A 113863-nucleotide genomic window follows, 5' to 3' on the forward strand; every position below is an offset into this window, starting at 1 on the left:
GGAATATACTGTCTCTGGACTCTCATTATCTCATTTCTGAAGGCTTCCCATTTTCCAGCCGTCCCTTTACCTGTGAACATCTGGTCAAATCAGCTTTTGAAAGTTCTTGCCTAATACTGTCAAAATTAGCTTTCCTCCAATTGAGAACTTCAACTGTTGATCTGGTCTATCCATTTCCATCGCTATTTTAAAATGAATAGAAATACAGTCGCTGGCCTCACTCATTCACCTGCCTGCCTTATTTCCCAAGAGTAGGTCAAGTTTTGCACCTTCTCTGGTAGTTACATCGACATACTGACTCAGAAAACTTTCTTGTACACTCTTACCAAATTCCTCTCCATCTAAACCCTTAACACTATGGCAGTCTATGCTTGGAAAGTTGAAATTCCGTACCATAACCATCCTATTATTCTTCCAGATAACTGAAATCTCCTTATAAATTGGTTTTCCAATTTCCTGCTGGCTATTAGAGGGTCTCTAACACAATTCCAATAAGGTGACCATTCTTTTCTTATTTCTCAGTTCCACCCAAATAACTTCCCTGGATGTATTTCCAGGAAATCCTCCCTCAGCACAGCTGTAATGCTATCCCTTATCAAAAGCGTCACTCGCCCTCCTCTCTTGCCTCCCTTTCTATCCTTCCTATCACGTTCTGGCTATGTTGTCGATATTATTCTTGTTTATGCTTTTATTCCAGTGTAATATATGGGCAATTAATGCTTACCAATATGACAGCTAATATTTTGGAATATTTTGAAAATGTTATCACTTGCCATGTAGCATTTACATATTTTACTGATTAATAAATAAAAAAAAGTAATTGTATTTCCTCCTATTCATTAAATCTATCCAAATATAATTAGTCTTTTCATTAACTCCTGATGTTATAAGGTCTTTAAACAGGTTACTTATTGTAGTGTCTTTGTCAATGACTTTCTCAATTTGCTTCAAGTTTAAACAGATTATCTGAATGAGAATGCCTGTTATTTCCCTGAAGACTGGATTTTCTGATCAAAGTTCTCCATTTCAAATACTTCAAGAATAAAATAATCACCATTGTTTTCCACAATCAACAATCTTTCTCCTTGAGTCCAGTTGAAACAATGTGAAAACAGCAGTGAAACTCAGAGCTTAATTATCAGGGTATGTCCTTTGCCAATACTCATGTGGTTTCTGGGAACGTCAGCAGGGCTGTATTTTGCAGCTGATAGTGTAAGCTTCAATAATTCATGTATACAATGTTATCTGACTGCCTAGCTGGGGGAAGAGAAATTGACCTTGTCCAATTCACAACATTTTATGGTCATCATTCTGCTTTTGAAATATTCACAGGCAACAAACTCCATCTGCTCTCGGTTTAGAACCAACTTTAATAAGGCGTTATGTTTCACTGCAGTGAAGCAGAACCCCAGAGAAATGTCATACACATGTCCTCATATTTTGTGCCTCTTGCAATCTGACCTGTGCTGCAAAGGAAGGGAAACCGAAGAAAGGTAGCAGCTATTACATTCCACCTGACACTTTGGCTGAGATCAGCACAAGTATTGAGTATCATCGGATGAATTTATTTGCCCCTTATCTCACTGCAGAACAGCCAATGGCATGAAAGAAACCAGAGAGGGAGACATATGGTGAAAAACCTCAAGGCTGCTGATCCTTCATTGTGAGGTGAATGTGCTCAACCAGTTTTGAAACGAATTAGTCCTGTTCGAATAGAGAGTCAAGCAGACCTGAAATGTTAATTTAACTGTTTTGAGATTTGCATTTAAAAATGGATGGAACTAGGGAATTTGACCCTTAGTCACCGCGAAAATCTTGGAATTGTATATTTTAAAAATTGATTTAAGTGGTTTTTCTAGACCCTCAGATCAATTTGTTTCTTCAGTATTTTTACTCACATTTCAGATTACCATCATGATTTGGAGCTGCCGGTGTTGGACTGGGGCGTACAAAGTTAAATACAGATTATCATCATCCATTTCTTTCCCTATTTTTTTTTCTCCTTTGCAATACTGAGTAGTTCAACACGCCATTTACTTTCAATGGGTACTCACTAAAGCTCCTCAGTAGCTGAGCTTTGGGTCTTACCTGTTAACAGTTCATCGGTTAAAGTCTCAGAATGGTTATGGCACAGCAAGGGGCTGCTTGGCTTGTTATATCTGAACCAGCTCATTGTAAGAGCAAATTACCTCATGCCACCTCCACCTTCTAAATTCCCCATTTCTTCACGCTTTTCTTTTCAGGTAATAGAACATTTCTTGCCTGAATGCCTTGATTTACTCTGCCTCCAGAGCAGCACGGTGGCACGGGGCAGCATGGTGGCACAGTGGTTAGCACTGCTGCCTCACAGCGCCACAGACCCGGGTTCAATTCCTGCCTCAGGCAACAGTCTGTGTGGAGTTTGCACATTCTCCCCATGTCTGTTGTCTACAGAACAGACAACAAGACGGGGAACCTATCAACAAAGACTGCATACTCAAACTACTGGACCTGTGCCTCACAACACACTTCACATTCAACAACCAAATATATGAACAAATCAACGGCACACCCATGGGCTCACCCATCTCTGGACTCATAGCAGAAGCGGTAATGCAAAGGTTAGAACAAACAGTCTTACCACAAATTCAACCCAAACTCTGGGTCAGAAATGTGGATCACACCTTTGTAATCATTAAAAACACAGAAATAGAGAACACACACCAGATCATCAACGCCACACTCACAGGAATCCGATTCACTAGAGAGGAAGAAAAGGACAACCAACTCCCATTCTTAGACGTGATGGTACAGAGAACACCAAACGGAGAATTCACCACAAAGGTATACAGGAAAGCCACACACACAGACCAAGTCCTAAACTACGAAAGCAACCACCCCAACACATACAAAAGAAGTTGCATCAAGACACTGTTCAAAAGGGCCACAACACACTGCAGCACACCAGAACTGCAAAAAGATGAAGAAGAACACCTCTATAATGTATTCGCCAAAAACGGATACTCCTGCAATTTGATCAACAGATGCCGAAGGGAAAGACAACGGAATGAGGACATGCCACAACCCAAAGGACTAGCCACACTACCATACATCAAAAACATTTCTGAACTGACAGCCAGACTACTGCGACCACTAGGACTCATAACAGTACACAAACCAACAGCCACTCTCAGACAACAACTCACCAGGACAAAGGACCCGATACCCAGCATGAGCAAAATCAATGTAGTGTACAAAATCCCATGCAAGGACTGCACAAAACATTACATAGGACAAACAGGAAGACAGCTAACGGTCCGCATCCATGAACACCAACTAGCCACGAAACGACATGACCAGCTATCCTTAGTAGTCACACACTCAGATGACAAGCAACATGAGTTCGACTGGGACAACACTACTATTATAGGACAAGCCAAACAGAGAACAGCCAGGGAATTCCTAGAGGCATGGCACTCATCCACAGATTCAATCAATATGCACATCGACCTGGACCCAATATACTGGCCACTACAGCAGACAGCTGGAACTGACAACCGGAAGCGGCAGATTCAAACCACTATAAATGCCGGAGGAAACATCACAGAAGCGCTTCACAGGAGGCTCCCAAGAACTGAGGATGTCACCTAGACAGGGGACGAAATGTCTGCAACACAAATTCCCAGCTTGGTGACCAAAATTCTCCATACTATCAATGTAACTGATGTCCCTCATTCCTGGAAAAATTCTTGCAAATCTTTTCTGCACTCCCTCTAATGCCTTCACATTTTTGCTTTAGTTTAGAAGTGTGATAACTACAGGATCCTTCAGTTCATCATCACATTCTGCTCAGATTAACACAATGAAGAATAGGCTCCTGATAAAATGCAGAAGGAACCAAAATCACAGCATAAACTAGAATTTAATTTACACTTGCAGTGTACAAGTTAGTTTTCTGACTCTTGAGCTTTGAACGTTTACCACCAGGAACATTTTTATCGTATGCTAAGCAGAAATTTAAAGGTCTGTGTTCTATTTCTTCCTCTTTGACATTGGCTCAGGAGTGAGGATGACCTACTGCCATTCTCGTTTGATGGTCTTTGAGATGAAAAATAACCAAAGCCTGAATTACAGAATCTATCACCTGCAGAGCAGGTAATGTTTGGAGCCTAGGGTAGATAAACTTTTGGGAGGTTTGTAAACACTCTCTTGACACCTCAACTTTCCCTCTGCATTTTCTCAATGAAGTCCCTTGATGAGCTTGTGCCTTTCTGAATGAATTTATCCCATTTTGATCAATCACAAGCAAGCAATCTCTTCAGGGGTGCTTCAAGGCCATTCTGAAAGCAATTTGATTTATCCTCCTGAAAGTCTTCTGCCGTAACCGAGGTCTGAATGGAACTAAATAAGAACCAAAAGAACTGCAGATGAAGTAAGTCAGGAACAAAAATAGAAGCTGTTGGAAAAATTCATCTATGCTCCAGAGTTGCTGTGTTTTTCCAGCACCTTCTATTTTTGTGTCTGAATAGAGCTGTTGATTCAGGGGTCTGGTGTCAGGCAAATGAACAACGCCCTATCTAGAGATGCTGGATTCTAAGCAATGACCCTGATGCTGCAGGTGTTAAATCTTGTCAATGTATTAAATGGACTGTGAAAGCACTGCTGATAACATTTCCCAGTGTTTTGAGTTGTCAAAAGTTCCAAAGCATAAAGGAGCATAAGGATGACTGATTTTAAGCCAAAATATTGTGGATGCTGGAAATCTGAAACTAACACAGAGTTCTGAAGAAGTCATAGCAGACTTGAAATTAACTCTGACTTGCTGAGTTTCTCCAGAGTTATCTGTGCTTGTTAGGGATCGCTGCTGTCAGGTGAACGAAGACCATAGTCACAATGCCTTCCACATTGATTAAGATCCACAGCAAGATCTTGGAAAATGTTAAACATTTTCCATCTCTCATTGGGAACTAATGTGCCAACTCAGCATTTGGCTGTTGAAAGTTTCACATGAACATTCTTTTTCTGTCAGCACCTTGTGCACATTCCACGCACGTTCAGATTTATTTGCAGAATCCATAAAGCAGTTAAAAAGACAGTAATCTCTGAAAATGACCTGACAAGTTGGACCAGTATGTCTTATTGGTACTTGCGTATCTCATCAAAAATTAGTCATTCAGCTGAAATACCATACCTATAGTCAATTTTTGATGCAGTTTATGGGAACCAGAAATATTTTTTGACAAGGGAATAACTCATATTGTAAGGAACATTAATTCTGATTCTCTTTCCACGTTTGCTAATAGACCTTCAGCACTTTCTGTTTTTAGTTAAGTCAGAGGTTTCATTGGAATTTCCAGATTCAGTCACACATTGTGACGTTTTTTTCTGCATCCCTCTATAGTTTCTGATGCAGAATGTCTAATAGGACATGGACTATGACCCTGGAGTGTCAGCACAACAGATTAAAATCAGTCAGAGAGAAAGCTGGGTTTCTGAAGAATTCTGTGGGCTCTGAGATTGCGCGGAACACACCTTCGTGCACGGTGTCTCCAGCGGAGGGGGGACGGTAATGGCTGTGGCCCCGCTGCCGAGGTTTTGGTGCATCCGTGAAGTGGTTCCCCCGCCCGTCATTGCGGCGGGACCATCATGGCGGCTCCGAAGAAGAGCGAGCCGGGCTGTCGCCGGGGCTTCATGGAGACGCTGAAAGCGGCCTATGCGCTGGCTACCGACCGGACCGACTTCAGGAGGTGAGGCTCCGGTTCACGGCCGACAGTACAGTTATCATTTTAATCATCACAGAGAGCCCCTCCCCCTCACATGGCAGCGGCAGCATATTCGGCTGTGGTGGGCATCACACCATCACCGCCGTCAGGCCAACGCCTTAAACTTTGCTCTTTCACTTTATCCCCACATTCCTCCCCCCCCCCCCGTCGCTCTCCCCCCCCCCCCGTCGCTCTCCCCCCCCCCCCCGTCGCTCTCCCCCCCCCCGTCGCTCTCCCCCCCCCGTCGCTCTCCCCCCCCCCCCGTCGCTCTCCCCCCCCCGTCGCTCTCCCCCCCCCCCCGTCGCTCTCCCCCCCCCGTCGCTCTCCCCCCCCCGTCGCTCTCCCCCCCCCCCCCCCGTCACCCCCTCCCCCCCCGTCGCTCTCCCCCCCCCGTCGCTCTCTCTCTCCCCCCGCGTCGCTCTCTCTCTCCCCCCGCGTCGCTCTCTCTCTCCCCCCCCGTCGCTCTCTCTCTCCCCCCCGTCGCTCTCTCTCTCCCCCCCCGTCGCTCTCTCTCTCCCCCCCCGTCGCTCTCTCTCTCCCCCCCCGTCGCTCTCTCTCTCCCCCCCCGTCGCTCTCTCTCTCCCCCCCCGTCGCTCTCTCTCTCCCCCCCCGTCGCTCTCTCTCTCCCCCCCCGTCGCTCTCTCTCTCCCCCCCCGTCGCTCTCTCTCTCCCCCCCCGTCGCTCTCTCTCTCCCCCCCGTCGCTCTCTCTCTCCCCCCCCGTCGCTCTCTCTCTCCCCCCCCGTCGCTCTCTCTCTCCCCCCCCGTCGCTCTCTCTCTCCCCCCCCGTCGCTCTCTCTCCCCCCCCCCGTCGCTCTCTCTCCCCCCCCCCCGTCGCTCTCTCTCCCCCCCCCCGTCGCTCTCTCTCCCCCCCCCGTCGCTCTCTCTCCCCCCCCCGTCGCTCTCTCTCCCCCCCCCCCGTCGCTCTCTCTCCCCCCCCCCGTCGCTCTCTCTCCCCCCCCCCCCCGTCGCTCTCTCTCCCCCCCCCCCCGTCGCTCTCTCTCTCCCCCCCCCTGTCGCTCCCCCCTCCCCCCCCCCCCCCCCCCATGGGTCCCCCTCCCCCTCCTCCCCCCCTCCCCCCGTCGCTCCCCCCTCCCCCCGTCGCGCTCTCTCTCCCCCCCCGTCGCTCTCTCTCTCCCCCCCCTCGCTCTCTCTCTCCCCCCCCCCCGTCGCTCTCTCTCTTCCCCCCCCCGTCGCTCTCTCTCTACCACCCCGGCGCTCTCTCTCCCCCCCCCCCCCGTCGCTCTCTCTTCCCCCCCCCCCCGTCGCTCTATCTCCCCCCCCCCCCGTCGCTCTCTTTCCCCCCCCCCCGTCACTCTCTCTCCCCCCCCCCCCGTCGCTCTCTCTCTCCCCCCCCGTCGCTCTCTCTCTCCCCCCCCGTCGCTCTCTCTCTCCCCCCCCGTCGCTCTCTCTCTCCCCCCCCGTCGCTCTCTCTCTCCCCCCCCGTCGCTCTCTCTCTCCCCCCCCGTCGCTCTCTCTCTCCCCCCCGTCGCTCTCTCTCTCCCCCCCCCGTCGCTCTCTCTCTCCCCCCCCGTCGCTCTCTCTCTCCCCCCCCGTCGCTCTCTCTCTCCCCCCCCGTCGCTCTCTCTCTCCCCCCCCGTCGCTCTCTCTCTCCCCCCCCGTCGCTCTCTCTCCCCCCCCCCCGTCGCTCTCTCTCCCCCCCCCCCCGTCGCTCTCTCTCCCCCCCCCCGTCGCTCTCTCTCCCCCCCCCCCCGTCGCTCTCTCTCCCCCCCCCCCCGTCGCTCTCTCTCCCCCCCCCCCCGTCGCTCTCTCTCCCCCCCCCCCGTCGCTCTCTCTCCCCCCCCCCCCGTCGCTCTCTCTCCCCCCCCCCCGTCGCTCTCTCTCCCCCCCCCCCGTCGCTCTCTCTCTCCCCCCCCCTGTCGCTCCCCCCTCCCCCCCCCCCCCCCCATGGGTCCTCCTCCCCCCCCCCCCCCGTCGCTCCCCCCTCCCCCCGTCGCGCTCTCTCTCCCCCCCCGTCGCTCTCTCTCTCCCCCCCCCTCGCTCTCTCTCTCCCCCCCCCCCGTCGCTCTCTCTCTTCCCCCCCCCGTCGCTCTCTCTCTACCACCCCGGCGCTCTCTCTCCCCCCCCCCCCCCGTCGCTCTCTCTTCCCCCCCCCCGTCGCTCTATCTCCCCCCCCCCCCCGTCGCTCTCTTTCCCCCCCCCCGTCACTCTCTCTCCCCCCCCCCCCGTCGCTCTCTCTCTCCCCCCCCCCCTGTCGCTCCCCCCTCCCCCCCCCCCCCCCGTGGGTCCCCCTCCCCCTCCTCCCCCCCCCCCCGTCGCTCCCCCCTCCCCCCGTCGCTCTCTCTCTCCCCCCCCGTCGCTCTCTCTCTCCCCCCCCTCGCTCTCTCTCTCTCCCCCCCCTCGCTCTCTCTCTCCCCCCCCCTCGCTCTCTCTCTCCACCCCCCCCTCGCTCTCTCTCTCCCCCCCCCCCCCGTCGCTCTCTCTCTCCCCCCCCCCCCGTCGCTCTCTCTCTCCCCCCCCCCCGTCGCTCTCTCTCTCCCCCCCCCCCGTCGCTCTCTCTCCCCCCCCGTCGCTCTCTCTCCCCCCCCGTCGCTCTCTCTCCCCCCCCGTCGCTCTCTCTCCCCCCCCGTCGCTCTCTCTCCCCCCCCGTCGCTCTCTCTCTCCCCCCCCCCGTCGCGCTCTCTCTCCCCCCCCGTCGCGCTCTCTCTCCCCCCCCGTCGCTCTCTCTCTCCCCCCCCGTCGCTCTCTCTCTCCCCCCCCGTCGCTCTCTCTCCCCCCCCGTCTCTCTCTCTCTCCCCCCCCGTCGCTCCCCCCCTCCTCCCCCCCCCCCCCCGTCGCTCCCCCCTCCACCCCCCGTCGCTCTCTCTCTCCCCCCCGTCGCTCTCTCTCTCCCCCCCGTCGCTCTCTCTCTCCCCCCCGTCGCTCTCTCTCTCCCCCCCGTCGCTCTCTCTCTCCCCCCCGTCGCTCTCTCTCTCCCCCCCGTCGCTCTCTCTCTCCCCCCCGTCGCTCTCTCTCTCCCCCCCGTCGATCTCTCTCTCCCCCCCGGCGCTCTCTCTCTCCCCCCCGGCGCTCTCTCTCTCCCCCCCGTCGCTCTCTCTCTCCCCCCCGTCGCTCTCTCTCTCCCCCCCGTCGCTCTCTCTCTCCCCCCCGTCGCTCTCTCTCTCCCCCCCGTCGCTCTCTCTCTCCCCCCCGTCGCTCTCTCTCTCCCCCCCGTCGCTCTCTCTCTCCCCCCCGTCGCTCTCTCTCTCCCCCCCGTCGCTCTCTCTCTCCCCCCCGTCGCTCTCTCTCTCCCCCCCGTCGCTCTCTCTCTCCCCCCCGTCGCTCTCTCTCTCCCCCCCGTCGCTCTCTCTCTCCCCCCCGTCGCTCTCTCTCTCCCCCCCGTCGCTCTCTCTCTCCCCCCCGTCGCTCTCTCTCTCCCCCCCGTCGCTCTCTCTCTCCCCCCCGTCGCTCTCTCTCTCCCCCCCGTCGCTCTCTCTCTCCCCCCCGTCGCTCTCTCTCTCCCCCCCGTCGCTCTCTCTCTCCCCCCCGTCGCTCTCTCTCTCCCCCCCGTCGCTCTCTCTCTCCCCCCCGTCGCTCTCTCTCTCCCCCCCGTCGCTCTCTCTCTCCCCCCCGTCGCTCTCTCTCTCCCCCCCGTCGCTCTCTCTCTCCCCCCCGTCGCTCTCTCTCTCCCCCCCGTCGCTCTCTCTCTCCCCCCCGTCGCTCTCTCTCTCCCCCCCGTCGCTCTCTCTCTCCCCCCCGTCGCTCTCTCTCTCCCCCCCGTCGCTCTCTCTCTCCCCCCCGTCGCTCTCTCTCTCCCCCCCGTCGCTCTCTCTCTCCCCCCCGTCGCTCTCTCTCTCCCCCCCGTCGCTCTCTCTCTCCCCCCCGTCGCTCTCTCTCTCCCCCCCGTCGCTCTCTCTCTCCCCCCGTCGCTCTCTCTCTCCCCCCCGTCGCTCTCTCTCTCCCCCCCGTCGCTCTCTCTCTCCCCCCCGTCGCTCTCTCTCTCCCCCCCGTCGCTCTCTCTCTCCCCCCCGTCGCTCTCTCTCTCCCCCCCGTCGCTCTCTCTCTCCCCCCCGTCGCTCTCTCTCTCCCCCCCGTCGCTCTCTCTCTCCCCCCCGTCGCTCTCTCTCTCCCCCCCGTCGCTCTCTCTCTCCCCCCCGTCGCTCTCTCTCTCCCCCCCGTCGCTCTCTCTCTCCCCCCCGTCGCTCTCTCTCTCCCCCCCGTCGCTCTCTCTCTCCCCCCCGTCGCTCTCTCTCTCCCCCCCGTCGCTCTCTCTCTCCCCCCCGTCGCTCTCTCTCTCCCCCCCGTCGCTCTCTCTCTCCCCCCCGTCGCTCTCTCTCTCCCCCCCGTCGCTCTCTCTCTCCCCCCCGTCGCTCTCTCTCTCCCCCCCGTCGCTCTCTCTCTCCCCCCCGTCGCTCTCTCTCTCCCCCCCGTCGCTCTCTCTCTCCCCCCCGTCGCTCTCTCTCTCCCCCCCGTCGCTCTCTCTCTCCCCCCCGTCGCTCTCTCTCTCCCCCCCGTCGCTCTCTCTCTCCCCCCCGTCGCTCTCTCTCTCCCCCCCGTCGCTCTCTCTCTCCCCCCCGTCGCTCTCTCTCTCCCCCCCGTCGCTCTCTCTCTCCCCCCCGTCGCTCTCTCTCTCCCCCCCGTCGCTCTCTCTCTCCCCCCCGTCGCTCTCTCTCTCCCCCCCGTCGCTCTCTCTCTCCCCCCCGTCGCTCTCTCTCTCCCCCCCGTCGCTCTCTCTCTCCCCCCCCGTCGCTCTCTCTCTCCCCCCCCGTCGCTCTCTCTCTCCCCCCCCGTCGCTCTCTCTCTCCCCCCCCGTCGCTCTCTCTCTCCCCCCCGTCGCTCTCTCTCTCCCCCCCCGTCGCTCTCTCTCTCCCCCCCCCGTCGCTCTCTCTCTCCCCCCCCCGTCGCTCTCTCTCTCCCCCCCCCGTCGCTCTCTCTCTCCCCCCCCGTCGCGCTCTCTCTCCCCCCCGTCGCTCTCTCTCTCCCCCCCCGTCGCTCTCTCTCTCCCCCCCCCGTCGCCCTCTCCCCGCCCCCCCCGTCGCCCTCTCCCCGCCCCCCCCGTCGCCCTCTCCCCGCCCCCCCGTCGCCCTCTCCCCGACCCCCCCGTCGCCCTCTCCCCGACCCCCCCGTCGCCCTCTCCCCGACCCCCCCGTCGCCCTCTCCCCGACCCCCCCGTCGCCCTCTCCCCGACCCCCCCGTCGCCCTCTCCCCGACCCCCCCGTCGCCCTCTCCCCGACCCCCTCCGTCGCCCTCTCCCCCCCCCCCTCCGTCGCCCTCTCCCTCCCCCCCCCTCCGTCGCGCTCTCCCTCCCCCCCCCTCCGTCGCGCTCTCCCTCCCCCCCCCTCCGTCGCGCTCTCCCTCCCCCCCCTCCGTCGCGCTCTCCCTCCCCCCCCTCCGTCGCGCTCTCCCTCCCCCCCCTCCGTCGCGCTCTCCCTCCCCCCCCTCCGTCGCGCTCTCCCTCCCCCCCCTCCGTCGCGCTCTCCCTCCCCCCCCTCCGTCGCGCTCTCCCTCCCCCCCCTCCGTCGCGCTCTCCCTCCCCCCCCCTCCGTCGCGCTCTTCCTCCCCCCCCTCCGTCGCGCTCTCCCTCCCCCCCCTCCGTCGCGCTCTCCCTCCGTCGCGCTCTCCCTCCCCCCCTCCGTCGCGCGCTCACCCTCACCCCCAAGTCGCTCTCTCTTCCCCCTCGTCCCCTCACCCCCCCCCCCCCCCGCTTCTCCTCACGCCCCACCTCACGCACTCTCTTCCCCCACCCCCTGCACTCTCTCACCCACGCAGCCCTCCCCCCACCATCGATGGGCTGAATGGCCTAATTTCTGCTCCTATGTCTTATGAGGATGTTCTGAGATTTGGAAAGGTACTGTGTAAATAAACCATTTCTTGCTGCAAGGTTGGTCTGTTCTGTTTCAGAAACTGGATGTAAACTCCTTACAATTTTTAATTTTCTATTCCTTTCCCTACAGGAATTTAATTGTAAACATCGGGCTGTTTGCCGTAGGAGTGTATATTGCCCGGAATCTATCAGACATTGATTTGATGGCACCTCAGCCTATGGCATAAGTGTGATCTTGGTAAGTTGTACACCGGGAAACTACAAAACACTGTGCTCTGTGCAAGGTTCATGACAAAACCCTCTATGATAAGAGTTAATATTTCAACATGGTTACAACTGATATGAAGTCAGATCAGACTCAAAATGTTTACTCTGTCTCTCTCTCCACAGAAGCTGCCAGGCAAATTCAGTTTATCTAGTTTGTTTTAGATTTCTAGCATCTGCAGTATTTTTCCTTTATTAGGAGAGCAGGGCAGTTTCTCTGGGAACCAAGTTCCTAAGTACAGTATGTAATGCAGGCACTGTAGGCTCCGGTGATTTGTTAGGTAAAAGTGAGGACTGCGGGTGATGGAGGGTATTCCACTCTAATCTAAACTCCGGTGATTTGTTGTTGAGTTTGCTACGTCACAGCCATCCTTGCTCCTGATAGAAAGTGAAGCAGCATTAGCATTTATCCCGTTTGAGTACGGGATTGGGTTGAACAGCAATGCCCTCAGAGTTGAATTGCTTTCTACTGATCATGGTTTAAACCTGTAAAAAAGGTCACTTGAGTGAAATATTGGAACTAAATGATAGTCAGCACCTATGAAACAACTCTGAATAAATGTCCTGTCAAGAAGCCAGGTAGTGATTGCTGGTGGAAGGGTAATGGAGTGTTGGCCCTTATTTCAATGGAGTTGGAGTATGAGTAGTGAATTCTTAGTGCAAATGTTGAGACCACATCTGATGTACTGAGTAGTTTGGTCCCCTTACTTAAGGAAAAATTATTTCTTTGAAGGCGATTCAGAGAAAGATTCAATAAGATGATTCCTGTTATGGAAGGATTGTCTTATGACCAAGGTTAAACAAGCTTGACAGGATAAATGCAGAGAGGATGTTTCCCCTCTTGGGAGAGCCAAGGACCAGAGGGCATGGTCTCGAGAGTAAAGGGGCATCAATTTGAGACCGTATAAGGAGGAATTTCATTTGAAGGTCTTTGGCACTTCTATCCCACAGCTGTCTGTGGCAAGAGTCCTTATTCATATTTAAGACTGAGATAGATAGATGGATAAATTCTTCATCAGTCATTACGATCAAGGGCTATGGAGAAAGGGCAGGAAAGTGGACACGAGTGTCAGATCAGCCATGAGCCTGTTGTGTGAAGGAGGGGGCTTGAGGGGTCAAACTGCCTAATCTTGTTCCTGTTTCTTTTGGTGCTGTGGAAACCAATTAGAGAGGGAGCAAGAGAGAGACAAGTAATAAAAATCAGGTGCTGGAGAAACTCAGTCCTGAGGAAGGAAACAGAGTTAATGTTTTGAGTCTCTCCTTTGGACCTGCAAGGGGCTGGAAAATGATGCTGTTGGCAAAATGGGAGGAGCTAGAGGAAACCAGTGAAGGTGAGTAGAGCAAAAGACAAAGGGACTACTAATGCTAACATAGTCAAAAATCACACGACACCAGGTTATAGTCCAACAGGTTTATTTGAAGCACTAGCTCTTGAAGTGCTGTCCCTTCATCAGGTGGCTATTAGCACAACCAACTGATGAACGGGGGGGGAGAGAGAGAGCTCTCACTTTGAGAGCTAGTGCTTCCAAATAAACCTGCTGGACTCTAACCAGCTGTCATGTGACTTCTGACTTTGTCCACCCCAATCCAATACTGGCACTTCCACACCAGTGCTCATGTAGGAATTATATAGATGTAAAATAGGTGTTGATAGTACATGTGAATGATCAACATTAGGTCAGTGTAAACCTTTGCAAACAAAATATGAGGGTGAGGAGGAGGGGTTGGTGTGGAGGAAAATCAAAACTGGAGGACATTTTTTTGTGCTCTGAAATTATTGCACTTCATGTTGAATCCTGCCTAAGCTGCGATTCGATGTTAAATTCGACACTATCCCCTTTTTGATTGCATTCACATCTACACCCAGCCCTCCATATCCTGTTTGCTTGGATTTACTCAGCAAAGGTAGCCTATTTTCAATAATTCACACAGACTATTAACATCATCTCACATCTAAATCACTCTCCTGCCTTTAGCACTGAGTTTGTCTTTTGTTCTGGGCACAGTTACCATTTGTTCAGCATCATAAAAACTGTCATGCAGCAGCTGTCTTCAGCTCTGAACTCAGAATTTGAACCATTAACTGTGCTTTTCTCTCCTGTTATTGCCAGACCTACTGAGTGTTTTTTTTTCAAAATCATTTATGGGATATGGGTGTCACTGACTAGGCCGACATTTATTGCCCAGAGGGCAGTTAGGAGTCATCCACGTTGCTGAAAGCCTGGAGTCACATGTAAGCTAGACCAAGTAAGGATGGCAGTTTCCTTGACTAAAAGGCATGATGTGGAGGAGCCGGTGTTGGACTGGGGTGGACAAGGTTTGAAAATATCACAACACCAGGATCGAGACCAACAGGTTTACTTGGAAGCACTAGCGCTTCGAAAGCCAGTGCTTCCAAATAAACCTGTTGGACTATCACCTGGTGTTGTGATTTTTAACTCTGACTATAAGACATTATGAATCAGATGGGTTTTTCCAACAACTGCCAAAGCTCCAACATTTGCAGTACTTGTCTTCATTGAATAATTCGCTTTTTCTCACTGTTTGCTTGCTACATACACACATCCAGCAGTCTGTGCTGGACTTACCAACCTGAAGAGAGACTAGATAAAGTTGTTCACTGTCCATTTGAAACCACAACATAAATATTTATGATCTTCCACGAGATATCAACTGTACTGTTTAGAATTCATCCTGTGCTCCCTTTCCATTATGCAGATGCTGGAAACCTAGCAACAGCTGGAAGTCCACCCGCAGTGCTGTCGTAACTTTTCCATGCTGTGATCAAATCCCATGCTACAAAGATGAAAAGCAGCTATTGACTTACAAAATGGGAAGCAATTTGATGTACAGAATTAACTAGTTTAATCAGAAGTTACTAATATGTATATTGTTTTTTGTTTTCAAAACATATTACAATAAATTTATATCAAATGCCTGCATCTGCAGTTAGGTTGTCTTTCCTGCTTCATTAAATAGCCTCAAATTATATTTTTTTAAAAATCAGAGAGTCCATGGCCAGCTTGTACTTACAATTTTGTAAATATTTGTGAATGCACATGGTGTAATATCATGAAGATGAAAGAAAGGAATACCTTCATAAAATTAGTGATCAACACTGGGAATGCTAATGAGAAAACTAAGACACTGTCGTGCAGGGTCATTCACACTGGGCAGGAAATAGGAACATTGTATTAGTAGAGGACAGTACAATTAGGGAGATAGAAACCATTTGGCAGCTATGAGCATGGGTGCCAACGGCTGTGTTGTCTGCCTGGTGCCAGAGGTTAAGGATGTTTCCTCAGAACTTGTACCCGGGAGGAGAGTGAACCAGTTATTGTCATTGAGGTTGATAATGAACGGGGAATCAGTTTAGCTCAGTTGGCTGGATTGTTGGTTTACAAAGCATTGTGATGCCAAAAGCGTGAGTTCAACTCCTATCACCGGTTTGAGGTTACCATGAAGGACTCTCCTTCTCAACCTCTTCCCTTGCCTGAGGTCTGGTGGCCCTCAGGTTAAATCACCACCAGTCGTTTCTCTCTAATGAGAGAGCAGCCCCTATGGTCTGGTAAGACTATGGTGACACAACAGATGTGAACAACACTTAGGATCAGGTTCTGTTGAAAGAATGACATCTATTCCTGATGAAGGACTTTTGCCCTTAACGTCAATTTTCCTGCACCTCAGATGCTGCCTGACCTGCTGTGCTTTTCCAGCACCACTCTAATCTAGACTCATTAATCTCGGGTGACTTTAATATGTAGACTGGGAAAATTACATTGACTTAAGGAAGAATTTCAGAGTGTATCCAGGACTGTTTCTTAGTACAGTATATTATGGATGCATTCAGGAATCAGACTAGTTTGGATCTGGTACGGTGTAAAGAAGCAGGGTTAATAAGTGGTCCCATAGTAACAGAACATCTTGGGAACATGTGGCCATGAGTTCAAGTCAGAGATAACTGTGCTAGACTTAAGTAAAGGTAATTACAAAGGAGTGAAGGTAGAATTAGCTAGAGTGGACTGGGAAAGAGTTCAGCAGAAGCGGCAGTTGAGGAACAATGACAGAATTTAAGAAGATAGTTCATGACTCAAATATATCCCAGTAAGGAGATAAACCAATCACAATAAACCAAGGATGTTGAGGATACCATCCTAAGGGAAAAAACAACACTATGCCTTGTCACCTATTTTGAGTTATATAGATGTACAGCATGGAAACAGACCCTTCGGTCCAACCCGTCGTTGTCGACCAGATATCCCAATCCAATCTAGTCACACCTGCCAGCACCCGGCCCATATCCCTCCAAACCCTCCCTATTCATCTACCCAGCCAAATGCCTTTTAAATGTTGCACTTGTACCAGCCTCCACCACTTCCTCTGGCAGCTCATTCCATACACGTACCACCTCTGTGTGAAAAAGTTGCCCCTTATGTCTCTTTTATATCTTTTCCCCCTCACCCTAAACCTATGCCCTCTAGTTCTGGACTTCCCAATCCCAGGGAAAAGACTTTGCTTATTTACCCTACCCATTTCCCTCATTACTTTATAAAATTTTCCAAGGCAACGTCGCAGTCTGCCTGGTTTAAAATTTACACAAAACCTGACAATTACTTTCCATCATCAGGTTGTAAGTTTGCTCAATGAGCTGAAAGGTTTTTTCAGACCTCATCACCATTCTAGGTAACATCATGAGTGAGTCTCTGGTGAAGCGCTGGTGTTATGTTCTGCTTTCTATTTATGTGTCTTGTTCTCTTAAGGTGGTTCTTTTTCCATTTTTTTCTCCGAGGTTGGTAAATGGGGTCCAAATTGATATGTTTATTGAGGGAGTCCTGGTTTGAATGCCAGGCCTCAAGGAATTCCTATGAGTGCCTCTGTTTAGCCTGTCCTAGGATGGATGTGTTGTCTCAATCGAAGTAGTGTCCTCCTTCATCTGTGCGTAAGGATACTAGTGATAGTGGACTCACGGGGAGAAAGTGAGGACTGCAGATGCTGTTGATCAGAGTTGAGAGTGTGGTGCTGGAAAAGCACAGCTGGTCAGGCAGCAACCAAGGAGCTGGAGAATTGACGTTTTGGGCATAAGCTCGTCATCAGGAATGAGGCTTGTGAGCTGAGATAAATGGGAGGGGTGTATGTGTGGTGGTGGTGGGAGGTAGCTGAGAAAGTGATGGGTAAATGAAGGTGAGAGAGAAGGTGATAGGTCAGAGAGGGGGTGGAGCGGATAGGTGGGAAAGGTGATGGACAGGTCAGGAGGGTGGTGCCAAGTTGGAGTCTTGGGACTGGGATAATGTGGGGGGAGGGGGAAATGAGGAAACTATTGAAATCCACATTTATCCCGTGTGGATGCAGGGTCCCAAGATGGAATAGGAAGCATTATTCCTCCAGGCGTTGGGTGATTAACGGTTTGACAGTGGAGGAGGCAAGACCTGCATGTCCTTGATGGAGTGGGAGGGGGAGTTGAAGTGTTCAGCCACAGGGTGGTGAGGTTAGTGGTTGTGATGTCCCAGAGACGTTCTCTGAAAAGATCAACAAGATGGTGTCCTGTCTCCCCGATGGGTGTATGGATACTGTAGATGACATTGGTAGAGGTACAGGTAACTTTCTGTTGGAGGTGATAGGAGTGATGTGGGCACAGATTGTGCACTTTCTTTTGGCAGGGAAAGGTACCAGGAGAGGGGTGAGGGCTGGTGGAGGGCACAGACCTGACGAGGGAATGGTCTCTCCGGAACACTGATAAGGTGGGGAGGGAAATATATCTCTGGTGATGGGGTCTGTTTGTAGGTTGCAGAAGTGGCGGAGGATGATGTAATGCTGCAGAGGTTGGTTGGGTGGAAGGTGAGGACCAGGGAGGTTCTGTTCTTGTGTTGGGAGGAGTGGAGTTCAAGGGCGGTGGTGTGGAAAGTGGAGGAGATACGCTGGAGGATATCATCAACCACATGGGAAGGGAAGTTGCGATCTTGGAAGGAGGAGGCCATCTGGGATTTTCTAAGGTGGAATTGATCATCCTGGGAACAGATGAGGCGGAGGCAGAGAAATTGGGAAGATGGGATGGTGTTTTTACACAAGGTAGGGTGGACACCCACACCCACCAACCCGTGGCTGAACACTTCAACTCCCCCTCCCACTCAGTCGAGGTCATGCAGGTCTTGGGCCTCCTCCACGTCAAACCGTTACCACCAGACGCCTGGAGAAAGAATGCCTCATCTTCTGCCTTGGGACATATGTGGATTTCAATAGTTTCCTCATTTCTCCTCCCACCCACATTATCCCAGTCCCAAGTCTCCAACTCAGCACTGCCCTCCTGTCCATCACCTTTCCCATCTATCCGCTTCACCCCCTTCTCCGACCTATCACCTTTGCCCTCACTTTCATCTACCTATCGCTTTCTCAGCTACCTTCCTCCCCAACCCTACCCCCCTCCCATTTATGTCAGCCCCCGGCCCAGAAGCCTCATTCCTGATGAAGGATTTATGCCCAAAATGTTGACTCTTCTGCTCCTCAGATGCTGCATGACCTGCTGTGCTTTTCCAACACCACACTCTCGATAGTGGACCCATGGGAATTCCTAGAGGCCGGGCATTGAAACCAGAACTCCATCAATGAACATATTGATTTGGACCCCATTTAACAATTTCTGAGAAAAAGAACCGGAAATTATATCACCCACCTTAAGACACCAAGACACATAAATAGAAAGCAGGACATAACACATGCGCTTCACCGCAGGTTCACTGATGACGTTACCTAACAGGGTAACAAAATGTATGAGAACAAACCTATGAGCTCAGTGAGCAAACTTAGAACCGAACCTCAACCTGAGCTACAAATCTCAAACATTCTATCATCATTAAGTAGGGGATTCATCTTTCCTGAGCTACTATCAAAATTCACTTACCACCTATCAGCATTTTCCACTCAGTATAATACTCATAGAATAATACAGCACAGGAACACTCTTTGGACAAACTTGTCCATGTTGGCCAAATTTCCCAAATTAAAGTAGTTCTATTTGCCTGCATTTGGTCCCTATCCCTCTGAACCCAAAATGTTGGTCTTCCCCTAGATTTTAGATTAGATTAGATTAGATTAGATTACATTACATTACAGTGTGGAAACAGGCCCTTCGGCCCAACAAGTCCACACCGCCCCGCCGAAGCGCAACCCACCCATACTCCTACATTTACCCCTTACCTAACACTACGGGCAATTTAGCATGGCCAATTCACCTGACCTGCACATCTTTGTGACTGTGGGAGGAAACCGGAGCACCCGGAGGAAACCCATGCAGACACGGGGAGAACGTGCAAACTCCACACAGTCAGTCGCTTGAGGCGGGAATTGAACCCGGGTCTCAGGCGCTGTGAGGCAGCAGTGCTAACCACTGTGCCGCCCACAAACTAGTATACTAAAACTAGTATTTTTTAAAAAATTCTTCTGTCGAATGTAAAATGCAAGCTTCAACAATATATAATTTTTCCAAAAGTATCAAATGTCTATTTTGTAAGTTTTCGTATGGTCGGATCTAAATATTAACTTAGTGGAACTCATTTTACGATAATAATGAGATATGGTTGACTGTGCGATGCAGTGAATCACCATTGAAACACGAGATATCCATAGGTTACATAACTAGTCTTTCCCTCTAATATTCCATGTAAACTTACAATTCTTAAATATCTGTCCACACGCTAGTTTAAAATCTGCTTTGGAAGCACAAGATGTTAGAATATGTATACTACCCTGATTAAAGGTGGTTGAACTGGAAATGAGGCTGTATTTCCTACTCCCAAGGTTCTTCCTTCTTAGTCCTGATTTTCTTTGGAGTCTGTGTGAGATCCCTTTGATCTGAATGGCTTCTTTTAATTAAGTTAAAAACCACACAACACCAGATTATAGTCCAATTGGTTGTATTTGAAAGCACTAGCTTTCGAAGCTTCATCAGGTGTAGTTATCCAGGTCAATTCTGAGTACATCAGCTTAACAGTTGTCTGATGTAACAATATAATTAACATAATTTAAATGGAGTTTCTATGTCAGGACAGGTGTTACAAAAGACTGTATTGAATATTGTAATTTCCCCTATTGATTAAGCTGACTCTAGAAGCCGAGCTGTCTCAAGAACAGTTCAAATGAAACTCAGATCTATTGTTCCACCTGAAACCTTGCAGCATTATCTCATTTACAGCCCCTTCAATGGTCAATCAAGGTGAATGGCTTGCCGATAGGTGTGGCTTGATTCAATTTGGACAGTGAATACTGCAGGCTTCCTGGCTTAATAGCTCAGTTTCACTGTCTCATTAACACCGATGCAATCTAATCAATCAAGCTAGCTGGTTTGCATACCTGTCTGCCTAGCGTGATCCAATTCCCAGCACACTGTTCAGTTGGCCAGTTTTCCCAAGTGTGTGGGCAGACATTTAAGCGCTGTAAATTGACTTGGAATATTAGAGGGAAAAACTGATTTATATAACCTATGTATATCTCGTTAAAAATCACACAACACCAGGTTATAGTCCAACAGGTTTAATTGGAAGCACACTAGCTTTCGGAGTGACGCTCCTTCATCAGGTGATTGTGGAGGGCTCGATCGTAACACAGAATTTTTGCTATAAATTCTGTGTTACGATCGAGCCCTCCACAATCACCTGATGAAGGAGCGTCGCTCCGAAAGCTAGTGTGCTTCCAATTAAACCTGTTGGACTATAACCTGGTGTTGTGTGATTTTTAACTTAGTGTTTCAATAGTCTCATAGTCAACCATATCTCATTATTATCGTAAAATGAGTTCCACTAAGTAAACGTTTAAATCAGACCATATGAAAACTTTCAAAATACACATTTGATACTTTAACGTTGTTTGAAAAAAAAATGTATTGTTGAAGCTTGAATTTTGCATTTGTGGAGTCGCAGGTAGATAGGATAGTGAAGGCGGCGTTTGGTATGCTTTCCTTTATTGGTCAGAGTATTGAGTACAAGAGTTGGGAGGTCATGTTGCGGCTGTACATGACATTGGTTAGGCCACTGTTGGAATATTGCATGCAATTTTGGTCTCCTTCCTATCAGAAAGATGTTGTGAAACTTGAAAGGGTTCAGAAAAGATTTACAAGGATGTTGCCAGGGTTGGAGGATTTGAGCAATAGGGAGAGGCTGAACAAACTGGAGCTATTTTCCCTGGAGCATCAGAGGCTGAGAGGTGACCTTATAGAGATTTACAAATTTATGAGGGGCATAAATAGACAAAGTCTTTTCCCTGGGGTCAGGGAGTCCAGAACTAGAGGGCATAGGTTTCGGGCGAGAGGGGAAAGATATAAAAGAGACCTAAGGGGCAATGTTTTCACAGAGGGTGGTACATGTATGGAATAAGCTGCCAGAGAAAGTGGTGGAGGCTGGTTCAATTGCAACATTTAAGAGGCATTTGGATGGGTATATGAAAAGAAGGGTTTGGAGGGATATGGGCCGAGTGCTGGCAGGTGAGATTAAATTGGGGTGGGATACCTGGTCGGCATGAATGGGTTGGGCCGAAGGGTCTGTTTGTGTGTTGTACATCTCTATGACTCTATAACAATTTGCAAAAATTTAAGGGGAAGACCAACATTTTGGGTTTAGAGAGATGTGGACTGAATGCAGGTAAATGGAACTACTTTAATTTGGGAAATTTGGTCAACATGGACAAGTTGGTCCAAACAGTATTTGAGAGTGATGAGCCTTTCCGCGGAGCGCAGTGGAGACCAGGACGTTCGGTATCTTCAAGGCAGAGATTGATAAATTCTTGGTGTCTCAAGGAATTAAGGGCTACGGGGAGAGTAGGGGTAAGTGGAATTGAAATGCCCATCACCGTGATTAAATGGCAGAGTTGACTTGATGGGCCGAATTACCTTGCTTCCACTCCTATGTCTTATGGTCTTTCCCAGTTGGCCAATATTGCTTTCAGTGTTCCAGAAATAAGTTATTTTATTTAGAAAGGGACATCCCACTACCTACAATTTGTATTTCTGTTCCTCCACAATGAATAATTCTGTGCAAAAGAAAAAGCTGCAAAACCAGTTTCTAAATGCTTATTAATTGTGGATAAGGATAACATATATCTGCAAATAGGTGAAAGTGAGGACTGCAGATGCTGGAAATTAGAGTCAAGAGTGTGGTGCTGGAAAAGCACAGGTCAGGCAGCATCCGAGGGGCAGGAAAATCGATGTTTTGGGCAGAAGCCCTTCATCAGGAAACCTGATGAAAACTTTTCCAGCAACACACTCTTGGTAGTTAGAAATAGGCTTCCATTAACATCTCAAAGAATGTAGGTCGTACACTGGAGAGCTAGTGACATGCTGTGAAACTAGATGCCAACTGTTGAGATAAGTGGAGACAATTAGAATAAATTATTTAAAGAGAGCCATTGGATAACAGTTAAATTCTAAAGTTGTAATCTTTATTTTTCTTTAAGAACTTTAACTTACAAAACAATAGATGTAGAAAGACAAAAGCTTAGAAAAATCATTTCTATTTAAAAAAAATCAAATCACAGGATATGAAATCCAGATTGGTTGACATAGCAAGACAGTACAGGAATGGACCCTGATTCAATGTGCCGTACTCTTTAATACCAAACCACATTTGCTAACACATGAACAAAGTGCCCTAATCTAACATTTAAAACCTGCTACCAAACATCCAACATAACAATACAATTCGCGAGCGGCTCCAGCCACACCCCTTGCTACCACATGCCTTCAATGAGCTCATGGCACTAGCTATAAAAGTTCAAACCAAAAACAAAAGAAAATAAGGAAAACATGCATGTGCTTAAAACAAAATAAATGGACCATTCTCAAGCCCCATTTACACAGGCAGTCTATAGCAAATTGTACGTTTGTTGGCAAGAATGACGATTGAAAAACATTTAATTTTTTTGAAACATCAAAGCATTGTTTTGTAATGTCACCCTAACCTTCCATTAAATTTTGACCCTTCCCTATTCCAATTAATTTTCTTTGAATTTGCTCAAAATAAACTGTTGTATTTAAGAACAGTTATTTAAGTTTTATATATACACACACACACACAATATAAATGGACTTCTGTGTAAGTGAATATTTACTGCACAGTTCCTTAATGTTAACAAGATCAGAAGGTTTTAAATTTCAGGAAAAGGTTGGTAACCAACACTTTTCAACTCAAAGAAACTGGTCAGAGAATGTCTTTCAGGTTGTGGAGAAAATCAATACCAGTAGTTTTACTTGTGTATAACGGAGGTTGGGTAGGGGCGGGGGGAGGGGGGGGGGGGGGTAAGCGCGTACATAGAATTGTTTAAAAAAATACTTCACAATAGATCCATTCGTTTCACATTATCCCTCCATAGAATGAATGTCTTTTGCAGCTTTCAATGTAGTCCTCAAATATGAAAATCTTGATTAAAACCCTCGTTTCTTAGAGTACTGTTGTAGTTTTCATCTTCCAAGTATAGATATCTAAGCTAGTTCCAGTCCTGACCCATCTCATGCATCAAGATGGCACTGTATATTCTCCATCATATATGCTAGTTATGATAAGCTAGGGTGACAAATATGGAAAGGCAGATTGCTTACTCTGCTGTCTTAGAACACAATGAAACTAATCATTTGTTTTTGGGGGTTGAAATTCTCATTTAACATGAGATGAGTTCACAATGTTATTACTTCCCTCATCTCAGTATATTTGCCTGTGTAACTGGGGCTTTTCATGTGCAGGGCAGTAAACGTTTGGAGGCAATTTGATCACTACCTCCTTTCGGACCTGGTAACAATAGGCCTGAGTAAATTCTGTTTTTATAAAAACAAAAACATAAAACAGAGTTTTTCTTAAAAAAAACAATCTTCATCAATATATTACATTATGAAGTTCACAAAAATGTACACTAGTATATATGTGTTTATTTTCTTAAAATTTGCTGGTAAGAACAGTTTGTATTCACAGACACAATGAGCAGTCAGCACCACCACAGTATTGTGTTGTTTGAATCCAGAAGATGACAGTTCTTGAAATCAAATACTAAGGGTGACACTAGGGGTTTCACTATAAAGACTGTACTTTTTCCAGTCTATTGCCTGCTCACCTCAGCTGCCATACTTAAGAGTGCAAGTGCATGCGGGTATTGTACAGTCCTAGAAGAGAAATTACAACATACGACAATATAATGTATAAAAACTTGTTACAATTTTCTTTGTACCAATTATTTTAGTGTTCATGACAATCGAACAACATTCAAATTAAACATTCAAAAATATGAAACCATCTACGAGCAGGCTGCAATATTCTGGTAAAAGGAGACATATTCAGATCAATAAATACAAGTGGTAAAACTAGCTTCTAGAGGGGCTGGACAGAAATAAGTGGAACTGAAAATTCATTTCATATACAGTGGGCAATGTAAAACTGAGATGCATTTTGCAGACACTGACTTAATTTGCAACTATAATGAAGGTAAAACGCATTGCTGCAGTAAGGGGATTTACAAACCCAGCAAGTTGATTTAATCCGTGAATAGCAGTGTGCAATGTCGGTTACACAGGTTTAGCAAACATTAGCAATTTGACCAGAAGCCGTCTTTTTAGCAACAATCAGGGCCAAGAAACAGAATTAAGTTCACAAGTAATATTCAAAATAGGTGCAAAATAAATTAAATTTCTAATGCAAGTACTTGCAGATGGGTAGAGGTGAGTGAATTGAAGATGCAGCAATCAAGAACTGTATTCAAATAGCCTAGTGGGAGAATGTAAGCTTCCTCAAGAGAGCCACTACGGAAGGCAATTGCCTCAATAGGGAGCAGTATCAACTCGTTATTCATAAATATGTATGGATAACACTGGTGCAACACAGGAGTAGGCCCATCTGTGAGTTCTCTATCCGAGGTAGGTACATGTCTTGAGGACCATTATACAGGGCGTTGAGTAGAGGTGGATGTGGGAAGGAGAAAGATTTATTAAAGAAAAAAAACAACTTACATTTGTCTTAATACTAGCTGTACTTTTAAATTTATGCCAAAGTTCAGATACAGTTTGCTTCATAAAAGAAACAGTATAAAACACACTGCTGACATCTTGTGATAGAGTTATAAATTACAACTTGTGTGTCAATAAATTAGAATAAAGTTCTCTAGCTTGTTATTTTATTCCTGTTTATTGGAGCTCAACTCTGATTTTGCTAGGGTTCCCAGATATCCTAAAAATCTCATTGTCAAAGTTAAGGATCACAGCAGTCTTGCTATCCCTTGTGTACTGCTGTATCATACAGACAACATAAGAAATCTAAAGAAGCTATTTGATCAATCAAGCTAATTCTTCTGGTAAAACGTGAATATCTTTTGTCTGTTACTTTGGCAAATGATTCCCAAAAAGTAATTATGTCTTCATTACTGTTCTAAGTTATTCCTGATAATTGACAGATTAAAATCTGAATTCTCCAATATAAATTGTTTAATACAAATTGTAAGATCACAGCATGAGATACAGAGCCAACAGGTTTGGAATAGCCAGGATTTGAAATACTTACATTTAATCAAACCCAGAATATTTAACTTCTTCCCCTCAAAATTTCATGATTTTCATTGTTGGCTTCCAGCCGCATGTAAGGGTAGCATTAGCTTGAAGGGGTTGTGTGAAGTGGGGGTGGGAAAGAGTTAGAGAGGAGGAGGAGGAGGAGGGGATTCTTTCTGTTCTGCTCATTCTTAAATTGCCTGAATTTATAAGTGGAGAGGCCATCTGCCTCAGAGGAGGGTAGGCCTAATTTAGTTGGCAAGTATCCAATCCAATTTGGCAGCCAGCATCCTGGCCATGGAAGAAAGAGAAAAGTTTTTTTTAAATAAAAGGTACATTTTGCACCTGTGGGCAATAGAGTGCCCTTCAAGGCTCCACCGTGATACAGTGAACCTTCAAAAACAGACAAAAATGCAGTATGTATGTGGAGAAAAGTTGTTGCAAAGGAAAGTTGACAGGTTAGCAGAGTGGCCAAGACTTTAGCAGATAGAATTCAACGTGGGGAATGTGTGAGGTTACTCATACTGGATCCAAGAAAGATAACTTGGAGCATTTTCTCAATAACTGTAGAAAAACAGATCTGGAAGTTCAAGCGCATAAAACTGGATGACATAAAACTCAGAAATACAATGTGGAGGAAATCATATTCAAATTTCGAAGTTAATAACACTCTCAACTGGACTACTGCATTCAGTTTTTGGGTGCCTCTAGATATACTGGCTTTAGATTTGGTTCTGGTCACACAAATCTGACTTGTAATCACCTGACTATAAAGATTGAATCGTTATCAGATGGGGATGCTTAATATGTTAGGATCTGGAAGTGTAGACATGGAACAAATATTCCTTCTCGTCACAAAATCAAGAACTAGTCTTTATGTATCACCTTCAATATGGCACGCCAACTCCAACTTCATTGGAACATAATTAAGCAAAGTTTAACACTGAGCTACAAGAAATATTAGGCCAGGGCACCAAAGCTGGGCAGAGTTATATTCTAAGGAGTGTATTAAAACAGTGGAAAGGTTGAGAGGTTTAAAGAGGGAATTCCAGAACTTAAGGTTCAAAACTACTAAAGGCACAGCTAGCAATGGTGGGGTAAAGGAAATCAGTAATATACGATGGGCCAGAACGCAGAATTTCTAAGTGTTTTGGGGCTGGAGATGAGAGGTTTAAAGAGGCAAGGCCAAGGAAGAATTTAAAAGAGACAATCTTAAAGTTTGAGTAGGCTATTCAGGAGTGAAATCAGGAACATCTGTTCCATAACTAGTAGATGAAGTTTGGCACTCCCCCCCCCCCCCCCCCCCACCCCCCAAAGACTGAGTGCGCTGGGAGCTTTCGGACCTTGAGACAGGTTTGTTTTTCATTGTGTAAATTTGTCAAGGGATATGGAGCAAAGGCTGATAAAAATGCAGCAGAGGTGCAGATTTAACAATTCTTAACTGAACGTTGGAGTTGGCTTGAAGGGCCAATAGTCTAATTCTACCTCTATGTTCCACACCTCTGAGCTCACCTCCAAAATCCATTTTACCAATTCCCCTGATCCATTTTGGATTTACATTACTGGGAACTGCTACTGTGAGTCCAAAATAAATCTTGGATATATCATTATATTTCTCAGGCTCAATTTTCTAATTCACTTTGAAATAATGATCTTCGATCCGTCAATTTGGTTTTTAAGCGTATTTGTAAAATTAAATCTTGATTTTAAGATGTAAATTCCTATCAATTTAAGTAGATACTAAAATAACAGGGCAACGGTGGACAGGATGTGTAATACATAAGTACTATTTAGACACAATCCCTCAACAAGCTCTATGACCTAAATGCCATAATTATACAGAAATCTGGCACCATTATCTAGTGATAATGCACTGAATCCACTTAGGCAGCTTCGAACAGTTTCACCAGGAGACTGTACTGATGCAATACCCACATAGGAAATCCCCCTCCCCATCCCCAACCAGAGTCATTTTGCGGAATTAAGATAACACTGGAGTGATGTGGCTGTATACATAGGGAGGAGGTGCAACTGGTTGGCAGGTTGTATTGCTGGATGTCTGCATTAATTGTGACATGCAAGCACTGGATCCAGTTTACACCACTGTCAACTCGTGATAATTCTATCAGGCCTGCAATAGTTATGTATCACTATTGATTCAGAATGTTTTAATAAAATGGCTGATCATCTGATGGTTTCCCTTCTTAAGGTTGTGGTTTGTGGTCAGGGATGGTCACCAGGCAATAGCTGTTCTGGAGTGCCTCAAACAAACAGTTATCCATCCCTCTAAAACCCTCACTGTCTGCCAGGTAAAATAGTTGTACACACCATGATTGCTGAAGGAAACACCTTTCTGAGTGGAGCTGATTCATGGCAATACAATATCAATCTGCCCCATGTTGAACAGCTTGGTGCTGACTTACTCTGATCTGATCGTTTTACTGAAGTTCAAGAAATGAGACATCAGTGCCAATTCTCGACCAAGTATTAGCAAGTTGTAAGCAGAACAAACTGTTGATAATGGATCAGTCCTTTGCTATCTCATTACATAGTGCAAAAGCAAGATTATATCTAGTTCAAACTTATCAAGCAATGATGGATTTACCTGTAAAATTAATCTGACTGACACTAAGAACTTAAAATCAAATCTATTTTTATATAATCGCCTTCATTCATACGTTAATAGAATTGAAAATTGGTTAGATACCAGAGGTGAACAAGACTAAACACTGAAAATAATCTATCTCAATAGTGTCAAACTTAATTTTTCTTATAATGGAAACCTTTTCAGTTAACTCCAGTTCAGTGTTTTATTTTACTCAATATTTTGAAACTGCATGAAAATTCAAATGATTGGAAGCAGTTCTCTTAAAAATACCATGAGATAATTTTTGCCAAAAGTAATTTGATAGGAGAAACTAAGGAAAAACTTATGTTTCAAAGATAGGATATATTCAAAAGATTTCTCAATACATTGGCAGATTTCTCTCGAACAAACTGGAACATACATCATCATTGGTCAACAGAAGAAAGCAAACAGCCATTTCTCTCAGAATGTATTGAACTTAATGCAGTTTAAGACAAAGTGGAAAATGTTGTTTTGCTATTACAACTGGAACTTGCAATTCAGGTCATAAATAGCTCATGTTTAAGTTTTTGATACTTAATTGGTATTTTCTTCCCTCAAGCTCCAATTTGGAAGATATTTGCTTTCAAAATTATATCATATATAAGGGCAGCATTTCGTTATTCAGTAGTTTGGGTATTTTGCTTGAATTCCAGTTCAATGCCCAATTTGTCATTGTTCACACCACTCCCCTCAAAATTGAGGGCTAATAGACTATTCAACCATGGGAAATATCACAACTAATACCCAACAACACTTCCAACATATGTAACTGAACAGCAATAAAGAGAGGGAACCCTGGCTGCAGATTATCCTTTTCCAACTTAGAGATTTTGAGGCCAATCCTAGTACCCCAACTGAGATCAGTTAGAATCAACCAAACGCAGGCTCAGATGTAGGATTGTCAACCTTTTTATTAACACAGAGTGGCTCGTGTGTAGAATGAATTGCCAGAAAAAGTGGTGGATGCAAGTACAGTTACAACATTTAACAGACACTTGGATAAGATCACGATTAGGAGAGGTTTGGAGGGATATAGGCCATTTACAGGCAGATGGGTCAGTTTAGCTTGAGAACATTGTCGGCATGGACTGGTTAGATCGAGGGGACTGTTTCCGTTCTGTATGATGCTATGACTATAACACTGTTTCTCTCTGTGCAGATGCTGTCTGAATTAATGTGTTTTTCAGCATTTTCTGTTTTTATATCAGATGTCCAGTACTTGCAATAATTTGTTTGTGTTAATATGGAATCTTCCCTTGCTATACAATTGAGCTATTCAATGTGGAATTGCAAACCTAATAAGTGGAAAAGCTATTCCACAATTGGCAAAGCTTTGTCGCTCTTTTTGAAATGGCAAAGAACCAGAATAGTGTCTGTGAGGCCAGACACAACAATCAGATTGTCCTGCTAATAAAATAAAATAAATCTTAAATTGGATAGTTAAGCCAGTACTGCACTGGAGAACGAACTACAGACAAAATTTCTTTAGGGCAGAACTGTACAACATAGGAAGCCCCAGATAGAATATTTAGGTCAAGTTTGCAATGGAGGAATAGCCACATGCAGGGTAGCCCTGTGCTGAAGGAAATCTTGTGTGGATGTTTAGGACAGAGCTGAAAATGTGTTGCTGGGAAAGCGCAGCAGGTCAGGCAGTATCCAAGGAGCAAGAGAATCGACATTTTGGGCATGAGCCCTTCTTCTTCTGAAGGGCTCATGCCCGAAACGTCGATTCTCCTGCTCCTTGGATGCTGCCTGACCTGCTGCGCTTTTCCAGCAACACATTTTCAGCTCTGATCTCCAGCATCTGCAGTCCTCACTTTCTCCTGGATGTTTAGGACAGCAAATGTAATGACTGCGCCAAATATTGGTATCAACTTAATATATTCTCCACTCCATTATTCAAAATCAATGGCAAAGGTAATTTAAGACATCACTGGGTGGCATTATGAGCTTGCAAAATTTGTTTCTCATGTTCATTTTTATTTCATATGGTAGATGTAACAAGAATAAGGTTTTGGTTGATTACCTTGCTCTCCAATGTTCAGCACTGTTATTGCATAAAAAGTTTTGCCCAAGATAAATGAAAAAGATCATCAACCTATAGCACCATCTCAGGCTCAGTTTTCAGTGAAGTCAAACCTAAGTAAGTTATTTGAGCTGGTGTTTGAATACATTTCCTTCTATTACTCTGCTTTGGGATTGTTTTCCACTCCAAACAACTGGAGGGGAGCATGGAATCAAATAACACAAAACTGTCTGGTCGTGCAATTTCTGAAAGCCCGGTGGGCAAAAAGGAAATAACTTTTAACCAAACACGAGCTGTACCTGTATTGTAATAGGGATGAGGACTCGTTTACAGAAACCCATATAGCTTTCTACATCCAAATTCATTTTAGATGCATGGTACAAAGTTACAACTTGCAAGCAGGTACCAAGAGTACAGAAATGGGGACCCAGCTCTGACTTTATTTTGATACATGTAAACTGGCTTTCAGATTAAGCTCAATGACTGATGAGCAGGCAGGTGCTGCATGCAATTTGTTACATAAAAAGCTCAGCCACTGACCGTTCTGGGCACCACTGTTGCATTTCTGCACCATATTCTATTGAGCTTATAGAAACAACATAATCAGTACTTATTGTTTCCTTTTATATGGCTCAAATTGGACTTTTTGATATTTCCAAGAGGATGTAAAAGGTTGTCATGGTTTGCAAACTGCTAACAAGTTGGCAGTTCATTATCAAATGATATGCATAGAGGATCTGAAGCATTTGCGCTGGTGGAAAGCAGACGGGTGCCTCGCTATAACAGACTGATATACACGGCCTCCCCTGTTAGCTGTCACACTAAATATGAAATATCTTAAGTTTTGAAGCACCATTGTTTGAATCATGTTAGAAATCAACAAAGCAAGTGATAGCCAGCAATGATTTGTGACCAAGTGAACCAGAATCTAGATTAGATTACCTACAGTGTGGAAGCAGGCTATTTGGACCAACAAGTCCACATCGACCCTCCAAAGAGTAACCAACCCAAACCCATTCCCCTATCCTATATTTACCCCTGACTAAGGCAATTTAGCCTGGCTAATTCAATTAACCTGCACATCTTTGGATTGTGGGTGGCAGACCTGGGGAGAACGTGCAAACTCTACATAGACAGTAGCCCAAGGTAAGAATCAAACCCAGGTCCCTAGCGCTGTGAGGCAACATCAACCACTGAGGCACTGTGCTGCCGTAAGATGGGCAGAGCAATCGATGCCACCAAGTTTGCAATTGGTTCCTGTCGTGCAGTGGCAGTGTTCCTATCTCTAAGGTAGAAGGCCTGGGTTTAAGTCCCACTTATTCCATAGGTGTCTGAACAGGTTAAGTAAAAATATCTACAACTGGGAGGATGGATTGCAGTGACAGGAAGCAGCACATTCCAATAGCACAGCAAATTCTAAACTTAAGGAGAAGATAAGAAAGTAAAAAAGGCAAGAGTGAATTTAAATTTGTCTCAACAAATATTTAAAACTTTCATCCTCCTGAGTACTTTCGTCAGTTCACTGTCTGAGTTGCTGGATGAAGGATGGCAAAACAGAGAGCAATCTGTCCCCTGAGGAACGGGAAAGGATCAGCCAGAGAGAAAAAAAAAATCATTGCACAGGCATAGGGCGATCTCCAGCCGAGTGATACACTGGCACCAACCTGGGAGCCAAATACTGAAAACATGTTGTGAGAACAGTTTGACAGCCGAATTCTGAACCTTTCAAAAATCCCACTCGGAAAAGGAATAACAAATTCAAATAAGATTTAAAACTCAATGGCACCATATTTCACGCAGCTTTACCCATCTCCCCTAAGGTGTATCGAACTAAGTCAGGAAAAAAAAAGACGACAAACCAAACTTCTCACCGTTGTATATGTATCAGCGACTTGACAACAGCAGATCTCCTCCCTCCCCGCTACTTGCGCCTTTCCCTCTCTCTCTCTGGTTTATTATGATGGCACACTACAAATGTATACTAAATTCCTCCTTTTCTCGCTCCTCCCTTTGAAGGAGGTGACCCACGCTACAGTGCAGTTCCACAAGCGCTCAGCATCTTGTGTTGACAGAACGTGCCTGACATGAACAGGCACAACTTCCAGCAGCGACTGGGGCTATTCCTCACTGATTTTCCTTCCAACCTACCTCGTCTAGGGACACTACTATCATTATACTGGGAAAGATTAGTTAACTCAGTGAGATCCCAGGAGCAGACAAAGGAATTGCCCAACCAATGCTGTTGCAACCCACTGTGGCCAACAGCCCTTGGGGCAACATTACTCTGAAAACTGGGAATATATTCAAACCTGCTAGCTGTAAGGCAGCAGAATTGTGTTTTTGTTTTGTTCTGAATAGTCTGAATTCCTAAAAGAATTATCAAAGTTAAACCAAATCTTAATGGAAAAGGGAGGTCACACAATTGGCAAAGACTACTTACACATGTAAAATCATATTGAATAAAGTTAATCTCCCACATTTATTTTGAAATTGTTGCAAAAATCATAACTTACAGTTCCAAAGCTGCCATGTTATTGTTGCATGATCAGCTACGCACAATCTATCTAAAGACCAGGACTTGGCTGAAAACACAATCTCTACCCTCACACAAAATCCATACAAAAGCTCAGGCAAGGAAGAGTTTGCAGAAGTGCATTGAATCACTATGGCTGCTTTAACTCCCAAGAACAGTGTGTTCTGAAGCGATCAGACTCACAACAGAGGGATTTACATTATCAGAAAAAGAACATCTTATAAAGGTTCATACAAGCCTGTAAGTAGTTTTAGTGAGGAGACTGGTGTTGCGTCAGTAATTCTTCACAGCACGAGTCCTTACACTTAAATAAAGTACAAAATCATAAAATGGGAGCAAAGGGACAAGGATTTCTCTTGTGGTTTCTTCACTGTTCTGCAGCATTAGCGGCAAGTCATAGCTGGTACAATGGAGCCTGAAATAATTAGTGAAGGGTCAATGCAAATGTGAAACAGCCCTGGCCATGATGTGAAAATGCAGAATTAGTGAATCAGATCAAGCTTAGCTTGCTATTGCACCACAGGGAGTAAACAATTCTGCATCCAGTACACAATGAGAATGGGTTGAACACGCGTACCTATGTTCAGTCAGTGAATCATGTGGCAAACAAAGGCACCTTCTGGGAGTTAAAGGATGAAAGCAAGTATCAGAAATGTTGCATCTCAAGATCAGCCAGCAACATAAACGTTGACAATAGATGTGCCACCTTTTGTTTTGGGGGGAGTGGATGGGGAATAAGAAAAACTTTTGCAACAGGAATGTTGATACCATACACATCCACATCATCTGACCTGGGACAGTTGGACACTTTGAAAAAAACCATTTTAATTGACAAGTACGGAATTAAACCCTACCATATTATGCATAGGAAGGCTATATATGCTTCAGTAAACGAGCCCTACGGCAACTGTAGCCCACAAGAGACCACATCTGTGTTTGATCAGCCCCAACATGGTTCCCAATGGCTGACGCTGGATGGTTTCAGTGAATTCCAATAATGATTTTTGCACCCCATGCTAGGGGAAGGTCAGTCTCCTGTTCTTCTCTGGATTTCTGGTTGGCACCTGAGGTTCAGAATGCATGTCTGTGACAAACCCCACTCTGTTCTGCACGGTTCTTTGAGTGTAAAAGAGAATGTAGGCTTGGGTCTTGCACACGTCCTCCACACTGCACACATTTAGCTTAGAGTCATTACAGTGGACCCAAAACTCTAAAGAGGGAAAAAAAGATACAGCAGACTTATAAAATGTAGTGTTTCTTATTTTCAGAATATTTATTCATATAGAATATGTCAATTAAATTACATATAGTCTGATATGCAACTTGCACTCCCCCGCAAATCCTAAAGTCTTATCCACTCCCCATTTCACTCTTGCGGATGCCACTCCTTCCTTGGATGACACTAGCCTTTTGTTTTTTATCCAAATGGCCATTCTCCTTATGTTCAGACAGGGTCAGTGGGCTACAGGATGGGAGCTATATCATCTGTGGACTTGTTCTACACCACTAAATGCACTTTGTTAAGCCAGTCTGACCTACATCACATCTTTGGGAAAGTGATCAGAAGAAACATAACATCTTGGAAGTTTTGAAATAGTTGGAGGAGGAAAGTAACAGACTGGACTAAGATTGTTTTGCACTTTTCATTATTATTTAGCTATTTTATTTCTTTCCTGGTTTAGCTGTTTCAAGCAAACACCCCTCACTGTGATAAATCATTCACCTCAAATAATCCTTTTCAAAATAGAGAACTGCAACAAATTGTTCAAACATATTCTACAAAACTGCAACAATCATATTTTCTCTTGCAGGATTCAGAAAGAAGCAAACTTGAAAGTGGGGAGAATGATAAGATAGTCTTTTTGCAAGTTTGAGACAGACAGCATTCAGTAAGCAGGACTGACAATTTCACTGCACATATAGGTGTCACCAGAGGAAATAATTGACATTTGTGCAATTGTGGTCGTAACTAAAATGATGACACTTAAACTCAAATGATTTTCTTTAGAGAGGACTATGCTCATCCCTAATTTGGAATATCTCGCTTAGAAGGGGAAGATAGCTGACATACAGTATGATTCATTGGAAGCTGCAGTAAAGAAGGAAATTATTACGTTTGATGCCAATTTTGGTTGATGGCCAACAACCCTTTGATAACTCAAAAAAAGTCATCGTTCTGGTTCTGCCAGGTAAATGGAGGTTGACAGGCTACTCGTACTCAGAGGGCATCATAGTCAGGCAAGACTATCTTCCCAAGGACATTCTTATGAGCAGTGGACACGTCAATGCAATCAGGAGTGGGATGCCAAGTTTTTCAACTGGGCACTGTGGTACCCACTGTAAAAACCACCCTGCTGAGTATGAATTCAGAAATGACTCCGGGAGCTTTGAGTCGAGGGGAAGAGCTCCACCATTGTACTTTCATAGTAATGGACATTTAAGACCCTTTCTCAATAAAAGTATACTGACCTCCTTCTGTGTTGTAGCAGTATGCGGTATAGTGTCCTGAGCCAAATCCTTTTCCATGATGCATCACCACAGCTGAGAGGTCATATATGAAGCTTTCCTTGCCAAGAGTGGAGGAAGAGTCCCTGCAGCAGTAAGGCTCCATGTTTAATACCTGGTCGAAGTTGACATGCACCCCTATCTTCTCACGATGGTTGCGGCCAGACCACCTAAAAACACAGTAGCTGCATCAAGAGGGAAATAAGGAACACGAGTACAGTACATCAATGCCCTGTAAAAAATACTGATTCTGTATAAGATAACCAGATAAAAATAAGTCATTTTATTAGTTTGTTTAAATACAACAATTCCCAACAACAAAAGGTGAAAAGTTTAATCTTTGATGCGTGCTGAGTTAGCTATCTCAGCCACAGCAGGGATATCGGCTTCCCACGGTAGGAAAAGCAGCAAATATAATGAAAACCATATTAACCAGGATAGCATCTCCTGATCGCAGCTCAGTACCTCAGCAGAAAGTTGTGCACAAGGACAGGAGATGCCTTGACTGTGATGCATTCCAAAATAGCTTAACACTTCCACAATATCATAATGCAGAATTGCTTAGTGCTGTGATGTTTAGCATCGCATTCACTGTTAAAGGGACACACAAATAACCTATCCTTGGGGCAAGGAACTAGAGAATCACCAACAACCATGAAATGCTTCCCCTAAATTCCCTTCACTGGTTTCTGAAACTGTCTGGTTGTGTTAAGATTGCTGCAGGACCATGCATAGACCTAATTCACAGGTTGCCTCTTTGCCCACTGTGTGTCACACTCTCGAGTGCTGTTGTCTGCACTCCTGCAAAACCTGGAAGGAACTGTGGCACCATGTTATAATACCAAAAAAGGATAAACACTTGCAGGAGGCAAGAGGAAGAAAGGGGGAGAAATAAAGTGAGGAAAATATATAGGGCCAGGCATTTACACATCGGTTTATTTAACAGGGTAAAAATTAGGCCCACAGAACAAATGCATTAATTGGTAAAAGCAAGGGAATATAGTGGATAAAAGGTGTCATGATGTCTAACCACAGAGAATTAATTCAAATGGATTAAGGTATAAAATATCAGTTGCCGCTGGGGCAATGTAACAGAGCACCAATACATAGTGCTAAACCTACAGCAAAATTCTGTACCAGAACAGCAATGCTGTACAACAGGCTCTTGTTTATGGGACAGATTCGATTGGGAAGAGGAGAATCAAAAGGAAGCCCTCGACCAGGGATGGGGAACCTGTAGCCTTCTGGGCCATTGTGTGGGGCCTTTTGAATGAATCCAAATTTTGCAGAACAAATCTTTTATTTTTTATTGATATGTTTTTTTCATCCTTTATTATTTTTATTTTAATCTTAAAATGAAGGTATTTAAAATACCAGAGAATAAAAGAAAATTCAGCAAAATAATCCTCACAGACTGATCGCCACAATTAGAAAATTGGTAAGTCATGAGGACTAAAACTGCAGACCCCCATGCTGCAACCAAATATTCAAATGCTTTCCTACAAAAAGCAGTCAGAACAAAGTCATTAAAAGGTTAGTTAACTTTAGAATTAACATTTTTTTTCATTTTTTTTAAAGTTAGTACATAGTAGTTAGATTTTTACAAAATAATATGAATTTTGAAGAATATATAATTGAAGTTTCTTGGATGCGGCCTTATTAGATTACAACTAATATAATGCGGCCTTCCAACATGAAAAGGTTCCCCACCTCTGCCCTAGACTAATCTCTCAGGTAAAATGCTGCTGCTTTCCAAAGTTAAATAAGAGTGACATCAAAATACTTCTACACAAAGTCACTGGACAGAACAAGACCTACGTCCAAAAACCTGATCAACAGCTGGGTTTTAAGAATTGAATTTAGAATTGGAAAAGCACAAATTGAAAAGATTTGTAGGTCTGGAAGCGGCTAAGTAGATGGGGGAAATCTGAAAACAAGAAGGAGAATTTCAAACTTAAGACAGTGTCAGACCAGGAGGTCAGAAATACAGAGGAACCTCGATTATCCGAATATCGGATTATCCAAAGGAGATTTGAGGTCCCAATAGAAACATTACATCAAAGATGCGTTGCCAACACTGATCGTGTCTTTTGTTTACAGTGATTAAACAGGCACCGTCTCCAAATGACTGACCTCCCGCCCATTCTCTCTCCCCATACCTTCCCTGGAGTTCTATAGAGGGATATATCCTAAACCCCCCCTTCCCCAAATAATCTGTCCAATAATCTGGACACGACAAATGTGGAACCTATCAAAAAGTTACAGTAAAATGTTGTGTGGGGGGGTTGTGGGGGCAAGCAGCGTTGAACAGAGATGGGGGCAGCGGCGTTGGGGGCGATGTTGGAGGGGCAGGCGGTGTTGGACATGTTTGGGGGCGGGTGGGGGCGGTGTTGGATGGAGTTGGGGGGCACGGGGGGGCAGGGGGTGTGCTGCTGCTGTCTTCTGAACTGTGGGCAGACTTTAAACCTCTGAGCCCCAGAGGAAAGGCATTTAATCGATTAGCTGAATAATCGATTATCCGAACAAAATAATGCCCATCCATCTTGTTCGGATAATCGAGGTTTCCCTATACAGGGAATGAGATCCAGAGCAAGTTAAGATACAAGCAATGTTGTGGATGAGCATAAACGTATATGGGATGGATGTTAGAAGGCCAGTCAGGACAGCATTGAAATTATCAAGTATCAAAAGCAAGGTTGTCAACTCCAATCGTGAATGCACTGAGATAGGAACTGAGTTCAGCAATGTTGTGGACTGAAAGTACACAGGCTTGGTGATGGTGCAGATACATTGTCAGAAACTTACTCTTCAAGGTGAAGAGCAACAACGGTGCTGAAAGGTATTTCTCAACTTAAATCAGCTCGAGAGATGGAAGTGGTGGTCAGGGAGCACTAAAGAATTGTATTAGGAGGAGGAAACTTCTGTGCATTCAATATTGACTGCCAGACAAGTAGTATGATAAATCAAAGACAGGCCAGGAAAGGATGCTGCGAGGATATGCTGTCTGCTTAGCCAAGACTGTACACTACTGCAGAAATGGACAATTCATGCAATATGCATTTAATATCCCTGTCACGCCTAGAGTAATCAATCAATAAATAGACAATGTTTTGCTGCATCAGTGCTCCGGCAACAAATGGTTACTAACATGAGGAACTCAGCCTTCTCATACACAGTATAAATGCCATCATCTGCTTTTCACCAATGAAAGACATAGCACCAATTCTCTTAGGATTTTCCAACTTGTTTCAGTCTGTGGTAACTTCAAGGTTAGCTTTTCATATTGATAAAATTAAATATTAAATACATTTATTTTAGGGGGTGTCCAAGGAACTCCCACATTTATGCAATGTGCATTTAAGAGGAATGAAAAGATTTGTAAGAAATCTTTAATTCAATATGTATTTTAAAAAAAAACAAAACGGACCAAATATTGCAGAAACTAGACTGCAACTAGAATGGTCTCATTGATGACTCAATATGCTGACTACACTTAGCTCAGATTCTAATCAAAATGAAGTTATTTTCTTGGAAAGAGTAAAGAAGAATTAAAAACTTTTATTTCATGCCTTCCAATGAAGCGTCCTTCTGAAGTGTAATCGCTGTGTAATGTGGCACCTATGTTTGAGTGAGCATCTCCTACAAACAGCAAGATGATAATTGTTGGATAATTTGTTTTCAGTGATGTCGATTAAGGGATAACTATCGGTCAAGACACCAGGGATAACTTCCCTAGTTTTCTTTGAAATAGTGCCATGGAATTCTTTGCAGATGCCAATAGAGCAGACAGCATTTTAGTTTAAATTTAATCTGAAAGATTGCACTTCTGATAGTGCAGTACTCCCTCTGTAATACTTTATAGTGGAGCGCTTGCCTAGAAATTTGTGAAGTTTCTGGTGTGGGACTTGAACACAGATTTCTAATTCAAGAGTGCTCTGCATTTGAGCACTGAAATGACAAATATACCAATTAAAATAGTCATAGATTAAGCAACTGCGATAGGAACACAAGCTTTTGCAGCTGCAGCAAATTCATCTTACCTGAATCTTTTAAGGTGCAGACGGAGGACCTGAGGTAGTCTGTATATCATTAGCTGTTTTTGAGCTTCTGTCAGGACGAGGGGCTTTGGCGAGGATTTTCGTCGTTTACCTGAGAGATAATTAGCCAGAATTATATAAAATTCATAGCAAAGAAACAGGACATTTGGCCCAACTGCTCTATGCTGTTGCTTATGTATCACTTTAACTGATATTTTACTGAAACAGACAAAGAGAAGGGTAATCATACTTTCAGTTAAAAGTACTTAAGATCAGATGCACTGGTATACATCACTGTCCTACTTATAGCAATGCTTCACAGCTTAAGTTTGTTCTGTGACAAGGAACGCTTTGTGGTTTTTAAAAGTCCAGACCAAACAGTGTGCTGAGTGGACTGATCCTTCGATGCAAATGTTCAAAAGGTATTTTTGATTTAACAGTAATTGAGAACAATACAATGACAACTAGAAAAATACATGGTAAAAGAAGTATGAATCTGTGTGTTATCTTAAGGTCCCATGAAGTGGCCACAATTTAGTATTTCTCCCAATGCTTCAGTTTGTTGAAGCAGTGAATAGCCATACAGGCCAGAAGAATTCCAAAGATGATCCCTGTCCTTATGAAGTCTTGCCATCTCTGTATGGGCACTTCAAATGCTGTCAGAACCTTTAAACAGGGAAATCATAATTCCTGCTCTTGCTTTCCATTTAGTGATTATCGTTGCTTATGTAAGCATACAGTCAGGACAGGATTGGCTGTGGATAGTCCGGGATCAAGTCTCACTTGCTTTGGAAGTGTGTCATAACATGTCTGAACAGGGCAAGAGGGGCTTATTAAAAACAAAAATTCTAGTCACATCTAAGAATATATTCATTACACAGGTGCAAAAGTCTTGAGTACTTCAAGTCTGGATAGTAAGCATCAGAGAGCTCAACGGAGAGGAAAGCTCACTTAAAAGGAGCACTGCTTACTGTTGCACTGGTCGCAAGCGTAAATCCTTCCTTCCAAAGCCTCTGTTTCTGTAAACTTTGCCAGCATTTCCGTCAGAGTGCATTCTTTAAGCTGAGTAGCACCCTTCTGAAGACAATGATAACGCTCTGGAAACTCCAGTGAAAGATCCCAAAATGGTTCAATGGTGTTGGATTTGTAGTTGCATGTCAGGCACGTGACCTGTAGAAAGGGATAATAATATAAACAGATTTCCCAGAATACTAAAGATGACTGACCCCATTAAATGACTTATGGTTTATAGCACAAATAAGGCCATTCTATCCATCTGTGTCAATTCTCTCTAAAGCATATTTATCCATTATTTCCTGGAAAGGTGCAATCTTGGACTTCACTAGTAAAGGGATTCTATGTTCGCCAACTTTGAAGCAAGCCACTTCCATTATATTTCATTTTCATATGACTTTAAATTGTTGACCACTTCTGAACAATGCTATGGCTAGAGAAAATAGCCTCTCTCTGTTCACCCTTTCAAAATTATTTAAAATTTATTTTAAAGCCGTACCTAAATTTCTTATTCTGGATTAGTGGTGCTGGAAGAGCACAGCAGTTCAGGCAGCATCCAAGGAGCAGCGAAATCGACTTTTCAGGCAAAAGCCTTTCTTAGTCAACAGGTAAAGTCAGAACATGGCTTTCAATTTTAATTTCCAATCTTTGGGATCGACTTGGTGAACCTATTGTCATTTTCTTTCTAGACAGGACAACCAAAACTGAAAACCACTGCTGATCTAACCATTGCTCAGTTTAGTAACAGGAACATAGGACAGGTGGCCATTCAGCCCCTCGAGCCTGTTTCGCCTTTCAACAAGATCACAACTAATCTGTAGCCTAGTTCCATATATCTGCTTTTAGCATATATCCCTCAATACCTTCGCTTAACAAATATCTATCTAGATTTAAAATTAACAGGTTCCACTGCAGTTTGGGGAGCAGAGTTATAAACATCTACTATCCTGTGTGTAGAAGTGCTTCCCAACATCTCTACTGCATTGGCTGGTCCTAATTCTCACTATGTGCCCTAGTTCTAGAATCCTTAACCAGTGGAAATACTTTATCTTTATCCACCCTGTCTTTCCCTGTTAATATCTTGATGGCTTCAATCAGCTCACTTCTTAACCTTTTACATTCTTGAGGAAACAGACCTAATGTGTGTAATCTCGGCTCGGAATTTAACCCGTTGCCTGGATCTGCTCACAGTACCCCAAGTGGAATCTAACAAAGGTTTTGTACAACTGCAGCATAGCTTCTGCATCCTTGTACTTCTGTTCTCTAGATACAAAGGCGAGCATACCATTAAGCTTTCTTGATTATTTTCAGCAACAATTCATGACATTTTAAAGATCTATGCACCTGAACCCACCCTCTCACAAAGTATCTTTCAACATTCACTGTATTTAACTTCATGGTATCTAGAAAGTCACATGCTCCATCCCTTGTCAGTCCAAAATGGATAACCTCACACTTGCTTATAAAGAATTTTATCTGCCACAATTTTGCCCATTCACTATCAATATCCCTTTGTAATTGTACGCTCTCATCTACACTGTCTACAATGCCATTGAACTGTGTGTCATCAGCAAACTTGATATACAACTTTCTATGTCATTAACCAAGTCGTTAATAAATAATGTGAATAATCGGGAGGTTCTAACACAGATTCTTATGGGACTTAAAAACAAACTGCTGGAGAAACTCAACAGGTCAGGAAGCATCTGCAGAGAATAAGCAGAGTTAACGCTTCGGGTCCAACGACCTTTTATAAGACACTTTTTACTTTATCTCCAAGATGAGAGTTCTCCAGCAATTTCTGTTTTTGCTTCAGATTTCCAGCATCCACAGTTCTTTCATTTTTCCCCTTGTGGGACACCACTGGTCACATCTTGCCAATTTGAGGACCTCTCCATTATCCCTCCTTTCTGTTGCTTGCCAACCAATTTTCTAGCCATGTCAATAATTTAGCCTCAATTCTGTTGGTGTCTACCTTGGCTAACAGTCTCTTATGTGGGACTTGATCAAATGCCTTCTCAAAGTCCATATAAACAACGTCCACATATTCACACAAGTCACCTCTTCAAAAAATTCAATAGGGTTTGTCAGGCATGACCTACCTGTGATGGAAATGTGTTGCTGGAAAAGCGCAGCAGGTCAGGCAGCATCTAGGGAACAGGAGAATCGACGTTTCGGGCATTAGCCCTTCTTCAGGAAAACATGACCTACCTGTCATGAATCCATGCTAACTCTCCCCGATTAACTGAATACGAGAGACTCGGTTACCATCCTTAATTATAGATTCGCCACTACAGATGTTAAGCCAACTGGGGTCTGTAATTCCCTGCTTTTCCTCTTTCACCCTTCTTAAAAAGCAGATTGACATGCGCATTCTTCCAAAAAGACAGCTCCTGTATCTAGGGAACTCTGAAAGATTATAGTTAGGGCATCTGCAATGTGCTCTTCCACTCCTTTAACACCAATAGCTAGAAATCATCAGGTCATGGGGATTGTCACACTTTCATTCTGTAATTTCCTCATTAACAATGTTTTACTTACGCTAATTTTATTCACAGTCCCTGTCCCGAATCATTATTAATTTCTTTGTGACTTCTGGCAAGCTAGCCTTCTTTTCTATTGTAAATACTGAGGCAAAGTAATTATTCAAGATGTCTGCTACTTCTCCATAGTCATTGACAATATCCCTTCTTTCAACCCTTTAGTGGGCTAACCTTACTTCTGACCATCCACTTGCCCTTTAACTATAAAATTGCTTTGGATTGATTGTGATGTCCCTTGCAAGTTTGCTTTCATAATCCCTTTTAGTGGTTCTTTCTTATAAGGTGCTTTGTTGCTTTTTGTTTGTACAATCAGTGCTTTGTGCATTTTGTAAGCCCTTTAATTTTACTTTTGCGCCATCCCTTATCTTGCTAGTTTTCCATGTCTGTTTTTCTGCAAAGTGGAGCTTTACCCTCTCAGGGGCATAAGCTGGTTTTGTTTCAGTTTTAAAACCCTAAATTCTGTCACCATTTCCATATGGTTTTATTTACTTGCATTCACACAGTCAGGGACCCACGTCCCAACTCATTTCACAAGGTGAAATGGGAAAAGAACACACCAGACAACTGAGGAATTAAGATACAGGCTACTGTAGGTGATTGAAGGTTAACCAGGGACCGGAGAGTAGTGGAGGTCTTGGGAGTTTAGAAAACATTTCAGCTTGGACAAAGAAAAGCTCAGTTTCTACTGGTATAGTAGAGGGGAAGAGAGAAGATGGGGCAGGCATCCATCAACCATTGGGTGCAAGCTCATGTGGAACTGAAGAAACGTGGAAAGGCAGGATGCTTTGAGACCATAACAATATTTGTAAACAAGAGCAAATACACTGAAATCAATGTAAGCGAAGGAAAGGGATTTACTGCCCAGAATTAGTGCCAAACAGGATGCAGGTGGCAACATTTACTGGAATAAGCCTAACTTGTCACCAGGCATAATAAATGTGCCCAAGTATGTCCAGATACATCTGGTCCATTTATCACCAAGAGCAGTTTTAGTCAATTTTTGACCGCTGACACATTCAATGTGTGTATTTTTATTGTTTGCATTTGGTTTAGATTAGATTAGATTACTTACAGTGTGAAAACAGGCCCTTTGGCCAAACATGTCCACACCGACCCTCTGAAGAGCAACCCACCCAGACCCATTCCCCTTCACTTACCCCTTCTAACACTGAGCAATTTAGCATGGCCAATTCACCTAACCTGCACATTTTTTATTGGACTGTAGGAGAAAACCCACGCAGACACAGGGAGAACGTGCAAACTCCACACAGACAGTTGCCTGAGGTGGGAATTGAATCCCGGTCTCTGGCGCTGTGAGGCAGCAGTGCTAACCACTGTGCTACCGTGCCACCCATTATTTGCTATAATAATTCTGTCGAAGTCATTTACATCATCTAAATTTGTGTCAGAGAATTGAAAAAACGTGGCCAAATGTATTTTCCTCTGTTGTTCCATTTCCACTACACAAACTAACCAAACCGATTACAACACAAATACAGCATTAGTGTCAAGCATTGCCATAAAGCAAGCTCTGGAGTCAGCTCAGGCCCTGACTCATGACTTAACCAACAACACTACAGCCAATGAGACTAACAATGTTGCAGTTTATTATGCAAATTCAGAGAAAGACACAGGCACTATGAGGACAAAGTAACTGAGAATGTTCATATGAAAGGGGTTACTTCTAATTGAGACAACAGTTCATTTACTAATTTAAGTTCATAATTAAATCCCCACCTTGGAATAGCTTAACATGTCTGTGGATAACCTCTTTTAAGGTTCAAGATATCCAGATGATTAACTGACTGACTAATTTGACATTCAAATCTAACCTTGCAATAAATGGTCAGATCTTTAGAGGTCTGCTGCTAAATTCATTTCTTTTTCTCCTTCATTCCTCAGCTGGAGGAGGTCCCTTTCCACCACTGATAACTTGTGTAAACTCAGTCCTGCTGAAGAATATGTAAAAAAAAAGATGTCTCAGGTGACTTGCTCTCCAGCTGAATCTCCCAAGATGAGCACACTGGTACAATCCCACATCTTGCTGTTCTGAGTCACTACACATACAGACAAAATGATACGCTTTCACTAACAGCATGCACTAACAAACATATTTAAAATATGTCATGACAATTAGTGTACCAGTTTCTTCAGTTTAACACAAAATAAATCCACAAACACTGCCATTTAAATAAACCATATACAAGGCTGGTGCTCGTGAGATTCGGAAAACGTCCATACAGTGCAGGCAAAGATGCACCGAGGCCTGGTACATTGGAGAGACGAAGCAGACGCATGACAATGCATGAATGGACACCACGCAACAATTGCCAGACAGAGGTGTTCCCTTCCAGTCGGGGAACACTTCAGCAGGCAGGGACACTCAGCCTCGGATCTTCAGGTGACCGTCCTCTAAGGTGGACTTCAGGATATGCAACAATGCAGAGTGGTCTAGCAGAAACTGATAGCCAACTTTGACATCCATGAGAGTGGCCTCAACTGAGACCTGGGGTCCAGGTGACCCCACGACACTATATACACTCTCACACAAGCACACATATACACACCCAGACATGCGCCCCCCATGCTCTCATACTCTCACAGGCTTATACTGTCACACTCATGCACACTACCACACATGCACGCACAAACTCACATTCTCCCAAACACACACACATGGTCCCCCGCACATGCATGCACGCACGCATACACATACACCCCCCCCCCCCACCTATGGGGTGAATTTGCATTTGCAAAATTATATATTCAGGCACATTCTATTTTGCTCAAAAAACACAATCTGTAGGCAGTCAATCCATGTGACATGTTGTAAATTCCTACTTTGGAAATAGAACCAGTCTGACTCAAAGACTTAACAGGAATCTAGGTTTGTTCAATATATTGTAACAGTTGTATGACACTATGATCGTGTGTTATAAATTCTGTCTCCTATGATCCTGCCCCACTCACTACCTGACAAAGGAGCAGCCCTTTGAAAGTTAATACTTCCAAATAAACCTGTTGGACTATAACCTAGTGTTGTATGATTTTTAACTTTGCCCACCCCAGTACAACACTGGCACCTCCTCATCACGGCCACATGAATAAAAGATGAACTGCGGATAAAGTAGTCACTGGACTTGAAACTTTAACTCTGCTTTCTTTCCACAGATGCTGCCAGATCTACTGAGTTTCTCTAGTAATTTGTTACAAATTCAGTGGTACAAATTTAAAAAAAAGCAGATTATGATGGGATGGAAAACTGAAATAAAAAAGAAAATGTGAGAAATAAACTCAGCACAACCTCCTGGGCGTTCTTTTCCTCAGCATTTTCCATTTTAACTTCAGTGGTACAATTGTTTTTTTCCCACTTCTGCTGTTGAAGACAGTGCCTCATGTGATGACAGTTAACCAAGTATCCATTATTAGGTTGGTAGGACAAACCACTTGTAAGATGAAAATGTGTTGCTGGAAAAGCGCAGCAGGTCAGGCAGCATCCAAGGAACAGGAGAATCTTCAGGAATGGCTGAAGAAGGGCTTATGCTCCGAAACGTCGATTCTCCTGTTCCTTGGATGCTGCCTGACCTGCTGCGCTTTTCCAGCAACACATTTTCAGCTCTGATCTCCAGCATCTGCAGTCCTCACTTTCTCCTCAAACCAGTTGTAATCCCAGTTCTATAATCTTCTGAAGCTTCAAGCTTCACAATCTCTCTAAGGCACTCCTGAAAACCCAACCTCTGACTGAGCATTTGGTTGCCAATCCCAAATTCTCTCATGTGCTCAGCACCAAACTCTTGTTTGATAATGATCCTGTGAAGCACCTTGGGACATTTTTACAACATTAAAGATGAGTCATAGAGATATACAGCATGGAAACAGACCCTTCGGTCCAAACCATCCATGCCAACTAGATATCCCAACCCAATCTAGTCCCACCTGCCAATACCTGGCCCATATCCTCCAAACCCTTCCTATTCATATACCCATCCAAATGCCTCTTAAATGTTGCAATTGTACCATCCTCCACCACTTCCTCTGGCAGCTCATTCCATACACGCACCACCCTGTGTGTGAAAAAATTGCCCCTTAGGTCCCTTTTATATCTTTCCCCTCTCACCCTAAACCTATGCCCTCTAGTTCTGGAGTTCATGTTACATAAATGCATATCTCGACAGGTGCCGCACAAGAGAAAAAATGCCCAGATCACATTCTTTGTTTTTTTTTTATTTCAAAAATATACTTTATTCATATATATTTAATCTATACAATTGGACATGTCATCATTCTGTAAACATTCCATTTCTTTGCGTGTCGAAACAGGGTGATCATTCATATTCACAGGTTAGTGCGATTACATTGAGCTCAGACGCCAGCGGAGCCCAAATGACTGCGTGGGACCCCTGTTCTTCATTAGGCAGGCAGATGTTAGACGGTGGTCTTTCCCCACCACGCCTTGGCGGCAGCTGCCCCAAGCTTCAGCGCGTCCCTCAACACGTAGTCCTGGACCATGGAATGTGCCAGTCTGCAACACTCAGTCGGGGTCAACTCCTTCAGCTGGAAGATCAACAGGTTTCGGACCACCCAGAGAGCGTCCTTCACCGAGTTGATGATCCTCCAGGCACAGTTGATGTTCGTCTCAGTGTGCGTCCCGGGGAACAGGCCGTAGAGCACGGAGTCCCGCGTCACGGCGCTGCTCGGGACGAACCTCGACAAACACCACTGCATTCCTCTCCAGACTTCTTCTGCGTAGGCACATTCCAGAAGGAGGTGTGTGACAGTCTCATCCCCCCCGCAGCCGCTTCGAGGGCAGCATGCGGTGCGGCAGAGAGTCCGGGCGTGCATAAATGATCTCACAGGCAGAGCCCTTCTCACCACCAGCCAAGCCATGTCTTGGTGCTTGTTGGAAAGTTCTGGCAATGAGGCATTCTGCCAAATGGCTTTGACAGTCTGCTCAGGGAACCGCTCGACAGGATCCGCCCTCTCCTTTTCCCGAAGGGTCTCAAGGACACTATGTGCTGACCACTTCCTGATGGACTTGTGGTCAAAGGTGTTTTTCTTGATAAATTTCTCCACGAAGGACAGGTGGTACGGAACGGTCCAACTACTCGGAGCGTTCCGCGGCAGCGAGGCCAGGCCCATCCTTCGCAACACCGGGGACAGGTAGAACCTCAGTACGTAGTGACACTTGGTGTTTGCGTACCGGGGATCCACGCACAGCTTGATGCAGCCACACACAAAGGTGGCCATCAGGGTGAGGGTGGCATTGGGTGTGTTTTTTCCCCCATTGCACCGGTCTTTGTACATTATATCTCTTCGGACCCGGTCCATCTTTGATCTCCACACGAAGTGGAAGATGGCCCGGGTGACTGCGGCGGCACAGGTTCTGGGGATAGGCCAGACCTGTGCCACGTATAGCAATACTGAGAGTACCTCACACCTGATGACCAGGTTCTTACCCGCGATGGAGAGCGACCGTTGCTCCCATCTGCCCAGTTTCTGTCTCACCTTCCTGATCTGCTCCTCCCAGGTCTTGGCGCACGCCCCAGACCCCCCAAACCAAATACCCAGCACCTTCAGGTGGTCAGTCCTGACGGTGAAGGGGATAGAGGATTGGTCGGCCCAGTTCCCGAAGAGCATGGCTTCGCTCTTGCCTCGGTTTACCTTGGCACCCGAGGCCTGTTCGAACTGGTCACAAATGCACGAGTCTGTGCACGGACAGCGGATCCGAGCAGAAAACGGCGACGTCATCCATGTACAGGGAGGCCTTAACCTGCAGACCCCCGCTGCCAGGAATAATCACCCCTTTCAGGCTCGCATCCTTCCTGATGGACTCGGCAAATGGCTCTATGCAACACACAAACAAGGCAGGAGAGAGAGGGCAGCCCTGCCTGACTCCAGATCTGACTGGGAAGCTATCTGATTCCCACCCATTGATTGAGACTGCACTGACAATGTTGGTGTAGAGCAGTCTGATCTAATTAGCGATTCCCTCCCCGAAGCCCATTTTGGAGAGGACATCCCTCATATATGTATGCGATATCCTGTCAAAGGCTTTCTCCTGGTCCAGGCTGATGAGGCAGGTGTCCACCCCCCTGTCCTGCACGTAGGCGATCGTATCTCTGAGGAGTGCGAGACTCTCAGCGATCTTCCTGCCCGGTACAGCACAGGTTTGGTCAGGGTGAATCACCGATCCCAGAGCAGACCTGACCCGGTTGGCGATGACCTTTGACAAGATTTTGTAGTCTGTGTTTAACAGTGAGATCGGTCTCCAATTTCTAATTTCTTCCCTCTCCCCCTTCTGCTTGTAGATGAGGGTGATGATGCCTTTCCTCACATTCTTTGTTGATATTGGGGCCACATACTTTCAAAAAAAATGGAACTGAATAAGACTGAATTGTGGAGGGTACAGCATTTATGTGGAAGGGAGGGGTGTCAGTGTGCCGGAGATCAGTGAGTCAGATAGCATTCACGAAGAGACAGCAGGCTAACGTTTCGAGTTGAGATGACTCTTTGTTAGAGCTAAAATGAGCCAATTCTCATTTCTTCCCTTTCTTTTAGCTTTTTATCATGTGCTCCCCTCCCCTCCCATCCCACTGTCCTTTCAAGTCTAGCAGGAGACACACTATTGTTCTGCCATTTTCACATTCCAATCATTTAATCTGCACTATCAACACCTTTTCTCCATCAGCATCCCACACCCCTCTCAAACTACAGCATAAATGCTATCCCCACCACAATTCACTTCAGTTGATGAAAGAGTTATTTAGACTAGAAACATTAGCTTGCTCTCTCCATGGAGGCTGTCTGACCTGCTGTGATCTCCAGCATTTTTTCTTTTCAGTACAGATTACTGCTTCTGCAGTAATTTGTCCCCATGGAGCTGAATAAGAGATCAGTAATAGATGTTTGGGTGCTTTTGCCAAAGAGAACTCAGGGCAACTGTTCCACTGGCTGAGATCATCTAACTCTGTAACAAGTAAACATGTTTTAATAGATTTGGAGGTGCTGGTGTTGGACTGGGGTGTACAAAATTAAAAATCACAACAGCAGGTTGGAGTCCAACAGGTTTAATTGGAAGTACAAGCTTTCGCAGTGCTGCTCCTTCTACCTGATGGAAGCTAATGCTTCCAAATAAACCGGTTGGATTATAACATGGTATTGTGCGATTTTTAACCATGTTTCAACAGCACCTCCTCACTCACCAAGGTAACGAACCTGTGCTTATGACAATGCAATTGAACTCTCCAGTTTGAATACAACTGAGGTTACACCCAGCACTGGTCCAAACAACTGGTTTATAACTGATCACAACCTGTCAGTTAAAAACACCTGTTTGTAGTTGATTGATTTGTGCACTTGACTGCAAGTGCATGGAGCCCTAGTTTGATTAGAGACAAAACAACTGCAGATGCTGGAATTCAAAGTAGATAGGCAAGAGGCTGGAAGAACACAGCAAGCCAGGCAACATTAGGAAGTGGAGAAGTCGCCATTTCGGGTGTAACCCTTCTTCAGGGCTGGGGGAGGTTATAGGGGGTGCTGGGGACTCAATGTTGAGTCCTCCAGACTGTAGGCTGCCCAGGTGGAAGATAAGGTATTGTTCCTCCAATTTGTGGTTTGGTTTGTTGTAGCAATGGAGGAGGCCAAAGGATGGTCATGTTGGAAAGGGAGAGGAAGGGGAATTAAAATGGGCGGAGCTGGGAGGTCCATTCAGCCACTACAGGCCTGGCTCAGATGCTTAGCGACCCATTCCCTAAGTTTATGTTTGGTCTCCCTGATGTCGAGAAGACCACACTGGGAGCACCTGATTGAACTAATCCTCACCCTCAACAACATTTCCTTCAACTCCTCCCATTTCCTCCAAATCCAGGACTGGCCGTGGGCACCCAGCCAAGCCTGCCTCTTTGTCGGGCTATGTTGAACAGTCCCTTTTCAGAACTTACATAGGCACTGTGCCTCAGCTCTTCCACCGTTACAGTAAACTAGGTTGGAAGAGAGGCAGGTGAACCTCTGTCTCACCTGAAAGGACTGTTTGGAGGTGAGGGGGATGGCGTGCCAACAGGTTTTACATCTTTCCTGGATGCAGGCTGAGGTACCAGGGGTTCAGTGGTGGGGGGCGCCTTGGTCGGGAGTGTAGCACTAACCAAGCGATTTCGACCCAAGGAACAGTCCTTGCAGAAGGTAAAGAGGAGTGGGGAGGGAAGATGTTCTTGGTGGTGAGGTCTAATTGGAGTTGGTGGAAGGTTGATGCGTTGGATGCGGAGACTAGTGGAGTGGCAGGTGAGGACAAGGGGGACTTTGTCTTTATTGTGTTTGGAGAGGATTTAAGAGAAGTGGAACAGGGAATGGAGGTGGTGCAGTGGAGGGTTATCTACATGATAGAGGGAGAAAAAGCACGTTGTTCAAAATAGGTGGGCGGCACGGTGGCACAGTGGTTAGCAATGTTGCCTCACAGCACCAGAGACCCAGGTTCAATTCCCGCCTCAGGCAACTGTCTGTGTCGAGTTTGCACATTCTCCCTGTGTCTGCGTGGGTTTCTTCCGGGTGCTCCGGTTTCCTCCCACAGTCCAAAAAAAATGTGCAGGTTAGGTGAATTAGCCATGCTAAATTGCCCGTAGTGTTAGGTAAAGGGTAAATGGGTCTGGGTGGGTTGCTCTTCGGAGGGTCAGTGTGGACTTGTTGGGCCGAAGGGCCTGTTTCCACACTAAGTAATCTAAAAAAAGGTGACATCTGGGATGCTCGGGAGAGGAATGTCTCCTCATCTGAACAGATGTGGCAGAGGCAGAGCAATTGGGAGAACAGAATAGAGTTCTTGCAGGATACTGGGTGGGAGGAGGTGTCGTCCAGGTAGTTACAGGAGTCTGTGGGTTTGTAATAAATGTCTGCCAGGAGACGGTCACCGGAGATGGAAATGGAGAGGTCAAGGAAGGGGAGGGAGGTGTCCGAGATGGACCAAGTGAATTTGAGGGTGGAAGTTGTGGGCGAAGTTGAACTGCTCCAGTTCAGCCTGGGTGCAGAACGCTGCACCGATACAGTCATCGATGTAACGGCGGAAGAGCTGAGGCACAGTGCCTATGTCGGTTCTGAAAAGGGATTGTTCAACATAGCCGACAAAGAGGCAGGCTTGGCTGGGTGCCCACGGCCAGTCTGGATTTGGAGGAAATGGGAGGAGTTGAAGGAAATGTTGTTGAGGGTGAGGATTAGTTCAATGAGGTGGAGGAGGGTATTGGAGGAGTGGGACGGGATGGATCTGTTGGAAAGGAAGAAGCAGAGGGCCTGGACATGTATAAGGACTGCACATCCACAGTGAAGGTAAAGTGCTGGGGGCCGGGGAACTGGAAGTTACTGAGGAGATGGAAGACATAGTTGGTATCGCAGATGTAGGTGGGAAGACCCTGAACCAAGGGGGAAGAGGATGGAGTCAAGGTAGGACAAGATGAGTTCACTGGGGCAGGAGCATGCTGAGACGATGGGATGACCAGGGTAGTTGGGCTTGTGGATCTTGGGGAGCAGGTAGAACTGGACAGTGTGGGGCTGGGGGACTGAATTTGGAGGCAGTGGTGAGGAGAGGACACGGACAGTGCGAGTGATTTTGGCATGATGGGTCATGGTGGGATCGTGGGCAAGGGGGAGATAGGACATGGTGTTGGAGAGTTGGCATTTGGCTTCCACATCATAAGACTACCCCTGCCCCGCCTTTGTCGCCAGACTACCACTGCCTGGCCGCGCATCAGGTACTCCCGATGTGGTTTTCTCTACATCAGGAAGACCAAACGTAAACTTAGGGAATAGTTCGCCGAGCATCTCAGCTGGGCCCGCAGGGGCCAACCAGACCTCCCAATCACCATCCATTTTAAATCCCCTTCCCATTCCCTTTCCAACATGACTATCCTTGGCTTCCTCCAGTGCCACAACGAACCAAACCACAAACTGGAGGAACAACACCTCATCCTCCACCTGGGCAGCCTACAACTCGGAGGACTCAATATGGAATTCCTCAATTTCAAATAACCTTCATTCCCATTCCCCGACTCCCTCCCTTCCCAGCCCATTCCCTCCTCTCTGCAGCCAACTGGATTCATTCCTCCCACTGACCAACCAGATCTTACCATCTATCTGTCTATCTCCACTTCACCATGCTGGCCCCACCTCCCCTTTTATCTGCAGCTCCCCCTACACCCACCCCCAATCCTGAAGAAGGGTTACACCCAAAACGTCAACTTCTCTACCACCTGATGCTGCCTGGCTTGGTGTGTTCTTCCAGCCTCCTCCCTGTCTACCCTAGTTTGATTAAGCAATCTAATAGCACTTCTCTATTAACAGTGCCAAAAATCAATAAGTACTTCATAATGACTTTTACACAGCAATCAGGTAGGCTCACACATTAATCTTTCCATTTTAAAGGACAAAACGTTATCTACTTTAAAAAAAACCCATGGTTTTCTCTCATGTGACAGTTCCACAGTTGCTGGTTATGTGCTAGTACCTCAACCTAACTTCAGCTGTTCTTCAAAGGAGATTAGACTGAGAAGTTGGAAGGTTCTTGTATAACTGCAAAAGCCAAGCTCAATCTTAACCTAATCCAATTCTGTCACATTGCAAACAGTGATCACTGCACAGTGATGACAAGCAGTGACCAGAATTGACGCTCCTCCTCCTCAAAGAGAGAGAGAGAAATCAAGGACAACTGCATCTCTTTCATTTTATCTAGACTACTGGCGAAATCAGCATGGACTTAAAACCTGGAGGCCTCAGTGATATGCTGCTGCCTTTCTCAACTGAAGCTACATTTCACTGACGGGATGCAAGGAAAACAGATACACTCCTATGCTACAATTAGCCTGACGTATCACAGCCCCAGTTCACCTTGGGGACTGACAGGATTTAAATCCAACCTTATCATGCTTGATACAGCAAGCACTAAATTTTCCCAGATGATCACAGCATATTTAAAAATAAGGCTTAAAACGGGAAGGTAAATTTTTTAAAAAATGGTTTGCAGGGGAAATATGGTCAGTAAAAAAGATACCGAGAATCAAAGAACAGGCTTACCATTACGACAAAACAAAGAACAGGATGTACTGAGTAATGACAGTTGGTTATGTTACAGGTTTAAAAGGAGAATTCAGAAACACAAACATTTAAAAGTGACAGATAAGTTGACAAGCTTTGAAAATACCATAGAGAGTTATTTTATTAGTATGATCATAGAATGGGAAAACAAAGAGTTAATTTTGAACCAATACAGATAAATCATTATACCAGAGGGGAACACTGTCTGCAATTTTGGGATTTTACTTCAGCAAGGATGCAAGACAGATTCACTCCTCGAGGTGAGGTGTGGAAAAGAAAAGGTGAAAGACAGTGAGGAACTCAAAACAATTACAACTGCCAGAGCAAGGGTACTGAGAAAATTATTACAACTAAAAGCCTACAAACTCCCACGTCCTGAGACACTTCACCAAAGGGTCTAATAAGTGGCTGTTGAGATAAAAGACACTTTGCTTTTAATCTTGCAGAATTCCCGAGACTTTAAAGTCGTCCCATCAGATGGGAAATAGTGAGTGTAACACTCCTAATTAAGGAAGGAGAAAAATAGTAAGAAACTATAGGTTGGCTAGTCTAATATTGGTCATTGGGAAAAATACAGGAATCTATTGTTAAAGAGGCTATAGCTGAAAATTCTGAATGCAATCAGGCAGAGTCAACATAATTTGGTGGAAGGGAAATCATGTTTGACTAATTTGCTACCAACAATGTGGATAAACAGAACCCCTGGATGCAATTTCCAGCAAGCATTTATAAGGCACCACAGATCTAACTATTCAAAGAAAGATCTCAAGGCCCAGGAGTTAATGTATTAGCTGGGATAGAAAATTGATGAACAGGAAACAAAGAATAAGCATGAATAACTGCCATTTACAGTTTTGCAGAATCTGACAAGAGGGGTGCACAGGAATTTTTTTTAAAATTATTCATTTGTGGGACATGGACATCGATGATTGGCTGGGACCTCAATTACCTACAAAAGTATATCAATTCAGGATGAAGGAACCAAATATCTGGATACTAACTTTTGCTGATGGCACAAAGATAGAGGAAACTAAGTAATGAAGAAGACACAAGGATTCTGCAATGAGATACAAATAGCTTAGGTCTATCAGTGAACATTGGGCAAATGGAGCATAATGTGGGAAAACATGAACTTATCTACTTTGCCTGGAAGAATAGAAAAACAGTACATTATTTAAAGAGAGAGACTGCAGAACTCTAAGGGACAGAGATTAGGGTGTCCAGTTACTTAAATTACAAAAGGTTTGTATGCAGGTACAGCAGGTGATTAGGGCAAATGGAATGCTACTGTCTATTGCAAGGGGAATCTGATGTAAAATTGGGATGCTCTGTGACAATTTAGAGTACACCTTACAGTTTTTGCATCTCAAAGAAAGGACATTTGAAGCAGTTCAGAGACCACTCATTTAATGGATACCTGAGATAAGGACGTTACCATATGAAGAAAATTTGGACAGACTGGGCCTGCACCTGTTGGAGTTTACAAAAACGAGAGGTGATCTTAAAGAAAATCCTGACAGGGTGGATACTGAAAAGATATTTCCCCTTGTGGGAGACACTCGAACTAGGGGACACTAAAAATAAAGGGTTGCTCATCCAAGACTGATGGGGGAGAAATGTCTCACTTCCAAGGGTAGCAAATCTTTGGACATTTTTCTCTCAAGGGGTGCGGAGGTTGGGGGTGGTTGAATATTTTTAAGGCAAAGGTTGACTGATTCCTGACTAACAAAGGATATCATGGGTAGGCAGGAAAGTAGAGTTGAGGCCACAATCAGATCAGCCACTCTATCATTAAACAGTAGTGCAGGCTCAAAGGGACCGAATGCCTACTCAGGCTCCTAATTTGTTTGTTTGTATGAATATGCTCAAGGAGAAAGTGAGGACTGCAGATGCTGGAGATCAGAGCTGAAAATGTGTTGCTGGAAAAGCGCAGCAGGTCAGGCAGCATCCAAGGAACAGGAGAATCGACGTTTCGGGCATAAGCCCTTCTTCAGCGTGTATGAATATGCTATTAATTTAGGATGATCACTGAAAATAACAAAAGCAAGAGCTTGAGTTTTGTTTAATTCCAGAGGATTGATAGATCAGAGAATTTAATTGCCAACCGAATGTATTTTGTAAAACTAAAATATTAAGTTCTTAGTTCAATTATGTAACAGTTAAAGAAATGCCAGTGCAAGAGGAAATTTCAGCCATTTACCGTAGATCAATCTGTACTGTCTAAACCCAAAATTTTTCTTTTCTTTAGTCATGTGCTGTTCATAGTTCCTTCAAAATTCCCCAAGCTGTGCACGGCTCATTTCTCACACTGCACAATCTCTTTAGCATGTACGCAACAGCAGACATCTGAAAGCAGTGATACCCAAACTGTTTCCTGCTGAGAGTCCCATTTGAATGCCTCAAATTCTGGGAGACCACAGAGTGAACAGATTTTTTTATGCATGAGGGAGTACAAGAGTTGTATGGGGAGGGGAGAAATATTTACTTATTCACAGGCTTTTTTTTTGTAGCAATCAGGCCTCAAGCGAGAAGTCTATTAGGACACTCTCACTGACATTAAGAAAAGAAATGCACTTAAAGGGGTCACAGAGCTGTTAGAGATCAGTTTAAACTTAACACCAACCAACCCCAGTTTAAAGAGATCCTTGCACATACAATACAAGGTCTGCTTAAAAGCAAAATACTGTGAATGTTGGAAATCTGCAATAAAAATGCTGGAGAAACTCTAGTCTGGCAACATCTGTGGAGAGAGAAAAGCAACATTTTGGGTCTGGTGTGATTCTTTGGAGCAGACCTGCTCAGTTTCTCCAGCATTTTCTGTTTTTATTTACATGGACTGTTTATTGTCTGCATGGCATTTCTGATAGGTGCACACACACACACCTGGCCCGGCAGCAAAGAGGGAATGTCAATGACATGGTGAAACTTTCTAAACGGCAACTTTTAGTGATCAGCGTTTTGCGACAGAAATTAAGTTATTATTTTCACTTCAACTGAACTTAAGTAAATTACCTTTGTGAAGGTTGGTTAAAAATGTTTCTTCACATTACATTCACTAGTCAGCATTTGAAAAAGTTAGGGGAATGAGGGAAGATTACATTGTTATGGAACTATAGAATAGTTCATCCCAGCATGTCCATGTCAGCTCTCTGCAACAGCAACTCAACCAATGATACTGCTCTGCCCATTCCCCATTGTCCTCTAAATTTCTCCCATCAGGTGCTTATGAATTCCCGTTTGAAAGTGACTATTCAATCCTCCTCCAACAAATACGGATGCAGCACATTCGAGACACTAAACACTCACTCCATGCTGTGTTTTCCTTTTGTTAATCACCTTAAAATCGGTGCCCTCTTGACCCTTCCACCAGTGGGAACAGTTTCTATCTGCAGCTGTCCAGTTACCTTGTGATTTTGAATACTTCTATCAAGTCTCCTTTCCACATCTTTTATCTTAGCCTGCTTGGCACACTTTCCTCATTCCTGAAGGGCTCATGCCCGAAATGTCGATTCTCCTGCTCCTTGGTTGCTGCCTGACCTGCTGCGCTTTTCCAGCAACACATTTTCAGCTCCTTTCCACATCTCTTAAGGCAGCCAATCCCAACTTATCCAATCCATGTATCTGAAGCCTACAAATTCTTACAAAAATATAGTACCTAGAATTAGGCAGAATAACACAATTAAAGGCAAAAACCTAGTCTTATAAAACATTTATCAAAACTCCATATGTTCTGATGAAAGACCTGAAAAATTAACCCTGTTCCTTCCTTCACAAATGCCACCAGATCTGCTGTATATTTCTAGCATTTTCTACTTTAATTTCATAAGAAGATCCTTTCTTTCATATTTTAGGTCTGTTTATAAAGCCCACGATCCAATTTGTCATTTTAATCACTCTCCCAAGTTGGTCAGCCACCATTAGCGATTTATGCAAACACAGCCCCAAAGGTCTCTTCTCCTGCACTCGCTTTAGAATTGCACCCTTTATATTACATCGTGTGATCTCCACTCTGATCTCCAGCATTTGCAGACCTCACTTTCTCCTATTACATCGTGTGCCCTTATTCATCCTACCAACATGCATCATTTTAAAATTCCCTGCATTAAATTTCATCAGGAATTTCCCTATGTAAATATTCTTCAGTAGAAGGAGTATTGGAGTGATGTTCTGGCCATCTGATGAATTTAAACTTACTGCAACATCTCAAATGTAAGTTGTGGGTTTGCCTATCCTGTTTAAAGGTAAAAAGTTTTTTCAAGGTTTTCCTGATGGACAGAAGGCTGAAGAGATGAAACTAACTTTTATAATTAGACAGATAAAAAAAAATTCTTAATAACTTGGGGCCACTCAAAGTTTTAGATATAAGGAAACGTGAAATGAGGCTAAGGGGAACATTGTGCCATTCACAGGTAATACTGAATACAGAGGCATCATGTGACGTTGAGTTGTGAAGACGGCCCACTTTAGCACAAATCAAAATAACAAGCAGGTAAATTGTCAAAACTGCAGGAGAGATGATTTTACACCAGGAAGAGGGGCTCAATGTTAATTACATATCAATTATGGTTAACTATATGCAGATGGAGCACATTGATTAGTTGTTACTTGAAGGGATACTTAATGGGCTCTTGTGGTGCAGTAGTAGTGTCCCTACCTCTCAGCCAGGAGATTTGGATTGAGTCCCATTTGCACCAACGGTGTATCATAACATCTCCATTGATTAGAAATATCTTGAGATGCTGTTTCCATGCGAAATAGCTCTGTTGGGAAGAATGTTCAACTGAAGATCCAGAAGTCTTGGTTCAATTCTGGGTTTCAGTAATAATTGTGACTGCATAGAATTCTTGAGGTCTCTCCCTCTGAGCTAGAAGGCCCAGACTGAAGACCCACCTGCTCCAGAGGTGTGCAATAACACCTCTGAACAGGTATATACTTGTAATATTTCACTTTCTGAATAAATCTAAGCGGAGTAAAAGACTGGCTCTCATTTCATCCTTCAACTGCCTATCCAGGGTTTAACATCAGATAGGAAAAAGTATGTATCAAATCCATCTACCCACTTTAATTCTGTAAACCTCAATACGCTTACCTAACAAAATTTACCATCAAGATGTTAACTGATCCCCAGCCTCAAGAGCTTTTAAGAATTCTAGGTTACCACTATCACTGGTACAATGCTATGCTTCCTGAAAATGCCCCAGAATCACCCAGCTCTAATTTTAAAGTAACGCCTCCTTGTTCCAGACTGTGCATCAGGGGAAATAGTTTCTCTTTATTTACTCTTATCAAATGCTTTTAATCATACACAGCTCAATTAGATCATCTTCCTACTCTGCCATATTTGCAAGGGAATGCAATCCAGTCTGTGGCTCCTATCCCCGTAACATAATTCTTTTAGCTGTGAAGATTGGTGTGTGCAAGGTCTGAGCAGCAGTCGGATGAGGCTCAATGTTGTAGAGAATCCCCTCAACAGGTGAAAGCATTTGATTATCCGAATTTTGGATTATCCGGACAAGATTACAAGATCCCAATGTTTGGCTAAACTCTGTTATTTGTTGTTTGATTAACCGAACATTCGATTATCCAAACAAAATACACCCCACCCGTGTTGTTTGGATATTCAAGGTTCCTCTATACGTACTTAAAGAAGGTGGCCAATACTGTGCAGAATGCTCCCGATGTGCTCTCACTGGTGCCTCTATATAACTGCAGCATAAACCTCCCCACTTTAGTGTTCAGCTCCTCTCATGATAACTTATATTTTCTTTATTAGCATTTCTAATTGCTTGCAGTGCCTGCATTATAACGTTATGTGATTCATGCTCACGGTTGGAATATTGCGTGTAATTCTGGTCTCCTTCCCATTGGAAGGATGTTGTGAAACCTGGAACAGTTCAGAAAATATTTACAAGGATGTTGCCAGGGTTGGAGGATTTGAGCTATAGGGAGAGGATGAAAACGCTGGGGCTGTTTTCCCTGGAGCATGGGAGGTTGAGGGGTGACCTTATAGAGGTTTACAAAATTATGAGGGGCATGGATAGGATAAATAGACAAAGTCTTTTCCCTGGGGTGGGGGAGTCCAGGACTAGAGGGCATAGGTTTAGGGTGAGAAGGGAAAGATATAAAAGGGACCTAAGGGTCAACGTTTTCACACAGAGGGTGGTGCGTGTATGGAACAAGCTGCCAGGAGGAAGTGGTGGAGGCTGGTACAATTGCAACATTTAAAAGGCATCTGGATGGGTATAATGAATAGGAAGTGTTTACAGGGAAATGGACTAAGTGCTGGCAAATGGTACTAGATTGAGTTGGGATATCTGGTCGGCGTGGACAAGCTGGACCGAAGAATCTGTTTCCGTGCTGTACATCTCTGACACCCAAATCTCTCTGCATCATAGAGCTGCACACACTCTCACCATTTAGATAATATGCTTTTTAAAAAACTTTCCTGCTCTTCATATTCTGTTACATCCTACCTAACGAATTTGAAGTCCAGTATGGAAGCCTGAAATTACGTTGGCTGTGACATGCAAAATCCTGGCTTCACCATGAACTCCTCCACATCATAACAGTGTTTTCCCCTGCAAGAGCCATACTGGGTTTAAAGGGAAGGACGAAGAGTAAAACCAAGCAGACAGCTCTTTCAGAGATGACACGTGGCACGATGGACTGGATAGCTTTCTCCTGAGCTGTAGCGTTTCAAAATTCAGATGTTCTCTGCCTTACTTTAGATTTTTCACCTCCATTTGACTTTAATTTCATAGGGAAACTACAAGAGAGTTCTGAAAAAATGCTAGAGATCACAGTGGGTCAGGCAGCATCCACGGAGAGAAAGCAAGCTTTTTATTTTGTTTTCAGTACAGATTCCAGCATCCTACAGATTCCAGATTCTGACAAGTGTGCTGCAGGTGGGCAGGAAATCCAAATCTACATTTGTCATTGCTACTCCTGCAATGGCCACTAGGGGGTATTTGAGAGTTGCTTAGAGCAAGCCACACACCAATAAATTAGTTTAGGGTTTGCAAGGTCATTAGATTTCAGACTATCCAGTGTGGACGTATGGCAAAAACACAGCACCTTAAAAATTGAGCATTGCCTTTACCCTGTATCTGTGGTTTGTAAATGTTGCTTTGCACAAACAAAAAAATTCCTTCTACGGTGGCTGCACTGAATTTCTCTGGGTATGTAACAGAGGATTTGGAACAGGAGGTCCTTGGGACGTTGGCAAATATTGGATAGAGAAGTAAAAAGGCTTGGAGGAGATACAAGTTCAGATGAGAATTTAAAATTTTGTGCGTGGGGATTCACAGCTATGAATTAGCACAATTACCCAGCTTCACTTCTGTTATATAGTCATATAGATGTACAGCACGTAAATGTGGCCCAACTCATCCATGCTGACCAGATATCCCAACCAATCTAGTCCCATCTGCCACACCTGGCCCATATCCCTACAAACCCTTCCTATTCATATACCTATCCAAATGCCTTTTAAATATTGCAATTGTACCAGCCTCCACCACTTCCTCTGGTAGCTCATTCCATACACGTACCACCCTCTATGTGAAAAAGCTGCCTCTTAGGTTTCTTTTATATTGTTCCCCTCTCATCCTAAACCTATGCACTCTGGTTCTGGGCTCCCCCACCGCAGGAAAGAGACTTTCTCGATTTATCCTATCCATGCCTCTCATGATTTTATAAATCTCTAAGGTCACCCCTCAGCCTCCAGGGAAAACAGCCCCAGCCTGTTCAGCCTCTCCCTATAGCTCAAATCCTCCAATCATGGCAACATCCTTGTAAATCTTTGCTGAACCCTTTCAAGTTTTACAACATCTTTCAGATAGGAAGGAGACCAGAATTGCACACAATATTCCAAAGCGGCCTAACCAATATCCTATTCAGCCGCAACATTACCTCCAAACTACTATACTCAATATTCTGACCAATAAAGGAGAGCATACCAAACGCCTTCTTCACTAGCCTATCTACCAGAGACTCCACTTTCAGGGAGCTATGAACCCGCACTCCAAGGTCTCTTTCTTCAGCAACACTTCTTCGGACCTTACCATTAAGTGTATACGTCCTGCTAAGATTTGCTTTCCCAAAATGCAGCACCTCGCATTTATCTAAATTAAACTCCATATGCCACTTCTCAGCCATTGGCCCATCTGATCAAGATCCTGTTGTAATCTGAGGTAACCTTCTTCACAGTCCACTACACCTCCAATTTTGGTGTCATCTGTAAACTTACTATCTGTTGTCAAATCTAATGCTGTTTATATTTTTACACTACCCATGCAGACAAATTTCAAAGGAAAAAATGGAGGTATGTTTCTCTACTCCACTGTCCATTGTCTTGTCACATTACAACAGGCAGCACCTGAAGCCCAGATGGAACCCTGCTCGCAGGTTTCTGCCAATGCTTAGTTCTATGAAGTGCAGAAGGAGCCACAGGGAGGGACCACTGACCGAAGTTTCTGATCTGGGAGAATGCCTGGGTTTCTGTTCCCAACTGCTGAATAATGCCCCATTGCAATTCATATGTAGCAATGCAAAGATTTGCAGAGATTCAGCTCTACAGTTCTACACAAACACCCACTAGCAGTCACAGTTTTGGCTGACACACAGGAAGGGGCCCATAACCCACATCTAGCCACTTTGTGGAATATATTCTCGTACCTTGAGTGACCAAACAAAACATGAAAAGTATCAAACAATCGGACACTGGATAAACAATTCCTGATATCACTTTTTGGACTTATTTATTTACATGCTTTGTCCTCTTTAAAATCTTGACAAAATCCTAAATTAGACAGTGTCTGTATCTGGATTATAATTCAAATTGATATGCAATATTTCTCACTATTGAAAGGATAGACCCAACAACCCACTAAGATGATTTTCTTGGAAATGTTTCTTCTGAAGGAAATATTTGCTCATCTTTCAGACTGTAACCTCTGCTAACACAGTTGAAATTTACTGCTTGCACTGAAGGTTTAAATAGATAAGAATAAAATCTGGTAACTATACTCGAGTATCTTTTAAACCCTCAAACCCCTGGTAACATGGGCTTCTTCTTGCTAGTGGGTCCTGTAGTATTATACCTCCAATGTCGACCTCAAAAATCCAGTTCCGCAAAAAGAAAGCTCATTATATTGCATAATGCATGATGGTGGAAGCAATTTTAAAATATGACAGCTTCCCTCTAAATTCATGATATTTATATATGGCAACAATGCTGATGACAGTGGCAGCAATGTTGGAGCAGTGCTCTTGCAGGAACAGTGTGTGGTACAGCTGTTCAACACTCAGGAACACAGTGTTCCAATTCCTGGTTGGCCCATTCCTGTTCCTCTACCTTGCCCCTGGAGACAGGAATGAAGCCACCTGCTGAGGTGAAGCTGTGCGCCTCTGGAGTCACAGGCGGCGTCTTATTCACAGTACAGGGCTGTTTTTGGAAGCTGCTGTTTATTTAAATAGGGTAGGAAAAGCATAAAGTGCACAATTGCCCGACCTGAATCATCATACTTACACATGTTCAGATTTAATACTGCTGGGGTTTCACTTTGCAGTAGACTGTAGGGCAGCGTGCAATGTAAATGAGCTGACCTAAAGGTATTCTAGCGGATACCTTGGGAATTTAGAGGAGCAGCTGGATCAGACCATTATAAAATGAGCACAGCGAAGCAAATAAAAGACACAAAGGCAATTCGATAAAAGACATCCTATCTCTATCCTGAGAGGGAGTTACATCAAAAACATGGGTGCATATTTCTGACAGAATCTTTTGTGACCGTTTCATCAAACAATTCGATTAAAGAATCGCCTTCAATTGAAACAGATCCCAATTATGACATAGTTGCTGCATGCTGTAGATTTACCACCCTTTGAAGCAATGTAAAAGTCCAGGTAGGGTGACTGGGAACACGCAGTTACCCAAAAACTGGGAACAGAACGGGTCGCATATCTTCCTGGTGCTCTACAAGGAAAATATTAACAGAGTTCTAGACCATGAACGATGTAAAATGTGTCAGGCTTACGATGAACTGATAAATTATTAGTTCAACCAATTTATGGGACATAAGTCACATCAGACAGATTATTATTCAGCCTCTATTTTTGTGAAAAGGATCCCCTTCAGCAGTATGCTTTACTCTGTTGGGGGGGGCGGGGGGGTGGGGGGGTGCAGAGAGAAGAAATGAGGAACCAAAGGAAGTTACAAAGCAAAAAGAATTCACATTTCCACTCAAGACTGAACAGCACATGGTGGATGATGGGGGAAGTACAAGGTTGGGCTTAATTCTGATGCTTTCCACAGTCAAATAGCTTGCCAAGACTCATTATCAAGACACATATGTTAAGAATCATCACTTGGGCACAGTAACAGATGGCTACAGGCACCCCGGGAACCAGGCTGCAATAACAATCAGCACCTTCAGGACAGCAGTGAGATTGTAACTAAAAAGTTAAAATCCAAGGTTAGAAATACCTTGAACGTACTCTTGCTAGTATTGCTGAAAAAAAATCATCACTAAATAACACATGCTAACAGGTTGGAAATGAAAAGGGATCACATTCTCAGTTGCAAAGCAATCTTTTTTTCAGTTTTCATTTAAAAATGTGAAAGATGGCAATGCCAAAAGGACATGGCTTTAACTTTTATATTTAGCTCAGGCAACTTTACTGCTACATCTCATGCATGTGATAACTGATAGAAGAGTGCTGTCACTGACTACAAAGTAGAAAGTATTCCATTCAGCAGCATTGTCATCCTTCATCTTGACAAGATCAGATCAGGAATGAAGAATTAAATTAAAATAAGACTGCACACACTGTCATTTTCATTTACCTGACTGAGCAGCTGCCCATGAAAGATGGTGTTCACCACCTTGAGAACCTGCTTGGTGAGCTTCCGTTGAGAAAAAGGAATAAGGATCCTGTGCTTTGTACCTTCCGATTCCAGCTCCTGCTGCACTTTGTCCAGTAATTCACAAAGAAATTCCTGAGCATCTTGCTGACCATATCCCCTGAATGCTGGGATCAGGCTCCATACAGAGTGCAACATAGCAAACGGAGACACCAAAGCCCATTTCCCAGACCACATTACTCGAAAGAGTGTGTGAAGTTCATGGCAAAGAGAGATGTGCTTCGAACTAGGTTCCTTGGGTTGAATAAGTTCCAGGTTCCTGGCCATAGAGGCACCTCCGTTCAAACCAGCTGGCATGCTGTATCTCCCTGAAGCTCCCACATGATCGTTTCTTCCTGCTATGCACGATGCAGGACCAATCCCCAGCGTGACCTTGTTAGACAATCGTGTTTTGCCATTTGCGGTCCTTGCCAATAGTTCTTCAGTCTCACAGAGATCAAGGGTTAAGAAACACTCTCTGAACTTTTGCAAGTGACTGAGTACTTGCAGGATAGAGTTCATGTAGCAGGTATTACCAAGATTTCTTAGACCCGTAACACCAGGAGTTACCACTGGTTTACGCTTGGTAGCATAATACCGCTTAATTTTGTTCCTTTGTCGTTTTGAGGTAGGGGCAGTTTGTAGCACCTTTTTTCCAGTTGGTTTTTTGCACTTTGAGATATGGTCCTCCTTCCGGATTTGAAATAAAATCCTTGCACTTTTCCGAGGTGGGGCATTGACCAGCTCCTCCATGAATTTACGCTTTAGCTCCTGTCGCCGCTTCCTTGCTTCCTCCTTTCTTCTGTCCATTTCCTCCTGTAGCCGCTTTTCTTCCAATCTACGTTTACCACTGGTTGTTTGTTCAAACCAAATGCGCATTGCCTTTGTTAGCAAAGACTGGCGTCTGTGCCAAAGAGCAGTGAACATCTGCTCTGTACTATGAGTCTGCCCTTTTTTGTTCTTCTGAAACGAACAAGGAGATTCCCCGCAAGCCATTGACCGCAATGCCCTGCCATTGCGTGCCATTGGACTGCACTTTTGGTTCTTTATTGCACTTAAAGTGCTTCTCAACAGTTTTAAATCCCCTGTAGCATTGTCATTTAACACATAGTCATCACAAAGATAACAAAAGACATAAAGTTCATTGACCTCCATAGCCAAAGGATGCCTAGTTTCCTCAAAGTGTTTGAGTGCATGCTCCTCGATGTAGCGACCACATGCCACGTGGGAGCATTTAAGACAGGCCCAAACAGATTCAGTGGTGTTACAGTCCATGCAATGCCACTTCTGGGGATTCAATATGGAGTGATTTTGGGCGAGTCGCAGACGCCCTACATGCTTACACCTATCCATGGCTTTAAAAGCTCTCAGAAATGTTCTGGTTGTAGTATCCTTGGCCTGCTGTACTGCTTTAACCTGTTAGGGAAAAAAAAAGAAAAAAAAACCTTTAGCTGTTGGGAAAAAACATTATAAGCAGTAAAGCATCAAATTAGAAGGCTCTCCTCATGATAAGTTCTAAGCCCTTGTAAGTGCCCCAGTTCTCAGGAATCTTTTCCAAATATCCTGTTATCTATTAAAGTTAAGAACAAAGGACAAATCATTTTCTTTACACAGCTTCTCGCCACTATTTCAGGAGTGGCATATCAAGAGGCCTTTACTGCCATTTCATCAAGTCAGCAAAGGGCTAGAGGTTTGTGACAAAGGATCACAACAACCTCAGAAGATAAGTCATCAATTCTGAATCAAGTCTGATGCTGGTTAGCCCCTACAAAGTACAGAATATGGAACTAATCTAAAGTACTTCATATTTAAAGAATTAATGTAAGGGAGCTTACTGCTTTTTCTCTCCACAACCAGGGTTTTTAATCACGAGTTATATGCAATATAAAAATAAAGAATGGAAATATTTGAAGGCTAGCACACTTGATTGAAAGAACAATTGTGCTAAAAATTAAGTGGAGGGTAAAATTGTCAAATAAGATTGTAGAATTAGAAATTAAGTATTTAAATAGAAGAAGGGCATAGGTTAAAAATCAAGCATATACCAGTCAGGAAAAATGGGAGCTCAAAGATTGGGCAATATAGATGATTGAGAAAATTAAAGATTTTGAAACCAGAAAAATATATTTTACAGGGCAGATAAAATTAGAAAAACTAAAAATTGGAGATTAGAAAGGAATAAAAAGAATGAGTGAAAATTAATAATAATAAAATATACGCCTAGTGAAACAAAAGTCAAAGTATTGATTAGTGGTCAAAAGATGTTAAAATATGAATTAAGCCTCATTTTTACAGATCAGGTGGCTATTAGGATTATAGGAATAGCAAAGAACTACCTAGAGGCAGCCAGTTGGTATACAGTGACTTCGCTGGCAATTGTTAAATCTGTCATTTCTTGCAAGACCTCAGAACCTTGCATCGTTATCTATTTCAAATATTTGTCCAGTTTCCTTAAACAATGGCCTCAGACTCAACCATTTCCTGTGGAAAAGCATTCCATGCTCATACAACAGAGTAGAGAAATTTATTTCTCTCTTCCCTGATGCTTCAGTGGCTACTTCCTATTCACTCCAGTAAACCTCACCCAAAACTATAAATCTGTTCTAAACAGTTACTTTACATTCCTCTGTAAAAAAAAGTACCATTACTTTATGTTGTGCCCTCACTCCTCATTCACAACTATAGGATTTTAATTCCTGCATCACCCTGCCATATCTCCAAAGCAGTCTCTTGTACTCATGTCCTTATTGTGCAGCGTTTTGGGTTTTCAGCAGAGAGATCTAACAATGGCCTCATCCTTGCTTTACATTAGAGACAGGGGTGGAACCATCAAAAAGGTTTTTGCTTAACCAAAAGGGAAAATCATTATTCAAAGAGTTTGTACCAAAGATGTTATTCAAACTTAAAGACTGATAAATCACTGGCACAAGATTGTATTTCATTTGGATTTTTGATTGTAAACAAAGGCTGTGAATACAATTTCCCACATTGTTGCTGCTGGAGATTTGGACAGCAATAAACGTTGACAGTCTTGGGGAATCAATGGAAATGTGGTAAATCAAGAAGTTATAGATCAGACTAGAGCTTATGGCATAGACAAAATTTACTTCACACTTGAAAAAGGCAAAATTAACATGGATTCTACAGATAAGTCACTTAATATTCATCTCAGAACTTTTCAAAGAAATAACAAACAGAAAGATTGATTAGATTTTTTAAGACAATTGAGTTGTGGCAATATTAATTACTTAAAGGAATTACAGAAGACATTACTTCTATTTCCTCGAGTAAAGGCACTCGTAAAAATGCTTTTGAAGAGTAATGATATGACCACAACCCTGACCAGCACCAAAATTGCAATTACACTTCATAGGCCTGAAAGGATGGCTAACATGGGAAATGTTACACTGAACAATCCAGTAAGGGGATGTACCAAAGTTGATGCTTGAAATGAGTAGTTATAGAGAGTTTGTACTGCAAAGAGATATGAATAGGAAGGATTTGGAGGGATATGGGCCAGGTGCTGGCAGGTGGACTAGATTGGACTAAGATATCTAGTCAGCACGGACGGGTTGGACTGAAAGGTCTGTTTCCATGCTGCACATCCCTATGACTATGTACGTATCAATAGCAAATTTAAAAGGCACATAACTTTAACTGTCCTAATATAGATGCGGAAAAACAGAGCTAAAGGCAGGGAAGGAGAGGGGTATTCAAATTCACAACAAAGAGGGAGGGAACTGCTGATCTGCAAAATGGATTAGGGCAAGTGGAATGCTTTACACGAGGAGCTCATCATGCTAACAGTAATCAACAATGGCTCAATGCAGTGATTGAAGGTAGAAGAAAACTCAGAAGGTAAAAATCTACGGTGGGGAACAGCTAATTCCAGTGATTTAAGAAGCAATCCAGCACAGATAGATCAGAAAAGCAGATTCAGGGTAAAGCACTAAGAGTGCGGTGCACAGGATGCAAGGAAAAGAAAATGTAGGCACAAACTGGACATATACCATTGAAAGAACAATTTATACTATCCACTGTGAAGAGACCCTGGATGAGAAAATAAATAAATGTTAAAATAAAACAGGAGGTGACTCAAGACAAACATCAAGAGGAAGATTCAGTTAATAAACTGGAATATTATTGAAAGAACACGAAGCAGAGAGGTTACGAGAAACGATCAGTGCGCAAAATTAACCAAATTTTAAAAAACAGATTTTATAAATGCATGAAATGTAAGTGATTAGCTGGGGAAAATAAAACTGAAAATCTTGTTAATATTTCAGGTCAATGGCCTTTTGTCAGAACAATGCTGTTAAAATCTTAACAATCATTAATTCTCTTTCAAAGTCTGTGAGAAGATTTGTAGCTTGGGTGCTCGCTGTTGTGGTTCTGTTCACCGAGCTGGGAATTTGTGTTGCAGACGTTTCGTCCCCTGTCTAGGTGACATCCTCAGTGCTTGGGAGCCTCCTGTGAAGCGCTTCTGTGATGTTTCCTCCGGCATTTATAGTGGTTTGAATCTGCCGCTTCCGGTTGTCAGTTCCAGCTGTCCGCTGCAGTAGTCGGTATATTGGGTCCAGGTCGATGTGCATATTGATTGAATCTGTGGGTGAGTGCCATGCCTCTAGGAATTCCCGGGCTGTTCTATGTTTGGCTTGTCCTATAATAGTAGTGTTGTCCCAGTCAAATTCATGTTGCTTGTCATCTGCGTGTGTGGCTACGAAGGATAGCTGGTCGTGTCATTTCGTGGCTAGTTGGTGTTCATGGATGCGGATCATTAGCTGTCTTCCTGTTTGTCCTATGTAATGTTTTGTGCAGTCCTTGCATGGGATTTTGTACACTACCCTACAGTACAGCCACGAAACGACACAACCAGCTATCCTTCGTAGCCACACACGCAGATGACAAGCAACATGAATTCGACTGGGACAACACTACTATTATAGGACAAGCCAAACATAGAACAGCCAGGGAATTCCTAGAGGCATGGCACTCACCCACAGATTCAATCAATAAGCACATCGACCTGGACCCAATATACTGACCACTGCAGCAGACAGCTGGAACTGACAACCGGAAGCGGCAGATTCAAACCACTATAAATGCCGGAGGAAACATCACAGAAGCGCTTCACAGGAGGCTCCCAAGCACTGAGGATGTCACCTAGACAGGGGATGAAACGTCTGCAACACAAATTCCCAGCTCGGCGAACAGAACCACAACATTAATTCTCTTTCTTCACAAATGCTGCCTGGGCTGCTGAATTTTTCCAGCATTTATTTCAGACGGTGGGAAGGGCTACTGGAAATTATGAGACACAAAGTAAGCTAGCATTTGAAAAGCTAAGAGCTAATCACAGAGAGCTAGTACAGATTTGTTAAAGCCAAATTGTACTTGGCTAACTTGAATGAATTCTTTGATGAGCTAATACAGCACATGCCTTAACAGATTTTCAGAAGGCATTCACTAAAGTGCCATACCGGTGGCTTAACAGAAGGTCAAAACCCACAGAACAAGTGGAAAGTGGCAATGAAAGTACAAAATTGGATAAGTGACCAGAAGCAAAGGGCTGCTCTTTGACAGAACTTTTGATAAAGTAGCAGATAGTGATGAGAATAATTATAGGTATTTGAGTGACAAACAGGGTGGTGAAATAGCAAATGAAGTTCATTGTGGGGAAGTGTGAAAGTGATGTACTTAGGACAACCAACGTGGAAAGTCAGTGCAATATAAACAGTACAATTTTGAAATCTGTAAATGCACAGAGAGTCCTTGGTGTCTAGACAAAGAAATTCCTGAAGAAGTCACAGCAAGTTGATTGAAAAGGCAAATGGTTTATTTGGGTTTATAAATACAACAGCATAGAGATATCATTTTGGAAATTTACAAGTAAGCAGGATTATGGACAGTTCTCAGCAGCACACTTCAGGGAAGATGTAGACCTCAGAAAAGAGCATTTCAATGATAACGGACTTCATTTGTGTGGAGGAGTTTAAAAGTTCAGGTTATTCTCCTTGGAACATTTAAGTGGTGTCTAAATAGAGGTTTTGATAGAGCAGATAGACAAAATATTAGTTCCTCTGGCAAATGAATCAATAACCACAAGTCACAAGTTCAAAACTAGCAAAAGTTCTAGACTTTGTATTGGGGAGAAATAGTTTTATTTCATCATTATAATCTGGAAAGCTCCATGTCAAAAATAATGCAAGCTGGAGTATACAAAACTTACAAAGTTACGGCAAAGCTAAGGGCATTGAACTGGGCATAAATGCTCTTTCAAAGAGCTAGCACAAGCATATTGGGCCAAATGACCTCTCCCTGTTGTCTCAGTGTTTTTATGGCATTTAACACCTAACTATGATATATCTAACCCGAAGAACGCTAGGTCCCGATTGTGCCGCTTCCAATGCTGCAGTTTCTGTTAAAGACCATAAGACATAGGAGAAAAAAAGTACACCATTCAACGTATTCATGGCTGATTGCATTATCCTCCACTCCACTTTCCTGCCTTTTTCCTGCAACCCTTGATTCGCTTACTATTTACAAATCTAACTTGGCCTTAAATATATTTAAGGACCCAGCCTCAAAAACCTACTGTAATAAAGAATTCTATAGATTCACTACTCTCAGAAGAAAGTCTTCATCTGCCTTAAAGGTGCAACTCTTTTTCTGAGGTTTTTTTTTAGATTAGATTAGATTACATTACAGTGTGGAAACAGGCCCTTCGGCCCAACAAGTCCACACCGACCCGCCGAAGCAAAACCCCCCCCATACCCCTACATTTACCCCTTACCTAACACTACGGGTAATTTAGTATGGCCAATTCACCTGACCCTGCACATCTTTGGACTGTGGGAGGAAACCGGAGCACCCGGAGGAAACCCACGCAGACACGGGGAGAACGTGCAAACTCTACACAGTCAGTCGCCTGAGGCAGGAATTGAACCCGGGTCTCTGGCGCTGTGAGGCAGCAGTGCTAACCACTGTACCACCGTGCCGCCCACTGATTATGCCCTCTGGTCCTAGACAATCATTCCCCATCATTCCTGTTAAGTCTCTTAGGTATCCTACTTGAAAACAGTCACCTCTCATTCTAAATTCCAAAGATTACAGGCTCAATCTACTCAACCTCTCTTCATAAGACAATGCCTCCACACCCACTATCAACCTGGTGAACTGTCTCTGGACTGCCTCCAATGGAAGTTTCTCTTGCCTTGGATGAAGGGGCCCAAAGTTGTTTACAGTATCCCATCGCTGGTTTGACTAATGCAGAGAATAGTTTTAACAGGACCTCCCTGTTTTTACACCCCATTCTCTTTGAAATAAAGGCCTTGCCCATTACCAACTAAATTTGAATGCCAGCTTTTTGTAATTCATGGATGATAACTCTCAAAACCCTGTTCCATAGCCTTCAGCAGTCTTTCTCCATTCAAATAGTATTCACCACCTCTATTTTCTTGCCAAAGTGCAAATCTTATATTGTCCCACATTATATTCCATCCATCAAGAGTTTGCCCACTCGTTTAAACTGTCTATACCCCCCTACAGACTTCAGAACCATTCTCAACACTTGCCTTCCAATCTATTTTTGTGTCATCATCAATACAGTCGCTTCCCTCATCCTGGTCATTAACGTATATTGCAAATAATTATCTCCCGAGCGCTGATGTCTGTGGCACACCACTAGTTGCAGGTTGGCATCCTGTAAATGACCATTCAGTTCCAACTCTTTAATGTTCTGTTAGTTAGCCAATCCTTTATCTATAATACCTTCAACACCATGAGATCTTCTCTTATTAAAGTAGTCTAATGTCTAGACCCTGGTCAAATGCCATCTGAAAATCTAAATATATTATATCCCTGATTCCCTTATATCTATCCTGCTTAGTAGAATTCTTTGAGAAGGTATCAAGTTCATAGGGCATGATTTTCCCTTCAGAAAGCCACACTAAGTCTGCTTGATCAAATTATGTATTTCCAAAGTGTGACACAGTACTATACTTATCGACAAGAGGGTACCAATTGGTATCATCTGGCCATCTGCAATTGGGATCGGCTTCCTCCCTGGGTTACACAGTGACTAGTTCTGGAATGTGTAGAAGTGGAAATAAATAAAACCATTAAACTAGTCTGTGAAACTCTCTTCAACTGAAAAGTACGCCAACACCACTGCCTTGGTTCACCAAAGAAAACTGGTCAATTGACAAAGGTATTGGCTGGCAGAATGGAACTGTGGCTTCATGAGGAACATAGCAAATTTGAAAAGAAAATTAAGGATTACTGAATACAACCCACAAGCAAAAAGCCAAGAGACAAAGTCTATCTGCAATACTACAATTGACACAATCATTTTTAAGATCAATTAATGGATATTAATTCCAAATTCTAACCTTTGGAAGTGCTATCCCTCTTCATATTCCTAAGCACAGTAAAGGAAAAATAAAGAAAACAACTATATTCATGTTCTTGGCTGCACACATTATCAGGTTGAAAGTATTGTACTTACTTAGACATTCTTAAACCTTCGCCCAACAACAGAGTCGTCACAGTATGAAGAAATACCATCTCAGCAAGCAACAGTCACAGCACTGTACCTCCACGATACGTTGCTAGGAACTGTCAGGATACCATATTACAGACAGTCAACCTTACAGCTCTGAAATATATAAAAAAAAGACACATTTCAGTACTAAGTCCAACAACAAGCGAACCCCTCCATCCAAATCAACATACGAAAAATACTCAGTATTTTATTTAGTGAATAAGTCTAGCAACAGGAGATATTTTAAGAGAACGAAACCTTCTGTAGTGAAACAGAATATTAATATTTAGACAATGCTATTTCTGTAAGCATCACTAACTGTTATCATCTGCATTCTATTTGTTACTTCCCTTTCTATCCCAAGAGGTATATGCACAGCTGTGGAGGATTGCCTTTTTATCATTTTAATATGCAGATACCCTAAGATTATCTACCAACATAGCTGTCAAGATTCATTTGGTTGAATTTTGATATAAAACTCTTATATGAAAATGGAACTGCAAAAAACTGTAAAACAAAATGAAAAAAATTATATAATTTTTGATGATATGCTTGCCTGAGGTTTTAATTGTAAAAGTGGTCAGCATTACAAACAGCAGGTTTCACCAAAAGGCAATGATATGAAGTGACATAACACAACTGTGACTACAAGGTGGAATTCCAGAACAAGGTTTTCGATTTTACTTTGTGGCATTATTTATAATGTCATAATATCATTTGAGTTAGAGAACAGAAAACCTAAACAGGACATGCAAATTAATGCATGGGTTAACATCATTTATTTGTTCACTCTGCTGTACGATGTACGTTGCATCTGTCATGCCTCGCCTTCCTTGAATGCACGTTAAATGTACAGTTAACCCTTGCAATAATGTGCAAAGGTGAATCTGGGGGGGGGGGCGGCGCGGCGCACAGAAAGTAAGCCATGCACCACAGTGAGGGCCCATTAGCATGGCATTTCCTTTCATCCCAGGAAACAGCATGGTGGAAACAGTAGGAAAAGACTTCTAAACATTCTTTTCCTACTGTCCTGATGTGAAGACAGTGGCCAGAGGAAGCTTTTCAAGACACAATAAGGGAGAAGGGACACAGCAAGTTAACCTTTGAGTCGGAGGCGGAGTGGGGTGGCGAGGAGGTGGGGGGAGCTGTGAGCTAGAGGACAGTAGCACAGGAATGAGAAGCAATTTTAAGCTGCGCGTGGCTAGGCAGAGACAGAAAATCACCCAACATACTTTTTATTTTAAAAGGTGGTTAAAAGGTAAAATAGTTACTAAAAACAGCACTTAAAATATTTCTCCTCCACCCAAGAGACTGCAGAAGCTCAGGATGGACAGTTGTTCAAATCATGCATTCAGACTTAGGCCTCTGCCATTGATCAATGACAGAGAGAGATGAATGGAAGTTCCAATTGGCTGATTTGATCAACATGCACAAAGGAGGCACATTGAGAAAGTGTGAGGGGGCCTTAACAGAATTAACATGAATCACAGACACGTCATTTGTTGCAGCATTTTTTTTCTTCTTGAAGCGTTTCACCCACAATTATGAGCATGTTACAAAAAAAAAGAATTAGATCAAAGGTGCTTAAAACAGAGATAAAACAACTCCACAAATTGGTGCAGGGATCATTAAATAGAAAGTATCAGGGCATGAATGTAATAGGTATTCTGGAGTTTAGAAAAAAAAACCTTGCATTTTGACAGCTGTACTTGCTTTAAAACCTAACACTAACTCTCTGGAATAATTGGTTTCAAAAACTGCACTTCATATTCATCAATGCTCTCAAATTATACTAGTGCAGTTTTCAAGTGCTAATGGAATTTAACTTTTCTCAAAAAGAAAAGCAAAACCTAAGAGGAGTGCATTTAATATTTCAAAACCCATGATATGGGAGAATGGCATTCCATCTCTCCACTCAGCATATTCCAGTTCAATTATAACTTTACACTGGCACAGGTCTAGCACTTAGCAATAAGCTGACCCATCTCATAGCACTCTATTGCCGGAGGAAACAGGAATATGAATTGGTCATACCAAATGTCAATGCCAGTGAAATCGACACATAGACACATCTTGATCCAAACTAAAAATTCCAACAGTGCATTTTTTATTCTTGGAATATATCTATTCCTTCTTCATTTTACAGCAAACAATTAACTGTATCCTTATGCTCTGTACACAAGGCTTGCCATGTTGTTGTAAATGAGATTCCTCAATATCTTTTAAAACAAATTTAAATCAAAATTAGAACTTTTTGGCTAGCAAATTAAGCATTTTTATAAAATTTTCATTGTCTCTATTTCTCTGAAAGGCACTGGCTCTTCCTGAACAAGCCAAGTACAGCTTTAGGCAGAGTGTGTGCTGTTTGTGGAGGAAGGCTAAACTGGTACCAATTCTGGCTGCATTTTTCTCCTTTCGAACTCAAGGTCAGAGAGTTTCATTACCACACACTGTATAGCTCATCTAATACAGGAAAATACTCAGATACTGAATCATACAGACCATCAAGTTTCATGTTTGATCCCTGACCACATGGTGCATTACTCACTTAAACCCCATACTGAAACCACTACCTCTTTCTCAGGCTACTACAGTTACAAGGCCTTCCTCTAGGATCTTATTTGGTATGCTCTCAGAGTTACAAGCATCATCAACAAGACAGGGACCAAGCTGTCTTGTTGGTCAAGATCAAGCACACACCCAGGATGAACAGTTACATGGAGGTAAATTTTCTTTGATTCAAGAACCTTGACAAAAATGTAAGTATCCATCATCGGAACTTATCACAGAACCCTCCTGGTCTACATGGTTTTTAGGTATGGCGTTATATATGGCAAGATCAGACAAAATGCTAGTGGGTGCCAGTCTTGAAAAGAACAAACTTCCATTTGTGAAGTACTTTTCAGGACTTTATGGCATCCTAAAGTACTTTCTACCCCAGAAAATCTTTGAAGTGTGGTTACTGTAAGGAAGTGCATCAAATTCACTCGAGAACTCAAATGGGAGATAAATTGCCAATTAATCTGTTTTAGTATTGCTGATCGAGGGATAGATTTTTAGGGTCAAGGTGAAAAACTCTTAGTCACCTTTTTAGTAGCGCAGCAGGATCGCTTACAACCTAATGAGGACAGACGAGACTTTGACAATTATGTCTAATCGAAAAGGCTGTATTTTTGATAGTGCAGTGCTCTTGCTGTATTACATTGAAGTGTCAACCCAGATTATATGCTCAAACTCTGGAGTGAGATTTGACTCCAAGGGAAATGTGCTACAGCTGAGCAAGGTTGTTACATCGTACATGGACTGCTGATACTTTAAGAGGGGTTGGTACTGGCAACCTTGTACAGCTGCTTTAAATATTATTTTAGATTCCGAAAGGCTAGCATCAATGAGACAATCCCTAGTGTTTATTAAACTCAGCTGCCTTATGCTTACAGCTCTAAAAACCAATGAAAACTGAGTTACAACAGCTCCAGAGGAACACTGGAGCCACGTTTCTGTAGACACTAAAGTTGGATCTTGGATTCCAGACTCCAACAGCAGCAACATGAAAACAGCATGCACAAATCCAAAGAATTGCATAGCTCCAAAATAGTAAGCAATACACTCCAGAGCTGGGGAAATTTCTGACAATGTTCAGTAGGCCAAAGGTTTGGATGAAAGCGTTTCCATTTAAAGTAAACTTAATGTTGAAGAACAAAAATGTTGCCCACTTTCAGCCAATAACCTAAATGCTTCCATTTAAGAACAAGAAACCTTTCCACAACTAATACCACTCCCTAACTAGCTGCTGTCATGTCAGTGAAATCAGAAATCTCAAGGGAAGAAATTGAGCTAAACCACCACGACATCTTACACTTACTTACACAGTATCTGTAACACATCTCAAACCTTTTCAAAAGGAACCAGGGCAAAGGAAAGATAAATAGAAAGACAGGAAGAAAGACTTGATTGAATTAGGCAAGCGTTAAGAGAAGGCATAAAGGAAGAAAGGAAGAAAAGCAGAGACATTTAAAGGAGAGAATTCCAGTTTGGGCAGCATGAGAAGCAGCGTCTAATTTTGGTGAATTATAGAACAGCAGCAAGGACGAACTTAAATACAAGGATAGGAATTTCAGATCTGCAACACTGAATTATCAGGGACACATTGCGATTATGAGCAGTTAGTTCAGATAGGGATGATAAGTGAAGACAGGATACAGATGGAAGAATTTTGGATGAGCTGCAGTTTACAGGAGGAGAAAGCTGGGAGGCTGGCTAAGCAGACATTCTAAAGTGTCACAAGTATTTACAGAAACAGGCAGAAGCATGCCAGTGCTTATGCTCCTTACAAGATTCCTCTCACCTTGACATAGAATCATTTGTGTTTAACAAAGGGAAGGTGAGGTTTCAGGATAATCAGGAGTGAAGATCACAAAGATTTAAGTAGCAGGTGAACTGAGGTAGAAGAATCAGCTGACTTATGGGAGGTGGAAATAATTCTTATTTTTGTGATGAAGATGATATCAATTGGAAGCTCAAACTGAAGTGAAATAGGAAGCTGAGTCTATGATTAGAACACCCCATTATATAAATGGTGGGGTCAATAGGGTGGCCACTGAGTGTAGTTTTCTTTTAAAATAAAATTTGAAAAACTTTTTTTTGAATTGGCAAATGTGTCTATGTGGTACAAAACTGTACCTAACGAAGACGGCCTCAAGACAATCTCTATTAATCCATTGCAGCGAGACTGAAAACTGAGATCAGCCTCAGTCAGCTCTGGTAGACAACAAAAAGGGGTCAAGAAAATTATTTTTGCCATTCTTAATTGTTATATAGAGCCTCCTATTGAAAAATATTGATAGGTGGATTATATACAGGATTGGGCTCAGCTGTGAAATTTTCCATGGCTGGAATCCATTATGAAAAATCACCAGTTTGACAAAGTATCATGATGTTGCTAGTACCTCCACAACTGCATCTATAGTAGATGCCCTTATTTTCAAGAGGCCAGGATGATGGTGGGAGGCAAGAGACCAGGAGGGTAGTGGAAAGGGGATGGGGTCAGAGGTCAGTCTGAGGTGGTGGCAGGAGGGGGCAATTCTAGCTTACCCAGTTTGTATTGGTACGAAGCTAGAAACATCCTAAACGTCAGGCAGAATAGACATGTTTTAAGCATCCTCCCTTTCCATCCTGGGTTCATCTGCTGAGTGTAAAAAAATTCAACTGGTGTGAAACCAGCATTAGTATCCCAGCAGCCTAGCGATTACTATGGTAACAGGAATACTGTATTTGCAATAACAAAAGCTCTTTTCTCTCTCATGCTCGAGGGTCATATGTGCATTCTAAGCACCACTCAGGAGGTACCATGCTGCGTTTGTAGTTTAAACAGGATAAGTTCAGATCTCATTGTAATCAGCACCTGCAGCAGAGAACCAACCTTCTACCACAATAAATAGTAGAATCTACTGGACACCAATTCCAGCACCAAAATGGTGCACCAATTGCAATTCAGGTTTCGTGGTTCTTAAGAAAAAAAATCCTCATCATTATTCAGCCAAACGAATGCTTTTAGACAGGGAAACATTGAGTAGTCCGTCACCAAAGAAAAACCCAATTCAGGTTCCAGGGGATGATTAGACTCAGAAAGCTGTGCTAATGTGCTAGGTGAAGGTAAGATACAATTACAAAGGCTCCTCCATTCAGATACTACCCTTCGACCTCTCCTGAGGCTCCGTGTGCTCATGCCGGGTAGCATGCTACTCAGCCATAAAGACCTGCATTTCATCCCGATTTTATGGTAAGTCAACCCAAACCATGCTGATCCCAACTGTTTCGGAGTGCTAAAATTGGCCTCAACATACCTGAACCTGGGAAGGCAAAGAAAATTAACCAAAATCAGAAGTGCAGAAGGGGACACTTTGGCCCATCAAGTCTGCACGACCCTCTGCACAGCATCCCATCCAGACACATACCTCCATCCTGTTTTTGTAACTCTGCATATACAATTGCTAACCCACACAGATTCCACATCCCTTGACACCATGGAGCGATTTAGCCTGGCCAATTCACTTAACCTGCACATACAGTCATAGAATCATAGAGGTGTACAGCACGAAAACAGACCCTTCAGTCCAACTCATCCATGCTGACCAGATATCCTAAATTAATCTAATCGCATTTGCCAGCACTTGGCCCATATCCCTCTCAACCCTTCCTATTCATATACCCATTCAGATGCCTTTTAAATGCTGCAATTCTTGATTCTTTGGGTGCTTGCAGTCTCAAATGCATCAGGGACAAGGGGTGTATGTTTGCTTGTCTGTGTGCATGACAGAGACAGAGAGAGTGAGGGAGGCATGTATCTAATAGAGTCCCACCGGAGCTGTCTGATTCAGTGCATGATATTCCAATATTATCTTCTTGACTTCCCGAGTGGTTTGGTAAATTAAACTTCAGCTACCATAATCCTCGAAATAAAGTAATTTTAGTACAGGAGCCCATGGCTTTTCAAAGAGGATTTAGGATCACCATGAGTTTGCACATTGATTAGACCAATGAAATCTCAACTACTATAATCCCCATTCTAGACAGATACATGAATGGGCAGGGTGCAGAGGGATACAGATCCTTAGAAAATAGGTGACAGATTTAGATAGAGGATATGGATCAGCGCAGGCTTGGAGGGCCAAAGGGCCTGTTCCTGCGCAGTAATGTTCTTAATTCTTTGTTCTAAAAAGAATTTTGTTAATTTGTTTTTACCACTGCATTAACTATTACTGCACTGCGCTTGAAACAAGTACCAAGTGCAGGTTTAGCTGAGCAAAAATCAAAAATTTGGAAATTACTGAAGTGCAGCAAATTGGAAAAGGAGTGCATCATTTGCCTCTGCCAATTCAGGGCTCTTTACAATCAACAAAATACCTGACATTCATCTGATCAACTGCGTCAATAGTTTGCATCCAGTGTAAAAATCAACACCACAACTTTGCTCCAATAGGCCAACCAGTTGAGTAGAGCAAACTTTGTTTGAACCGACTACTTATCAATCGGCACTCTTGACAAACCAGCAAAACTCATGTACCTCAAATAATGCGATCCACTGCAACGTCAGAGTCTTTGCTATAAATAAAGTATAACAGTGATGTATATATGTCCTGCATTACGTTTCTATTACTTACTTACTGTGTTTGCCATGCATTATTCAGCACTTCAAACCTGCTCCACTAATAGGACCTTGGCTGATCCATTCTCTATATGACAACTACACATGCCCACACATTCCTCATTCTCTTCCATACCCAAAAAGCCCTAATTTGTCATGAGATATTGAACAATATACATCCACAACCTTTGGAGTTGGGATTGTCAAAGATCACAATGCCAACAATGAATGGATATCTCCGTAACTTAGTCCTAAATGCATTTCCTAAGCCAGAGTTTGTGACCCTCAGCTGTAGTCTCGCCAACCAGGGGAAAGAAACATCTTCCTTACATGTAAGTTATCAGGTCCCTTAAGATTTTATATGCAATAAGATTACCTCTTATTTCTGGTGAAGAACAGGTCCAGTCTACTTGATCTCTCTATACATCACAATACTCTCTGCAACCCCTCCCCCGAATATTAGTACAGTGAATCTCTGTTGCAATCCAAAAGGCTAATATACCCTTCCTGAGGTAAGGAGGCCAAAGCTGTTCACAGTGCTCCAGGTTATGGTCTCATCAAAGTCTTGTGCAAATGACTCAAGCCTTTTTCATTATTAAGTTCTAATTCTTTTGGAGTAATGGCTGACATGGCATTTGCTTAGTTAGTTGTTTTTGTACCAGCACAATTAACTCTGATGTATACAAGGACATCCAGGTTCCTTTGAAAGCTACCATTTCTCATTCTCCCTCATACCCCTATGCAAAGTCAGTGCCAGCTGTGTGAAAAAAAACACAAGAACATTTACAAACACACCATGTTCCAGAGAAGCCGAAATGGATATGAATTCAGGGTGCAATCTAGCTGTAGTAGATCAGGGAGCACTCAGTGCTCAGCCTCACCTATGAGCAACTGCCGATTGAGTGATATACTGGAGAATTTGGGCCAACTGTGCAACTACTCCCAATCATAAACTACATATCATAGGAGAGAAAAGGGAAGCGTACAAAATTGGACAAGAAATGCATGTATTTTTAAACATTCAACTACATCAATGGAAAACCAGATTTTTCTGTTTAAGCTGATACAATTCTCAGCGCAGGGTGACACACTGGGCTTTCTTAATATTGCATGTGAACAAAATGAACCTCACTGTTATTAATAACCAGACATCCACAAAGCTATTGGAAAATTGGCAAAATGTAATTAGTGAGTTAATCCTGTTCTTACTTCCTCCTCTCAATCTGCTGCATGCTAAAATGGTCACAAAATAACGCGACATGTTCAGATTGAAAGGTGATTCAGCCACAGCACTGAACTGCCCAAAACTAGTCCGAATAGATCCTGAATTAGACCCAGAGTGCATTTTACTCATGCTTTATTACAAATCTTCAAGAAACAATCCCAGGGATGATTCAGTGGGAGAAATTCCTCAGTCCACAGTACTCACTGGAATAACATTAAAATCAAATGGCAAGCTCATGCTTGTGCAGTTGTTTGAAATTCCAAATTAACACTTTGACTCTGCCTCAAGATGTAAAACAAGTCAGTAGGCAGGACACTATAGGTTAAGCCTGTTAGAAAGGAATAGAGTGGCATGGGATACTGAGTATTTATCTCCTGCATCCATGAGGGGAGTTGGGGATAGAGGAGGAGGAGTAGGAGGAGAAAGACATCTCTAGAGACAGGAAAAATCTCTCTCAGGGGATAGTTTAAGCTATTTTTTTCAATAGCCTGTTAACATTACAGCCAAAGAGAGATGGGAAACTTTAGCTCCAGAAACTCATTTTAATTCCAATTAAATTGAATATCGTTTTTAAAAACAGTAGAATTTAAGAATTTGTCTAAAACTGTCATATCTTTAAAAATTTATTTTTAGAGAATCAGCCAATTTAAACAAAGGATAAATTATGGCAAGCAGCAAGATTTGAGAAGACTCCTGTGAATTAAAGTGTCAGGTCTTTTTTTTTAAAGCAGCAATTGCATTAGGAAAACCATGCAAAAAAAAAACTTCAAACACAAACAGAAATACGGAAGTTCACTCTGAGATTATTCAGAATTTGGTATGAAAGCTACATTCTGGCTCTATTTTGTAAAATTCAGCACCACTGCCTCTCAATGGAAAACACACATCAACGTCATCCATTCACAAATAACACCACCACATTTTGCCAAAGAAGTATGCTTTGTCTACAGAATTACAAGTTCCACATACAAACATTTCCCTACAATGCAGTCAGTGATCACGTATTAACAAGTCTTACTACTGTATATGCATCATCAAGCAAAATTGTGCAATCTGATAACTGATCTGCGAATGGTAGCAATCTGTGGAATCTGGCACTGACCCATTTGACTGCCATGCTTGCCTGAACAGAATTAATTCCCTAGCTTTGAGGCTGTGCCCTCACTGGGGACATTTTACCTTGCCACAGCCAGATTATGACAAGACTCTGCTTTTTCTAAACAGCCAAGTGGAGGAGAGACAGGAAGAGATCTAGCAGAACTAGTCTCTCAGAAGCACAGTTCCTGTTCATTGAACACAGCAGCTATGAGGAAATCTGTAGATCAGAAACTTAGTCTCCCAATGGAGGCTCTCTCTTTTCAGAAATAATCATCTGATGCCCTGTACAGAGTGAAGTGACCTGAACCAAGACAGCAACTATAATTAACATATACGGCCACTGGACTCATGGAAGAGGAGAACATCAGCCAGGCCCTCTGACCCCAACCTTTAAATGACTGAATCTTGTAGGTATATCAGGCATTTTGAAAATGATTTTAGGATGAATAGTGATGTCTACTACAGTTGAGCAGCCTTCTGAAACTCATCAAGACCTTGCTTTCCTAAATGAACCAGACAGGTGGGGATGGAGGTGGGGGTGAGACGAGAGAGAAGCATCAACATTCTATTTGAAAGGCCAATTTAGGCAATTTTGAGAAAATGGCTGAGCTTCTGGGAAATTCCGAAGGAAATCTTAAAACATGCCAGAAAGCAAACCTTCAGCTTAGGACCCATATCCCAAAACTCCTTATTTCTCTTACAGTTGCAAATTCTCCCTGTCTGACTTGAAAAAACTGTAGGAACAAATGCAGGTACACTCTTGAGAAACAAGCTAATATTCTTCAGCAGTGTAAAGAAACACATGTCCTGGGGTGTCATTTCAAATGAGAGTTGCAACACAAGATTCAAACATAAACCAGATGAGAAGCAACAACTAATTTTAACTGTGAATGTGGAAATAAAGCCAGCACATGGGTGAAGCAGATAGTCCAATACTGCATGGGGAATAAAACGATTCAGCGCAGTCTGGGAAAAGGGAAAAGAATTCAGTTAAAAGATCATGAAGGTGATTCTTATTTAACAGAAACTATGAGCCACATTTAAGGTTCTCAGGCAGCCTGTAATTTCTGGCTAAACATTATTCATATCTCCTTCCCTGGAATTTGCTATCTAAATAAGTCTTAATGTGTTTGACAAAACCTATATCAATGTATTTTGCCCAGAACGGGTTATGTGTAGTTCACAGAATATTCCTTTGGCACAAAGATGGCAAAATACAAGGCAAAACTAGAAACATGACATTTTATCAGAGCAATTTTCAAATATATCAAAATTTCAAAACATATAAATACATCAGTATAGGCAAGCTTCAAAGCAAACATTTACAGGTGCAGCTCACCCAATCTAATAAAGATGCAGTTCCTGTGTAAAACCACTTATGACATTAGACATGCAATGCAGTTAGAGGGAAGATGTGAATACTGATCAACGGCAAAGCTTGCATGGAAGATGGATTATCTACTAAATCTCCACACTAATCAGAATTACGAGACAGCATTTTATCAGGGTAGACTGACCTAGTGTAGAAGTGATGTATCCTAAGAAATGTAAATATAGCTGAATTTTAAAAAGATTGAAAGATATCTTTTATGACATAAACTGATCAGGTGGAGATCATCTGCAAGAGTATTTATACTGCAGTTGTATGTTTTAAGATAATACATTAATAGTAGAGTCCACTGAATCAAAAAAGGCTGATTTCATATAATAACAGTTAACACTGATGCATAACAAAGCTGACATTGTCAATCTACCAGCACTGTATACAGACAAAATGACAAAGCCAGAGAGACACTCTGCAGCTTGCTCCTTCACAGTAATCAACTGCACATTTAAAGAAAATTAGGGTCAACAGAAGGACATGAATTTCCAAAAGTTCATGCAACTAAAAATACAGTAACAAGAAGGGACCATCTCTCATAGTGTGGCAGGGGAATACAAACATATTCACAACGTGTTTTCTTTCAGGAACATGACACCAGACTATACATTGCATGGGGTAGCTGGCTCCAATTTGAAGGGCCAAGCATCGAAACACTGAATAGAATAGAATAGAATAGAATAGAATAGAATAGAATAGAATAGAATAGAATTAGAATAGAATAGAATAGGAGTCCCTTCAGCCCAACAAGTCCACACCAACCCTCTGAAGAGTAACCCATCCAAACCCATTCCCCTACCCTATTGTCCTATATTTACCCCTGACTTAATGCACCTAACCTACAGTCCCTGAACACTAATGGCAACTTAACATGACCAATTGACCAAACCTGCATATATTTGGACTGTGGGAGGAAACAGGAGCACCCGGAGGAAACCCACTTTCTTTTAACAATAATGCTTGTAAAATAAAGAATTGCATTCACGTAGCGCCTTTCAAAAGGCCCCAAAAAGTGTTTTACAATCAAGCATTATGATAAATAGGAATGAAGTACCAGTACTGCAACAACTGGACAATAAGTCAGTTTAAATATCAATACAAAGACCAACACCACAGCTTTTTACACCATATTGTCAAGGCAGCTAAATGATGAACAATTAGAAGCAGGAACCTTGTAGATGTGCATTCAATGATACCTGCCAGAGATGTATATATAAAATTGTGTATATCATGAGTGAAACGTCACAATCAGTCAATGCTCACAACTGCAGTATGGATGGTAAGGTACTACAGGGCACCTGGCACTCTATGAACCATTCAACAAGCCCTCAGGAGAACAGATGGAATAAAAGCAATTTGATGTTTATGAACCAGGGGAAAAGAGAAAGATAGAGAATCAGAGAAGTACAAATAAACTACAACACAGCAACAGGCCATTCAGCCAAATTGGTCTGTGAGAGTCAATTGCTAGATCATGTCTAGCCAATGTTAGGAAAATAAAACTGTACAAATATTAACAGTACAGCTACAAATAAATATCAAGAGTAATGGGAAGATATAGATAACTGGATATATTAATCCAGACAGCTGGATTACAGAGATAAGCGGTGCCTAGAAACTTTGTAAAATTGGTCTTTACAAAACATTTCTGTCATGGTTTAAACAAATAAATAGTCACATGATGTGGTACTTTGGTCACACAGAGACCATAGTTTGTGCTAATTTAGCTGATTTCATCCGATATAGTTCTGGAGTATTTAAATTTTGGAATTACTGCTCTCAGAGAAAAGGGGTCAATATTAGCCAGCAAAGTCTTTCCTAAAGTATACTCACGTAGAAACCAGTTGCAGGAAAGAAGAATCTGCCAACAATCGTGAATCAAACATGAAACATATCAGAGTGCAATTCACTCTCAAGATGAAATGTAAAGACAAAAAGATTCAAATTCATTCTGTTTTCATCTTAACAAGCTGAATGCCAAAACTCATCAAACTTGGTAATATAAAGTTTATGTGAACTCTACATTACAATTTATATTGTCTTGTCAAACATCAGAAATTTGTAAACAGTTTTCCAATGCCCAAACATATATAAACATGCCCTAAATCAATGTCAGTTTTGAATGTATCATAGTACGGTAAGACACTAGCATAACTTTTCCGAGTGTAGGATTCGGCAAAGGACAAAACAAGGGAGAAAAACGGACAGAGGGGAGAGAATATCCCAAATGTTTCAAACATTACTTCAATAGAGAGAGAGAGGGAGAGGGAGAGGGAGAGGGAGAGGGAGAGGGAGAGGGAGAGGGAGAGGGAGAGGGAGAGGGAGAGGGAGAGGGAGAGGGAGAGAGAAAATAATTGTGACAATTGTCTCTCTCTCGCTCTCTCCCCACCCCCAGGTGCTGACAAATAAGCTGTTGAGGCTGGCCACCCTCCTGCACTTTGCATAGATATAAACAGATACTCAACAATCTGGCTCAACAGCATGAAGAAGGGAAATTACAGCTAAATCCAAATTGGTCTTTGTACACATACATTCCAACAGGGTCTACTGAACCGTGGTAGTTGTGGTGGGGCAGGGGTTAAGCTGAATGCAATTCATTCCTCCATAAACTGGAAAGGATGGGGTGGGGATGGAATGAGGCTAGCTTTGGCAGTGTTATTACCAGCTCAGTCAACAGCAGTGCAAAAATCAAATATGCATTTCTGCTAAAGAAAAAAAGTGCATCCATTTTGTAAAAAATCAAATTGAATGTCAGTCAACGGTTGCCTAACTTCCTAGCATGTAACTGTAGATTATTTCCAGATAGCCTGGAATAGATGGGTCACAATCCTAGTGGCTGCATTCAGTTTGTAATTTGGGGCACGCCAACAGTTTCTATGAAGCACAGAATATCATCAATCCTTTAAAGAAACAAATTCAGAACAGATGTCTGAAATGTAAACATTAATATACAACTGAAATGGAATTTTAAGGAGAAACTATTTGTTGATACTTTTACTCTGATTTTCAGGTAAGTTTGTGCAATTTTTTCTCACCCTTTGATTTCAATAGGCACCTGCAAGTGATTTCAAGCTTAACATTTAATCTTAAGGGCCCACATGACTGTTATAAACCACTCGATCTTTGCTCAAGATTTCAGATATCAAAAGTGTGTTTCAGGTAGATAACAGCACTGTACGCATTTCCATATATCCATCATTCTCAAAATTATTTTTGAACATTTAAAAAATAAATACACAATGTCTGAAAGGTGACCCAATTTTGCTACATAGCTTTAATGCTATCTGTACTGCCAGGGCAAATACTTGAATGAAATTTTGTTTGGAAAATACACCAAACTACTAAACATTATCTGATAGCAAATTAAAGTCCATTATTAAGTATACAAAGGCAATGAACTCCCACCATGGTTACAAATTAAGGGCACTTCCTCATGATGCACCCCAAACAATAAGATAAAGCCCATTTCATTTACAGTCCAGAGCTGTTTTTGCATCTAGCTGCACACGCACACCGAGTTTTGGATTCTTGCTCCATCTATATAGCAAGGTGGTTGCAACAAAAATGGGAAGAGAGGCTGCTCAACAATCGATCTTGAATTTCAGAGAACAACACGATGCATTCGGTTTTGTGTAATGCTACATCGCATACCATTTTCTTCTCTTGGCCAGTCTTACGTAATTGTGTAGACAAACTAAAGGGCTATCCAGTGCTGCTAATATTCCAATTGCTGGTTTAACACATTTGTAATTCAGCAGGTTCAACTCACGATAAAAAAGGCAATAAACCCATTGTGCAACCTATGCACCACAAAAACAAAGTGGTGCTCTTTTTAAACTTTCTAAAAATTGTATATGTTGGAAAATGTGAAGCAAATTAAATGCTGATTAGGTCAGATAATTTTAAGTTTGACTGGTTTCTTCCACATCACAGCTATCCTGCAAACTTCTCACACTGGGGAGTGCAGGATTTTCCTTTCCCCTCAAAAAATAAGCCTCGTGATAAGAAAAAGCTGTTCTGGTTATAAACAAGTGTGATTGTTTTTCTCTTTCCCCCCAGCTGCAGCACACACCCCCAGTGATCTAAGGTGACCTTGCACCCTTTTGTCCCGTGGCCTGCCCCATTAATCAGCCATTTAACGATGGATAGTCACACAACAAAAGCTTCAGAATGTGTTAATAGCCTATTCATGAAAGGTGAGAATAAGCTGACGTGCCATCTTCCTTCAATAGCACATATGGTTACGACTACAGAATTTTCCTAATGTGTCGCCTGTCATCTACCCAAACAATAGAAAAATAATAATTGGTGCAATGGATTTTGCATGCTGGTCAATTTAAAGCAACTCTTTTTTTAAAAATGTGCAAGTAAATACTACATAACACTCCCTCAGGAGGCATCATCATCTATAACTATATCAAATAGTGGGTTTAGCATTCACCTAGATCCTGCAAGTTTTTACTGACTCCATTCTGCCTCTTAAATACTCATCACGTTTGTCAGTATATCACTTGCTGCCACCCTTTCCTGAGCCTGCCCCTGATTCAAAATGGCATCCCAGACGGGATAAGCATAAATGAAATGATTGCATTAAGCATATTTTATGTGTACCAGTTTTCCAGTACCCTTTTTCAATCCTTTGAAATTGAAAAAGGGTACTGGAAGACATTGGTACACATCAAGTTAAACAGTAGATAATCTAACCAAAATTACTCAAGCTAATGTGACAATGCCTGGACGATTCAAGTTTGCTCAGACATATATTAGCATCACTGATCTCTGACAAGCTGCAGCTGAAAATGGAATGTTTTGTTCCACAATGACTGTGCATCAATATGCTGCAGGCTCGGAGAATGCCAGAATACACGGCATGTCACCCCTAGTCGCAAAGACGTAGTCGTCCTGGAACTCCAAAGACTGACATGCCAGAAGATTTTTCTGAAAAACGTAGCTTCGTACTTCCATTTGCTGCCTTCCAAATATCCTAAACAACACTATTACATGCAGATATTCAAAACTTCAAACAATTAAATACAGAATAGGAGCAATTGTTCCTCCACGGTTTTACTTAAGGAGAATCAAAAGGTGCAGTGTTGACAGGGCATTTCTCCACTTCACTTTACAAAATATCGACACAGATAAGTTGGAACTGCATAAACTGGGAAAGCATTAAAGAAAATAAAGCTGGCCTCATTTAAAAACTCTGCAATTTAAAAAAAGATGAACCCACTCTCATCAAGAATTCAAATGCCACAGCAAGGTGGGGATTCTTTTCTCAGGAATATCCCCAATTACCTTCTGATGTTAAATTGAGCTCATTTCCACAATTCCAATAGCAACTCATATTTACACCAAAGATTTTACCCTGGTATAAGTTTTCAAGTGCCCGCCATTGTAAATCTGAGGATTAACCTATAGCAGAGTAAAACTAGCATAAAAACTGACCTCTGATGATTGATTCTTTGCCTTGAACAGAGAAGCAGCTGCATAAATGTCTTAGAGATACAAATCACTATTTTCTTGATTTTTCTCGACCCATGTAGGGATTTAAATGCTGCTGCCATTTTAAGCTAGCGTTACTACCCTGCTTTGTGTTAGTGTAAGCAGGCTGTATCAGTTTATTCTGGGCGATACCTTAAGAAATTTAAAAAGGCAGCAGCTGCTAATCCAGTATACACAGGACATGTGCAAAAAGAAATTAACTTGTGCCAGTTTTTTTTTTAAATATAAACTCGCCCTGGAAGAGGACAATGGCCAACTTCAGCAATTCAACAGCAGAGGCAAAAAGAAAGACCGTGAAAGCTGGAAACTCAAAATAAAAAGACAGAGCACAGGGAATGGAGAGCATGAGGGGGATGGGGTGAATGTAAAAGAGAGAGAAAGACAATGAATTCAGTTTTCAATGGGATGTTTTAGCTTATACTGCCATTATTTTCAATTTAACACTTTATGAACGCAATCTTGAAGATTATGCATTGTATTTCTGGAATGCGTGTTTTTTTTCTGAAAAGGTGCTACTTTACCAAACACCTGATTTAACCGGTAAAGAAAAGTTCTTTGTTTTAAAGGAGTACTCATGGGCAATAATTCTACCCTAAGTATTTGCTTGAAAAACAAAACTCTATCCGCAGAGTTTATTTTCCTTATCTTCCACTAGATTTGCCACCACCCTGTCCTGCTATTTTACTGAAAGGAGAAAACAGCAGGGGTTGGAGGGGGTGGAGGAAGCTAATCAAACAGAATGTCACATCTTAGCTCCTATCTCAACACTGTGGTAAAGAACTAGGCCTCAACTAGAAGGACAAGCATTGGACGATTTTTCATTCAATTTGCTTTTCTTCTACAAACAAAGAGAAAGATACTTCACGATGAGGTTGTACCCTGACATCCCTTCAAATCTGCAATTAACAGTCATGCCAAATTCTCATTTGCATTCACTGACAATCACCATTTTTGTGAAAAACACTTCTTTCTTTTTCTGTGGACCTCAGTGTGTAATAACTCCAGTCTCTTCATGCCACAAGTAGGCTAATTAAGTTGTTGCTGATTGCTTGAATTATTGCAGAAAGCATACTATATGGTTCCCTTCCACTCTATCACATTCTTCATCCCTAAAATCACTGAGCTCACTTGAGCTACAATTCCACAAGTACAGTTCCATAACTTGCTGGTATCTTCTGACAACTTGTCAGTTTTCATACATAATTTGGATATTGGTGCCATTCAAGCTATTCACCTGTGGGTGACATCATAGTCAAACAGCCTTTTGCCTATACAGATACTTTCCACTAGAATCACTAGATAGGGGAGAAAGGGAATATTGATTAACCTCCCCCCTTCACATAGCTCAGGGAAACTGGAGTCAACTATAATACCCACACTATAATTGTTTGTCAGTACATCGCGCCAAATTTCTACTGACTCAATGTACTGATGTGTCATTAGATTAAGAAATTTATGAAGTCAATTTGAAGAAAGCAATAACAGCTTAGCTACTTCCAGTGGCTGAGTTTAGCCCCTTCTGATTCAGTATGATGTGGCTGCAACTCTCTGCCTGAGCCAGAATTTTTTTTAGGGGTGGAGGGGGTATCCAAATCCCACTCCAGAAACAGAATCCAGATTGATTACTGAGTTTAATCTTGAGAGAGCACTATATTGCTGAAACACCATATTTCAGGCGAGATAGTTGTCCACTGTGCATAAACGATCCCATGGCCCTCTCCTTGCCAACAATTTTAACTTTGAATAAAAGTTAATATATTATCGTATTACGAAATAGTTGCTGTGGACAAACTGACAGTCACATTCGCCTGGAAATGTGATTACACTTCAGGAGCAATTCACTAGCAATAAAGCACTTTGGCACATCCTGTGGTCATAAACAGCACTATAGAATTGCTAGTGCTTCCTTCTCTTTTGTAAAAAATATATCAACTAATTTCACGTTCACCTCTCCCACCACTCTACATTTGCAGTCTGAAAATATCAAAGATGTCATACAGCTGCTAATACACTATATCACTTATTTACTTGTCCATTGCCATTGACATAATTGACCACTGCTCCCATCTTCATTACAATGAACTAGTGATGAATCTCTAAGGCACTACCCTCTCTAACCTTATCCCCACCCATCCTAGTGCCAGTCAGTTCCATTTATTACAGTGATTTCTCCTTTTATACCCATGTACTTTCACCATGAGCCATGTTTCCATCCAAGACAATCAAACACTGATTTCCAAAACATTGTCCCTTGCAACAACATCTCCAATCAGAGATCTATGGATCTGTATGTAGATGCCATCCAAATCTATTCATCTGCTCTCAGCTATGATCACCTTTAAGTATTTGATGAAGGCTTTTGCCAACTCCAACATCAGCAAGATCATTGTAGTCAGGTTTCACTTTAGAAAATTCACACCTCAGCCACTAATCCAACCACCATCACTGATGCCCAGTCAGAATCTCCAGTGACATTTGATGAAATAAAGCTTCAAATCACACATCTGGTTCAACACCAAGACTAACAATATGCCACCTCCAGATCACAGATACCTGGTGGTAGGGTCCGTTTGGAGATGGTGGAAATGATGGCGGATGATACCCTGTATATGGAGGTTGGTGGGGTGGTAGGTGAGGACCAGTGGGGTTCTGTTCTGGTGGCGGTTGGAGGGACGGGGCTCAAGGGCGGAGGTCTGGCGATGGAGGAGTCCAAGGACCTGCATTGTCTGGCGATGGAGGAGTCCCTCCTCCCTACCTTTTATCTTAGCCTGCGGGACACACTTTCCTCGACAGTTGGAGGAAGAACGCCTCATCTTCTGCCTAGGAACGCTCCAATCACAAGGGATGAACTCAGATTTCTCCAGTTTCCTCATTTCCCCTCCTCCCACCTTCTCAGTCAAATCCCTCGAACTCAGCACCACCTTCCTAACCTGCAATCTTCTTCCTGACCTCTCCGCCCCCACCCCCACTCCGGCCTATCACCCTCACCTTGACCTCCTTCCACCTATCGCATTTCCAACGCCCCTCCCCCAAGTCCCTCCTCCCTACCTTTTATCTTAGCCTGCTGGACACACTTTCCTCATTCCTGAAGAAGGGCTCATGCCCGAAACGTCGATTCTCCTGCTCCTTGGATGCTGCCTGACCTGCTGCGCTTTTCCAGCAACACATTTTCAGCTCTGATCTCCAGCATCTGCAGTCCTCACCTTCTCCTCTCCATATGCATCTCTAGTGAAAAGCATTATCATTGTGTTGCTCATTAAGGGCTTAGACAGAGAGGAATTGCTCCCATTGACATCAGAGTCGAGAACCTGAAGACACAAAGATTAAGTGACCGGCAAAATAACAAAAAGACGTTATGAGAAAAAGCTTTGTTGCATAGCAAGTGGCAACAAAGTGAAATATGCTGCCTGAGAGGTGCTAGAGGTGGACAAAACAGTGACTTTCAAAAGAGAACTCAACAGGCAGCTGGAGGAAAAATACTTAAAGTTTCAGAAAAAGGATCCAGAGTGAGACTAACTAAATTACTCTCACAGAAAGGTGGCATAGGCTTAAGGGGCAAATGGCCTCTTTACATGCTGTAACCATTCTGTGTTCCTTTTTACAAATGAAGTTACTATCATATTGGAGATGAAAAGTCACTGACAAGTCAGTTAGGAATTAACAAGTTACTGCTGGATATATGGTGCATAACAGAATCATGTTTTATAGCGCTCTCAATTCCATTTCTAAAAGCCCCGAGGATATATGTGCTGTCCTAGTACTGATAGAAAACATGTGAATTCCAGGTCAATGCCAAATTAGCTGATCCAAACGGAGGTGGAAGAAACCGTCACAAAGGATGCTTCTGAACATTTACTTTCTCAAGAATTCTCATTTAGCTGAGGTTTCAGAGCATTGCTGCAACCTATGGAATCACGTGTCACACCTCCTGATTGAAGGGGAAGACGTGAGAACATTCAAACGCAAGAGTTTTCACTGACAACTCAGCGCAACTCCTCTGGTTAATTTGGCACCAACATTTGAGTCATAAGCCCTATATACACAGCTGATCAATAAGATCCTACATGTTCACAATACGTCGTGCCACTGTTCCACTTAACTCTCAATGTGCAACTTAATCAGGAGAGGGAGCATAAGAAAAATGCTATCCATTCACTATTGGAAAAGATCTTGAAATTAGCACAACTGCAAAGTAATATCCCATAAGTATGCCTAGTACATTGTAGAGAAACACTCAGGAACAAACATCTTGCTGCAATTTAAAGGTCAGAAAAGGAGGCATCCGAAACTTGACAGCCAATCCACACATTGCATTGCATAAAAGTCACAGACCAGAGGGCACCAGATATGATACCCACACATTTTGGAATGAACTGACCTAAACTGGGCATTACAAAAAGACTGGATGTCCAGCTGGAAAATATTTCAGGGTCATCAGCTTTCATTACTTTTTGGTGAACCTTGCTGCAAGTATGTGGGTTGGACAGTGAGGCATGGAGAATTGCGCCCAGCAAATATATCTTTCTTTGGAAATAACAGCTATAAAGTTCATACACCAAGACTGGCCACTTGCGTGAGACAGAATCAACTACATGCCTGCATGGGTCTAAGGGGTGGTGTGGGCAGCACGGTGGGCACAGTGGTTAGCACTGCTGCCTCACAGCACCAGAGATTCCCGCCTCAGACGACTGTCCGTGTGGAGTTTGCACATTCTCCCCGTGTTTGCGTGGATTTCCTCCGGGTGTTCCGGTTTCCTCCCACAGTCCAAAAAAATGTGCAGGTTAGGTGAATTGGCCATGCTAAATTACCCGTAGTGTTAGGTGACGGGATAAATGTAGGGGAATGGGTCTGGGTGGGTTGTGCTTCGGTAGGTCGGTGTGGACTTGTTGGGCCGAAGGGCCTGTTTCCACAATGTAAGTAATCTAATCTAATGTAAATCAGGTAAAGGTTTCAATAGCAACCCATGTCATACCATTTTATTGTGATAATATACCAATTTCATTCAATATTCTTTTCCTAGTCTCAACTGGACGGTCAATAATATAGGAGTTTACTTATCAAAAGGGGAAGAAATCAAACTTCTACTTTTCCCAAGTGCTTTGCAGAGATCAAACAAAGATTAACAGTAGGTTAGAGGAGATATTAACTTTCAAAAGTAGCTCATTGTTTGTAAAGCATCTTCGGATAGCCTAAGATCGTGGAAGAGGCTGTGAAATAGGAGGTGGGTAACAAAATACTTGGCCAGAGATGGTCAAGAAAGTTTAAGGAGGTTCTTAAATAAGAGGAAGGCAGAGAGATTTAGGGTGTGAATTTCAGAATGTGCAATAGAGATAGCGATGTGCAGAAGCATCAAGAGTTAGAAGATCAGAAAGTTGGATGCCTTTTGGGGTAGGGGAGAAACACTGTGGTTGTAAGGTTGGAGGACGTTACAGATGTGGGACAGTTAAGGATGCAAGTACATTTAAACATAAGGTTGAGATTCTCAAAATGTAGATCAAGTCAACTAGAACTCAATACAAGTAACAAAGACAGGGACATTGATGAGCAAGATCCAATATTTAATTGTCTCAAAGAATTTCATATACAATTAATTCAATACCTTGATGTGCACAGACTAATTTATACAAACATGCCAGCCACTTTTCACAGCAAGGATACATGAACAGTTAATTAATCAGTTTTTAGTGTCACTAGTTGAGGGGAGAATATTCACAGATCACCGGAAGGATCTTTTGAAAAGTCTTATGATCCTGCCCCATTAGCTATCTGACGAAGGTGCAGCACTCCAAAAGCTGGTACTTCCAAATAAGCCTGTTGGTCTATCACATGGTGTTGAGAGATTTTTACCTTTCAAGAATGGCAGAGGATCTTTAACACCTACAGAACAGTACAACAAGTGAGATGTCAGTTTCAAATCTGATCTGGAGGACAGTGCTTCTGCTATTATGGTAGTAATGTACTGAGGTGTCAGCTTATATCAGTGTATGTCACCAAACGAACAAGAATTGCAAACTTCTGAATCAGGAAAGAGTGCTGCTAACTTTGCCAAACCTGACAATCTAAAATTGACAACTGATACAGATCCGGCAGTAGACAACCAATGATCTTTGAAAGGTTTCTTTCACCTTCTTCAACTAAATTTTCTCCTTTTACTGCTCTCCTTTTACAGCATGTGGCTTCCTGCTGACACAAGATTCAACAGGAGAGTCCACACTTTATCATAAGGTCTCCCATTCTTTACACATGAGCAGTAATATTAAACATCTGTCAAATAGTGGGTTGCTCAAATAGTGGAGTTGAGGACAGACAAAGTGGTGAAACATACAGGAATCACAGCTAAAGTCAATCCTACTTACATCCAACATTTATATTCAAGAATTCCTAAATATTGCTTAACATTAGGTTTGCGCCAAAAAGAGCTATCCATTACACTTGACTGTTATCTTAATATTAATTCCTGATCATGCCCTACTCAAAATTATTGGAAAGAATATTTAATCCTGAAATTTGAATGCTTAAAATTATCAGATTTAAATTAATCCCAAAATGAATAACTCGAGTGAGCAGAAACTTTGGCTAACATTTTACCAATCTAACCTTGCTGTGTTCTTCTCTTACTTTTAGTTAATTCACCACTGATCAAGTAGCAATTGAGGGACATGAAAACACAGAATCTAAGCAGAGAGTTTACAGTGTGTAATGTTCTCGTATACGAACTAATGCAGGCAAAGAAAATCAGTTCCAGATGGGAGCAGTGTTTTTGTCATGGGATTTTATTTTTAAGAAACAGCTGTGTTGGAATTTATAGAATAATTGTCTTAAGTACCATTAATAATTTTACACCAACAGAATGCTAGAAATGACGAGGAACTGAAGAGTTTTTGATAGATGTGAGGAAAAACAATACAGAAATTAGAGATGGGATGCAAGGAATGCATTGCAAGATGGCACAGTCCAATTAGGCTGAACTTGTTTTATATTTTGAAATGAATTCAAATACATTCACACGTCACAAAAGATGAAGTTGCCTATGGATATTGAAAATTCAGAAATTCCACATGATCCAGGAATCTGGATGGCCTACAATCTTTTCCTGTTTACAGCTACATATCAGAGTTACAGGATTTATTTGTAGAAGTTGCACATTAGAATACATCAGCTGTTTGAAAACACCAGGAAGATAATCTGGCAAAATGCAGAATAACGTGGTTGAGCATAATAATACGGGGGTCAATTAGGCCCATGGCTGACCTGCAAACCTGAAACTATAAGCCTTGTCTAAAATGAAAATTGTCAAAAGTCTTCCAGGTCCATACTTTCGGAACATGAAAACCTGCAGCTGTTAGCAATTACAGATAAAAGTTTCACAGGATGACACAATCGTATCCTCCATCGCTCAGAGACAATGCAGTGGAGATACTGTGGGATGCAATTCACGATTTTACACATCGGGTACGGTTTGAAACGCCATTTAGTCTATCAATGGTGCGATATTTATACCACCACACAAACGCACGCAAGTCTGCAACAAAAAAAATCCTCGCTTCTGAACTGCCCATTCTGCTGCCTGCGGCTTGGCACAGATAAGAATCGCGGCCAAGACTTTAAAGAAAAACATATTCGCCTTCCAATTACGCTTTATGGCAACGACAACAAAGTATGAAACACACGGCGGAGGAGTTACAGTGACTCTTAGTCCAGTCAGTCAAGTCTCATTTTTTAAAACAAAACATAATCCACCTAGACAGGGTTTCGGACCCCAACACCCCGAGAGAAACAGAAAAGGATCTTCTGCTTACATTCATGACACAGACAGGAGGGGGCTGGGGATGCTGCATAAAATCAAGAATTTCTACTAGACAAAGTTAAAGGCACCAGAAATATATGCGTACTTATTTGCACCAAGAGGATTAATGACGTTCCCCCGGCATCATAATCACCGACATGTCATCAAACTGTTTAAAACATTTAATCATGTGGCAACCACGAGAGAGAGAAATAAAAGATAAATCACAACCTTGGACTGGTAGAAAGAGAGAGGACATAAACAGGAGAATAAAGACAGAAGTCTATAGATAGATTTAGTCATTTTTTTTCGGTTAAAGACTTTTGGAGAGAAAGAAAGAAAATCCCATGAGAGGAGAGAGAGAGGGAGGATTTCCCAACGTGCTGGGAGGTTCCAAACACTTGTTATGAAGATAAAGATTTGGGATCCGACAGTCAGGCACGAATGCCGTAAGGGAACGGGGGGGGGGGGGGGGGGAAACAATCTTTTCACTTAAATTAAAAGTTTACGATATTGTTTTTTTTGGGGGGGGGTAGAGGAGGAGAATAAACGACGGGGGGGGGGGGGGGTACAGAGAGCTAGCCGTGGTGTCCTTCTGTTTTGCGCGAAAATTCTCTTCCTGACCTCCCAGTGGACCATTGAAAATAAATAGATAAAGCGCAACGAAAAGTCAATGACAGGTAAAAGTAATGAAAAGCTGAGGAAGGAGAGTGGGGTGTTGAGGACGGTGTGTGTGGGGAGGAAAGGAGGAGGAGGAAGGGGGGGGTGTGATGTTGTTATTGTTGTTGTGGAGACCTCGAGATCAACACATTGACTCGCGGCCTGCGCCACCGTCTCCCCTACAACAATATTTATATTTTATTTATTTTTGTGTGTGTGTGAAGGGGGGGTGGGGGTGGTGAGAGCAGTATTTTTGTTGTTGTGTGTATGTTTGAGAGGTTTGATCTGTTCTGTTTCCACGCCGGCGGGGATTGAGGGGAGGGAGGGAGGGAGGGGGGTGCGTGAAGAAAAGAAAAACACAACTCACCGCGAAAACGCCACCGGCGGCCGTCGTCGACCTCCTCCCCCGACATCTTCCTTCCCCCAGATGGAATAACAAGTGGGAAAAGCGAGAGGAAGCGCCGCCTGGGCAGAGCCGGCACCATCGGCGCGTTTTTTTTTAACCTCCAAAATAAGATTTGAAAATCCTCATAAAGAACAATAGAGCGCTTGGACAGGAAGTCACTGGGTGGCGCCATTGCTGCTGTGACGCCGCCGGGGGTCAGGGGTCACCGTGGGGCGGGACCACGGGCAAAGGGGCGGGGCAACCACGCCCCGCCCCTACCCCACCCCAGTCAGCATTCAGCCTGCTCCACGTGGCTCAGGCCAGCCTTCCCCATTCACTGTCTCTGACATGACACTCAGTGCCAAGGACCACCCTCACCATGTACCACCTTCACAGTGCATCACCTTCACGACACACCACCTTCACCATGTACCAACCGCATGGTGTACCATCTTCAGGACGCATCACCTTCACGACACACCATCTTCACCATGTACCAACCGCATGGTGTATCATCTTCAGACGCACCACCTTCACGACACACCATCTTCACCATGTACCAACCGCATGGTGTATCATCTTCAGACGCACCACCTTCACGACACACCACCTTCACCATGTACCAACCGCATGGTGTACCATCTTCAGGACGCATCACCTTCACGACACACCATCTTCACCATGTACCAACCGCATGGTGTATCATCTTCAGACGCACCACCTTCACGGCACACCACCTTCATCATTTACCAACCGCATGGTGTACCATCTTCAGGACGCATCACCTTCACGACACACCACCTTCACCATGTACCAACAGCATGGTGTACCATCTTCAGGACGCATCACCTTCACGACACACCATCTTCACCATGTACCAACCGCATGGTGTACCATCTTCAGACGCACCACCTTCACGGCACACCACCATCATTTACCAACCGCATGGTGTACCATCTTCAGGACGCACCACCTTCACGGCACACCACCATGTACCAACCACATGGTGTACCATCTTCAGGACGCATCACCTTCACAACACACCATCTTCACCATGTACCAACCACATGGTGTACCATCTTCAGGATGCATCACCTTCACGGCACACCACCTTCACAATGTACCACTGCATGGTGTACCACCTTCACAGTGTAACACCTTCACAATGCATCACCTTCACCATGTACCAACTGCACAGAGCACTACGTTCACCATGTACCAACCTTATAGTGCATCAACTTCACCATGCACCAACCTCACGGTGCATCACTTGCACCATGTACCAACCTAATGGTACATTACCTTCACCAATTACCAACCTCACAATGTATCACCTTGATGACACACCACCCTCACCATGTACCAACCTCAGTGCAACACCTTTACATTGTACTAACCTCATGGTACATCACCTTCATGTACCAACCACAGTGCACCACTTTCACTGTGCACAGTCTTCATGGTGCATGGCCTTCACGGTGCATCACATTCACAGTGTATTACCTTCATTGTGCATCACCCTCATGGTACACCACCTTCACGGTGCATCACTTTTCCATATACTGTAATCACCATGTACCACCTTCCCTGTATACCACAATTGCTGTGTACCATCTTCGCTAGGCACTGCAATTGCCATGTACTGCCTTCACTGTGTACCACAATCACCGCATATCATCATCACCGGGTACCACCTGTACCATGTACCACAATCACTGTGTACTCCCATCATTGTGGACTATATTCACTATGTACCACAATCATCCTGCACCTCCTTCACCATGTACTGCTACTTTTGTGTACCATCTTAACCATGTACTATGATCACCACGTACCACAATTACTGTGTACCACATTCACCAACTTCACCATGTATCACTTTCAATGTGGATCACCTTCACCATGTACAACAATTACCATGTACAGCAATCATGGTGTATTACATTCACCATGTACCACAATTGCCATCTACTACCTTCACAGTGTACCCCACAAACACCATGAACCATCTTCAATATATAACACTTAGGGCATGTACCACATTAATTGTGGATCATTTTCACCATATACCATCTTCACGATATATCATGTTCACAATGTACCACAATTGCCGTGTACCATGTCACCATGTACTGGCTTTACTATGTGAAAGTGAGGACTTAAGATGCTGGAGATTAGAGTCAAGATTAGAGTGGTGCTGGAAAAGCACAGCGGTTCAGTCAGCATCCGAAGAGCAGAAAAATCGATGTTTCGGGCAGGAGCCCTTCATCAGGCTTTACTACGTACTGCCTTCAACTTATACTGCCTTTAAGGTGTGCCACATTCATCACACTGCATTCATCATGTACCATATTCCCCATGTATTGCATTCAAAATGTACCACATTCACCTGATGAAGGTGCGGCGCTTCGAAAGCTAGTGTGCTTCCAATTAAACCTGTTGGACTATAACCTGGTGTTGTGTGATTTTTAACTTTGTACACCCCAGTCCAACACCAGCATCTCCAAATCACATTCACCATGGATCCTGTTCCAATGTAGTCCATTTATCACATACTATGTTCACCGCATACTACCATCATCATACACTGCATTCACCACATTTACCATGTACTGCACTTGCTATTTACTGCACTTTGTCACTGTGTACATATCAACATATATTACATTAATTATGTATCATATTCACAATATACCCCACGCATCATGTGCAGCATTTACCCATGTACCACATTCGCCATTTACTGCATCCACCATCTAACCTGAGTATTGCTGATTTTTTGTTGAAGACTATTGTGTTGCAATCATCATGGCAATTCACAAGAATATCAACAAAGGGACAAACAACATTTATACTGGGAGAGGAGATGGGCAGGCAAGTATACTATGATTGGTAGATATGTTGCAATGGAGAACGCATCAGTAAATGATGATTGACAATTAGCTGCCAGGCTTTGTTTATGTTGAACCAGCCAAGTTGACTCTGAATGGTCAGAACATTGCCTTGAAAAATGAGACAGTGAATGATTGTCACATACAGTGCACATCCATCTTCTTTCTGTCTGCAAAGAACAGGGCTCTGTGTGTTAATATATGTAGCTTCCAGAATGTGAGCCCAATACATATTCACCACTCACTGCATTCATCACATGCCCATATTCACCCGTGCACTGTAATCATCATGTACCACATTCACTTTGGGAGTGTCCTGTCAGTCAAAACAGATACTGATGATGAGATCCTGCATCGCTTCTAGTGTGCAAGCACAGCCTTCGGCCACCTGATGGAAAGCGTATTCGGGGACAACAATAATCAGATCTGACACCAAGATCTTGGTTTACATAGCTGTATGGTTCCCACTCTCCTATGTAGCTCTGAGATGCAGACTAGGAGAAAGTGAGGACTGCAGATGCAAAGAGTCAAAAAGAGTGATGCTGGAAAAGCACAGCAGGTCAGGCAGCATCTGAGGAGCAGGGGATTCGACATTTCCGGCATACGTCCTTCATCAGGCCTGAAACGTTGATTCTCCTATTCTTCGGATGCTGCCTGATTTGCTGTGCTTTTCCAGCGTCACACTTTTTGACTCTGGGACGTGGACTGTCTACAACAGACACCTCAAGGTGCTGGAGTAGTATCATCAATGCTGTCTATGCAAGATCCTGCGAATCTGCTGGAAGGAAAGGCATATCAGCACCAGCGTTATCAACCAGTCCATATCCTCAGCATTAAGGCATTGACCACCCTTGATCAGCTATGAAGGGCTGCTCCAAGACCAAAGTGGAAAAGGAGCATCTGGGAAGACGAAAAGCACCTCAAGACTAGCCCAGTGAAAGCACACCAATGCCCTACCCATCCCTTCCCACAACCACCTTTTGCCCCAAGTGTAACAAAGCTTGCAGTAGCGACATCAGTCTGTATAGCCACCTGTGGATTCATCCCGAGAGTGGAAGTGAGTCTTCCTCACCAGTGAGGGACCACTAATGAATAAAAATGATCGCATTCACTTTTCCAATTTTCACACTATGTACAATGCATCACATTCATCATGTACTACATTCATCATGTACCACATTCACCTTACCCCACATTTACTATGTACCATGTTCAATTCCACCCTCACATCTTCCAATTAGCACACATTTGACTTGGAATGTGGTCCACTCAATTGATTCTTTTTATATATTTATTCTTTTTAGAACATGGGTATCAGTGGCCATTCCTGATTGCTCTTGAGAAGGTAGTGGTAGGGAACCATTTGCTTTTTGTGTGATCTGTTACCACTCTGGGGAGAAGAAATGTTTTAACTCAAAAGGCTAACAATCTTTGGAATTCTATATCCCAGAGAGCCGTGGATGCTCGATCATTAGGAATGTTCAAGACAGAGAATGTTTGTTTATGAAGAGAATTTGAGGATACGGGGTTCATGCAGGAAGGGGAAGTTGATTAGAAATCAGCCATGATCTTGTTGCATGTGGAGCAGTTTAAAGCAGCCAAAGTCCTTCATTTGATCTCTTATCCTTGACCTGGAAAAAAAAATGAGTGATGCCACCATATATATTTTTGCATTTTGCACCTTTTTAAAAAGATTCATTCATAGGATGTAAGCATTGCAAGTGAACATTGCACCCAGTGGAGGAATGGTGATATATTTCCAAGTCAGAATGGTGTATGTTTTGCAAGGGAACTTGTAGTTGGTGGTGTTCCCAAGATTTTATCAATAGTAGTGTTCACTGCAGTAGTTGTGGGTATGTTCACCAAGCTGGGAAGTTAATTTGCAAATGCTTCATTCCCTTTCTAGACGACATCCCCAATGCTGTGGAGCCTCCTGTGAAGTGCTGATAAATTGTGTCAGTTGGAACTTAATTGGTTTCATTCTTGGTGCTTCCAGTTGCTCCTTACAATGGTTGGTATATCGGGTCTAGATCAATATGCTTATTGATGGAGTCTGTGGATGAGTGCCATGCATCTAGAAATTCTCTGACTGTCCCCTGTTTGGCTTGTCCTATTATGTTGTCCCAGTCAAATTTGTAGAATTCATTTCTTTGGAAGGATGCTGTGATGAAGGGGTTATCTTTTGAGGAAGGATTTGTGGTCAGATTGGGCCTGTATTTAATGGAGTTTAGAAAGATGAAAGGCTTCCCTAGGGGAGTCAACAGTGTGGATGCTGAAAGAATGTTTCAGAATAAGGGATCTCCCATTTTAAATGATGAGGAAAAGGCTTTCTATCAATCATTGACTGATGAAATTCTTTTTCCTAAACAGAAGCAGAGGAATTGATTTAGATCGATTTCTCATTGATAAGGGAGTCAGAGGTATTGAGGATCGATAGGAAAGTAGAATTGAGGTCAGAATCAGATCAGTCATGATCTTTTCTACTGTTAAAACAGACTCCAGGAGTTGAATAGCTTACTCCTACTTCTAATCTATATATTTCTAAGTTCAAATATCACCATTACTTCACTATTCACTCAAAACCTAGACTTCCTTTCCCAACAGCACTATGGGTGTAGCTACCCCACATGGACTGCAGCATTCCTAGAAGGCAGACCATCACCACCTTCGCAAGGATAATTAAGGATATGCAACAAATCCTGGCCTAGCTAAAAAAAACCACCTCCTACCTCCTGTGGAAGAACAAAAATCCCACTCCCAAGGCTTAAACACCCAAAATGCGATATCCAAACTCAAAACTCCAAAGGAGAAATTGAGGACTGCAGATGCTGGAGACCAGAATTGAAAGATGTGGTGCTGGAAAAACACAGCAGGCCAGGCAGCATCCGAGGAGCAGGAGAATCGACGTTTCGGGCATAAGCCCTTCTTCAGGAAAACTCCAAAGGGTGACTAGATGTTCCGTATAACCAAGGCAGTACCAGATTTTTGTTGTGTCTTGGCGGTCCCAAGAATCTCTTCAAAAGTGGTTCAAGTGCTTGGGTTTCAGCTTTATCCTCGTTGGAAATTACGCCATGGGTAAGGAAGTGGTGACAAAATACTGATGTAGCTGGAACGTAAACGAGCTGGAATGATGATAGGGCTGGGGAGAGTATTAGGGCTGATTGGCAGCTGGTCTCAGGGACACACCTCCAGCCAGGCTTGTACTCTAAGGACTCATGCGAGATTCACTCATGAGTGTGGTATTGACAGCACCTCTTAGCTCACAAGTAGCAGAGGATCTAAGGCAAATCCTCCAATTTCAGGTAAAACCATTCATCCAGGTGGTCAGGAAGAAATAGCTCAGTACTACAATGGCTCTTATATCTCTTTAATGTGAAACTTAATACGAACAGGAGCTGGTCAACACATCCTGGGTTTTGACTTCTGAAAATCTGTCTGTCCTACATTTTGATGCAGTACGGAAGGGTACAGCCTGGTAGAGGTGCCATCCTTTTCATATTAATGTTAAACTTGTCATTGTGCTCAGATGGTTAGAAAAGATGTCATAGCTTTATTGTGAAGAACAACAAGGGAGTTACATCCCCCACTCCACTCTGGCTAATATTTATCCCTTTATCAACATTACAAATTAAATTGATCTAGTCATTATTACATTGATGTTGAATGGACTTTGCTGTGAACATATTGGCTGCTACATTTCCTACTTCCCAACTGCAATCAACTTCAGAAAGTATTGAATTCTGATGAAATATCATTTCAACTTGACACATTAACTCTGCTTTTCTCCCCAATGTTGCCTGACATGCTGTGTTTTTACAAACTTTTTATTTGGTTCTTTAACTTCAAAAAGTACTTAACGAGTTGTACAATGCTTTGAGATGCCAATGAGGGTGAAAAGCAGGATGCTTGCCTTTCAGCTTAAATGGCAATTTGATCCAAGCTTTCATAAACAGGAACTGATAAGGGTAGAGCGTGAACATTTGCAAAGATTTTTTTGGATATCTTGATATTGTGCAAAGTAGATTTATTTAAACCCTTCAACCCTCCAGAAACATCTGAAAGGATTCTCCAGTAGCTAAAAAAACGTAACATTTCCTGGACACTGGCTGAAAGCAACTTCGAGGAAATCAGTTGGGGAGGGGGGAAGCATAGTCAAATGTTGCAAATTTTCCGCTTTAATTTTACAACGTTTTTTAAACTAATAATAAAATATTGACGATCATACACCAATTTAATTCCATTGTCTTTGTGCTAACTCATTGAATGCAATATCCAAATCAATCAATCCCCCACTTCCTTTTAACAATGCTCCTACCGTGTACATCATTATAACTAAGGCTTGATTTTAGCACTCCTGTTTCTGAGTGTTGTGTCGTAGTTCTGGGCACATAGCACTTCAGTGCAGCACTGAGGGAGTGCAGGGCTGTCAGATCGTGCTGTCTTCAGAAAGAGATGTCAGACCGAGGCTCTGTCTGCTTGCTTGGGTGGATGTAAAAGATCCTGTGGCACTACTTCAAAGAACTGCAAAGGAGTTATCTCTGGTGGCCTGCGCTATATTTACAACTCAATCAACTTCACAAAAACAGATCATCTGATCATTATCACATTGTTGTTTGTTATTAGAACAGTGACTACTCTTCAAAAACTATTGAATTGTCCTGTAAAACATTTTGTGATGTCTGATATTTTGTTTGCAAAAGTATATACAAGTACATCAACCATTACAGAAACTCAATAAAATATCACATTTCTCATGCATCATGCCTCCTCCCAAAGCAAAATTTGATTGTTTCCTAAATATGAAAACTACATACATTTCAATGCAAGTATTTTGTCAAAGGGGTAATATAAATGAATAGCCTCTTGGTACATTTTGGTGTAAAGACCTTAGATGGTGACCTGTCTCCACGGCACCTTAATAGTGGTTCCTCTGGGTTTCTGTGCTGAGAGATGCACTTCCTCCTGGATCTTGGAAAGTGTCAGTCCGCAACACTTAAGAGTCATAGAGATGTACAGTACGCAGACAGACCCTTTGGTCCAACCAGTCCATGCCGACCAAATATCCCAACCCAATCTCGTCCCACCTGCCTATATCCCTCCAAACCCTTCCTATTCATATACCCATCCAAATGCCTTTTATATGTAATTGTACCAGCCTCCACCACTTCCTCTGGCAGCTCATTCCATACACGTACCATCTTCTGTGTGAAAAAGTTGCCCTTTAGGTCTCTTTTATATCCTTCCCCTCTCACCTTAAACTTATGCCCTCTAGATCTGGACTCCCCCACTCCAGGGAAACGATTTTGTCTATTTATCCTGTCCATGCCCCTCATAATTTTGTAAACCTCTATGAGGTCACCCCTCAGCCTCTGACACTCCAGGGAAAACAGCTCCAGCCTGTTCAACCTCTCCTTATAGTTTGAATCCTTCAATCCTGGCAATATCCTTGTAAATCTTTTCTGAAACCTTTCAAGTTTCACAACATCTTTCCGATAGGAAGGAGACCAGAATTGCATGCAATACTCCAACAATGGTCTAACCAATGTCCTGTACAGCTACAACATTACATCCTAACTCCTGTACTCAGTACTGTGACCAATAAAGGAAAGCATACCAAACGCCTTCTTCACTATCCTATCTACCTGCGACTCCACTTTCAAGGAGCTATGAACCTGCACTCCAAGGTGTCTTTGTTCAGCAACAGTCCCTAGGACTTATCATTAAATGTATAGGTTCTACTAAGATTTGCTTTCCCAAAATGCAGCAACTCGCATTTGTTAAAGTGTTTCAGGCAGACTAAATGCCATCATCACACAGTTGATGGTCCTCCAGTCATTGTTGAGGTTTGTGTCAGTGTGTGTTCCGGGCAACAGCACCGAGTCAAGCATTATGAAGCTGCTCAGGATGAACCTCGTCAAAAAGCATTGCATTTCTCCGAGTGCCACGGTTTCCTCCCACAATCCAAAGATGAGCAGATTAGGTGAATTGGCTATGCTAAATTGCCCAGAGTGTTCAGGGATGTGTAGGTTAGGTGCATTAGTCAGGGGTAAATATAGGAAAATAGGTTAGGGGAATGGATGTGTTTGGATTACTCTTCGGAGGGTTAGTGTGAACTTGTTGGGCTGAAGAGCCTGTTTCCACGCATAGGGATTCTAATTTAAATGCCATCTTCACAAAGTTGATGGTCCCACAGCGTGTGGACTGCTGCAGTTCAAGAAGGCAGCTCACCACCTTCTAAGGGCAACCTAGGGCAGGCAGTAAATGCTGGCCTAGCCAGTGACACCTACACCTATGAATAAATCTTTTAAAAACCGCTTTGTTTGACACAGGACATATGGGAAAAGAATGTTGTTTGACTGGGTGCAGTGATTGGCGATGACTAAGACTTCACAGATATATCCAAATACTGTTGGCAGCCTTAACACACATCACATTATCTCCTCTTGTAATAAAACCACAAGGAGACACTGGGCCAGTGGCATCAAACAAAATATTTTCCCTTACTAAGAGGGGCACAACTAATAAAAAAACACAAGGAAGCTTATAAAATCAAACATTATCACCCCTGACCAGTACAAATTCCAGTCCCTTTACGACAATGCATTTACTGCTACTTTAACATTTTGAAGAGAAATAGAGAGAAATTAGTGTTTTGTTTTACACTAGACAATAAAGACAGGACTATAAAAAACAGGGAAACTGCTATCACTTGTTTAAATTAACTTATGCCTAGTTTCCTGTTTCAGAAATAAAAATGCTTTTCATTTTTATAATACTCTATCTTTCCAGTCCAGCCTCTATTGTTCAGAACACCACTTATCCAGAAGTTTTTTTGAGTGGACCCAAATGATTCATCATTTTAGTAGAGTATTTTGGGAGCAGAATACCTGTAAGATGACTAAAACTGGGTTTTATTGCTGCTTTATAAATGCATTATCACTCATGTTTTTCAGTTCACTCATGTATGATCAGATATTCCAAGATCTTTCATATTCCAGAACATTTTGAAATCCAGAAATAAATTGGTCCAGATTGGAGAAGTGACAAAGTACATCCTGGTTTTCTGAAATGCTTTGCAGTCAATGAATTACCCTTGAAGTATTATCTTGAAGCAGTAGGTGATGGCCTAGTGGTATTATCGCAGAAATGTTAATCTAGAGACCCAGGCTTGAATCATACTATGCCCGATGATGGACTTTGAATTCAATAAAAATTTGGAATTAAAAGTCCAATGTTGAATAGATCGTCAGAAAAAACCCATCTGGTTCACTTAATGTCCTTTAGGGAAGAAAACTGCCATCCTCAGGGATGGGTAATAAATGCTGGCCTAGTCAGCAATGCCCTCAATCAGTGAATGAATTTTTAAAAAAATTACTGCTGCAAATTTGAGGGCAGAATTGCACACAAAAAGGACAGCATGATAAACAAGCAGTTAATCTATTTTGGTTGAAGGCCTGATGGGCTGAATGGACTCTTTCTGCACTGTACACGTCCATGCTTTTGTGAAGGATAAATACTGACCAAGAGAACTCTTCTATCCTTCAATGTATGTGAGGGTTAATTCACATTACACACAAGACTTCAGTTTAAATTAACATTTTATACAAAATAAAGAATATTATCTCTCAAAACAAAGCTCTGCACTTAAATGTCAGCACAGATAAAGCATGCAAACTCCAAGAATGAAATTTAAACCCAGAACCAAGACTGCCACCACTTAACCAAATTGACACATCTTGAGCAGCCCTTCAATCGTGTAATACATACCAAAATATTTGAAGTCTGCTGCAACACTGTGTGCTAACCTGGCCTGTCCCTTTCAAGATCATGGCTGAAATATTTCCAAAGGTCAGTGGTCTAAACAGGCAAATATGTTATTTCCTGACCTCAACTGCAAGGTATCTGAACTTCTGTAATTTTGTTAAAGTGCAGCTTAGAAGAGACAATTATCAAATGATCAGCTTTGTTATTAAAACATGTTTTTAATTTGTAACCATTGTGCAACAACTGGAACGTAATGGGATCCAGATTTTGTAGACATTCATAATTAGATCTAATAATTTTGTTAAACAAGTTTACAATCTAACTTTATTTTTGGAACAAGAATGAAATGCATTAAAAATGTCATATAAAATACTGCCTTTCCCTGTGACTTGGTTTTGGTGAGTTTCCTTCTCTTTTGTTTTGTTAGACACTCGATTTAAAACTAAATCCCCTCTCCCACCTTGCACTCATCCAATTCTCTCCACTCTCTGGTCAGTTTTTTCCTATTGAGAGTTGAGTTCCAAAATGTCAGCTGCCATCATTGTACCTTTCCCCAGAGGCCTACCCCAAGAGTGATCTCTCAGTCATTTCAGAAGGCTATTTAAGAGCATAATTGAGTGTCATAGCACTGAAAGGAGGCCATCTAGCCCACTCAGCCTTTGTCAGCTATTTAGAAAAAAAATCAAATTTGATTTGATTCCCACTCTTTCCCCATAGCCATACAACTGCTTTCCTTTCCAAGGAAACATCCAATGAAAGGTGATATTAAATCTGAGCTCTCCCATTTAAGAGTGAGATAACTTTTTACTTCCCTCTAAAGGGTTGCTACTGGGAGGGCTGTGGAGGCTGAATCATTGAATATATTCAGGGCAAAGTCAGTTTCCTTTCATCAAAGAAAACAAATAATCAAAGCTTATGGAGACAGATACTGAGCTGAAAAACGTGTTGCTGGAAAAGCGCAGGTCAGGCAGCATCCAAGGAGCAGGAGAATCGAGCATAAGCCCTTCTTCATTCCTGAAGAAGGGCTTATGCCCGAAATGTCGATTCTCCTGCTCCTTGGATGCTGCCTGACCTGCTGCGCTTTTCCAGCAACACATTTTTCAGCTCTGATCTCCAGCATCTGCGGTCCTCACTTTCCTTTATGGAGACAGATAGGAAAGTGGAATAAAGACCGAAATTAGATCAGCTATGATCTTATTGAATGGTGGAACAGGCTCAGAAACAGCCTATTCCTGCATCTATTGAGGTATTGAATTCTAGATCGTGAAAACATGAGGCATAAAATAAAATCCTAACCTATACCTGCATCATTTACTGCAAAAGGCATCACAGCCAAGCTGAAGCCTGCCCTTGTCAAATATTCGCATATCTCCAAAACCAGACAACAACAACTCAAGAACCATGAACAATATACTGAGGTCCAGGATATGTATGTGTCAATATTTGATCACTGCTGCCATCCAACTGAGATCAGTAATCACAACACTATTTTTTCCTAAATAATTTTCCATGCCTGTATTCCAAGTCTGTTTGCACCAAGAGGCTTCATATTTGCCAATTCAGTCGATGGAGAACAAATCTTTAAGTGATGGTGCCCACAAACCCACTTAACAATATAGGTGCTGTCTGTGCTGACTACAATGCAACTGTAGAGGCTGCAAAAACTTTATGGCATTTGAAAAGTGCTTCAAAATAAACTTGACACAGGTGTAACAGAAAAGTAAGTGCGTGCAATGGAAATCTTGTCTGAAAAATATGATCCACTTTGATGTACATTACTTGTAAAAATAAACACTTCCATATGTTCAGCCTTACAATTCTTAATAACTCCCCTCTGTTGACAGATGTTTGTCTTGGGACAAGAAATTAGGAAATAATATAACAATTGGCAATACACTTTTAAAAAAAATAAAAACATTGAAAGAAGGTGTTTTTAAACACATCAACGTGTCATGCCTGAAACTCAAAACATGTAGGATCCACTGACCTTGTCAGTCATTCCATTTGGGAACAGACACTGAAACAGCAATATTTTGCATATCATGTTAAAACTAATTAGCTGCACTCATCAGTCTCTGAGTTTTCAGAACTGAACCAGGTGAGTGCCAAGAATCGGGCATAAGATTAAAGATACATTTACAGCTGGTAACTCCACAGGCTGTCTTGTCAGCTGCACAAGGCATACAGTGAGAAAGAGAGAGAGAAAGACACACACACACACATACAGAGTCTTAAGTTGCCACCACCTGTTGGTAGCATGAGGTGCTCCCAATCCTAGTTTCTATTGCTAATTGTCAACATCATAAACAACAAAAGCAGATTGTCATTGCTTTTATTTATTAATTCCTCAGCACAGGCACAATAAACATGATTGGCCTCCTGCGCTGTTGGGCTATCTACCAGATGGTGCTAATAACTTGGTTACTCATGCTGACTTCTTGAGGAGGGGAGCAGACATCACTATGATTGGAAGGGGAATGCAGCATTAAAGTAGGAAAGCCTTGCTACAACTGTACAGGTTGGAGGTGTCATTGATAGTGTCGAGGGCTAGTGCAAGCTGCAGTGCGACATAGACAGGATGCAGAGCTGGGCTGAGAAATGGCACATGGAGATCAACCTGGATAAATGTGAAGTGATATATTTTGGAAGGTCGTACTCAAATGCTGAATATAGGATTAAAGACAGGATTCTTGGCATTGTGGAGGAACAGAGGGATCTGGGTGTGCAAGTACATAGATCCCTCAAAGTTGCCACACGTGGATAGGGTTGTTAAGTATATGGTGTTCTGGCTTTCACTAACAGGGGGATCAAGTTTAAGAGCCGCGAGGTTTTGCTGAAGCTTTACAAGTCCCTGGTGAGACCACACTTGGAATATTGTGTCCAGTTCTGGTTGCCCTACTATCGGAAAGATACAGAAGCTTTGGAGAGGGTGCAAAGAAGGTTCACCAGGATGCTGCCTGGACTGGGGGGCTTGCCTTATGAAGAAAGGTTGAATAAGCTTGGATTTTTATCTCTGGAGAGGAGGAGGAAAAGAGACCTGATCGAGGTGTACAAAATAATGAGAGGAATAGATAGAGTCAATAGCCAGAGACTTTTTCCCAGGGCAGGATTGACAGGTACGAGAAGTCATAGTTTGAAGATATTAGAAAGAAGTATAAAGGAGATGTCAGAGGTAAGTTCTTTACGCAAAGAGTTGTGAATGCCAGCTGTGGTGGTGGAAGCAGTCATTAGGGACATTTAATCAACCTCTGGACATGCACATGGATAGCAGTGAGTTGAGGGGTGCGTAGGTTAAGTTACTATATTTGACATTAGGATTAAATCTCAGCACAACATTGTGGGTCAAAGGGCCTGTTCTGTGCTGTACTTTTCGCATTGGAGAAACCGTATCTAGAGATCTGCATGCAGTATTTGTCCCCTTATTAAAGAGGGATATATTTGCATTGAAAGCACTCCAGATAAAGTTCAGCAAACGAATAAGTGGTAATCTTATTGAAACAAAAATGTTCCAAGGGAACTTGACAGGATGGAGACTAAGATGATATTTTTCCTTGTAAGAGAGAATCTTATAGAGCTGGGGACTTTTATTGTCCCTGTTTTAAAAGGTTATTCGGATATTTATTCCCATATTGTATCAATTGAGCAGAAATATACATGCAAAGAAAGAGTCCTGAGGATAGCCAAAAATCTCTGTGGTAGGGAACTAAGACTCCAGGCTCTCAGGATCCTTCCTTTACTCTTGCTTTAAGGTTGCTAATCTGAGCAGGTGGAGCAGGATGTTTCCTTAGCAGTCCTTGACCAGGAGATAGGTAAAGAGAAATTATCCCCAGTCTTCATTACGATCCAATGAACCCAGTCAAAAGCATAACGACTGGCTATCTGATGACAGAAGGCTTATTTCAGTAACTTCCTCAAACCTTACAATAGCTGTCCCCCATGCCTCCAATTCTGGTTTTGCATGTTTTCTACCTTCTACCTCTTCCAGCTGTCTGCCAGCAAAGTTACGGAATTCTCTCAAATCTTTCTGCTTTGCTCTCTCCCTTGAAGGCAGTTCCTAAAAATCCCCTTGTTGATCAAGGTTTGGGTCACCTACCCTATCTTATTTGTTGGCTAAGTGCCTTCGTTATCTTATGATCTTATGAAACTTCTTGGGATGTTCTACTTACAAATGTGGGGAACTGATTCAATTAAAGGTTGGTGCTTGTCATGGCCAAGTAACCGTACCAACATTCTATCCAGGTCTTCACTGGAAGCATGTTAACAAGTTGCTGAAGAACTGGAAAAATCTCTTCCTTATCTCAAGAACAGTCAGTATGAGAACTGAAATGTTGATGTGGGGAGAAAAAAAATAAGAACAATCACAGACTAGTCTACATTTCAAATGTGCGCCCCTCAAGAGTGCTGTCTCCACATGTTGTAAACAACCTGAACGTTTCCAGCATTTTATTTTTGTATCATATTTCTAACCTATTTGTATTTCTTTTTGTTTTTCAGCAGACAGGTTGTTCTGTTTGTCTATTTGCTCAGTTAATTAAATCTCACTTTTACTGCTAACCCAGTCACCATATGACACAAAAGCACTTCATAAATCCAACAATTCCACTGTAGCAATCCTCAGTACAAAATCAACACAAATTCTCTGCATTCAGCACACTGTAGGTCTTGTACTTTTGAAAAGGATTCAGAGCACAAACACCTCCCAAAATTGACATTGTTAGTAAGTCACTTCATGGTGTGCCTTTGCAGTTTATGACACTATCTCAATCTCTGGCAGTAGTGGAGTGATATGTTCCATCAATGAATTGTCTTTTTCAGAAATAGATAAAACCACTAATCATTGCACAAATACAACATGCTACATAACAGTCTGGATAGATTTAAACAAGAGATATAATGAGCTTCAGAATTAAGGCATCTAAAATCTCACTGCAATAAAATTGGATTTTCTCATCTC

At 43.0% G+C, this 113863-nt stretch overlaps 1 protein-coding gene across 3 annotated transcripts; it reads right to left on the minus strand.

Annotated features, from left to right (window-relative positions):
* Positions 1 to 29660: 29660 nt before the first annotated feature.
* Positions 29661 to 98446, minus strand: LOC122563109 (ubiquitin carboxyl-terminal hydrolase 49-like). 3 transcript variants are annotated; one of them, XM_043716549.2, is made up of 7 exons: positions 98237 to 98446; positions 73038 to 73187; positions 64475 to 65947; positions 39973 to 40171; positions 39005 to 39113; positions 34929 to 35134; positions 29661 to 33669 (listed from the first exon to the last, which is right to left on the minus strand). In XM_043716549.2, exons 3-7 carry the CDS (start codon positions 65882 to 65884, stop codon positions 33476 to 33478), a joined length of 2118 nt encoding a protein of 705 aa, XP_043572484.1. In that variant the 5' UTR covers positions 65885 to 65947; positions 73038 to 73187; positions 98237 to 98446; the 3' UTR covers positions 29661 to 33475. The 3 variants fall into 3 exon arrangements, 2 of the variants coding, with proteins under 2 accessions (XP_043572484.1, XP_043572481.1); XM_043716546.2 differs by having other exon boundaries at positions 34929 to 35149; XR_015750902.1 differs by lacking the exons at positions 29661 to 33669; positions 34929 to 35134; positions 39005 to 39113; ... (1 more) ...; positions 64475 to 65947; positions 73038 to 73187 and adding an exon at positions 94969 to 95300.
* Between the last annotated feature and the right edge of the window lie 15417 nt (positions 98447 to 113863).

The sequence above is a fragment of the Chiloscyllium plagiosum genome, unplaced genomic scaffold (assembly GCF_037043375.1).
Source record: "Chiloscyllium plagiosum isolate Xiang-an unplaced genomic scaffold, Cpla_swu_hap1 HiC_scaffold_26, whole genome shotgun sequence".
Classification (NCBI taxonomy): Eukaryota; Metazoa; Chordata; class Chondrichthyes; order Orectolobiformes; family Hemiscylliidae; genus Chiloscyllium; species Chiloscyllium plagiosum.

Excerpts from the sequence above, each read along its gene's own strand:
- LOC122563109 (XM_043716546.2), bottom strand. The coding sequence starts at position 65,884 with ATGGATAGGTGTAAGCATGTAGGGCGTCTGCGACTCGCCCAAAATCAC. Across the intron at positions 40,172-64,474 it reads ATGGGCAGCTGCTCAGTCAG|GTCACGTGCCTGACATGCAA; the intron begins GTAAATGAAAAT and ends CCCTTTCTACAG. Across the intron at positions 33,670-34,928 it reads CTGCTACAACACAGAAGGAG|AGTTTTGGGTCCACTGTAAT; the intron begins GTCAGTATACTT and ends TTCCCTCTTTAG.